Source organism: Strongylocentrotus purpuratus, unplaced genomic scaffold, assembly GCF_000002235.5.
Source record: "Strongylocentrotus purpuratus isolate Spur 01 unplaced genomic scaffold, Spur_5.0 spur5_scaffold_10, whole genome shotgun sequence".
NCBI lineage: Eukaryota > Metazoa > Echinodermata > Echinoidea > Camarodonta > Strongylocentrotidae > Strongylocentrotus > Strongylocentrotus purpuratus.
The window spans coordinates 3557413-3701591 of record NW_022145595.1 but is presented as its reverse complement, the minus strand read 5'-3'; the positions used below and the strand labels follow the sequence as shown (position 1 = coordinate 3701591).

The following is a 144179-nucleotide window of genomic DNA, read 5'->3' as shown; positions in this document are numbered from 1 at the left end:
AAGTTATAATATGACAAGGACCAGTCAAAATTCAAACTAAATAGGAAAAACTCACATAAAATGTATACACACAGGTCACAGGACCTCACTGGAGCTAGATGATGTCCTGGACATAGTCCCAATATTTCATGGAATGCATTGATACTCTGCTTATTACTCAGAAGTCACATATTTTTCCTTAGGAATCTTTGGCAGATGCTACTAACTTACATGTACACAAATAAATATGTTGTGATAATTGTGTTGGATTGTGTTGGATTCTGTTAGAATTGGTCTCCATGAAAAGTCAACGATAAATGATTTCTAATAAATTTCTTCTTACTCCTGAATTTGAAGACTACTTTCACCTGCATCACTCTCCTTTCACAGAGGCAGGTGGATGAGATAGTTATCCTTGAAAGGAGGCTATATTTGTCTCTAGTCTAAAGCAAACTCATTTGTCAGAGGCTCTTGAAGCTGGAGTGCCATCTCCAATTGATTTATCAGCACCAGTTGTGCTTAAGACAGACGAACTTGGGTTGGTTTGCTGGAAACATAAACTGGAGATCGAGTATTTTCCTTGGTATACAAACATTTCCTGATGAATTATAGGCCTGAGTGTACATAAGAAATTGGAACTTACAAAATACCCAGGGGGGGGGTGGAGGGGTACTCACATATTAAGACATACGGGGTGTGCCGCTCTAATGGGTCACTTTTTCACAAAACTTCCTAAACATGAGTCCCATTTTTAACAAAATATCCTAAACATGGGTCCGTTTTTCAAAATTCCCAAAGCTTTTCTTCGAGAAAAATCCCCCCAAATGACCCTTAAAAATGGGTAGGGGTTTTGAGGCTTCCCCAGAACTCAATTTTATCTTTAAAGATGACTTTTACTTTATAAATAATTATTTCTTAATAATCCACAGCTGGGTGTCTTACCACCAAAATGGTTCAAACAATTGTCTTAATGTAAGGCTTCATGATTCTGGTAGGCTTCTTCAAATTGAGCTGGGTGTCTTACCACCAAAATGGTTCAAACAATTGTCTTAAAGCTTATCTGCCGTAGTTTACAGGACGGATTAAACCGCTCTACAAGGTCATTGGACAGGTGGCTATCTCATCAACTCAGCTCTTACTTAACATAAGAAAAAGAGGATCATGGGGGACCAATGGTCACCGATTAGGCATTGTTTGTTATATAGAGGGCGCAAGTAGCTACCAGTAGTGCAGTGGGTCTTTAATGTAAGGCTTCATGATTCATGTAGGCTTCTTCAAATTGGCAACACTATTTCTATTTTTTTCCTGTATGAAAGGATTAATCTAGATAGCTAACTAAACTAAAACTACTAGAAAATCAGCTTAAGATATGTCTATTTGCAAAATAATTATGATTTTGTATGTGCCTAAACATGATGTCAATTTGAAAACATTCAAAAATACTATACAAAATACAAGAACAAAACACAGGCAAAAGGGGAATCCCTTTTGGAAAGAAAACTGCATTTGCCTACATATTGCCAAGTTGAGAATGTTACTGTTTATTTCCATCTTAAACGCATAGGTATCAAGATGGATGTGGTGTCGTTCCATGGCTCATTTGTTACTTTCCAGAGCAAAAACCAACTCCATCACGCTGAATCCATTTAAGTAAGGACCATGGTCACCATACTAGTCTATTTAGCTCAATGGATGCATTGGGTTTTGTGTACAAATTAGCTTTGGCATGCAGTGTATTAAAGGCATAGTTTAACAATTTTAAATCTGAGATGCACGGCCCTACGTGTTATCAGTGTCTGTGATATGGTGTAATAATACTGAAGCCCTGAAAAACTTGCACTTCAAAATGATCAAGAAGTGCCTCAAAAAAGTAAAAATCTTTGAGTGACCGGTTTTTACCATACTTGTTTTCCCCAATAGACTGTAGTGTTATCAAAACCGTTTGGCAAAAGATTGTCAAAATTTGTAATTCCATCATAAATATCTTGATAATCAAACAGGCCATCGGCTTGTAAAAGTCATGGGGTTCCTGACTGACCTAAAGGTTTATAGTTATGATTGCAGCATGAGCTAAATCCAGGATTTTGTTTCAGAATCTGAGACAAAGTTACCGGACCCCTTTAAACAGCACACTTGGCAGGCAAAAGGTTAACAAGCACATCTAGCTCATGACAGAGCCATTAAGAAACTAGCACGGTCTGGAAATGTTTGTGCAATTAACTCTGATGGAATATCATGACATTAATGAGCACATTGATTTAAGATAATGATGAAGAAATCTGGTTGGGGTGCCAACTCAGTTTAAACAATGAGGCATGATCGAAATATTGATAGAAATTCAGTCTGATGGTAATCTAAGAAGTGTTGACATTGACTTTCAACTATAAGTAAAAACTTTTGTTTTGTAAGTTCTTGGAAAGATTCATGAAGTTACTAACGACTACAAGTTTTTACTTGAACTGTTAAATGTAATGCATATTAAAGCTTTTAATTAAAAAAAAGTACTGCCACTCACTTGAAATGACTACCAATATCAGGTGGGCTGTATAACGTACAGACCACCTTATAATTTCGTTAGAATTGCCTTTATTTATTTATTTATTATTCTTTATTTTTTCTTATTTCGAACCACATTTTTGTAAGCACGAAATACTTGAAAATGGCTCAATCAAATGCCTTCAAATTTGGCACACATATGTATAGGCATATGTACAAAGCACAATAACGTTTTCAACATTGACCTTTACTGATGACGTCATCTAGGCGCCATTTTGTAAAATTTTACGAAAATCAACACATGATCATATCTTCATAACCAAAGCTTATTTCTCATTTCTCAAGGTCAATATCCGTCCGGTCAATTGCAGGTCAAATAACGCGCGCGTGCGCGTACGGCCGCGCGTAAATGCACGCGCAAAATTTTTAAATGGTCAAAATTGTCTCAAATAATAATCAAAATAAATTAAGCATTTTATAAAAAAATCGCGCACGCACACATGCGCGCGCGTTTTTCGCGCGTAAAACTATTACACAACATAGAATCGCCATTTTTTTTTTCTTTCATAATATTTCACATATTTTTCCAAACAAATTGATACCATGTTTGTCTCTTTATGACTATTAATAACGGAACGATCGACCGTTTAACAAAAATTTCTGTGCGCGCGAGCTCTTGTAATACATAGCATATATGGGCAAAAACATGCCTTTACAAAATCCATTGTAGCTCTTTAGGCTGCAAGGTGACCCCAATTTTGTTTTCATATTTTGAATAATAAAATAAATATAATAAAATAAATTGGAGATATGATTTCATGTTTCATTTGACCCTCAATTAACTCATGACGTCATCATAATGGCCTCCGAACTCAAAATTCCAATTTGCATATTATGATGTCAGCATATTTAAGGAAAATTGATTGTCTCTCTGTAAATATTGATCGATTTTCTTCCAAATTTTGATACGTTCTAGCTGAGACAATTTTCCACAAATGCAGTTGCAATTATCCTTTATTTTGACAAAGGCATCATGGCGTATTTTTGTGATTAAAGGAGGCATGTCAATTTTTCACATTTAGCGTGTATTCTCTATGTGACATGACTTTTTCTCAAAACTCGATTCTACATCCCCGTCTTTCGCGAGCAATATCTACGTCGCTTTAGCTTCGTTTACGCTGCACTTTGAGTATGTTGTAGCTGAGACAATAGGATATCTCAAATGTGTCCTTTATTTTGTCTCAAGTTTTTGTTGGATCAGCCCACCTATACTTGTTCCAAACAAGTATTACAAATCTAATTATTTTTAAAGTTCCATAACAAAGCATTTTTTAATGAGAAAATATAAGTAGTTTTGCAAACACCTTGATTTAGTAGTATACATGTACATGTTCATGATTGATATGTAAACGGAATAGTTTATAACTTTTGAAGATTTCCTTTTATAGAGCAAGTGATCATGTAAAACCCAACATTGTATTTGAAAAGCAGGTATTCAGAACATAGAACCAGTTAGTTGTTTTTATTCATGTATCACACAGACTATAAATATTTTACAATTCTTATTGTGCTGATTGTTTTTTAACCATTATTTTGTTTGTCTTTACAATCCAATTTCTTGGGTTGCATTGACTATAATGCAAAATATGATGCAACATTATTTGCACCTCCAAATTTGCCATAGCATATAACAGAAATCCATATCAAACAAGTCTAAATGACCATGTGTACCATTCATAGACTTACATGTACCCTCCTAAATCCTGTAATTCATATCTACAACTATGACTGGAGTACAGTGATCTGAGCAACAACCCCATACCCCTGCTAATTTGATCTATCGATCCTATACTCGACAAAGTCAGACTTTTATTGATATTGATTTGTTTGTTTACAGCTTGCGAGTAATCCAGCACGGCCCACTGCCAAGCTGAGATGCCCGCCCGACCAGGACGATACTGAGCTCGTTCTCCCGTCATATTTCTGGAATGATCGATGACTAATGAAAACGAGACAGAAATCCTATCTACAAATTTGAGAAATATTCTCAGCATCTTGTCTCAATATGGATTTCTTCAAGTTTTATGATGATAAGTTTGATTAGTTGATATCATCCTGTCCCTCCCCTAAATGTTCTGTCATGTATCAGAGTAAATAAAAATAAATGCTGATTAAGTTACACACAGTAGAAAGACATGGAAAGCCAGTTTTTACAGGTTGTAGACTAAATTTAAGAGAGGGATCAGGACAACATTTCGTTGTGATATTATGATCAACAAATCTGTACAGTTATGATGGATTCGTCAGTTCATAATAACGCCAATGATTTGTGTCAGGATTATTTGTGTAGGGTGATATCCAGGGTTATAAGAGGGCTTGGGTATTAAAGTTGAAGTAAGTTTTCTGAACATAAGTGCAAAAATAAATCTAGCATTTTATTCCACAGGTGCAAGATACATACATCTTGTATCTTGTATACACTCCCATCCCATCTCCCCCTCCCTCTCTCTCTCACACACACACTCTCTCTCTCTCTCACTCTCTTTCTCTCTCTCTCTCTCTCTGTCAAATCTTTTGTTAAAACTTGTTATCACTCTCTTTGACATGCTCTCAATTTACAACCCCTCCCTCTCTCTCATCTGTCTGTCTATCTGTCTGTCTGTTTGTTTTCTGCCTCTCTTTCTATCTCTGTCCCTGTCTGTCTGTCTGTCTCTCTCTCTATCAGGCTTATCCTTTGCCCTGTCTATCCTTTCTTCTCTTACCACTTCCCCTATCCTGTTCTCTCAAAGCTCTCCCCCAGTCCCCAGTCAGTCTGGCTGTTCACATCAAACACCCATGCCATCTCCCTGTCTCCCCTCTACAAATGCTTCCATCAGTTGTCTATTTGCAGATTAAAGAAATAGACTTCAATTACGTTATTTACTCAAAGCAAATCCTGTGTGCATCTACATCTACATGTACACACTTCCCTCAGTGTTCTGTAATTGTCAGCGATGCACATTTCTTCAAAGGTGGCGTCAGGAACACTACATGAAAACTGAACAAAAATTATTACTCATGAAGTTTCTGTCATCTGAACCCCTTGCCTACTGGAACCGAGTGGTCCCTATATTAAGCCTATGGGTATGAATGAATTCAGTAGTCAACAGCTTCACACAAAATATGATGAGAAACAAAGTTCACAAGTTACGTGAAGAACAAGAGACAAAAGTGGTATTCTGTTTGAAAAAATAATCATCATAGAACACGCCTATGGAACATAATCCCTGATGAAGTGTATGATGCTGGAAGCAAGCAACAAAATACCAATCAACAAAATAACATACTAAACTATATACATGTACTTGGCTTTCTGAAATGTACATGATTTGTAATATATGTTCCATTTTCTATTTTCAATCAGATTTTTTTAGATGACATCGACCAAGTATAACAACTACAATAAGGAACTGAATGGCTACCTTACACTTAAAAAGGAATATTTGTATGTTACTGAGTTACACAGACCATGCACACTTTGCTTGACAAATGATTAGAATTGGTTTTATGAGAAGGTATCCTCCATGCAATCACAGCTAACTGATGCTATTCACACCTCTCTGCTTCCCTTAAAGGAAACCGAACCCCAAGAAATAACTTTACTTATTCTGAGAGATTTATTATATTATTGCCCATAAATCTACAAGATTCCCTACCAAAGTTTATGAGAGAGGATTAATAAAGCAAAAATAAAGTACAGTTTCTCAACTCGACATGGGCATCGCCATTTTCTTGATAATGTGACGTACTATGTGAAGTCGTTTATCAAGTAATATATTCAAATTTATGGATGCTTCTTACCCAGACGTGTGTGGTGATGAAGCATTTCATTCACCTGCTATTATCCTTTGTACTATAATTGCCAGAACGCAAATTGCATAAATAAGTTAGTTCTCTTCTGGGGTGAAGGTTTCTCATAAATGAAAAAGATTTGTCAACTACTATAGTGTAGTATTTATAAATGAATTTTGTTACAATTGTGCCCCTATTATTTATTTGTCACCTAATATAATTTCTATCATCTCAGTTATTATTTTTTTCAATTGAAAAGTAAAGGTTTCGTTATCGATTTAAAAATCCTTTCCAACTAAAGCTTGGTGCATGACACATGTACAACTTCAACAGATACGTGACATTTTCAAGAAAATGGCTGCACCCATGTCACGCTAAAAGGCATCACATCATGCCAGGAATATCTTCATTTATATATATCTTGTACATTTTTGTAAGGAATATTGTACATCAAAGGACAGGAATACATCTCATTTCTCAGAATACCTACACTTATTCTTTGGGTTAAGGTTTCCTTTAATGAGACACTATTGAGTGGCATGTGATGCGAGGCTCATTTATTACTATTCATTGACTGGTTAGTTTATATAAGCTCATCAATGTTTGGCCAGGCTATTAATACAGTATGTGACTGAGAAGCCGACTGACAGTGAATGCATCCATTAAATGCTGATATTCTGTAACAGGATAGTGAGAAAATAAACGTCACTCAGAGAGAGAAAGCATTGCAAACATTGTACAAAAACCTCAAAGTAAATTTTCATGCCAAATTTGTTGGAATGCATCAAATCACAGAACACAATAGCTTAGCTTGGTTATGGTAAAATGGAGCCACTCAAATATATGATTAAAATCTAAATGTAAATTCAATTTTGTGCCCACAGCAAGGTCATAAGACAGTATCCTTCAAAGATACCCATCGGTCATAGTTAGATGTGGAACTAGCCATGATCCATGACCATTGTCTGTGAAAACAGGGTTTCTGTCATGCTTTCATTGTTGAGCTGTGAGACTAAGGGACAGGTTTCAACAAGACGTGTGAGAATAAAATCTGTGATAGCTCACAAAGATCTCAACCCTGCATCAATACAACCAAAGCATACTGTGGAACTAGACATGTTCTATGAAAACTGGGGTTCTAGCTTTCATCTTCTCGTCACTAGTAGAGAGTGATTGGAAGTCTTTAAGAGAACTGGATTCCTGTCATGTTTTCATTATTGAACAGTGAGACCCAGGAACAGGTTTCAACAAGATATGTCAGAATTCCATTAAATGACAGCACACAAAGACTTTTCTCCATTACCAATACCAGAGAATCATAGTTAGATGTGGAACTAGCCTTGATCTTTGACTATGGTTTGTGAAAACTGGGTTTCTATATATTTTCATCGCAATAACACCTTATCCTTTTGGTAATAGTGACAGATCATAGTAAGATATGGCATTATATAGCCTTGATCTGTGCCCCCAGTCTGTGAAAACTGGTTTTCTTTCATCTCCTCATCACCTTGCGGAGAGACTCCAGTGATTGGAAGTGAAACCCCCTATCACCGCTACCCTTGGACATATGTTGGGCTTGTACAAGGCGGAAAACGTAATCAGCCCGCTTTGAGCTTCGCTGCTTGTCTATTAATTTGTCAAGCTCGATGAGACGGATGAGAGATGGTGAGGGAGTGAACGAGAGTGAGGGACTCTTCTGAGAAGGATATAGGGAGAGATGGTGGTGGGGCGATGAGAGAGTACATGTATTTGCTAGGGTACGAAATAAGACAGAGTGGACACAGATGGGAAAAGACAAGGAGCACACATTGAATAAGATGATCAGGAGAAGGAAGACAAGAGGACTTAAAAAATGAAATTAATTACAAACATACCAAGTCATTAACCAATGGCCTACTGGCTTCTCTAATTCCTGTATGGTTAATACAGTCACCACCATGGAAGCATCCCATGGTTCGCATGCTAAAAATAGATAGGGATTCAGGGTGATCATTGCCCCCAGAGCTAATGATTACCCCCTCCCCTGAAACCCTCCAAGAAGCCCTCCAAGAATACCCTCTATTTCCCTCCTTTAGGACGTTCTTTTTTCTTATATCATACAACGTTTTTGTTTTCAAAAGTACGGAAGAGCCCCAAGAGGAGAATTACATTTTAAGGATTGATTGTGAGGGATCTGTACATATTGTCTGTTTGGAGCCAGAAGGGTGTTAAGTGTTAACTCATAAACTTTAACACAGCGTTAACACCCTTCTGGCTCTGAAGTCTGAACAGACAAAATACAGTTATTGCCTTAATTACTGATACACTGCCATCAAATTAAAACAAAGGATTCAATAGGGCAGAGCAAGAACATCAAGGTTACATTACAATCCTCAACCCTTGTACATAATAAACACAATGTTGGAGAAATTGTAACGCCCCAACAAACGAGGGCTCATTTCATATCTCGGCCATGCAGAGTACACATGCCCAGAGCGCCATGATGGAGAAAGGAAACTGGTTATCACGTTTCCAGCTCCGATGCCCATCAGCCAGGACAAAGAAAGCGCAGAATACAAATATGAAGTGACGTCTCCAGCTTCACACCTCCCCATTCTAAGGAGAGGAGTGGAGATCACGAACAGGGAGGCTAGCTGGGTCGGCTTCGAGTTATCGCCCGGAGAATGGCGTAAACTGGACATTCTCTACTATGTTATAGAAACGCTGTGAAAAGAGTCATGTCACAGGCGAGAAACTCCAGCCACATCAATTCTTCTGATATACACATGGATATACAAACATTTGGTGTCTATCAACCTTTACTTTTATTTTATCCACTTGTCTTTGATATTTGCTGAAATACAAAAAAAAATATTCAAATAGAAAATCTGAAGTGAGTCTAGGGAATAAGACTACATCTGAACATGAACAAATCTATACGTAGCTGGAGAACCTAGGCAGCCGGAGATTCGTGGTTACACTCTTCCATTGTCCTATATCACCAATGAACTTGAGATAAATTGGAGCACTTATGATCGTACCTCTTTTGACAACTATAGGCTGGTCATACAAAGTAAGATTCTGACAAATTTCCCACTGAACTGCATGAATGAAAAGGAGAATGACCCAACTTTAGAATATATTTTTTGTTCTTGTGGATTTTCTTTCTGTGGGTGGTTTTGGTCCTTGACCCAAAAAGTTTCTTTTGATTGCTGAGAACAGAAGAATAAACCCATTGGTAAGGGTGGGTGAAGAAACATCCGGTGGGGGTAAATTGAAATAGGCTTTCCTAAGTTTTCAGGTCAGAGAAGCAAAATTACACAGGAGTTTTCATTTGTATTGTTTTGTTATTGTGGACATATAATATAGATGATATTACAATTTATATTCCCTTTATGTCTTAATCTCAATAATATTCACACTCCTCAGCTTTTTCTTCGGAATATTATATTGAATCTTAACCAATTAGGGTACTAAGGGTAGAGATTCAAAGAGTATTGCATTTCAAAAATAGAGACAAATTTGTGAGTGTTTTTACTAACTGGTAGAAGGAAACCTAACAAAAGCAATGTACATATAAATAATATTTTCTGTTGTCTTTAGTGCCATATGTACAGTATACTTTTGAAGAACATTTTAAAAGGAATGATCTGTAAATACTAAATACAGATTCTGTGTTCAAGTCAAAAATCAAACCTAATTAGGGATGGCAGCCAAACTTTATGCAAATTCATTTTATGCACTACAAATGAGCCTTAACGGTTCCCATTGACTACTGAATTCTCATATACATCAGGTTTAATACAGAAACCAATCTGTTCCAGTAGACAAGGGGTTAAATATTTGCAAAAAGCAGCAAAACTTGTACCCCCCCCCCCCCCCCCACCAAAAGAGCAGCTTTTGTTTCCTCTCGGTGCTATCTTTTCTCTGTTTTTACCTCTTTACAAGATTTTAGGTTAGTTTCCCCAATAGATATTTTGCAAACAATACTGTTATTTTGAGCTTTTTTCTTCTTGGGCCCCTCCTCATGTATTTACCAAAGCTCCACTGTACCACAGTGAACAATAGATGAGAGAAGATACTGCCTTTTCTCAAGTGTATTGTTTGTGAAAAGTCTTCTTAAGGTCCAGTAAGGGTTATTGATGGTCAATGCATGCATGAGCCCTGTGGTCAGTCCATTCAGGTCTAACCAAGACAGGCCAGGACAATCGAACCGGGACTAATTGTCATGGCAACCACAAGAATCCTGATTGAGCGTGGATAATTGGTCCTATAATTACACCGATTATCCTGTCTCTTAACCTATTGTAATGTAATGGTGTTAGCATGCAGAGCCCTTTCATTTCAAAGTTTTGTGTGCTCTGGAGGATGGAGGCTAGAAAAACATCTGATGGAAAACTTAGAACTATACAACTAAACATGTCTGTGTGATTTGAAGTAGTGTAAGTACATGTACATAACTGAGGGTCTGCAGAAGTAAACAGCTTTGCCTCTGGTACTGGAAAGTCTTTTGGGGTTGGAGACTGATGCAAAATAAGTATTCAATAAGAAGTACAGAATATTTATATTGTTTCAAATGTTAAGTCCTTTCTCTGTCTTGAGTCTCTTGACAAATTGACATTTATTACAAAACAATTTTTTACGATGATTGCATGCCTACATGTATATAACCTCATTAAATATGCCAAATGAATATAAAGCCTCTTCACATATTGCTACCGTTGTTTGTTCTCCACTCCAATTGCTGCATGTTCATCTCTAACGAGGTACCTTACATTTCTAGTTATAATGATAACCTCTGGCTATGATTCAAAGGCTAAAGTACAAGATACAAGCTCAAATAGGCACTGAATATATAATGCTCATCATTGCTCTTAGCATACGGAAAGAGGTTTGAATAATGGGTAAAATGGAAGGAAAGAGAGAGAAGTAGTGTAGAGACACACAATGCCTAGGCCTAAACCTAACCTAAAACTGAATTTCATCTTATAGGCCTAAGCCTACAACTTTGATGAAATAAAGCCAAAAGCAACTGCCACTAGAACAAATGTCAGATCACCCAAGAGAGAGAGAGAGAGACAGACAGACAGAGAAAGTGATGGAGGGATAGAGAGAGAGAGAGAGAGAGGGATAGAGAGAGAGAGAGAGAGAGAGAGAGAGAGAGAGAAGGAGAAAGAGAAGACACATACAACAGATAATAAACAGAAAGCACTAAATTTAAAGAAAATTTGGTTAAGTCTCACAATCTGAAAAGAGAATTTTAAGAGTAAGTCAACATAAGTGTAAGTGACTTTGAAAAATGAATACCCTAGATCTACAGGTTTCAGCTACATGTACGTCACTTAAAATGTAGCAGAGATGCAGGGCCTGAAAACCAAAAGTGATTAATGAAATTATTCTGCCAGACTGCTCCAAATTAATCATTTTCACGAACGTACTATCAAACAAGAGATAGAACTCATCATTCAATCCACTCACATTTTGAAAGTCAACATTGCAAGATAGTGCACTGGATAAGGAAAGACACACAATCAGACAGTTTTATGTTTCCACTTCCATCTCTGCCATTTCATAAAGTAAGCAAACAGACCGTCCACCATTTCCATTCCAAACTTGGACCATGGCCTACGTTGCCATGGAAACAGACCTGTCATCATCCCGACCCTGCCTGAAATCTTCACACTTGGTCACAATGCCCCCTTCTTCCATCCTCATGGTTGCTTTAACACCTCTGAGTTTTTCATTAAAAGACCCCCTTGGTCTTGGAAATATTGCGACAACAATTGATATGTTATTCCAAGCTCTTTGTTGTAGATTGAAGCAGGCAGGCTAATTATCTTTCTCCCAGACTCAAATATTTAAACTGGAAATGTTTGTCTACTGCTAATAGAGGGTGTGGAGAAGCATCCACTCTCAATTTCCTCAGCGTGTGACCCACCTTCCGTCCCAGGTCCTACTGGTCAGGCATGAGGGTGGTCTATAGTGCAGGGTAAATATCGTGGCCCATCTTTTGGAAGAATTACATTTTTTTCCTGACATCCTTCAATTTTGAAAATGAGTATTATTTTGAAGTGTGAGATATGAGCAAACTTTTACATAGAAAATACTATATAGGCAGGAATTTTAAAAAAAGGTACTTTCAAAGGGGCAATTTTATGCGTGGTGACTATAGATCTGAGTAATCAATTTGCAATTAAATGTTTGGATAGTTCATTTCAGCATTAAAACAATGTTTGGAAAAAAAATATACTGTAACAGTTTTCATTTTTTAAGACCTTAAAACATACAGTTAAAAATAAATGAAATTGCCCGATGTCTGATGACTCAAACATTGAATAAATCCTTGCATATTCATATCTCAAAGGCACTGCAGACTTTACAAGAGGATATTAAAAAAAAAGGTTCAATTCGTCCTTGTTTTCACGAAGTGACGGTAGCGAGGAAAATCGTAACGCAAAGTGAATGCAATTTTTTTTCACTACCGTCACTTCGTGAAAACAGCGACGAATTGATGGCAGAATTGGAATTGATTTTTCTACCTTGGAAACAGTTACATAAACACTTAACCTAACTGTCTTGGACCCAATGTGAACTTATGCTGTTATCACAATTTCTATACATGTACTTTCATTGATAAAACTTCAGTTTAAAACAATAGAGTATGTGCTCACAAACTATAGCCTACACTATACATATTAGTGAATTCCACAAGTAAGTCTATATAATCACAGACTACTATAACCATAAGATCAGTAATAAGATCGGTGTTTAATTCCACTTCATATTCTCCCTCCTAATGAACACCCCTCTCCCCATAGAACACCACATCTATTCTCTCAATTTTATGACTAATACCCCCTCCAGATAAAATTCCTCCATCCCCCTTTCCAAACACAATGCATGCACACCCCTTTCAATAAACTCAGACAAATATTACCTTAATTAAAATGCTGCCCATGGCCTGAAAAACACATAATTTTAGTATACCATTTTCCCCATTTCATCATGTATGTACACCAATTTTTGTTCTTCGTCTTTCTTTCTTTCTAATCCTAGTTAGTTATGTAATGGTGGAATGAAGTAATGACGTAGAGGATTTGCATGCTTTCACTCTTTATCAATTAAGATGATCTATGGACTGGAATGTATAAATTGTAAATAAACAGACACAGAAAGTCATCATTTTAAAATGCCTATTTCTAGAAAATGTACATCTCCTGGCTAAACAGTTTGACCTACTTGCAAATTTGTATATCATGTGTATTCTTCCTCTTACACTAATTTTTGGTCTAATAGTACCTATGGAAAACTATGGTATGTCTGATACAAGAAAAAAAGCCACTAGTTATCATCAAGCACTAAAGAGTTTGGCTATGTTTCACCACTGCAAATTTGTATTTATATTCAATGTATTGCACACTAAGACTGATTTTCAGATAAAACTGTAGATTGCACATGCACAGCTCCATACCTCTGATCTGTTGATAAGGATGGAGAGGAGGAGAATTGTGCCTTGAAATGTACATTCCATCAGTGATTCATCCTTCCACTTAATTACCCAGAATTCATTTACAATCTTTTACTCATCCCATCATGCCTTGCAGTGATGCCCAAGCGTCTAATGAGTAGAACTAATTGGGAGACTCACTGAGTTGGGGTACTGTATGCAGAGCCAAAAGCAAGGCTTTTACGCAAAATAAATATATTTTCAGCTCTTGTATTAAACAAATGCAGCCTCTTTAGCACGAGTTTAACATAAATAGTACAGGTAGGCCTGTATTAATGTGGATTGATGTAAAAGTAAAGCTCAAAGTCGATTGGCATATAACCATATTCCATGCAGATTACAATGGAATAACCTGCATATGACAAAATATGACATCACGTGAATTTGGCGATAAAAAGCTTCATACAAAGTCTTGGAAAGGTTTCATGGTTTGGAAAGGTTTCATGGTTCAGAAACAGCATCTGTTCGACCTGTTCCATGGAAGTTAGATGAAATACCCATTACTTGCTCACCCCCTCTCATCTTTGTCCCTAAAATGCTTGTAGCTTTACATGAGAGCAAACAGTAAGAAGCCTTGTTAAAAGGGAAGCTATCTAAGGCATATTGACAGGAGTGATAACATTAAAGAACATTCATGTTTCAGCTAACATTTGTATTTGCAATTGCCCATCAAATATTTTACATCAGGGCTCTACATGCATCTGTTTATTGATGGTCCAAATATTAACTGTAAAGATTTCTCCACAGTTCAGCATGGACTGTAAACGATTTGTATCTCCATGAGTTAAGAGCTAAGAGTTAAGAGCATTGAGCCCGGTTTAAATCCTTGGATCATCATGCATTTTTGAGTTACAATATACCTTTTACGCTTCACAAATTTGGTTTAAAAACCACACAGAGCATATCTACATCTCGTTTAGTATTTAATCAGGGAGATGGGAAAACATATCTTCCTGATTTTAACTGAACATTTAACCTTTCCTGTCCTCGATATCTCTGCCAGTGAAATTCATGTAGGCCTTTCGAGGACCACTTGCTACCGGAATACACCACTTTCAATATTTAGACATCTTCTTTAGTTTCACTTTGCTGTAGACACTTGTGATTACATGTACTGAAAGCATGTTGTGAAGAGGATTGATTACATCTTATGTTTGTTGATGGTTTCCTTTGTGAAGGTTTCTGTGAAAGGAGAGTAGGAGAGACCTAGACTAGGCGCATTTATACTGTCAAATACCTCATTTTGAAAAGTCGCGATGTTTCGTGCACCCGGTTACACTTGTGCTGAAACATCACCGACGGAGCTGTTCAGCGATGTTTTGGCGTGTTTCGGTTGGTAATGCGCATGTGCAGTCTTCCCGACCTTTGACCCCGGCCTGCTATAAGATTTTTAGCGCGCGCAATTTCCAGCTAGCGCTATAGCTAGCTAAATAGCGATTCATCCCATGCGCATGCATGCGATATGTTTTGTTTATCTCGCGTGTAGTATTTGAGGCAAAAGTGGATAAGTTACGAAGTACGGACTACGGCTGCTGATTCAGTTTTCCCAAATTCAATCGAAATCTAGTAGTAAAAACGATATGGGAAGGTTAAGAAAATCATCGTTGTTAATTGGAATTATGAGAATTCGCCGACGTCGATTAATTAATTAATCTAACAAAACACTCAAATACTACTACTAGACAGATATGGCCAGACGGGAATAACGAAGATTGAATAAAGGATGAGTTAACGGAATTGGAACAAACGGAGCTGAATGAACGGATAACACGCGCGACGATGGAAATGCTATAAATATCACACGGGAAGAACGTGGTTTAAAAGAGCGCGGGTAACAATCTGGAAGTGCCGGAAGACACGTGCCTAACATCGCGATGTTACAACTGCGAGCGGTTATACTTGCCAAACACGCCAAAACACACCAAAACACGCCAAAACACGCCAAAAGATCACACTTCGTTTTGGAATGTTTGGGGCTTGGCATGTCTGCCGGTAAAGCGTAGTTGCCCTTGGTAACATCGCGGCCAGGCTCCGGTTTGGCATTTTTTGGCGTGTTTGGATGACAGTGTAACTGCCCCTATAGAGGACTGCTTGCTTTTTGTTCTATTATCGGACAACTTTCATATAGAGAACTATATATAGACACACCAGGGAGATGGGCAAGATATCGTCCCTAATATATCACAGTCCTTAATTCTCCCTTTCAACCATCTTTACCATCCCTGTTGTGCATGGTGGTAATGATATACAAAAGAAAAGGCAATTAGCTATGCAAAACTTTGAAATATTCTGAAATGTTAAACAAAATTATTAAGAGCTAAATGAGCAATGTAACAGAGTTAGACTGTAATTTTACTATTGTGTTGAAAATCTTAAGAAATAAACTCTCATAAACAAGGCATGAAAAACATTCTTTAGATTGACACTCTTTGGCAAAACTTGATTTAAATACCACAATTTACAAGTACATATATAGCTATAATATTACAGAACAAGGAACAATGTATTCCAACTATCCACTCCAATCATACTTAGGAGACAAACTGACAGTTACTCGTTTTATAAATCATTCATTTTGACTACAAAATTGCATGGGACGATGAGATAAAACGATCCATAATGTTCCAACTACCTTCAGAAGCACGCATTCAAAGATACGGTACAGCTCTTAGTCTTAAGGGACAGAACATCATTCAGTTAAAAGCTTCATTCATCAACCAAGATGCTGCCGGCATAACATTTGGTGGGCAGTATACATCCATTGTTCCCTTTCCATTTTCTCCCTTTTTCCCTTTTTCCCCATTTGGGAAACTTAATAACGGAGCTACTTCGGTACATGTGTTTTTGGTGAGTTCCAGACGTGACTGGAATATAATCAAATGCTGTATGATATCTCAACGAAGCAAGCTCTCCTGTTCATACAACGCAGAGCCTGGTGTTGAAGAAACCCAGCCTATCATCATGTTCGGTAAACTGAGATCTGGGGTATGATTTGGAGAAAGTGAGAGATTGCTCTTTGCTCAGCTCGTTTGGCAAATATGTTTTCCTCACTTCTCACTTTTCCTGTAACCATTTCTGAACATTATGGCTGCTGGTAAAAGGGCCCTTCATTCAAAAGAACATTCTCATTCATCTAGCTCAGTAACAACAGTAACAATCTATAGCAAATTAGCAAAACAGTTACACACACGTGTAATGTGTTTAACATTTGAACGGCTTAAATTAATATTTCTCTCCTAAATAACTACTTCAACTTTTTTAAGGTAAATTTCATCACACCCCTTGTTTGCTTTTAACTATCCATTCAGTATCTCAATATTCTCAAATTGTAATATCATAATCAGGAAAACATGAATTTATACAGGTCTGAACTTTGCAAGAGGTGTCAACCTCTCAAATTTAACAGTGGAGGAAGAACTTGAGTAAGATGTCACTATGACACCTGATATAAAAACAGACACCATCCTTATTTGCTCTTTATCTTCCTTGGTCAATATTGACTCGCCCGCCCGAGAAACAGTCCAGCTTTGTACAGTCATCATCGTTATCCCCGCACACCTAAACCTGAGACACTGTTGCATATGCAACGACCAAAGGACAAACAATACGACTCAAGTACAGCCACAAGTTCATAGTGTTTTGGCAAACCTATGGCTATGTCTATGGTTACCATTGGGGCTGCAGTCAAAAGAGTGCTCGTCAAGACATTGTTTCCTCGGGTTATTCAATTTTTTTGTCTCTAATCATGGGTAAACTGAACCTAAAATGGGACTACTTTGATACTGAATAGACTGTGATAAGTAAAGTGCACTCAGAAAAGACCCCATTTTCATCTCCCTCTTTTTGCAACAATTAAACTCTTTGAGAGAACTGGTGGGAAACACATATTCAACTTTTATTTTCTTTTATAATATCCCTTTCCAAAGCACCTTTGGGGGTAATTCTCAATACCGGTACGGTAATTTCAATTTTTGTATTTGAAATCATGCAATTAGACAGCATGCAATCACATAGCTGTTAGCAATATCAAGAAGCCATTATGTGATATTAATGTTAAGTTGTTAACAAGTACAATCTACCTCAGCAGGAAGCACAAGTAATTAAGATGAATTGCTTTTGTGCATTTCCCGCTTAAAAAGACATCTTTTATGATTAAACATGATAAACACCAATCTGGTCATTATAAATGAGCCATTACAACACTGGAAAAGCCCCCTGAGTTTTTAAAAGAAATTTCAATTCAAATTTTCATGATATCCTCTACACATCGGAGCATTTGACTAAAACTTCCACGACAAGGACTATTAACTCGCAATACACCAGCCAACTATTTCAGTTCTAGCCCTGTTGATGGTCTATATAAAAGCACAATGTATAGATCCTGTTGTTCAATTATGCCTCGAGCGAGTTCAACATCAGGCAATTCCACGCTGTTTGAGGACCAAATAGAAAAGATTTAGAGTGATTTGTACCGAATTAGTGCCAACAAAAAGATTCTTAACTCTCCCACAAACCACATATGATGAGGGCAAATGATTCAGGACCCGTCCTTTATTCAGAATCATATTCAATATTTAGTTTATTATCCAATCAAGGACAGAAAGATTTTAATGGTGCCATTTGAATCCAAGACTTAACTTTACATCAAGGGAACCTCACATGGTTGCTTAGCAACATGGGTTAAGCTCAAATCTGTAAACAAGATCTAACAGTGGAGATTTCAAGTCCATTGTTTCCTCTGTGATTTGAAATTACAGATATCATCTAAGCCATATATACACTACTTAAAGAGAAGGTTGAGTTTTGGTTAATATGAAAATATAATTTGTGAGGTTTCCCACCTTGAAATGCCATTTTGAATGTGTCCCCGAAAGGTGTGGTCTTCAAATACCCTCATATTTGAAATAGGAGGAGAAATAGCTGAAAGGTTTAGACCAAACATTTGTGTCAGCATTGTCAGATATACCCATTCTGTGAGCAATGCATAGGATTTTCAGTAAGACTGGGTAAATTTCTTATCAATTTGACAATTCCAAAACCTTGAGTGTACTTCCTTTTATTACATCATCATTACTTGCAGAACATTTCTTTCACAGCAGAATTGCATGAGCACTTGAGCAGTACTCAGCTTTTCTTTAAGCATTGCACAAAGGGACATGGCTTAGCTTGTTGTTTTTTTATTGGAAGGGGATAACAGGTAGGGTGTACTTTGGGGCCCAGACCCTGATGGAAAGCGGAAGCTGTGTGGGGGATCAAGCAGTACAGATCTAGAGGTCGTACGGGCATGAACCCTATTTCACACCTCACTTACTACCAGATACCCTCAATGGTTAGGTTCCCATGACAGACTTTTAATTCTAAGTTAACGTCATTGTTTTAAACTCCAAAGACATCTTGAAGTTTTAAGTTTAAAGCTTTAAGTTATCTATTTGGAGACCGAGTTAAAGACCTTCTGGCTCCAAAGTCCAAACAGACAAAGCTTACTCTCAGTTATAAACCATGAGCGATGTTTAGGTTAGCACAATAACTATGAGCAGCAGAGAGTCCTCACTATGCTGTGCTGTGCAGACACACTAGAGGTAATACTAGAGCTTATAGCTCATATGCCTGCTTGTCTGGCTTGTCGTGACGAATACTCATTGGTCCTGTGTGAACCCTCGTTGGATCATTATTTATAACTTCAAGGTTTCACAAACATTTAAAACTGCAACAGTTCCATGTGAACATAGCCAATGGTAAGCACAAACATACCTGGGTTAATATGTTTTACTGTACTCTCTACTGTTAAAAAATGCCTGACCTTTTGACCTGTGGATGTCAGGTAACCCCAAAACCACACCTGTGCCCAAACTGAATAGTATCAACTGCTGGTAAATTCATGCAGACTGTTTCAAATATGGGTTTCAAACTGAACTACTACATGTAAGTGTCAAACTAAAAGGCAAATTTTGTCATCTTTGAACAAAACCGATGATAAAACCTGCAATCTTGATTCAAAGCCTGTATGTGCATATTTTTTCAGACCTGGTTAAATACACAAGAAAAGAAAATACACCAAACAATCAGTCAACAGCCATTGCAAATCAACTTGGCATTATATACAATCTTCTTTAGATGTAGACTTATTAAAACACTTTGTATCTTTCTTTTAAAGAGTCCTGTATTAATACTATAAACACTTTGTATCTTTCATTAAAAGATTCCTGTATTAAATTAATAGCACAACAGCAGTTGTGAACTCAACAGGTTTAAAATATATTTCCTTTCAGACTTTATGGAAAAGAAAGGCAATCTATCAGTGATGAGAACCTGTATTATTTCTCATGAATGAAGGTGATCAGTGGGGATGGAATTCGGTTGATTATTTGGGAATTCAGATCACCATCCTTCCATCAAGATTTGAAAACTGGACCCCTACTGTCCGTCGTCTACTGATTGGTGTGAAGCTACATGTAAGCTTCTTCAGTGACTCATACTGCTAGCTTTATTCATATCTCAAGGCTGCTCACACAGCGGTTAATTAAAGAATGGAAGACATTTCTCTGCAATCTCTGCTGCTTCTAACCGGTTGCTTCTTCCTTCGTCTAGACTCTACTGGTGACACTGATTTGAATAGGTTTCATAACTGCCCTTTGGGATTTGGTGTTGGCACTTTGGCTAAAGAAGCGTTTGAAAATTTTGAATGAGAATTTTTGGTTGTTCAATTGTTCAAAGAATTTAGGATCTGTTTGTTAGTCAATACTTATGTCACTAGGATACAGTAAAGTTTCAATTGCAATTAGTATGACCCAAGGTTTTCAAAATCTCTTTCAGTTCTCAGATTGATTTTGCATTGTAATTTATTTTGCCAATTTAAAGATATATTTGTCAATGCGTTTCTCTTCCATTCTATTCTAGTTTCAACATGGTGTTGTTTGACAAATGTATTTTGCAGTAATTTTTGCTCTGTATGCACATTTAAGTTTTAGCAATTTGTAGTACATGTATTCTGAATTTACAGATAATTCAGTACACAAAATACATCAAAAAGAGGCAATCTTGTTTCTCCTCAACTCATGCACTGGAATGCAATAAGCAACATTCAAGTTAACTAATCTCCAATCGTCCTCCCCTTAGCAACAAGCCTAATGATGATTGGATGAAATGAAGTCGGATGAAGACGAACGAGATGCGGGATTAATGGTGACAAGCGGACAGCACATAACCGGATGAGATGGATTGGAGACGGGGAATAACGAGAACGATTGAACAAACACATCACGTTACATCACAGGCATTTAATGACTGTCCTAAGTAATTGAATGTGATTAGTAATTAGGCTACAGTTTCATGAGTTTGTATTGGGAATTTGTTTTGAGCATTTTTCAGTTCAATTGAAATGCCAACACTGATAATGTCAAACGTAATCCCTATATCTATCTCCTTTTATTTATTTGTTATAAAAGACTTGGATAAATAAGGACTACAGACAAGACAATCATCATCAACTTCTTTCTAAGACAGAAGAAATGAACATATGTTGCATTTAGCAAATGTAGGCCTACATAAGAATTCCTTGGTTTCTGGGAATTAGCTGAGGATATAGCAAAATTCTAGGATTTCTATAGCTGGATCAAGGATACATTTTTAAGTTTGAAATAATTAACTTCAGATGGTCTAGTATTACTTTCTAGAAATAATATTACAGAAGATGCATTCTTAATTCATACAATTTAAAACAACTACCGGTACTAAAAAAACACTGCTCAAAGAGTATCTAACAGAAAAATACACTTCTGTGTATGCACACAATTCCACAAGTGTGGGGTTCCTTTAATCCCCCAAAAGAGAGCAACAATTAATCCCAAGCAGAGCAATGTGTTTTTTCCTCCAGAGAGCACAGGAGATCAGGGTAATACTGCCGGTTTCTAAACATTCTGTCAAGATCACAATTCTCATTAAATGATTGCAAGTTTTCCCTTTAAAATTGAAAGCAATTTGCTGATAGACGCACCCTTCTTCAACATTGATGAAGTACATGGGCAATAGCGCATTTGTCATAAACCGGTCTCCTGGTCGCAAAGTTAAATCAACAAACGCAACCCTGTGTGTACCTTCCAAGGCCAGCAAAATCCTTATGTTAATATGAATCCCACTATGAAATGAATGAACTCATAAAATTGATTAAATCTGGGAGTTTACTTGGCAGCTCCAGAGTATGCTAGGATCCAAAATTAAGCATTGGGAAGGTATGATTCATATTGCGTGTCAAAGTCTGCTCTGCGTGTTGGAGTCCAAAATTGAAATAATATTGAAATAAAACAAAACTCTTAAGAATATGAAAGGCATTCATCACTTACAAAATCTATCTTTATTTTGTGCTTTTTCATTACAATAAATTCATATTCATTTCATTAACAATCGTGGTAAATCATTATGTCTATTTTAAAACCATTCATCAGTACATAAATGAAATATAAATTATAAAATATCTCAGAAAATATTTCACATGAACTTATTTCAGAAGAGACTTGAGATAAACCTGATGAAACATCAATTTCTTAGACAGGGACACATAAATACAGACAATTAGCAATATATTCTACGATTGATATATTGTGTGGTTCATCGTTCAAATACAAACCACAGTAGTGAAAGAAAGACCTTTGGTTTACTACCGCTCAGCCCTCGTGAAAATGGAAATGTCTCTTGTGTTTACAATGAAGACCCAGTAATTGCCATCAGTCAGATTAGAACGGGGGAGAAATGACGTCTTGTTTATATATCTGTATACAAATAGAATGTTTTCAATCTCTTGTTGATATTTGAGAGGACATTGAGCGATATTTGCATTTAAGGTCTCTTTCGAAATTCAGAAATTGATCATAAACAAGGGTGGTCTAAAATGATAATGATCCTCATTAGGACCTACTTATATTCCTCTCATACCCTATCTAAAAATCTTGTTGGGGCAATTATAATGAAAATAGATTCCAAGATAAGATACACTTTCATGTCTCCGATCTCATTAGAATTTCCCTAATAGGCTTCTTGATTTCATTTTTCAAGAAAATTGTTCCACAAACATCTCTGACTTGTTAATATAACAAACTTTCCCCAGTCAAAGGCATAAGAAAGACATGTTATTATTATTATTTTTAATACTGTTTATATTATATTAAGCACAATCTCATAATTTGACTGATAGGTGCAGTATATCTTCTCAATGCAATGCTAAAAACTCAATCAATATTCTTCAAAGTATAATCTGATTATGTGTAGATTGGAGTTACTGGGGGGGGGGGGCATGATTTTCTTTTTCAGGAAATGCTTTATATTTCTGTTTAAAAAAACATAATTCCTATTATTATCTATCTGAACAAAGGAATATCTTGGATAAGATGTTCCACCTTTTACTGAAATTCACATTTTGAAGGACTGAATGATTTCATCCTTCCTACATACCTTACATAATGATCACAGTCTGTTTGTGAGGTAAAGTATGACTGACATGCATGGGCTTTAGAATGTGGAGCATCATTCAAATCTCAAGGTGACTAAATTCTACTACTGTAATAACCTTTATTGACAAGCACTCTATCGATGACCCTACCAAAAAAAAGATATTGTATACGGACCTGATTGGGAACGCAAACATTTGATTCATCACCAGTTATCTCTATTCGTTTTGCTTTTACGATTGTTTTGTTTGCACATACATGGCACAAAGGAAAAATGCAAACTCGGAGTGGCACAAACAAAACAGTAACTGTTCTGCTGGCAGTGCATGCTATAAAGTGTTCAACAATGCCTAGCGTTCGCAGCATGGGTTTCTACATTCGAAGGCAGGGAATACTGTGATCCAAAGGCTTCTCAGTGCATGGGAATAAGTGTTAGAAATTTGAAATAGCCATCAAGCAGGAAAATGTGAAGTTTACCCTGTAATTAGTATTAATGCAAGGTATTTGGTATTGGATAACCCATCAAATAGCAAAAAGTTTTGTTGTTGTTCCGGATCAATATGATTTCATAATCTAAAAGCATAGGGCTAATACATGCATGTACAGAGAGTGTAAAATATTGTACATTCTCTACATTGTCAGTTTTTCTTACACAAACAAATGAGATGTTGGTGCTTTTAAAATCATTTTGAACAACACATGGACATCTATAGATAAATGTCAATCATATTGAATAGCATGGACCTACATATAGTTATAAAAAGATATATATTTGTCACTGCCAATTTGCATAAGAAAAGAATAATTCAGCCTATTTAAACCCTTGTCCTTTGGGTTAAAGAGATGGTATGTAAAATCCTTTTAATGTGGCAATAAACTATATTCTTTTGTTGGAATAACCTTAAGTTAAAGTTTAATCAAAAGTCAAAAAATTCTCATAAGCTAATGGCGCAAGGCAGCATTAACTAAAAGCTCTAACCAAAAATAGAAAAAGTAGGAAAAGAAAAACAATTCTAGTGAGCCATAATCATTAAACACTCTGAACCCTACTCCGCACCAACTGTTGGCTATGCATCAGACTTGTAAGTGTGAATGGGGTATATCTTTTTTTATACTAGCTTACAATTGATATAAAGACCACCCCTCACCCCCCCCCCCCCCCACGATACAGCATGGATGCACAGAATAAAAGTAAAGATGGATGCACAAAAGAAAAGGTTCAAGGGCATTCTCATTGATCCTTCCCAAAGGACACCAGATTGCTGCAGTATATTAATGTTCAACAGGTTTATAACTAGAGCTTCTGCTTTTGCCATTAACCAATCTGATGACAATTGTAGTAACCAAGATCAAACAGAGATTGGTAGGGCATTGTGGGATAGCAATACTTGTACTAAATTACTTTTAGTCTGGTATAACCATAAAGACAAAAAATATTATGAATTATATCATTGTTATTACATTTCAAATTCTTTTAAGCAAGAATAAACTTAAACTTGGTTATTTTCATTAAAACAATACCAAATTAGTGCATTAATGTCTGCACGGTGTATTAAACCTGGATAAAATATGGTGGCCCTGAAGGGACATCGCGAATAGACTAAATCGTGAAAAATATGCGATAAAATTCACGATATCGTCAATTTTATCGCATATTTTTCACGAAGAAATTCACGAAATTGACGATATCGTGAACTTTATCGTGAACTTTTCACGATGAAATTGACGATATCGTGAATTTTATCGTGAAAAGTTCACGATATAAAGTTCACGATATCGTCAATTTTATCGTGTACTCTATCGTGTACTCTATCGTGTACTCTCCTGGCGGGCGCTTCGTAAACAAAACCAGCCCTAGTTGGGGGAGACAGAGAGAAGGAAAAAAGGGAAAGGGAAAGAGAAGATAAAAGGAAAGAAAGAATAATAAGAAGAAAGAGGGAAAACGGGGGGGGGGGGGGGGGGGGGTGGGGGGGGGGGGGGGGGGGGGGGGGGGGGGGGGGGGCGAAGGGCTCTTGCCTCCTCCTCACTCCCCCCCCCCCCCCCCCCCGCCAAAAAATAAATAAGGAGAGAGAGAAGGGAAAGGGAAAGGGAAAGAAAATATAAAAGGAAAGAGAGAAGAGGAAGGAAAGAGGAAAACGGGGGAAGGGCGAAGGACTCTTGCCCCCCCCCCCCCCCCCGCCAAAAAATAAATCAGAGAGAGAGAGAGAAGGGAAAGGGAAAGGGAAAGAGAAGATAAAAGGAAAGAAAGAAGAGGAAGAAGAAGAATAGAGGGAAACGGGGGCAAAGGGCTTTTGCCTCGTCCCCCCGCCCCCCGCCAAAAAATAAATAAGAGAGAGAGAGAGAAGGAAAGGGAAAGAGAAGAAAGAAAGAGAAAAACGAAAAAGAGGGAGAATAGGAAAGAAAGGAAAAGAAAGAAAAGAAAGGAGGCAAGAGACCTTCGCCCCTGTTTCCCTCTTTTCTTATTCTTTTTCCTCTTCTTTCTTTCCTTTTTATTTTCTTTCCCTCTCCCTTCTCTTTCCCTTTATGGCGGGAGGGGGGAGGGGGAGGTAAGAGCCTTTCGCCCTTCCCCCGTTTCCCTCTTTCCGTCTTCTTCTTCTTTCTTTCCTTTTATATTTTCTTTCCCTTTCCCTTTCCCTTCTCTCTATCTCTCTCTCTCTCTCCTATTTATTTGTTGGCGCGGGAGGGGGGAGGAGGCAAGAGCCCCTCTTTTCTTCTTATTCTTCTTCCTTTCCTTTTTATTCTCTTTCACTTTCCCTTCTCTCTCTCTCTCTCTCTTATTTATTTTTTGGGCGGGGGGATGCAAGAGCCCTTCGCCCCCGTTTCCCTCTTTCTTCTTCTTCTTCTTCCTCTTCTTTCTTTCCTTTTATCTTCTCTTTCCCTTTCCCTTTCCCTTCTCTCTCTATCTCTTATTTATTTTTTTGGCGGGGGTGGGGGAGGGAGGAGGCAAGAGCCCTTCGCCCTTCCCCCGTTTCCCTCTTTCCTTCTTATTCCTCTTCTTTCTTTCCTTATTTTCTTTCCCTTTCCCTTCTCTCTCTTATTTATTTTTGGCGGGGGGGAGGAGGCAAGAGCCTTTCGCCCCCCCCCCCCCCCCCCCCCCGTTTCCCTCTTTTCTTCTTATTATTCTTTCTTTCCTTTTATCTTCTCTTTCCCTTTCCCTTTTTTCCTTCTCTCTGTCTCCCCCAGCTAGGCCTGGTTTTGTTTACGAAGCGCCCGTCAGGAGAGTACACGATAGAGTACACGATAGAGTACACGATAAAATTGACGATATCGTGAACTTTATATCGTGAACTTTTCACGATAAAATTCACGATATCGTCAATTTCATCGTGAAAAGTTCACGATAAAGTTCACGATATCGTCAATTTCGTGAATTTCTTCGTGAAAAATATGCGATAAAATTGACGATATCGTGAATTTTATCGCATATTTTTCACGATTTAGTCTATTCGCGATGTCCCTTCAGGGCCACCATAATAAAATGTTTAAATGTATTTCAAAGCTATTTTGATAAAAATATAACATTCAATGAAAATTTAAAAATATATAAAATTATGATGTGGTTTGTGTAGGTCCCGATAGAATGCAAGGAAAACATGTACCGCATAAAATAGCACCGAATCTTCAATCCTCTACACACAAAAAACACAACACCAACAAAAGACAGAAATTGCACATGAACACAGAAGGGTGAATGGCATGTGGTGTATTGTAAGGAAACATAGTACTATAGAGTATAGACTGGTATGCATATTCACAAAATACATTAAAGCAATTATTGGTCATTTCATCAACATTTTGTTTGCAAAGTAGCAATTAAAGAGGATGAGAGAGAGAGAGAGAGAGAGAGAGAGAGAGGAAACAGGTCTGTGTATATAGTCGGAGCCTACATCAATCTCCAATCCTCTCATCCAGTCATTGACGAGCTCTCATCTTCGGCTGGGGGTAATGAGCCACAGACATCTTACCATCGATGAAAGCTTCTCAGAAAACTAATGAATTATGGTCCCTCGTCTTAGATCCTATGTACCTCTCCAATGACCAATTAGGCACCCTTTGAAGACGCTTGCTAAAGTTTAACACTTCCATTGCTATCGATTCAGCTGCTGAAGTAGATTCAACTCATGTGTAAGAGATGAAATGTCTTCATGGCATTGTGCAAATAAGTAATTTTCTGCAATAATTGTTATAGATTTTCATGAAAACAGCTTAAAGGTAATACAAAGTTTTGGGAAATTTTGAAAATTGGGTCGATAGTGATTCTTTACAATTTTGATATATTTGGATGCCCCTGTGGATGTATTAAAAGCACAGGAAAATTTAGCCCCTAAAACATTTCTGCTTTCGAAAAAAATTGAATATAAAAAATTACCGGTGCTCCCGGTAAATTTTGATAAATTTTCAAATAGCGCATACGGCCGTACAATGGCAGCTGCGACCATGAAAATCTCAGAAAATGTAGCTGTGATATATAATTTCCAAACGGGAATAACTAATCAGTTGACATTAGTCAATAAACATTGTTTTATAGCTTAATTAAAATCTTGACCTTGAGAGGGAGCTCTACAACATAAAGAGTTTATTATTTACAATTTCATAACTTTAGACTCGATTTCATCTGCGACAACAATCACTAATTATTGTAGGATTGCATATGCTTCCAATATGTTCATTTGAACCAAATTCATGACCCCATACCAAAACTTTGTATTACCTTTAATTCCCTGAGGTTTATTTCATTTTATTCATCCTCTTCTATTTCAAGGCCATTGTCATAAAAGTCTTCTTTGGCTCTTTTTTAGTTTTTAAAAAAGGCTCTGTTTTTAGATTTCCACAGCTGATTCCATCACATCAGCAACTGTGCATCTTCATCACTACATTATTTTTCTATAATTGTTTATGGATGTGTGCCATGCAAGGGAAAAGAGACCGAATGCACATGTTATACAAGATACAGCATCATCATTACCGTGCAAAAGAATCTTGTAACCTTTACACAAGAAAAGTAAAAAAAAGGTTTACATCAATCTTCAGACAAATAAAGATGTTGTGAAACCAAACTTCATGGCAGGAATTCATTTACATCTGCAACAAGTTTCAAGTTTGAACACTTTAATTAATACACTACACAAATTTCCATACAAATAAGCCCAAAACATCCCCACTGTGTCCGTACAATTAATTTAAAGAGTTTATTATCAGATGTTCTTTCAAATGCTTCTACTTGTTCTCATTCATCTTTAATTCATATAACCATACTTCATGTAGGCGTAGATTGATTCTTGGTCCCATGTGATGGACTGGCAATTTACAAATAAAACTGAAATTTGTTCTTATGAATAAACCAAACAGTTAATGGATATGAACAAATATTATAAAAGCAACTGGGCAGGTGGTGATGGAGCGTGGCTTTCTTCAACCTTTTCTAATCACTTTTCAAAGATGCTTAAAAAGTATTTTTCTGACACAGCTATACATCAAGGTGAAATAAATAATCAGCACATTCTCCATAATCATAAATGAGCGTAAATGTCAGATTATGCTTTTGTGTTCCGCTGTAATAGCTGCAAGGCGAAGGTAAGTCCCATCTATTATGGCAGACATGGAAGAATAAACATGAACCTTTTTCCAGGCTGGAGTCACGATCAAACATGGAGTCACGATCAAACATGGACTCAAAGATAAGCCAGTGTTATGATCCCTTGCACTTGCTCCATGATGACAATTTATTTTCAGATTACAGTGCTTGCTTTACAGAGGGATCAATGTGCATTTAGCTGTGCGGGTTATTCCTGATGAATCTGGACAGTAACAAAGGGATCTGAACTTGTGGCTCGTTACATCTTCATACACTATACCTGCTACACATGTATGACATTAATGATCCTGAACTAATAAAACATCTTACATTTAAATTTTCTCCCAAAAGGTGGATAGAAAGTTAACAAGTAAATTGCATGCATGTAATAGCTACATGTTTGGGTTATTTTTTTCTGTATACAAATCCTGCAGAATGAATGATGAAAGACAAACAGTGATAAGTACAAGTATACATGTACACTCTAAATCATCCACTTGTGAAATCTGATATATTTACAGCCCTAGTAACAAACAAGCTTGTTTCCCTTTCGAATGTGACATTATGATATGATTAATCTCTTTTATTGATAGCCAATTGATTTTGAATACCAACTACATGTATGTACACAAGTAACTGCATTTTATCCAAAATTACAAATTACAGTAAATCGTGGGTTTGGAATTTCCATTCATTACCCATGAAAAGCAATCATAATAATGCTGTATGCTTTATAGAGCCAGAAAGGGACTCGATCACTCTTATCACTTTGAATAGAGTTGAGACCTTTCTGCGTAATTCTGCCTCTCAACGGACAATACTTGTTTTATTTCTGCCTTTAGAATGAGCACTCCACAATCACATTTCCACAAGTAAAACTGCTATTAAGTTCTAAAATTTCTAACAAATCACAAATAAAAAATAACAAAAAGCATCACTTGGAGAGAATATATGATGAAGAAAACATCAAAGAACAAATGAAAACATGGCTTCAAAAGTTCAAAGGAACAAGGTTTGTGAGTAACTCTGATAGTTCTTCAGCAAAACATGGCTCAGTAAGTGTATACATGAATGTCCTAATCATTTAATAGACCCATCCCCCCCCCCCCCCCCAAAAAAAAAAAAAACCAACAACAACCCCAAAACCCACAAATATTTAAATATGTAATATGTACTTATTTCATTCAGGAAATAGATTTGGGATTTGACTAACACTGTAACAACCTAATTGCCTAGACATGTTGTGCTTTTGAGGCATACTATTATTTTGAGCACCATGGATAATGGTAGCTCGCAGGGACGTACCCCAGACTGGAGAGGATCATTGTAGTGACATTATCATGGCCACGCACCATCTAGAATTTCAGGGCAATCTATAAAGACATTTGTTCAGAGCCAGAAGGACATTAACTTATATCATTTAGTAGCAAGTTATTGCCCTTCTGGTTCTAAGCAGAAGAACGATGCCTTGGAAGAATTGTTGATGTAAGACTCAATAGGTATGAATCTATTAAGAGATAACAGCCAAAAGGGCATCAATTAACTCATATAATTTAGTAGCAAGTTATTGCCCTTCTGTTTCAAAGCAGAGATGAAAGAGGTCTTTGTAACAGTGATGTATTAGAATCTATAAAGACATAAATCGACTGCTCACAGCCAGAAAGGCATTACATAACTAATTAACTATAATACAGAGGAACATCCTTTTCGTTCTAAACAGATGAGACATGCCTTTGAATGGTTGATGTAAGGTTCATCAGGTCACAAGTGATATGAAGGGAGGGTTAAAACCAATGCTAAGAATGCCTGATCTGTCAACATCAGACAGAATCAAAGTCAATCTCATCCTGGACCTCTACCTCACCTCAAAGGATAGTCTACTACTACATCACAACTATTCTCTCTTGTTCCGTGCCAATAGTTGGCTAGCTTTTCATAGGTGCAGATTGTAAAACCCTTTTAATATTACCCATCTCATTCAGGAACAATGTACCAAGAGCATCAATTCATTTTAAATTGATTTGGGAGGGGGGGGGGGGGGGGGGGGTACCGGACACATCCCAAAATGTGTGTATCAAACAAAAAGTCCTTATTTTCCATCTGTATTTAATAACATCCACAACAGATAAAAAGTAACAGGAGTACCGGTAACTACAAAAGTTTTTTTTTAAATTGGCTTCTCAAACATTCAAACATACTGGGGCAGAAGGGGGAAGGGATTGTGCCCCCCCCCCACCTCATCTGCATTATATATGCTGGAGGATCAGTATCCACTCAATGTGACTGCCCTACCCCCCCCCCCCCTTTACGATGATAAATCTAAAGACAGGCAGTAACAATGTTATGAAGAGGATATTTTAAGCATTGAAGTACATGTAGGTTGAAACATCTTTCCATTTATAAAGCTACATAATACATGTAGGCCTAATACACCTACAGTGTTCCTTTGCAAGCCATCTTCTGATTGGATAGCCTAAAGCCTTTTGAGGTCCTCAAGGAAATACCAATGTCCAATCCGTTTGGAGTGGATGAGGTCTGATCCATAGACTAATGTGTTCCAGACTGAGGATCAGGGTCAAAGACAGGAGGGGCTAGGTAAACACGCAAACAATTCTGAACCCCTGTCTTCAATGCTAAATAACTTACATCATCAAATACATGACTCCTGATAATAAGGACCAGCCAGAGAATAATATTTACAGACTGGTCTACGCCTCACCTGTACATCAATAGAGAATTTGGTGAGAGGTAGCTCAGACAATCAGTTGTCAACTTGTGAAAAGTTGCCTAGATTTCAAGAGAAAAGAGGTTTCTTTCATAACAGCTCAGTCTGAAGCATAGACTAACCCCTTTCCAACTCTGATGCTGTGAGTTGGTCTATCGGAAATATCCGTGGTACGGATAGCTTTTCGTCTTCGCCTACAAACAGACTCTAGATGGACCCAGGTTCCAAACTGAGTCATGTCTTTCTTTCTGATGGTAACATTAAAGGTTGGTCCCAGACATAAATAATGATTTCTTATTGATACATGTCTGTCAAAACCCAATTACACACACTCCACACAAACGCATTATCATCTAGAGGTACTATCACAACAAAATCATTCCTCAGTTAAATTCAGAGAGGAACAATATCCTGATTACTCTAAAAATACTGTAAACTTATAAATTCTCTTCTCTCAGACTTATATGCAGCAACTGAAAATGAAACAGCTACTTAATTGTTTAAATTGGGGCTCCACATGATTTGTTTAAGGGGGTCCACAATACATTGAACATTTCTGAGTCTGCATGCATGAGCCCAATGTTAAAATTTAGAAATTTTCAGGGTCCACACTTTGGGTGTCTTTTGTTTTGAGCCCTATAAAAAAAAGGACAATTCTGTTGTGACTTGTGAAGAACTAATTATCTCACATGTATGTACTAAATCTGTATGTACATGTACGCTTCATATTTCAAGTGGCATTACCAATCTGTGTTTATGTGTGTCATGAAAGCAGGTGAACCGTGACTGTTCATGTTGTGGTCCTGATAGAAGTTCCTATTGAATCAGAATTGGTAGCTCAAAATCTATCCTATTCATGTGCAGTGGACTCTAAATCTCTTCCATTCATGGCGTCTATTGTGGGCTTATTTGCAGGTAAACAATACCGGGCTTTACAGGGGTTCAACACTCTCAGTCCACACTTAGCCTATTCCAGAACTGAAGCTTCTTTTCCCCATTTTTTCAAGGTTAATCCAGCTCTTTAAATAAAATCTTTAAAACAACTAGTCACTTCAACATCTGGAAATATGATGTGTACGAGATTGTACTTCTACACAAAAGACCAGTTAAAACAAGCACTTTAATTTTTATACAGCAAACATCATCAAAATTTATATTTTTGTTCTTTATTTTCGCTTTTAAAGTAAAACAATAAAATGACACAAACGCCTGGGAAGAGGTCACTATGTTTTTAAAATAGAATTCATTCTATTGAGAACAGTAAGACTTGTACATAGGGATATGGACCAGTTGAGCTTGTGTTACAGAATAATGAAAGACCTTCACAGACTCTGCTTTGACTGGTTGATAACAAGCTGACCAAGCAAGCATGCACTAGTACTAATCCATTCAAATGAAGAGATTTGATTTAAAGGAGCATCGTCCCCGCAGTGAAGTTGCGCTGCTCTGGTCATCGCCATCTTGGTTCCGAAGATCGACTTCTAATTTGCATACAGCTGTCAATCAAAGTACGCGCGGCCTGGCCTGCCTTCGCCAAGCCAGCTGATCGCTGACGATCGCGACGTCACGAAAGTGGGCGGAAACAGCAGCCGAATCTTAGAGCCGAACTGCGATTGGCATTACTTCGGCACATGTATGCGATAATCGGTATTGTCCGGGCATTCGGAACATGCCATCTGCGTAAGAGCCGTATTCTATTGGTGTCAATAGGCAGCTAGCACCGTCCGCCAGCGGGTACGTATTTTGAACGCCCTCTGGAATACGGGGAACATGCCTCTTTAAAATGAAGAAAGAGCACAATAAAATTGAATTTGTACATAAAAAAACTAGATGGAATTTTGACTGCGCGCAGTCGAAAATGATGCCTCCGCAATAGAGCAATTTAAACAAGTTTGGAGTTTAAATCTCCAGTGGTTCTTGAGATATCATGATAACAATCTCAATGTATGGAATTTCATAAGTTGACCTCTGTGACCCTTGACCTTTGACCTACGTGCTCCAAAATCTAATCAGATTGTCTTCCTATGGTGATACACACTATCATTAAGTTTGAAGTTTAAATCTCTAGTGGTTCTTGAGATATTATGATAACAATCTCAATGTATGGAATTTCATAAGTTGACCTCTGTGACCCTTGACCTTTGACCTACGTGCTCCAAAATCTAATCAGATTGTTTTCCTATAGTGATACACACTATCACTAAGTTTGAAGTATAAATCTCCAGTGGTTCTTGAGATATCATGATAACAATCTCAATGTATGGAATTTCATAAGTTGACCTCTGTGACCCTTGACCTTTGACATACGTGCTCCAAAATCTAATCAGATTGTTTTCCTATAGTGATACATACTATCACTAAGTTTGAAGTTTAAATCTCCAGTGGTTCTTGAGATATCATGATAACAATCTCAATGTATGGAATTTCATAAGTTGACCTCTGTGACCCTTGACCTTTGACATACGTGCTCCAAAATCTAATCAGATCGTCTTCCTATGGTGATACATACTATCCTTAAGTTTGAAGTTTAAATCTCAAATGGTTCTTGAGATATCGCGCTAACAAACTCAATACAAGGAATTTCATAAGTTGACCTCTGTGACCTGTGACCTTTGACCTACGTACTCCAAAATCTAATCAGATCGTCTTCCTATGGTGATAAATACTATTCCTGAGTCTTAAGTTTAAATCTTAAATGGTTCTTGAGATATTGTGATAACGGTCAAACGGGACGGACGGACGGACGTACGGACGGACGGACGGACGTACGGACGTACGGACGTACGGACGGACAACCCGAAAACATGATGCCTCCGGCACCACCTTCGGTGGCGGAGGCATAAAAATCATATTTCTCCTTCTTGTGTTGTTAGGCAATACTAATCTGATTTATAATCAATACAATTTTACTGACAGCAAAAGGGTGGGATCCACTCATCCACTGTGCAGAGACTGTGGCAGATAATAAAAGGGTGCAAGTAACTTGCATCTCTTTGTTCTTTAGTAAAACTCATTTATTTACATATTTTGGTGAAGCTTGTACACATTGAAAAATATCCTGTGAATTTTGTTTGTTCTAGTCAATCATGCAGTAACTCTACTAAATAAAAACTCTTGAGACAAATATAAAAGCAAGCATATGGAGTTGTGTGTAGAATGTAGTTGTAAGTGTTATGCAACCACAGCTAACTATATGTAAAAACTACAATTTTATATAACTGCATGCGCCACGTAGGGAAAGCACTACTTTTTACCAGTAATGTATTAGAAGTTGATTTCAAGTTGATCATTCAAGTTCAAATCAACATTTATTTAGTTAATTAAAACAAAACTAATTTACAAAATTTAAAGAACGGGATAATGCTGCATGAATGAGGAGACAGCTAACAAAGGCAAGAGCCACCAGAAACAAAAACAGAATAAACATACATGTCATGTACTTCCTGATACTATGTCTGTATGTCACTTTAGAGCACATTTTAAAATTGTAATTTGTGTCAATCTCAACCTCAATAAAACCATCATGCATTTTTATTGGTTCACATAGCAGAGCAAACAACAGTGCATTCACCATTAGACATGTAATGTTGCACAAATTAGACCCCTGTTACGTCTGAAGTGGACTGAGGCTGGCCCCGGAGGCGGCTCAACGTATGTTTAACATCAACTTTTTTTTAAAGCCATACTGAGGCCACCTCCATCCAGTCCACCTCTGGATGTGGTTTGAGGCCAGCCCGAGTCCGGACTCAGTCCCGTAATCAGTAGGTGTGAGGCCGCCTCCGGGGCCAGCTTTAAAAGCCGACGCATGTGTAACAGGGGCCTTAGTGGCACCATTTCTTCATGTATCTTAACCATGATTTTTTTCTACACAAAAACACACCAATGAGGTGAAATATTTATAGGTCAAGGTCAATTCATTAAAAAAAAGCTGCCCACAATATAAGGCTGCTTCTTCATTTATTTCTTCCCTAATTTTGTTTGTTTTTCTGTTTAGCAATACATTTTTTATATAAGCGCATTGAGCAATATTTCATTGGATTTTGTGCTACATTAAATACAATTATATTTTAGTTCTTAATGGTAAAATCAACATTCCCACGACCCTATGAGTTCATCATCTTGCAAAATTGAATCATAATGAGAAGGCAATTGGGGGAGCACCATGCATACATCTGAATACATTATGAAAATGCCAATTGAGAAGAAAATGGAAAGCAATGATGACTCAATCGACACACTACATGTATATTCTTTAAGTGTTCATCTGCATAATGCACTCAATAAACAAACGATGCATGGGTAAAACAAACATTACAACTGTAGATGAAGTTTACAATAGAATTTTATTAATCTTTTGAGCAATTAGTGGCTGTGTATCAGCTAGCCTAGCATAGCTACATGTACGCTCATTAGGGAATCAATTAAGTGTTTGTTAATGAAGAGAAGTTAAATGGACTTGACCACAGAGTATGGAAATTAAAGAGAATGCAAACGCTACAAATTTGCAATTTTTGTGATTTACAGTAATCTTTTGTAATATGCATGTCTGTTGCATGGGTTCATACTAGTGCTGTAACATCACGGATATCTCTAATTCCAGTTAACCGCCAGTCAAAACTGGACGGTTTTCGGTTAAACGATTTAAAAATAAAAATAAATAAAAGAAAAAAAGAAAAAAGAAAAAAAGAAAATTAAAAAAAAAAAAAAAATTAAATCTTTTTTTTTTTTTTATAATTTGTTTTATTGTTGACCGCCTGTGAAAAAAATGCATGCGGGAAGGACTTTCATTTAAAGTACATTTAGAAGAATGTGTAAGATCATTAATGTAAATTAAAAACAGTAGAGGACCTAGGATAGAACCTTGTGGTACGCCGCATGTAAAAGTTGGATGAATTATTATTATAAACTACATATTGAGATCTATTACAAAGATTACTTTCAAACCAAGATGACAGACAAATTGGAGTGCTGTTCTAGTTTCGGAGTGGTGAGTCAACACACAGATTACTGAGCTGGTAGACATTGCCAGGCATAGTACCAGGTGGAGGGGCATAAATAAATCGAAACTTTAAAAAAAAAAAAAAATTATGAAAAAAAAAATTAAAAAAACCGTCCAATTGAAAACGGAATCCGCCGTGGGTGGTCGGATACCAGACGGTTAAACGTTTGACTACAGCACTAGTTCATACCTTCGTGAAGTCTTGTGTCTAAATTCTAAAACGTACAATATATACATTTTGTTTTGGATTCACAAGTTTTTCTTTTCTCCTTAACAGAGCTTTTTTTTTTGGGGGGGGGGGGGTAGGGGGTGTTATCAAACATTCAATAATCAAGCCTATGTTATTTTTATTCATATTTGGAATATCTATAGGGTGATCCAAGCATATTTAAGTCACTGGGTACCGGTATATATTGAGACTACTGAAGCAATAAAATCCACATGAATATGACAAATGTGAAAGGAAAACACAATTTTGTATCAGACTTCTTTATCAAAATCTACTGAACTTGCTTTAATTCATTTTTTTCATTATATAGGCCAAAAGAATGACTAACCTCCCATGCATTCTCTGTGAAAATAGGAAGTATTTTTGTAGGAACTAATTGTCCTGCAGGAATGGACATTGATCAATGAACCTCATAGACATCGCCTGCTGATAGGTGTCTGTTTTCACACCAAGATGGTGACATGTAGACCTGCTATGGAGCAACTAAATAGAAACTCAAAAGTACACAAATATTCTACGCCATCTGGTCCTTTTATCGATTGATCCTGGACTCCATATTGGCTGAGGCGCTTTTCTGATTCAACATTTTTTCAAGCTAGAAAAATTTGAATAATAATGATAATTTTAACATTCCTTTCAATGAGAACTTGATTGATTGATACATATACATGTGTTTTTCTGTTAATTGCTTTTTTGTTGTTGCTAAAAACAAAGAGTGAATGAATGTCACATTAGGCCCGTCTTCACTATCTCGAGATTGCCAAATATCCAGCTATTTGAACTATCCCGATCGCAAACTATCCAGCTAATTGCGTCTTCATTAGAACGAAGTAGCAAATTAGCTGGATAGTTGGTCGGGATAATATCCCAAGATATCTTGGGATAGTTTGCAAATATCCTACTATTTGGCAAAATATCCAGCTATTTGTCCCGTGCATCTTCACTAGACCGAAAATTCGCAATACACGCTAACGTTGAGCAAAATATCTCGAGCTAATTTCTCAAGGTCGAGTTTCAAGTTTCGAGGTCGAATCTCGAGATAGTGAAGATGCGATTTGTTACTTCGGGATTATTTCCCAAATAGCGGGCTATTTGGCAATCTCGAGATGATGAAGACGCACCTATTTTGTTTGCTCCCCGTAGGCCGAACGTTTCTAAGCACTTTCTATGTTTATACTTTATGTTGAGAGTCACAATGGCAATAACTCACACTACTCCTCAGAGAGTAATCCTTCTTCTGACTCTCAACAAAAGTTACAGAATATTGAATTGAATCTTGAAAAGTATCTTCCTTCAGGAACTCTTCAATATTCAGATCACACATCTGCGCAGGTCGCCAGGGGTCAGATTCGGTTATCCTTCACAAAAGACATCATCATAAAAAGACAACCTTTGACCCATTATTTCTGTCTGGGATAGTCAGTTTTATTAAAGGTATGGTACAGACTATGGTTGAAGTTTTAGTAAAGAAATGAACGAGATTACATCATATCACGTATTTATGCCTAAATCTATCTACAACTGCTTGAAAAACACACATGTAATGGGAAATTCCAGATAAAATGTTAAAAGATTGGCACTTGGTGTGATAATCAAAATGTTTGACTCCTTCAAACATTCTTTGTTTTTGACTGTTTTTCATAAACATGCTTGGGAATCATACAAGAAATATAACACTAAATTAATGAACATTTTTTTTGGTTTGGAGTATAATAACCATGGAAACGCTGATACAGGAGAAAGTGTTTTTACAAATCACAGTAATGACAAACAAAGATATATATAGCTAAGGGAAATCTATCTATACTAAAAGATAACTTTTTTACCCTTGCTCTACCTTTTCAAGCAGTTTCCTGTGTATGCACAATTTGACTTCTTCAAAGTTATAATAAAAAAACATGTTTATAATTTTAAAAAGGTCTTAGACAAGACAACAAACAGAACTATCGGTATGTAGTATGAATAAAAGCATGTATACAAATAGTTAACCTAATATAAAATGAACTTTGGAATATGATTAAATTGTAATGGTAGTCATAATCTGGATGGGATCATACATGTACATTGGTAATAATTGACCAATAAAAGGAGACTGTATGTCAACACTTGTCATTTTAATTCCTTATTTTCTCTTGAATTGTTATATTCCCCCCCCCCCCCCCCCCCATACTGAAATCTTTGTGCTTTTTGTAGCTTTAAAACACTGTTATGTATGACTTGTTTCTTCTGTTTTAATAAGTGTGTATGCATCCATATAAGATGATCAATTGTATTTTAACCACTACATTGTAACTTATATTTTCTGCTTGATGCATTTTGGCTAGCTGCTAAATTGCCAATTAGAATTATTCATTTATTCATTGAATCTATATAAAGACAGATAATTTGTGTCAGTATCAGCTGACCACATGTCTATGATGCATGCACTGACCTGGTTGAAATTCTATCCTTCTGACCCTTTTAATGTAACTTGTAAGCCAAAGTTGCACAAGCACAAACATGTACATGTAGCTCGATCCAGTGGCAAGGTAATAGACACTGGTGTATTAAAAAATGGGGATGCCGGGACAATAAAATGGGAGTAATTTGAATTTATGCGTTACGATTGATCAGTTGTGGTTCTCTATGACAGGGTTTCTTTGCTGTGAATTACGAGAGATAGTTTAACTAGCGCGTGTGCCAAGCTCCTAGATAATAAATATCTACCCTTGTGTTCAGACTTCCAAAATTTGTCATGTTGTTACACAATAAGAAATTACCTTTTCCAGTCTGAACATCATAAAAAAATAAGATCTTTGTTCTAGTCTGAAGGTATTACAATTCCTATAACTGTGCAAGACTTATCATCTTGAACATGCACTGATGATTGGTCAGCTGTCATATCAACTAACCAATCTAAACCTAGTTCCAGTATACAATGTTTCATTAAAAAATGCTATTTCTAGTCTGTATGCCCCTTTTGCTAGACAATGATTCTTTATATGATGTTTCTCTAAACAAGTTCCACACACATTTTCTCCATTCTGAACACACTACCGGTCACACCTGATTGGCTGTAGAAAGCAAGGCAAACAGATTTATCTAAATTACTGAAGGCATGAACCTGTGGCATGATCTGGAAGGCAAAGACAAACCTGAAATGAAATATGGGCTACAAGTGAAATAAGTACATTTGTGGAATAACTTTAAAAGGGTCACACAGGGCATGTTGTAATTTTCAAATCTTTGATTTTTCTAGCTGTCCAAATTGTATCTTCTCCGAATTTGTGTTGACTTGCTTACAATGTTGGTCTACACAAAGCCAACACCCCCCCCCCCCCTCCCACAGCAAAAGCGATGAGGTATATCCGACCTTTAAACTTCATCATCTCCAGTCTTTGGAAAGTAGAGATTAGCATTCATCTAAACCTCTCTATCTAGAAACATCTCCCTTCTGTGATAGACATGACATAAATAGAGTGTTTTACCCAGACCCTGCCTGGCCCGAAAAGACCTAATATGTGTGGCTAAAAACACACAAGACAAGACTCTGAAGACCGCTTTCGAGATCAAGATCAATGGGGAATCAATAGCCCTGGCCAAAATTGAATTGCTCAGCTCAGAAGTTTGCGGCAGAAGAAATTAGATTTCTTGCATGAGTTAATTAAGGTCTTATGATACCTTGTGTAATGAGATTAGATCATGGGCTATCCCCTTGGCAGAGTTTCAAGGCGAAATCAAGAGCGCAAAAGCCCTGAGGAAGGGGGATATCTAGGTGTATTTCACCAGTATTTATTGTGTACCTGAAGATCCTGGAAGATCAAAACAGTAGAGATCTTCAAGGAGACATCCATCTTGAAAACATCTTTCACTCCTCAGTTAAAAAGGTCATCCCAGTAAAACAGATATAATCTGGCTTAAGAGGTATGCTGGCTCAGTGCCTGTGAAAGAGCGATGGTCTCATAACTGGAAGGTTCTGGGTTCAAAACCAAGTTGATGCACAAGTGCTATAAGTGTGGCAAATTTTTAGGGCTGCGATGAGTAGTCGAATGCTCGAGTACCCGCACTGTTGACAACTACTCGAGTACGATTTCTTGTGTATGGTGGTGGCAACAACAAAAAAATTTAAAAATTGCCACCACCATAGTACTACGGTAGAAATATCCCAGGTCCGTCTCCAAAAACTCACACTATTTTGATATGAGTTGCAGTTGCCAATTTAATAATAATAATATAATAATAATAATAGTAAACAATGCTGTTTTTAAAACCAAAGATGACTTTACCTCCGAGTCCAAACAGAAATCCAGACATTTGGTCCCAGTTTCTAAGAGATGAGTTGACAGTGATTGAGCTCAAAACATTTTCACCCACGGTACCATGCCGGCAGGCAGCGCTCTCCCTGGCACGGGTAAGCGTCAGCCTGGACAGTGCCAGGTGATCAGGATTTTTTTTTTTTTTTTTTTTTTTTAAATTAAAAAAAACACATGGCGTCCGAATATTTGAGTATTCGCTTGTAAGCCTGGGAGTGTACCCAAGTACCTCATTACACGGTATGCACAGCCTTAACAAATACATCCTCAACGACTACAGGTGTAAGTCCCTGAAACAGGACCTAAAACTGTGGTAGCTTTTTTACAAGCATGCACTTGCTTTCTTAGCATTCAGGTAAAACAAGGTATCAAACATATATCATCAAAGTTATTTTCTTACTTTGTGCAATAATCCTCACAAATGGGTTCTCATTTTAGCCTATCAACTCATAAAAAAGGAACTACAAAATCTTGAGACCTTTGGTTTTGCCCAAAAGCATCACAGCCAGAACGGAAAAACAATAAATGTAGACTTGTGAACACTTTATTTTTTATAATTAATGCAAAATTAAATGGGAAACAGATACATAAAAATAACTGGTGTTACTAAAACGATGGGTGGGGGGGGGGGGGAGATGCATGTTGTGGTTTATTTGCACGTTCTACAGATTTGAGGGTACCGGTAGTTTTAAACACTTGCATTTAATGTAACCTTTAACAGTCAGTCAGTTATACCCCTTTCTTATAATCTAATACATTACTTGACGGATTACAGCAAAACAGGGAAATTAATTCAATAAATCTCATTGTGGAGTCAGTGAACTTGCACGTGTTGCGCTTTCACCTCGCAAGGAAAACATCAAAAACATCATCAAGCAACCAAGCACCACACAAACGCTTCATTTCCCCCTCTAACTCCATCTCTGTCCTCGTCCAAGATGTTCTGACAAATCTGAGACACAATCGGGTGCTTGACATGAAGCCCAGTGGCCCATAGGCTACCACACCTTATAGGACCATCACCGCCAGTGTCAAAACTAATGAAAGATTCATGAGTCGCTAAGGGCAACTACACCGATCATGTGAGTGCCCCTAAAGATGGCGGCTGCTTTTGTGTCTCCCAGCTCTGGGCCAAGGAGTGAGAAAATTAACTCTTTGATGTTAGTCTCTGACTGCAAACAGGTTTGTATATGGCTGGAATGTTTTGGAATATTTCACAAGTACTAGATTTCGTTACAAGTTTTAAAAATGTATGGATGCCTACATCTCTCAAACAGAGCACATGACGTTACCATGGACCTATACAAAGGTCAGTGCCACTCTTTTACTTCCAACCCAATTTCTTTCCAATTCTTTTACTTTTCCACAACAACTGATGGACACTTGTGACCTTTGTTGTTGCTTGATTGTGGAGAATAATCTGTCCTTGGAATCATTAGTCTAATATTGATTTGTTTCTGACCATAATACTATAATAGCCCGTGCTTTGACTAGCGAAATTGGATTCCCCAGCTCTCACAAAAGGAAGATGTCGATATGGATTAGCGAGGTAAAGGTTTAGATCGCTGAGCCCCCACTCATATTTTGTTTTCAGGTAGTCACATCTTACACACCTCTGGCCTGTTCGGACTAAGTACATGTACGTGTATCTACAAAACTTGTATTTATAAAGAAATGCTGTATTGTGAAAGCGCATGCAGGCTTTATACACCATCATGAAGAAATGTGGTGGGCCTATAACGATATTAGTTTTGAAGAGTTCACTTGACATGAAAGCAGGCGAATCATTACTGTATAATGCCTCACAATAGGCCCCATCAACTTCATCAAGTTATACAATTTTAGTACTACATGTACACAACGTTCAGACTAGAAAAAAGAAATATGGCTCTTTTCAAGTTTTTTGTTCAAAATAATGCTCAAACATGTGGTTTACTGTATATAACAAATCCAACGTTTTTTGTACAATGTTCAGACAAGTCAAAAAGTAATTACTTATCATACGATTCTCAGAGAGCTATACGATAAATTGTCTAAATGCAGGGATGGTCACATGACAACTAAGACCAGGTGTACTGGGCCAAGAGAGCCTGATTAAAATACGAAGGAAACCACAGTTGATACTCAATTGTAAAATAATCTTTAATACAGAGCATAAACCACACGTTCATGTAGGGGGGAACGTCCACACTTCTACTGTTCTACGTTTACTTCACGCTCTTTAAAATTGAACCTTCTTGGCTCAATTCAAAGTGCACAACATACATGTAGGTGGACTACACAAGACTGGTAAGGTCCAAGTATTATTAGATCAAGCCACTGTGGTAGTACTTGATGTTCATTTCATTTCAAATGAACATCAATACCATCCACTCTCTCCCTACTAGTTTATTTCAAGAATGTCTACCATAACCCTCTCTGCTCCTCCCCCTCCCCCTTTCTCTCTCTCTCTCTCTCTCTCTCTCTCTCTCTAGCTCTCTCTCTCTCTCTCTCTCCCTGTCAATCATTTTAATTCATCTCAACATTATACAATACAATGCAGAATGTTCTGACCACTATCTTTTCAATTCAAATCTGAAGTATCCATCAAGCATGCTACATGTAGGTATATTTACTCCCCCCCCCCCCCTGTAACTACTTCCGCTTGACATCTTATTACTCAATTCTCACTTTTGCACTTTTAAGAAGTTTAATAGGTCACAATTACACTCCAACTCTATAAACTCTCTTGTAAACCCATGTTCAGACCAACTGTCTGCTCTTTGAGGGCAAACAAGCGCCTACTGAAGACGGTAAACAGACCTACTGTACATTGGAATTAAAGGATTTGCATACTTAAAACCTCATAAAGTGACAGAAAAACCAATAGATTGATAGAAATCCTTGATTGCCCTTTCATTTCAAGTCAAATTCAACTCATAAAGAAAGTGATCAAATCTTGGAGGGGTGAATAAAGGTTAAAGGGACAAAAAGATCTTGTCTTGGCCTTTCTATTGTCCAGGATCTGCATAATTTTTGAATGGCTCAAAGGGTGGGCTTGGGGAGTCTTGATGCATGACAAAGGAATTCTAGACACCACTCCAGGGCTCTGACTGTGTGGTGGTAGTAATGAGATGGTTTTATGAATAAACCTCAATTATCTCCAGGAGTGTGTAACTCCCTATGAAGCAGGTTGACTAGCAAGGCTACGGTTTACAACCCCAAAGCGACATTTCCATCTTGGGTCTGATCTTGAACTCATCAGCCCGTGGCTTGATAAAGGTTGAAGTAAAATGGTTTGTAATAGGGTTGTAATCACAAGGTAACTCTAAGGATGTTAAGTTATTAACAATAACATAATTAAAATTACATAAAGAAATGTCCCTGCTGCAGGCTATATCTGCTTAAATTATATCCGTCTTTTTAACATTAAAAGAGTAGTTCACACAAAATTTCTTTTAGAATTCACGGACTTGTAAGATTTCAAAAATATAAATCTTTCTGTATAATATACACATGCTCTCCCTCTCTCTGGTGCTCTGCTTGACAGCAGGTATAAAACATTTTAAAAAAACACTTAATCTGTATAGAGCTCTTTCTTTCATTTTTGTGTATGTAACTCGTAGGGACAAAAATGTATGAATACATTTTTTATGAATGGAAATTGAATTGTAACCTTTTAAAAGTTAAATGGATGAATATACATAATTATATTCTATTTCTAGGCATATGAGGTCATACAAAGAATGCTGAGTATCATTATTGGCTATGTGTTGCTTGCACATTTGTTGGTTCTGCTGTACTGCTGTATACACGTCTGTACTTTTTATGAATTGTACAAATAATTCTGAATGAGCCTCAGATGCGAGGATGCAACCAACAAATGCTTAATGAACAAGACGGATGCGACACAGGATGAAAGCTAGTGGACAACATGCTGTGTCTTTGTGTTCAAGTAAAGAATAGACTAGCCTGCTTTCAAGCAGCTCCATCTCTTGAAAAACCTGGTTTTTATTCGATATATTTTATTTTTTGCTTTTTAAGATGACGATTAGAAAAATCACATGTGTTAAAATGCAATCAAGCAATTTTCATGTCTTCTCCCTCAGACAAAAACACTGAGACAATTTTCCTTTCTATTCTTTGACCTCTTTAATTCCCTTTCTTTAAATATCCATCTCAACACTTTTGTTTTTATATCATAACTATGGCTGAATTACCTTTACCTTTACCGCAAATACTGGAAGAATGCTGAGACAGCAGTCGAGCTTCCAGGCTAGTATTGATTCCAATTAATAGACAATATGACTCATAAAATCAGCGACTATTCAACAAGCTTTTTGTGATCCACAATAACACTTACAAGACCTCAGGCAACAGATAATGGAAAGAAAAAGGCTTGAACTACCTTGAAATTGAAAATTTCATTAATATCAAGACTGACAAACCTTTTGAAACAAATTCAGTAAGCTGAAAGCACCAAATGAAAATATCATTCAATTTTCTTTTTAGAGGAGGCTCATAAATTCTTTGTCACCCTTTTGATTATTCTCTTCTATTTACGATATAAATTGATAATCAAGATGTGTATAGAATTGTGCAGACCATAAAACCTACTGGTCTATGTATCTCTTAGAATTTAGGGTTCAAAAGCACTTGAAAAGAACTTATGATAATTACACATTGTACATGTATACTTGAAACAGATATTATAGAATTCTCTAAAAAACAATAATGAAATGCCATTGATATCTTACTCCTTAACGGCCATATTATTCAGAGAACATACAGCATAGAACAGCTATGATAATTCTGTAAGGCCTTGAATGTCACATAGCTTAAGTTATCACAAACATCACCATTGTACTAAACATCATTAAAGTACTACATATACATGTAACTACAAAACAAGCCTTCCTATGCCCTATTCAAAATGGAAATACCTCTCCTTAAATTACAAAACATTAAGCTGCTTATACCGGTATCTATAAAATCCACACCCTTTTGCTATCATACAATTTGTATTGGCTTTTGCGTCTCTCAGACAAAATGTTTTGCCTGTTCCACTAACCTGTTCACAAGAGAACTGTATTTCTAATGTCTGTATTCAATATGGGGGGGGGGGATGCAGACTTGAAATTGTTAGGGCGCATGTGTACCTGATCCCTGTAAGTGATGAGACCTTCTTTAAAGTGACATCTGAGGATGGATGTACTAAAGAACACATGCATTTTCTGGCTCAATTTATGCAGATCATCGACACAGTTCAAATTGTCTACTTTCTAACAATTTAAATGTAGGCATACCCATGCAGGTAATATTAAATGGACTTTCCAAAATGAGCAGCTTTGTGATTATTTTCTAAATAACAAACTCATCAACATGACTATTCTCAGCTGAAAAGACATGAAAGTGATCAAGCAGTGACTGGCAAAGTAATACTAAACTATCTGTTTACTGAAAAATAAGGCTGGCTGACATCAATACCACTGAGGCAGCAATTTGAGATGGGAAGGTTTTAATGTTATAATTGGGGCTCCAGCAGAGGGGCGCAGTATGTACCCCAGCAGGGTGGTGGTGGGGTGCAGTGGGGTGTAACATGTAAGGTGATTACCTTTCACAACATCAGGAGGGTTTTGAGGGCAAAGACATGGCTATCTTACACCGCTGAAGTGAGCTGAGATAGTATTTAGGGAATTAAAGACGATATTGGAGTTGTCAGAGTGACAGATTGTGGGTCAGACTCAGAAGAGGTGATTTCATATCAGGCACATATTTCAAATGTAAAGAAAGTCACAGAGATGTTCAATACAATGCACTGTATTTTGCTATAAGACTGACTATTTGATTTGATTTTAGGTTTTAATACCTAAAGTTCTATTTAGGCCAACATCCCAGAAAGAAAAGCAAGGCAGAGCAGAGTATTTAGATGTGAAAGAGTCTTAAAAAAAAGAAAACTACAATATCTGTAACAGTAACAGTGTTTGTTTTTTTATCTTTCTGCATATTTGAAATATTATCTGTGGTTCTCCACCTGGAAAACAGGTTTAAATTTGGGAGAAAAAAATTGTGTAAAGATGTGTTTGAACTTTGAAGTAGTGATTGTATCTTTAAATTGTATGATAGGTAAGATGAAGATGTTTTTTGAATATATTGCACTTTCATTTTTACTTGAATTTAATGACCCCGACCCCCCCCCCCCCCCCCTCTCTCTCTCTCTCTCTCTCTCTCTCTCTCTCTCTCTCGCTCTCTCTCTCTCTCTCTCTCTCTCTCTCTCTCTCTCTCTTTCTATACATTTGTTATCTCTTTCTTCTCTTCTCACTTCACTTTTCACCTTTCCATTCCTTCTGTCTAGCTCAAACTGTGGCATTTTCCTTTAAATATTTTTGGATAAATAAGAGCTTACCTAGATTAGAGATGGTGAAATTTCTTGGAGGTTTGAGAACTCTTCTGGCATAAGCCGAGCGAAGACAATCCAACTGCTCTTCATCTCCCCTCACAAGAATAGTCCATGGCTCCAAAGTTCCGACAAGACAAAGACCTCGAATGCTTTCTGCTAACGTTTTATTCCAAACACTGTGCTTATTTTCCCGTTGTAACTCCTTGAAAAGTTCCTTCCCGTTCCTAGCCGTGTGCCGGTGATGAGAGGTGGTAGCTGCCGAGGCGTCGGTCTCTCCACCCGCCGTGGGTTTCGGCGGGACGGGCGAGAAGACAATGGCGATAGAGTCCGGAACGAGCGTAACATTTTTGCTCACGGATTTCCGATCCCTCGTTGGTGTTTTCTGCGACATTTTGTCAAGTAGATCTTGTAAATGACGTCAAGGTAATCATCCAAATTATATTCAGAAAGAAAGTGGTTTAGTTTGTGGAAGTTTGTGCACGAAGTGCATCCCTCGATCAGTCCAAGCGTTCCGAGACCAAGGGACGAGTTTCCAATGATACACTGCGTGTAGGTAACCACGGATGTACTGGAGCTGGAGTGACGTGACGCGCTCACGCGTGCATCCCTCTCGAGTTTGGCGAGGGATATACAACCACATTAATTGCTATCTCTTGTACTAGCTCCATGGTACAACCATTTTTTTTTTTTTTTTAATTTTATTTTCTTCATGTAAACATACAGTTTTTCGATAACAATAATAATGTAAGGTACAATAAGTATTTTTTTTCTGACAATGAATCATATATAAGCAAAAACATATATATAAATTGTTATTTTCAAAAACGAAATGATAAACTGTCCATATTTCCTCAAACATGATAAAACATTATAACATTATTTGCGGAAGAAGTCCATGAAAAAACAAAAAGAAACCAAGGAACGGACACCGTGATCCATCCAGGACATGTAAACTGAGACTGTAGTACAAAATAATGTTCTTCAAAATTGTTACTGGTTTGACAGAAACCAAGACATAATAAGAGTTCAAGAACTCCTTTTTTGTTCCATCTATATATCATTTACTTCTAACTGATTGCGAGTTCAAGCGTTCCCAGTTATGGCAAGGAAAAAACACTTATTTATCATCCACCATTGGCTGAAAAACTCCTTGAAAATGATTTTTCCAATACAAGTCTATCAGTTTCTAAGCAAAGTGATCTCTACAATAATAATCTCTCAGTACGTACTGAACCATTTGAAAAAATTTAAACATCACTTTATTGTTGAAACTTGCACAACAAAGGAGAAGATACAATGACCCATCAGGACAGATTCCATTTTATGGGAAAATGCAGGGCATTCAAAGTACATATAACAACAACAAACAAATTAACGTCCAACCGAGCAGTTTTTGAATGAGTTGTCAAGTTGGGGCCAATGCTAATTCATTTCAGTCTCTACCCCTTGTTCCCAGCCCCAGTCCAAGGATATAGGCCTATATCCTGGCCCCAATCCACCATTCCCATTATATAATACTCTCATTTACACCTATATGATACCACCTCCGGCTCCTAACTGATCACTTCAATGGCTTCTTTCGTTGGTCTCCATGAAGAATGCTACAGGATATCCCAGACTGAATTTTGAATGAATAAAAGCAATTTGGTCAGTGGAGTCTCTGATCCACTGGACACCCAATTGTTAATTTTATAGACGTAGGAATTGAGTTGGATGTCTGGACGACAACAAAAATTAAAGCATTGAGTATGTTTGTTGTTGGGTTTTACGAATATCCATCAAGTGGCACTAAATACCATGAATATTTGCGATTTGTATCATTGTCAATCGTTCTTTTGAAAGATGAAATGAAAACTTATGCAGTTCAAATAGTTCTTTTTTATATTGGGAGATTTTCTTGGCTCCAATTGAATAAAAAAAAAGCTTTGTCCGGTTAACCAAGTCGAACAAATATGATATGCCGATGCATAAGCCTCTCATTTAAATTAAAACATGACGTTTTGGCGAGGTAAACCTTGAGACTGTTCAAAAAGCATTTATTCTGCTGCAATATACCACATTTTATTACCACATTCACTGGTATCTTCTTTCTCATCACTTGAAGCCATGTTATTGAAAAAGAAGTAAAATATAATACTGATGAAAGCTAGGGAGTCAGCCTCCGAGTAAGAGAGAGAGAGAGAGAGAGGGGGGGGGGGGGGGGGGGGTGGAGAGAAAAAGAGGAGGGAAGATACCCAGAGGGAGAGGAAATACGGAATGGGGTGGATAGATGGAGGTGGGAAAAATAATAATAATATACATTTATAGAGCGCAGAAATTATCCAACAAAAAGAATAAAGAAGGGAGATAGGATTTCCACGGAAAGAACAAACATCTAATTCATTTAAAATCACATTCTTCTAAAGGATTTTGTGATAATTGGTTATTGTTTGTCATAAACATTATGTGGTGTATACTTTCTCCAGCTTCCGCCAAGACTCCCAACCATTATTCTTCTTGATGAATTTGATGAAGCCTTTTAATTATCAGATATGGGAGGCTGGGCTTCTGTTACGTTTTACTTTTGTAAGTTGTTCGTCTAGACATCAAAAGGTTGTCGCTAAATTTTTAGAAACAACCAAATCAGTTTTGTGTCTGTGCATTCTTTAATAACAGGCTAAGATGTACCAATTGATGATAATCATGGAAGTTTAATTTAGTTGTCCGATTATAAAGCTGATGATAGACCTGTTTAGGTGAAGCTGTATGTCTGTGATTTTTGTGACATTCGGTCTCCTTTTCATTTTGTATTTTATAAAATAGCATGGATTGGTCTGGTAAAAAGTATAGAATCTTTTCAAAAGGCACATTTTCAACTTATTCAGACTTTAAGCATGTCTATCAATGAGCATACTTAATGCCTTAGGTTGATTTTTTTTTTATAGAAATAATGATATTGAATAAACAAGAGCCATCACCTTAGTTATACCAGCATATAAATGAATGAAAAAGTAAACAATACACCATTACCACTATCACCATTCCAATAATTATTTCCCCCGTTATCTTCCCCATTCCTATCCTGATTGTCACCAGCATCCTCCTCCTCTTCCTCATCACATCGTCATCACTATATTATATCAATACATCATCAAACCAACGTCATTATCTTCCTCGGCATTCTCTTTGCCCACATTATTTTCCGACCTCCCCATTCTCATCACCCGTATTCACATCAGATCACCACCCTCATCACCTCCCTTAAAGGTAATACAAAGTTTTGGGAAATTTTGAAAATTGGGTGGATAGTGATTCTTTACAATTTTTATATATTTGGATGCCCCTGTGGATTTATTATAAGCACTAGAAAATTTAGCCCCTAAAACACTTCTGCTTTCGAGAAAAATTGAATATAAAAATTTACCGGTGCTCCCGGTAAATTTGGATAAATTTCAAATAGCGCATACGGCCGTACTATGGTAATTGCGACCATGAAAATCTCAGAATATGCAGTTGTAATATATAATTTCCAAATGGGAATAGCCAATTGGTCGATTTAAGTCAAGAAACATTGTTTCTTAGCTAAATGAATATATTGACCTTGAGAGGGAGCTATACAACATAAAGAGTTAATTATTTACAATTTCATAACTTTAGACTCGATTTCAACCGGAACAACGGTCACTGAATATTGTAGGATCGCATATGCTTCAAATATTTTCATTTAAACCAAATTCATGACCCCATACCAAAACTTTGTATTACCTTTAAATCTTCCTCATCCTATTCCTCTCTTAATTTTCTTCATCCTTCTCCCCCTCCTTATCACCACACCGTCTTTGCATTCATCCTCATGTTCCCATCATTCTTCTTCTTCCTGTTCATCAACCCGCCACCACAACCACCATCTTTCTCCTCCTTTCCCTTATCATTCTTCTTATGATGCTCATCATCCAACTTTCATTGTGATTGCCATCCTCTTACTTCAAATATCCCAATCTAACTGAACAAACTGAAAACGTAAAATCTATTTTCCCATGCAAAGGAGAACACTAGCAGAATGGAAACCAACATGTTCTTATTTTACTCATTTAATCAGCTCTTTTCTTTTTTTTGTAGCGAATATAATTGGTGATTTTTACACAAAAAAATCTGGGGGAACACATTCAACTGAAGAAAAAAAACACACTCTGTCACAATCTGCATAATTGTCCAGAACAATTACCTAATGTCTACATGATTGTCCAACTATTGAAGGAAATGATATTTGAGGTATAATCCAAGAATTTCACAAGGATGACAAACTGGCAGTATACACATAGGTCATATATGTAATGTTATTACTGCTATACAGAAAGCTGTCATTACAACAAAAAGCACCATCTTTATACATTTAGATCCTGTTTTCAAGTACTATTAATCACACAATTATAACATTTAGGGCCCCTTCACTACAGAATAAACACTGGCTGGTTTTTGTAGTGACAATGAATATACTTGCAGGGGAGAATGGATTTAAAAAAAGCCCAGAGACAGCTAGACTAAGAATTATGTAAACTAAGCAAAGGATCTCTGAAGGTTGTGTTACTAATTTCTAGCTTTTTGTCGAATGGTATTGATAGCATACTAAATGACAAGTTTCCAATGATGATGAAGTATGAACTACACTTGCACCACTGTCTCATAAGAACTGAAATAACCATATACATGTACATCCAATTAAAACAAAATCTTCCTCACATCGATTTGCACACCTGTCGGGTATTCATCAATCCATGGCAGTGTCTTCTAAATTGATGCCATATCTCAACGTTTTGCCTAGAATTCACACCTTCACATTCATGTTGCATATTTACATTGCTATTTGCTTCCAGCAAGCAATCAGGTACATGTGTACATGTTACTCTGGCAATGAGATAATCATCTGAAATACGGTGGCTCATTTCTATATTCCCAATCAAACCAACATAATCATATTCTGGAAGGTATTCACAAAATTATCATCAGCTGTAAACAAACAAAAAAAGGGGGGGGGGGAGAGCCCCATTCAGGGGAATTCTAAAACTTGTAAACTAAACAGTTTAAACGAACATGGCTGGCTAAATGCAATTTCACCATTCAACACCAGACACCCCATATAAAACGTTCCACAAATACATGTATAAAAGTAGCGATGAACATTTGAGGTATGTACTAAAATCTAGTAACATTGATAATAATTTTGCATCAGATGGTGAAGCAAAATTTAGAAAAATAAACAGCTTATGAAGTATTTTTTTAGTTTTAAAGATAAAGTTGAGTTCTGGTCGTGCAATTGCATTGTGAAAGAAACAGTGTGGAATCGATCAGAAAAGGTTGATCATCTAGCATATAAGTATTGGTGTGTACTGCAAGCTTCTGGAATCATCAATATGATGAGAAATTTGGCCCAGTCTTGGTAAAGTTACAAGCACTGTTCACAGAAAGATGTATATGGGACTACACAGACATGTGGTGTAAAAATCTGTCCCGCTTTGTGGGCTGTTACATTCCATATTTAAAATATTAAGGCATCTGAAGAACCATGCTTTTCAGGGAACATTTTTAATCTGATGTTCTTCCACACTTGCATAATAACAATGATAACGCTCACAAATTATTCTCTTCCCAGAACTCAATCTTCTCTTTAATGCCATTTAGTAAATAGCAACTACAAAATTAACCATAATCCATTGCCTCTCTAGACCACCACTACAGTTTACAAAAGAAACTCGTAGGCACCAATCTTCAGATAATAAGCGGACCATCCCCAACCTTATATTTAGGGAAGCTAGACACAATATTATCAAATGCCCTCCCAAGTTTAACAATATTTTTGTAGCATTATCATAGTGGTTGAAACTGGAAGACATTTTCCTTGCATAGCAGTTCACAATTAAAATAACATAACAAAAGATAGTGGAGGACCACTTTCCATACTTTTCAATTTTTGAAAGTGCATCTCTGATGAGATCGATGTTCATGAATCTGGTACATGATACACACACATAACAATGTTTGTGTAGGGGTGGGCATTTCAAACAGGTGAAATTAAATGTAACATCTACTATTAATTCTACAGATTCAAAACATCTAGTCATGTGTCCAATTAACAGGTAAGATAGCAAATCAAATCATCTGTTTAGAGGCAGAAGGGTATAAGAAAACAGTAACAAGACCAAGAGTCACAGACTTGTGATAGGGTTAAGTAAATATATCACTGGTTAACCGGAAGAAAATATTTGAACGTATGTATATCATGTAATTTTTGTTCATGATTCAGTTTTTGTAAAAATTTTGCAATGCAAACTCATAATCATTGAAAAAAATGTCAGTTCTTACATTTTTTACCCAATTATTTCAAAGCTCTGTTTAATACTATGTTTGAAAAAGAAACATATATAAATTACATGACTAGACAAAATACAAAAAATACTACTTCTGTTTCAGGGAAGGATGTATGATAAAGTGCATAGTTTTAACATTTTTCACAAAAAATACACCCAAGCCTCGTAAGCTTAGGGCACTGTCAAATTTCTATAAAAGCATATGAATATTGGCAGATATGACCTTGACTTATCAATAATGAGGATGAGAAAACTAAAGTTAGAAAAAAAAATGAAAGCAAGCATTTTGGCTAGTATCTATCTCCATGGCAGCGAAACATGTTCCCCATTCTCTCCTTCTACTATTCACTGGCACTTAATCCACACTTTCGTTTGAATTCCTGTCCCAATTCATGAATCCAGATGTTCGCAACTGCAAGAAATAAAAAAGGGAAACAAATGGCATAGATTAAAGAATCAAATTATTTCATAAACTTGTTTAATTAGGAAATATGAATTTGCCATCAACAGACCCCAACCTAAGAATTTGTTATTATATCTCTTTTGCACTTGTGACCATAAAATTGAATTAATTTATAAACCAGTTCTTTTCTATTTCTTAAACTTCTTGAGGGATACAACATCTTCCATAGACCAAAAGCCAACGTATATTGAAACCATCTTCCGCTAGAACAAAAGTTCATATGACCCCATTCTTATGAACGTAAAAGTAATCTGATGACACAATAACACTGAGTTAAAAAACAACGAACAATGTAGCTCTTCACAGATTTGAATGTTAACCCTTTCAGGGCTAAATTAATTGCATAGTGTTCTTCAAATTGGGAACAATAATATTTCTCAAAAACAATATACATGGGCAAAAGTGCTGTTGAAAAGTTGAACAAATTGCCAATTTGTATGGAAATTTGAATCTCTCAAGTCTCAACTGGTGCCGTTTTAAGGATTTTAAAGGGACTTGGTAATATTGTTAAGATGAGAGAAAATGGGGCGAAGTAGAACCTTCAATGCTAGATAAACAATTAAAGATAATCTGAAAGTTTGAGTGAAAACAGACTATTATTAATGATAACAATTGAGAAAAACTGATCTGATCGATTTCTTGATTCTCCCAACTACATTATTACAATTTTGTTACATTTTAGGTGAATGTAAAGCATCACAAAGCAATGAGTTGGCTCTATATTCCATTCCAGACATTTAAGTGTTGAAAGGTTTTTTAAAGGCTGTCTTACTGGTACGTCTTATTTTCATGGAAAAAAAGTTGGGAGAATTTAAACATTGTTGGGAGAATTTACTGTTAGAGGGTGTTGCACAGTGACGCCTTCAAACAAAACCATAAATATCTAAGCAGTTTGAAATTTTTCCCTGGATTTTTTGCATCTTAGAGGGTTAGAACAGTAAAAGGATATAACAAGTCAACGCAAAGCGTAGCATCCTCTCGCAAGGTACAAATGGCCTATATACGTCAGAACAAGTTACCTCCATTGGACTATACTATTATATTACTAGGCAAAGAAATTAACCACATTTTCACATATATAATTAGGTGTTTTTGCATATTTAATGAGCTATGTGCTTTCACCTTTGACCTAAATACTCGGAAATTGAACGTAGGCTGTGTTTTGATACCATGAACCTTCACATCGAATTTCATTAAAAATTGTCAAACATTACTCAAGTTATCGAATGGAAACCAGATTCCCATTTTTAATGAGCTATGACCTTTGACCTACATACTCCGAAATCGAACTTAGGCTGTGTTTTGATACCATGTACCTTCACAACAAATTTCATTAAAATTCGTCAAACATTACTTAAGTTATCGAATGGAAACCAGATTCGCATATTTAATGAGCTATGACCTTTCACCTTTCACCTACGTACTCCAAAATCAAACTTAGACTGTATTTCGATATCATGTACCTTCATATCAAATTTCATTAGAATCCGTCAAACATTACTGAAGTTATCAATCGGAAACCAAATTTGTTACAAACGGACGGACGGACGGCAGCGTTACTATATCCACTCCAACTTCGTCGGCGAGGGGATAATAAGTAACATTGCATACAAAAATTACGCAGTTTTTTCGTCAACCTTCAACAATGTTACTGAATCACTTTTAACGCTAATAAGGCCGGGGGGGGGGGGCCATTATGGCCCCCCCCCCTCCACGATTTTTCTGATTGTTCGAGAATGCATATGGATGGCGCCTCGCCGCTCGCTGACTTTTTTCTTTAGAGTCTTGCGCATCTTTAAAAAAAAAAAAAAAAAAAATCGGACCTATAGTTACAAGGTCACGTGACCTTTTGTCTTTGCATGTCAGCCCAAAAATCGCTCATTTTTGTGATTTGTGTACAAAACATATGGAAATGTCATTTTTCCTAAAAATAGATCAAACATTGGTTATTGGGTCTTGTTTAAAGTTTAGGTGGTTGTTTTGGGAGTCAAAATAGTTGAATTGTAGGAAGAAATGAAAAAAAACAATAACATAAATAAGTTTAAAAAACAATGAAATACATAAGAAATTATCAAAACAAGAGATAACATAAGGAATAAGCTGGCTCTTCCAATTTTTTTTGTCGTATTATTGTTCCAAATGGTCTAATGAATATATGTAGTGAAAAAGAATGCTTAAATATGAATAATATAGGATTTATGGGTAAAAATGTGATTTTGTGACGTTATTTGCATAAATTACCATAAATATGCAAATGAGGGATTTTTTTCAAAAAATTGAAATTATCATATTGTTCTATACACTTCACTTGACATGCGTGCAAATTTTCGCGGAGATCGGCCGTTTCACGGCCGAGATCTTAGGGGGGGGCCATAATGCCCCCCCCCCCCCCCCCCCCCCGGCCGTAGTAAGACTTCAAATAGCCCGGCCTTATTAGGGTTAAGCTTGCTTTCCTTTTTTAAATCCCTGGCATCGAACCCAATATACTCATGAAACAAAAAATGGATGCAGTGTGTGCAGAAATGATTGCTTTTCTACCGATGCTGCATCTGGCGTATTTCTTAGGGCACTGAATCCAAAGTTATTGAGCCAAACCACAAAAAGGAGAACGAGGAAGGTTTGAGACTTACCCCACTTTGAGCCAGACAGTACTGGGCATGCTGCATGTCTTGTATCATAGTTACCCTGTCCGCTCTTACGCAGGTTGTACCAAAACACTGCTGTACCCTGAAAACATAAGGACCATACAGTGTCTTAGAATACACAACAAAATATTTCAACATGAAGAGCACATATATGTTATGATTGTTATAAAAAATCACAGATAAATGATACATTATTCAAAAATTTCTCAAAGACTCAAGCCTGTGCCCATGCGGTAACAGTCAGACCATTGAGCATGTTCTGAATAAGTGTGCTGTAGCACGATCCACATGTCCCCTCACTGATATCGACAATCTATAACTAATGTCATATTTAAACAGCTGTCATTTTTATAGCTCTAGTTGATATACGTAATAATAATAATAACAACGGTAAGACATTAAAATTAAATTGTTCAGACTCCAAAGGGCGTTCCTTCTTTATTTAAGTATATGCATAACTTGGCAAAGCCCTTCAGGCTCCAAACAGACATCATCTATCAATGTTGACAATCCTTGTGATGACAAACTTGCGACAGTGTTTGTTCCAAGAGGAGCTATATTTTGAGCTATATCTCTGTCAGCTGCAGGCACCACGATGCAGTCTATTAATATTCATTGGATGATATACCTATTACATAACTATTTTGTGGTAGCAATGGTGGTAGGACCTTGACTAGTTGAACATAGGTCAGATATTGTGAAATGAGTTGGAGATGGACATCAGGGTATCAAAGAGATCAGAAACTTGGTTTTGACACAACCGTTTCCCCCTAAGAAATGACCCAGACCCTTGACACTCATACCGTTCATAATATATAAAGGGTCTTTACTATTATTGGAGAGAAAAATGTCTAAAACACTTTGTTTTTGTCACTATTCACTATCTGACTCATTTTGTCCCTAAAACCCATTGATGACACATTAGCACTTTGCAGTGAACGAGCAGTACAAGAATTACAAAATAGGTCGAATGTATTTGAAGTAGGAGGATAGGTAGGAGGAGGAGGTGGAGGAGGAGGAGGAAGAGGAGGAGGAGGAGGAGGAGGAGGAGGAGGAGGAGGAGGAGGAGGAGGAGGAGGAGAGAAGAAGAAGAAGAAGAAGAAGAAGAAGAAGAAGAAGAAGACATACCTTTGTAGGGAGAACTCTTGCTCCAACTTTTGTGAAAACTGTGGCTCCACCAGCTTCCACATCACTCATCTAAAAACAAAAATTAAAGACCCAGTTTCATTAAAAAAAAGGGATGCTTTTATTTATTTATTTATTTAATCCTGGAAAAAGAGAAACTATCTTGTAAAATTTTAAATATAAAAGATCTGTTTGTGTGTTAAACAAAACAAGTCCTTGAATTTTGACATAAATACTCTACAGACACATGAAATGAATTGAAAATTTATTTAAAAAACATGATTTACCTTTCACTAGAATTTGATTCGTTAATTTTAATAGTGAGGACGAGAAACATGCTTTCTTTTGTGAAACACAATCAGTGTCACAGTTTGATTCTAGAAAAATGATCATAATATGTAATAACTCTAGAATTTGATCAAACAACGGCATCAATGAATGCAAAAAGCTGTCATCAACATATTACAAAGCTAACATTCAACTACAATGATATAAATATAATAATCTACATACACACTGCTAATAAATCAAAACTCAGCATGAGATTTTAAAAGTATAACATGCTCATTATGACCATCCATGACATACTAATTCTGCATGTTGAAAATCAAATTTTGTCTCTCCAACAGGTGGTGAAAAAAACAAAAAACTTAACTTTCACCTTGCAAGAAACACATCTACAATCTTAAAAGAGTTCAGTACCTTGTCTTAACTTGGGACATTTGTATTTGTTACATCTTCCTACACCACTAAATGGATTGAGTTCCTTCTTCAAAGCATTTCTTGGTATCCTTACTTCATCATACTACATACCTGAAGGGTTGTATTACAGATGCATACCTGCCAACATTAGAATTAGGATTTTCTAGCAAGATGTGCTTTCGAAAATAAGAAATCTGTACCCTTAACAAACGTTCGCACATGCAGCGGTAGTGTGACAGGCAATATTCTGTAAATCTGTACGATCATGCAGCCATTCAACGCACACAATACCTGAGCTCTCACATCATAAATCAAGCTTAATTTGTTATTAGCACCCCCCCCCCCCCCCCAAAAAAAAAAAAAAAAAAAAAAAAAAAATCAGAATATTCTGAATTTTTAGTTCCTAAACATCCATGAAAATCAGAATATTCTTGATTATTAGGAAGGATTGGCAGGTATGCAGATGCTTTTACTTTTTTTTTTACTGGTGAGCTTATATTGAACATGATTACTAATACTTGAGAAATTAACTCAAAGGCAATCTCAATTTCCTATTGTATCCCATAGAAATCCTGTTCAGATTTCAAACTGCATCACTGCGATGTTCACACATTGAAATAGGTGAAGTTATTGCATTCATGTTTGCAGTTGCAGTTAAACTCTGGACATTCAATAGGATGATCTTATCTCCTGGCTAGTCAAGGACCTCCCCATGACCTATTCATACTCACATAGAGCAGTGTGGTGGCATTTGTATTGCCCATCTTCAATTTTTTTTGAAAGCTTCTGTCTCTTCTTTCCACAAGAGATATAAGACAAATGAGGTCTACAGCTGTAGGTATGGTACCCATATACCATGCGTCCCCCCAAAAAAAGGATACCGAGAATTATCAATGTTTTATCATAATTTAATCACAATTCTAATTAATAAATGACACATATTTGTAAAGCTTAGATCCTCTTCTTTTATTTGATGCAACTCATAGGATGTATATTTCACGCATTAGTGATTAAAAACAATTTAAAGAGAGGAAACTAAAAAGTCAATTTTAGGGTGGTATCTGAATTTCAAAAAGAAAATCACATTTCTAGAAAGTTTATTATCATATGACACCTCAATCAGGAAAAATGAACCAGAAATAACAAAGTTCTGTTTGTTTAAAGGTGAAATTCAAAGAAAATCACAAATATGTCAACTAATGTATCACTAGAAACTGGTAAGCTAACAGATGGCCATCGTACAAGTTTTAGGTCAACTACATATCGGGTGATTTATAAAAATACAAATACAACCACCTCCAGAGCAGCTGGGATATACGAGAGATTCGCCTGAAAAATAACAATGTTTTAATGACGTCACTATTTGGACCAAAACTGCCCAAGCAGACGACATCCATAAAGAATTAACATAATTGCAAAGCTATTATTTGTCAAATAATAACGAGTTAAGTGTATATAAATATAATGGCATGTCAAACCATTCAAAAGGGGATATGACCCGATTCTGATAACTAAAATCTTTTGCTTGTAAATACATAGGATAGGGGTTAATTCACAATCAAAGAAACCAGACTTTCAAATTGAAAAACCCCTGGAACGATATTAAGGACGACATTTGTTCCCTCATGAAGCGACGAACACACCGCGGTGTGTGCAGCTGAATATACAATGGTGTCTTATTTTGTTTACAAGCGACATATTCCTTTATTTTTGTATCGCTGCATTTGTCATCAAAATAAAGCCATGCTCGGGTTTAGAGTGGGGCAATATATTATACATTTAGCCTGACGGTAGTGAAGTAAGAGAAAGAACTCAAGAGAAGATGAAAACACAGGCACTGAAAATGTGTGAGATGTCAAGGGACATCGTCTGCTTGTGCAAATCATGTCCATACTGTAATATCGCACATCTCAGCAGCATTCAGAGAGCTCTTCAGGTGCTATGCCGGGGCTGTATTTAAATGTTTTGTAATTTATAATAATCATTACTTTGAATGTTTCCAAGCATCGAATTTTGATAACCTTGTCGAATCAAAGTTTTAACTTTGCAATAATGAAAATAAAGTTAGTTTTGAAAATCAATGAATATCTACTTTAAAGTAATGCTTGCATTTCCATAATTTGATTAAACAAATTTGTTTACACTGGCTGCCTGCCGTAGCAACAAACAGAGCTGACAAAAGACTTAACTCCATTTCGTTGACGATAAGCCATGCATCAAGTCTTTCATCTTTTTTGTGCATGGCTGATTGTCAACAAAATGGATACAAGTCTTTTGTCAACTGTTTGTTGCTATGGCAGGCAGCCAGTGAAAACGAATTTGTTTACCCGGTAATCAAATTATGGAAATGCAAGCATTACTTTAAACAAGCAGAACTGTTATTCCTGTCTCATTTTTCCTGATTGAGGTGTCATATGAAAGAGTAGAAAATAAACTTTCTAGAAATGTGGTTTTCTCTTTGAAATTCAGATACTGCCCTAAAAATGACTTTTTGGAAATATGCATCATATGAGTTGCATCAACTGAAAAAGGAGGATCTAAGCTTTACAAATATGTGTCATTTATTGATTGTAATTGTGATTAAGTTACGAGAAAACATCAATAATTCTCGGTTTCGTTTTTTCTGGAACGCACTGTACATACATGATTAGACCAATGGCTTATGGAGGATCCCTGTCAAAGGCATATGTCCTTGTCCATAAAAACCTTTGCCATGGCATTATCCTCATAAACCCTAGGCACAGTCTTGGAATACCTTTGGTATCCAAAGGTAAGTTCAGATTCAAGAACCAATCTTTCAGTACAGAAAGAGCAATAATCTCTGTCTTGTGCAATATCCTGTTCTCAATGCACTGCCAATGCACCAGTTTCCACAGTGCTATCATCTTTCACAGAAGGACCATTCTAAAACATCTTACATTCATAAGATTCTAGTCCAAGAATTTGGATCAATGTTGTCAAATGCATTCATACGCTTTAAAATTATTTTGTGGCTCAAAGTAAGAGCTAAAATCAGGTTACAGAAACCCATCATTGCCAATTGACAGTTCTTGAGCCCGTCTTGCGAAAGGGTAGACCAATGACAGGAAGCCATTCCTGATATCATCTCTCGGCTCGTAGGTACTGGACATGTCTGGACATGTGATACTTACATAGAAGAGAGCGGTAGCGATTCTATTCCCAGTTCCTAACGACTGAAATGCATTGGTCTCCTCAGCCTGCAAGATCATGGCAAGCATTGAATGAGAGAGAAGGGGCAGAGATAACATGAAAAGATAACAACCTAAGGGTTAGGAGTTTAGTCACGTCTGCAAGTTGAAGTAATATTTAGATGTTGTTAGGTTGAGAAGATGATGATCATTTTCGTTAGAGCAACAGGTTAGAGGCACTGGACCAATCTTTTTAGGTACATGTAATCATTGAGAAAGCTAAATTGGATTTCTTTCAATATCATTATGATACATCTAAATTTAAACCTTGGTAGATATACCATATGGAATCATAGCTATGGCTTTTCTCTTCTGGGACAACCCAACCAAAAGACCACCAGGCTGACAATGTTGGTCTGGTGACCCCAGTTGTTGATCAAATGACTTCTAGTTTAGTCATTATATTTTGATCGCTTCTTTAGAAGGATCAATTTTTCTATATTTCTTCTGTTGCATACTCCAAGGGTTCTTTTCGTTCTTTTCGTACTTTGCCATACATATATACGGTAGGTATGGCAAGTTAGTTTCACAAACGACTGGTATTGAAAGTTTTGTTGATCTGTAAAAAGAAACATGAATATAATCGACATAAAGTGGATTGCACAGTGCCAGATAAAACCAGTTTAAACCAGTTTTTGCTTGCAGACATGACTAGGGGGTACAAGTAGTATTGAAAGAATTTGAGATGATAACATGCAAAAAATGAGAGAGAGGCTGCAGAATATCATGCAAAAGCTTTGGGTCTTGAGGAACTATAAATGGTTGGTGACTATTGGGACTTGGGAAGCACCAAGATTTCATCATCCTACTTCATCTTATGTCTCTCTACCACATTGGAAACATGAACCATTCAAGAAAGCACTCAGAATTGGGATTAGGTGATGTCTATGAGCATAGTACTCTGTGCTGCTTTAGATTAAGGAAGTTTCCCTCCATCCCTAAACAAACAAATTATACGTACATAATCACTAAACTGAATTTCGCCAATCATACATATATAGTTGTTCATGTCTGTAGTATAATGCATTTCATGATATTTTGGGAGTAGGATCAGGAATTCAATGTGCTTCCTAAGGCTAGTGTATCTAGGTGTTATGTATTCACTACACATACAGTAGACATGCAGCTATAGGACCCCCACATAGAACAGTACGGTGGCTATATGATTGCCTGTGCCGAGGGTATCAAAATGAGGGTCTACTTCGTCCTGATGGGTTTTTTTCTTTGTTCAAAATGTGCATGGTTGAGGAAAGTTTAGAATAAATGAGAAAAGACCAGTGAATTCCGTAATGAATACACTCACACATAACCACACACAAACACAAACACACCCCTTTCTTCTTTTTAAAAAGGTGTGCTGAGCCCTTTCCATGCTAAACTTAACAGTGATATGCTGTGCAGTAGGGCTTTTCTCTTTTTCTCAATGGATCTTAGGTAGATCTGAACATGCTTTATGCTATTCTCGAAAGTGATTTGCATTAAGCAATAACATGAACAGATATGGGAAATCAATTTCTTATTCTTATTACCATAGTATTCTATACGGCCAAGATCATGGAGGGGGGGGGGCTTAAAACCTCCCCCCCCCCCCTTTTAGGACTTTTACGTGAAAACGGGCATCCCTGGAAAAGAGGCGCATGGAGCCTGAAGCAAACTAAATCCTATCAAAATGGTATGGATACAGTGGCCTAATAAATAATTATTGAATGGCAAAACAATATGATTCTGTGCAAAGAGTCCTGTACTACATACATGTACATAAGTACTTTTTTTCATAAATAACCATGAGTCCATGGCCACATCAAGAGATATTTGTAGTGAATGAAATAAATTGATAAAAGTCATATGTTGTACAGGTCATATAGCACAGAATCCCCTCAAATTGCAAATTAGTTTTCAAAGCTCCTGAATCAACAGAAAGGCAATAGCTCAAGTTATCTATTGGTGTATTCAGTTAAAGGATTTGATTAAGGAGTCCTCAAAGGGTGAATTGTGTGGAGTTAGTGCATAGATGATAAAATGGAGAATGTTAGTAAGGTAGAAGTAGTCTAAAACTAGATGAAATGTGTGTATGTGTCATCATGGCAAGGAGACCACTTCTGTGCCATCACAAAGATACGTGCCCACATGAGCTGAAACAACATACTGTTGTGATTACTGCAGCACTGCAATTATCTCTTTTTCCACAACAAATGAAATGGAGGTTAAGAGCAGTAAGGCAGTAATTCTGCAACAGTAGACAGTGTCATATGGGAATGTACCCTTGCAAATGGTCTGAGCCATAATAGATGAGGATTAATAGTTTCGACACGAAGAATGCAAGTTATTGAACAAGTGAAGTCTATCATTCAGTCAACAAGTGTGTACTCTATTCTGATGATACCCACTAGGACATAAAAGACTAATCAAGGTTTCAACATGTGTACTCTATTCTGATGATACCCACTAGGACATAAAAGACTAATCAAGGTTTCACCATGTGTACCCTATTCTGATGATACCCACTAGGACATAAAAGACTAATCAAGGTTTCAACATGTGTACCCTATTCTGATGATACCCACTAGGACATAAAAGACTAATCAAGGTTTCAACATGTCACAAGCAGTAACACCAAATGGATGATACAATTCAGTCTATAGATCAGTGTGTAGTTAGCACATGGTACAAATGACCCCCAAATATCCATAGATCTTTTACACATGTAGACGTTCCACCTCGCGCATTGTAGAATAATCACTGCCAAAGTGACGGAGGTGCTTCATGAAGACCTCTCGTTTGTTGGTTGATATAGTAGCCTGGATACTCACAATGCTGTTCCTTTTAAGATTTTACCTCATCAAAATGGAAAATCCCAATGAGAGGTGAAGAATAATTTACAACCAAGCTAGAATATAAATTAGCATGTTTGAGTAAAATGAGTAAAACCCATTCACAACTGTTGTGTGGACAACTGTATAACCCTGAGTGTAGTTGGCATGGTATAAGCTTAGGCATGGATAGGATGGCACAAGAGGCTTTGATTAGGACTAATCTCACTCCGTGTGATATATCACAACTTATTCATAAACACACTTCATTAATATACTTATTCTGTATTATGTTTACAAATGTTCTCCAACTTTATACTGTAAACCGCATATACAATTGAATTGTAATTATTGTGCGCTATACAAATTCAACATTATCATTATTATCAGATATTCTGATATCTTCATGAGAACCAAGATTCAAAGGAAGTCACAGACAATCATCAAACTATCTTGCAGAGGTATCTTTCAATAACTCAGCTGCAATGGAATACAAAATTTAACAAGTTTTATTTTCATTGCGATTTCAGTACCAATGCTGCAGTGGGCATTTCCAAATTTATGCAATACAGCATTTGCCTTCAAACATGTAGCTGTATATGATACCTGAGTATCGTTTCTCATAAGTAGACGTTCACCGACATCCCAATGAAATCATTGTTAAATTGAATATGAGAATTTCAATGGGTTGTCTGCAAACTAGTTCCTACAACGGTTTTGTGAAATATATGAAAGCAATTATATGTGAAAATGGACACTGCATAAAAACAGCTTTAAAGGTACTATGTCCCTTTTGCAGCCAACCTCAAATTCTGTAGAACTTTGCAGGAATTATGAATGTGTCATGTATGTCCTATCTGTGAAATTTAAACGTGAGCAGTATCCTAATATTCAAATTATGCAAGGAAACCCGTTTACTTGCTAGACTTCACTGTCAGACACTATTGAGTGACTGACTGTCTTTTTTTTTTCTTTGGTAATACCATACATGAAATAAGCTGTAAAGGATACATCCACATCAATAACCCACTTCTTGTGATGGCCAAAATTAAACTGAGTGAATCTTTGCGCAGCATAAAATGTATGACCATTCTGTACAATGGTCTGAAAATCAAGACTATTACTTATTGGCTTTATAGCTCCTAAGTTGATTTGACAACTAATAGTCGTTATGTACCCACTTGAAGACATTTTCAAGTTTTTAGGGAAGTTCTAAATTAGTATTATCTTTCAAATGCCGTTGGAATTTAACCTTTTCATTTTTTGGCCTGCAAATGGGACATAGTACCTTTAAAGATAAGATTGAGTTCTGGTAATGATAAATAAATTCTCACAGTATCCAAAGAAACTTACACTGAATGTTCAAGATTACAAATAAATGACATGTGCCAAACGATTTAGGTAGAAAATGTATAGGGGCTGAGAAATGAGCATAGAAAGATAAGGAAATCCAGGTAGGCCCGAAACCATGTACTTATCACGGTTCTCCATGTGCAAATGAGAGTTGTGGTTTTTGATGAAGACAGTTTCCAGCAAGTTTTTGTCTACTGCAGGATATAAACAATCCAGAATGAATTATAGCCATGTTCTCTCGACATACGATGCCCATACCAGAGCTCAAGATTAGCTTTAAAGTCAACGGAAAGATAAAATAAATGTTGACAACACTTACATGTGTAGTTTCTTGCAAGGTAAAGTAGATTAAACAGTAACTTAACGTATTGTTTTGCACACCACACCTGTCAGAGTAGAGTTGACACTTAAGAATATGGTTCATCACACCACTACTCTTAACTTGAGACAGAAAGCAATGTTTCAAAATATTGTGACAGATTTAATAAACTTATGTCATGGATGTTCACACTAGATTGTACATCAATCATTTAACACAAATTGAGCGAGAACCCTCCTCTTACTCACATAGAATAACATTGTGGCTATCCTGTTACCTATACCTCCCTCGTAAGCATCGGCTACCTGTCATGATTAGCAGAAGAATATGGTTATAATATCACATATCAAAAACATGTTAATCTGTTTAAGCTAAAAGTAAATGGACAATATTTCATACCAGGGAAGTGTTTCACAAAGATCCTAAGTAAAACTTAAAAATTATGGAGAGCCATTTGTAGCCTTAAAATGAAATATATTCAAAAGCAGAAATTCAAGTATTTTAAACTTTTCATAAATTCCACATCAAGAACATGAAATCCCCTTGGTAATAGAAATCATGAATGATTTGAATGAACATTAAGGCCTTTTAAAATAACTTTTACAAAACATTTTCATAGATGCTAACGGCTTTCCATAATTGTTAAGTCCAACTTAGAGATAAGTTCAACTTAGGATCTGTGTGAAACACCCCACAGGTTTTTATTCAAACAGAAGCTAAATTGGGGATGATTTTGTAAGGACGTACAGTGAAGAATCATGTTCAAAATGAAAATTAACCCTGATTACTGATTAAAAGGTTCATTAATTTCCTAGGGTATTCTGATCTAGAACATGTTTATGTGTTTTAACCATCCATATGTATAGTGGTTTGGTGTTTAGGACATATAGGTCTGAGAACAATGTTCTTTAGCATGATTTGACCATGGATTATGGATGATATGTTCCTTCTTTAATTAAAATCCACATCAAATAAAATTGGGGCATACCGGTAGGCAATCCAGATCCATTTGAAGCCAAAGATTACCAAAAAATATTTGTTCTATAAAAACATTTAGTTTTCTTTAGTCCAAATTCCACAGGCTTGTCATCTCTAATATTCCTGAGCCCCCTTGACTAGTGCTGTAGTAAAACATTTAACCGTCCCAGTTTCCGACCGCCCATGGCACTATCCGTTTTCAATTGGACGGTTTTGTTTTACCGTTTTTTTGTTTGTTTTTTTCATTTTGTTTTAATAATTTTTTTTTTTTAAAGTTTTGATTTATGCCACTCCACCTGGCACTATGCCTGGCAATGTCTCCCAGCTCAGAAACTAGAACAACAATCAAATTACTATTATGTGTGACAAGTTCACAAGCACAAATCGGCACCTTCCAACTGCACTTGCAGTTAAATGAAAGTCCTTCCCGCTTGGGTTTTTTCACACGGACCTGGCTTGCTGCCGACAGAGTCGGCCACAAAAAAACCAAAAAAAACGTCCGGTTTTGACTGGCGGTTAAACGGAATTGGAGATATCCGTGATGTTACAACACTACCATTGACATGATAATTATTAAAATCTGGCATAAAAAAGATAACAAACAAATTTTCAATACTTATTGGATTTAAAGGGTAATTTGAATCAGGGGTACCAGTGGGTCTAGAAGAGCCAATGGTTGGCTCAAATACCAACAATGTCACTCCCTCCCATGTGCATTGTAATGGATTCCCTTTCACTCTGAAAGCACTGATACCAGACAGCTGTATTCAGATGCTAAATGATTCAGCCTCCATTGCCTGATATCCAGCTGGTATAACTATACCAGACAGTTATCATTTCTGAGCATTTCAAGACTTACACAATTAGATGACTTTTAAATATTGCTCATAGTAATACTAAGGAATTGTTAAGTTAAGATAAATCTTAAAAGTTGCTTACAAAGAATTGTACTATTTTGGCTATATTTAAATGTTGCTTACATTCCATAAGAAAATAACATTATAATTAATAATATTTTTGTTAGTAAGGCTGTTAATAAATTGCATGCAAATATGAAAGCAGGTATCATAGCACAACAAAATAATGGAATGAAAGCTTGAGAGATGAGAGAAACCAGAAGAGGACGATAGCTGTATTCCAACTAGCAAAGTTTTCTAGATGATGGCACAGATTCATCTATCTATCTTTACTAGATGGAATACAACACCCAAAAAGTCCTCTCATCAGAGGTATAATGCACGAGAGAGAGAGAGAGAGAGAGAGAGAGAGAGAGAGAGAGAGAGGGGGGGGGGGGTAGGGGAGTATATACATACAAGACACACACCTGGCACTGGCAATTTCATTATACATACTTTGATGCATCAAATCATATTAATAACCATTTAAAGAAATCAAAGAATGAACTCTCCAAAATCTCCATACCTCAACAAAGAATATAATATGTAAATTTCCATAAATTATTACAAACTGGTTTAGAAATCCAGCCTGGCATCAAAATCGATTGACAAGAGTAGATTTCGCAGGTTTACAACATCAAAAAAGCAAAACAGTGATATTTCCCAAAGAAACACAAGAATGTTTTGTTAAAGATATATTCTTGCCTTCACCCCCAAAAAACAAATTAATCCCCAACAGACAACACATTTTCAGTGAAGCTTCATTGACCTTCTACTGCATTAAATGGTTTTTAATCCTCCCACAAATGCTAATAATATACAGTTCACTGTTTTTTCACCCAAAAAAATTGTTTTTCATGAATATGGGGTAAATCCAACAGAGGCATTTCTTTGTTCATTTGTAAGAAAGACAAATATGTATGACATTTTAAAATGTGTTTTCCTTCATCATTCAACACTTTGCTAATCAGTGTAGGAATTATTTCCAGTATCATTCAAGGTAAAATTATGATCAGTATATATAAGTATATAACTATATAATGGAGAAATTTCAGTCAAGATATAAAAAACAAAACATTGCGAATTTTTGTAAAATTCTAGTCTATCTCATGCTTGTTTTAATAAACTGATCCACCCCTCCCCCCAAAAAACACCACCCCTGTCTACTCAAATGAGACTTACCCTCGCAAAGTCGAAATGAGGTTCATAATGTCCTCCGATGCCATAGTTGACAACCTGTAGATCTTCTGCCGTGTCAAGCTCCAGACCCGTATAGGCCTGGACCCGAAACCTGATAGAACGAATCAACTGGTCTTCTTCCTGTTTCACCCAAGCGCTCTTGCTGATGCGATAGTCGGCAAACTCAAGGTTACCTGTGATTGCGTTCTGAATCGTAGCCCTCTGAAGCTGTGGGAAACGAGAAAGAATGGGATACATTGCTTTCTCTGTTTTCTCGAAGGTATGGATTGAAAAGCGGAGGGGTGAAGAAGAGCATGCAGGATCTTTTAAAATAAAAACAAATGCAATGTAAAAGGAATGTAGCGGCTCAAGGTCAAGGGTTCAAAACAAACGCAATGTAAAAGGAATGTAGCGGCTCAAGGTCAAGGGTTCAAAACAAACGCAATGTAAAAGGAATGTAGAGGCTCAAGGTCAAGGGTTAAAAACAAACGCAATGTAAAAGGAATGTAGCGGCTCAAGGTCAAGGGTTCAAAACAAACGCAATGTAAAAGGAATGTAGCGGCTCAAGGTCAACGGTTCAATGGCCACAGCTGAAATACCTTTGTATTAATAGATGGTGCTGGTATGTCAATGGCCACAGCGTTAATTTAATTTTTCTTTGTGATTAAGACCAGCCTTGTGGATTTTTAAAGAACCAAATGACTCAGATTTAAGTGTTTGTCATATTGATTTCCCCCAAAAATTTGATGGTTCCTAATGATTTTTTCAGTTTGAGATTTATCCAGTGAATGTAACACTCTAGTTGGTGTATCCAAACATAACAACATTTCTGGAATCTATTTATTGTCCCTTTGACTTTCACCGATAGTATGGATTACCTTTAATACAGAGCATACTAGCTGAAACTAAAAAAAACAATACATATTTACAAAAATCAAGAATAAACTACATGCAAAAATAACTCATCATGCTGCAGTTAGTGATACAATATATATCAAATTATAGATCAAGGACAAAAAACAACAACTTATGTTTCTTAAATTGTCTACCCTTCCTTTAAAGGGATTAGGTATCTTTGCCTCAGATTCTAAACAAAATCCTGGAATTAGCTTATGCTGCAATGATAATTATAAACCTTTAGGCCAGTCAGGAATCCCATGAATTTTACAAGCAGATCGCCTGTCTGATTATCAAGATATTTATGATTGGAATTCAAAATTTCAGAAACCGTTTTCCCAACGGTTTTGAACAGCATTTATATTAAACACTACAGTCTATTGGGGGAAATGAGTATGGTAAAAACCTGTCACTCAAAGATTTTTACTTTTTCGAAGCACTTCATGATCATTTTGAAGTACAATTTTTTGACCTGGCAGTTTCAAAAATTGTAAAATGTTCATTGCTTCTCAACAAAATTGAGAGATACATGTACATAGCACAGCTTGTGGGAAGTTTCTAAATGAAGGTAGGACTCTCTGTGGACAATAAAGGGTTCATATAGAGCATATGACATGGAAATGAAATGAATTTAGGATGCCCTTTGAAAATAATGTAAACTGTACAAACTCAAGTCTACAGCTTTAACAGTTCTGCAACAATAGAGCATCTTGGTCCAATATTTATAATTTAATTTTAACATTCATTTTTAAACTAGAGGTTTAGTCTCAGTGAAGGATAAATAAGAGACTGGTTAAGACTGATTACAATTTGGACATAATTCTTTCTTTAAAACCTATTATTTGTTTAGCACAGTCTTGTATCAATGATTACAAAATTGCCTTCAAAATGAGACTCAAAGTCCATCTAAGCCAACATGAGTGTTACTAATACAAATGGAAAAGGACATGCAAAAAACACCATATTCTTAAGTCTTGTTTTTCTCTAATACACCTACAACTACACCTGACAAGTTTGTCGTAATGTAAATGAAATTTCTGTAAACATTACCTGTAATAAGCTACTACATGCAGATTTGCACTAATCTTTTTTTCTGCTATTTCTTCAAAGGCATGCAGCATGATATGTAATGTCCAGATAATGATATAAAAATAAACAAAAGCACTGCATCCCAGAAATAAAGATGCTGATGTTAATAATTGTTAATAAGAAAGAGGATGATAGAGAGTGAGAGGGATTAGTTGTGAAGGGTTTCCCACAACCTGTGCCACTCAGAAGACTAGATTCGGAACACTAGATCACAAATTGGCAACCTCCGACATCGACATCAAAAGAAGGTGAAAATAACAAAAAAGGGGGAAAAAGTTGGTGACATTAAGATATAAAATAATTTGTGATATTAAGATGTAGAAAAGTTTGTTACATTAAGATATAGAATAGTTTGAGACATCGAGATATAGAACTATCAAACATTTGTACAACAGCATATAATATTGTGACATGGATTCAATTAAATACAAGAATTTTGTTCTTTTAAACTTCTACAAACTAAAAATCAGTATTAGTCATTTCAAATGCATTAATTGATGTCACTTTTTTAATGTAAATGTTAAATCTAGTGGTAAAATGACTTTAAAAAAAAAATGAAATTTAGATATTTGTGTTAGTTGTAAATACTGTCAATTATAATGTAACATAAAAATCATATCTTATTGTTTTGAAAGAAAAGACATTTTTTACTGGAATAGCCCATCTTCCGTTGTCTTGTTGACAGGAGTAATTCAGTTTTTTTTTCAACATGATATTTCCAAATGTTTATGATTTAGTTAAACCCTAAAAATCTTGTAATATCATATTCTTATTAATTCTTTTATACACAATTCATGAACTAGTTGAATAGATGTATTTTAAGCCATGCAAAGAGAAAGCAGGGTTTTTTTTAATTAGCTCAGCTCAGCTCATACCAATATCAATATTGGCTAGGGGACAGTAACATCATGCATTTGAAAATTCATTATTTTTCAAGAGAGGTTGGGTGTATTTGGATAAACATCACACCCCCCCCCCTCCCCTACAATAGCTGGGATAACCCCATCCCATTATTACAATTAATTACTGCATGCCTGCACTATTGCTCTCTTTTGGCTTATTGGGAACTTCATATATACTTCAATTTATTGATGTATGATGCCAGAGTTCCAAGCATGTCATGAAAACAAAATTTCTTGATTTTTTTTTTCCTTTTTTCTCTGATGGAGTTTCAAAATTCCAAGATCAATAAAGGGAAAATGGTAGATACTGAGAAACCATATGGTCAATGATTCCAGCAATTTTGGACACAAGACAAAATACAAGAGACAGGCTCCTTCCTTCTGGGACATTCTTGTCGAGCCAGCATATCCTAACCTTTTTTTCCTGACTGGAAAGATCATGAGAGCAACCACCTTGAATTTTGAAATGACAGGTTTGAAAATCAGTTACAGGTTTCAAATTCATTCTCAACCCAAAATGTTTGTTAAATATTAGTCATAAAATCAATTAAGTATGGCTCAGTTTCGACCAGATGGCATCTAAGAATCCTAGAGTTTCCAGAGCCCCTAAGTTGGTCCTTGAACCTGACCTAGGGACTTTTCATTTTCATACTCCTTCCAAGTTTTAATTATACTTGTTTGAATTTTTTGCTTGTGGACCACCTTGGTAACCCCTACCAATTTACTGGAAATAAATATGATACCAACCCTGGGTGATGCAAGCCGCTTCACGAACGCAATCTCCTTGTCATTGAGGATGTTCCGATAGAAGACGAGCCTGGGGTCGTCAAAGATGACCTCTTCCTTGGCTGGCTGGAGGTAGAGGAAGGGATGGTTGTAATGCTGGTATTGACATTTCAGTAACCTGTGATCAACAACCTGGAGTGTGTGTGTAGGGGGAGGGGGAGGGAGGTGAAGTAAGAGGGAGAGCGATGTGGTTGGGGGGAGGGAGAGAGGTGGGGAGGGGGAGGGAGACGTGAAGTGAGAGGGAGAGAGATGGGGAGGAGGGGGAGAGAGAGAGGGAGAGAGAAGGAAGGGGGAAAGACAGAAAGACAGAGAGGGGAGGGAGAGAGAAAGGTATTTACCATCTACAAGTTTCTTTTATTTTTAATTTTCAACTCATTGTACATTCTTTTCATTCAGAGGTCAAAACTGGATCAGTCATAGGTAATAACTGCTTCATGATTTTAATCTTGTTGCAGTAGCTTCTACAAGACAGGGTTGCTTTAGCGGACAGATCGAGACAATGCTTTGTTCAGTGTTGATAAATTCTTCTCTTTTGGAATTAAACACAGGGTTGGTAACATCAGGTAACCAATTAAATTGATAAAATGATTTTCAGGATGTAATATAACTAACATGTGGGATATGTTGAAAAGTATCCATCCCTTTCACCAGAAGATCATAGTCAATGAGTCATTTAAAGCCTCTGTCACAAATGCCATCATGAACTGCTACGAAACGCTGTACGAACGATTTTCAGACAATGGAAAAACAGAGAGATTCGTACGAATGCATCGATCGTACGAACCTTTGTGACCGTTGGTTTAATGATCATTAAAAAACGGAGATAAATTCTAAATTCATGAGAGAGATTTGTAGCATAAAAAGTGCCCACTGCATGCATACTTTGAGAGCACCTGGATCCCCACGGCATAACGCCTCATACTGCTTCCTCTCTGGATAGGAGTACGCTTGCTCTGCCTTCTCTTTCTCAAGCTCCTCTTGTGTTTTGACTATCTCTCCTGTCTTATCATCAATTTCCGCATCTTCTCCTCTCGGTTTCTCCTTAATCTCTTTTTCTTCGAGTTCACTCATGAAGAAGATCTTGTTGTTCTTAGCTCTCTCATGTTTGGGGTCTAGGAGAGAATGGCAGATGGATGGTGTAATGTTAGTAGATTGAGACAGCTCATCATGAAAATTGATGTGTTACCAGGTTTTGTTATACATTTATGCATTGTTTATAGGGTATTCATGATCTCAATTTTTGTCTATCAATACAATCATTATTATGATTACTATTTTTATTGTTATCATTATTATCACATGTCCATTAAAGGGAGGCTTTACTACTTCAGCCAGAAGGGATTAGACCACACAGCGACCCAGCGAGGTCACTGTGACTGGTGGCTATCTCATTAACTCAGCTCTCATTTAACAAAGAAAAAGAGGATCATGGGGGACCAACAGGCACCGATTGGTGAAGTTTTCTATATAGAGGGAGCAAGTAGCTACAAGTAGGACAGTGTGCCTTTAAAACTGATTCATATTTCAATAATAGTCACATTTTTTAAAAGCGACTACATTACGTTTCTATGCGCTCTACATTGTAATCATTACTACCCCGGTCATTGGATTCAATTGCCAATCTGCACATGAAAGTGCACACATGCCAATCCAACCACATCAACATTTGCCTATATCCTACCAGGTACCAGTAAAGGCATGCATAAAGTGATTTTCAGCTCAGTTCTTATCTAAAATAGCATCACCCAAAGACTCTGCGAGAGACGAGAGGGTTCGATGTGTGCAAGACTTGTACCCCCCATCAATGGCATTTCCACCAAGTCTGGTGTTGGCAAATAACGACCTTCTGCACATGGAAACTAATGACCCACTCCCTTTAAAATAATCCATCGTCACCTTCTTAAAGGTAATACTAGGTTTCGGTATGAGGTCATAAATTTGGTTCAAATGAACATATTGAAAGCATATGCGATCCTACAATATTCAGTGATCATTGTCGCGGTTGCAATCGAGTCTAATGTTATGAAATTGTCAATAATACACTCTTTATGCTGTAAAGCTCCCTCTGAAGGTCAAGTTTTAATTAAGCTATAAAACAATGTTTCTTGACTAAAATCGACTGATTAGCTATTCCCGTTTGGAAACTATATCACAACTACATATTCTGAGATTTTCATGGTCGCAGCTACCATTGTACGGCCATAGGCTCTATTTAAAATTTATCAAAGTTTACCGGGAGCACCGGTAAATTTTTATATTCAATTTTACTCGAAAGCAGAATTGTTTCAGGGGCTAAATTTTCTAGTGCTTATAATACATCCACAGGGGCATCCAAATATATCAACAATTGTGAAGAATCACTATCCACCCAATTTTCAAAAATTCCAAAACTTTGTATTACCTTTAACATAATGGCTTAAGTCACATTTTAAAGAAAATTATATTTTTGCACAAGTCATCTCTTCATGAGGCTATCCACCTTTGTTAAAGGTACTATGTCCCATTTGCATGCCAAAAAACATGAAAACGTTAAATTCCAATGGTATTTGAAAGATAATACTAATTTAGAACTTCCCTAAAAAAAAGGGGGGGGGCTTGAAAATGCTTTTAAGTGGGAAAATAACAACTATTAGTTGTCGAATCGACTTAAGAGCTATAGAGCCAGTAAGTAATAGTCTGATTTTCACACCATTGTACCGAATGGTCGTACGTTTTATGCTGCGCAAAGATTCAATCAGTTTGATTTACTTACAAGAAGTGGGTTATTGATGTAGACAAATGCTCATGTACCCTTTACAGATCATTTTATGGATGTTATTACCAAAGAAGAAGAAAAGCAAGTCAGTCACTCAATAGTGTCTGACAGTAAAGTCTAGCAATTAAACGGGTTTCCTCGCATAATTTGAATATTAGGACACTGCTAACATTTAAATTGCACAGATAGGACACATATGACATATTCATAATTCCTGCAAAGTTCTACAGAATTTCATGTTGGCTGCAAAAGGGACATAGTATCTTTGAATGGCGTTTGTGCTGAATTGAACATATTCATGCTGCTTATATCCCAGTTAGTATTATGGCCTAATTGAAGAATGTACTGACTTAGGCCGTTTTGCCTTTTTGGCCTACATTGTTGTATGTCAAGAAATATGACTTAAGCATCAACGAAGAAGACTGAGAAACATGGGAGAACTTGTTTTAAATGGAAATGTGTTAATTTCCTTCAATTATATTGTTTGTAGTGGGAATAAATGAAGTGAACTGTTTTGCCTAAGTCACTTACTCCACGATTAATTTGGCCCAAGTCCGGAGTAAAATTTCTTTGGTAAGTCACAACGGTACGTTTGCAAGTAATCTAATCCTTTTATGAAACAGATTTGAAAGACAGCATTTCAATAGTCAATTTCATATGTCCTCAACCACCCCACCTTGAGTAAAAAAAAAAAAAAAAAAAGGATTCAGGGAAAAAAAAATGGCATCGAACAAAATCCCCCCCCCCCCTTTTTGAGTAAGAAAATAGGAAGAAAATAGGGGAAAATAGGGAAAAATCAGGAAAATTTAATTAAAATCGGGAAGAAGAAAAGAAAGGAAAAAAAATCGGGGGAAAAAAAGAAGAACAAAAATCAGGTAATTATCAGGCCTGCGTCATGTATCCCCAAACCTTTCTGTGTGAAATGAGCGACAAATATCATGTATTCTACATTTGGTTTAGTTTCCTCTGTTTTTCTCAAATCTTGAACATATGAGTTATGCCATTACTTCAAGAAGGTGAGGATATTGAAGGTTTACCAAGTGAAAGAAGTCTGTCGGTGTACGTGATAGCATCATCCAGGAAACCTTGCTGTTGAAGGCAGAAGATAATAACCAAATGAGCAAAAGAGGAATTGATATTGTTAAGACATTGAACCATTTCATAAAACTTAATTTTGATAACAATGATACTTGCTTTTAATTAAATTGTAATTCAGCTACTATTGACTGTCTGGAAAGTTTTCATCAAGATGTGAGTTGTTGTTCATAAAAGCTTAAAGATAAAGATCAGTTCTGGTCATGCGATTGCATTGTGAAAGAAACGTTGTGGAATCGATCGGAAAAGGTTGATCATCTAGCATATAATTATTGGTGTGTACTGCAAGGTTCTGAAATCATTATAATTATAAGAAATTTGGCCCAGTCTTGGTAAAGTTATAAGCACTGTACACAGAAAGATGTATATGGGACTACGCGACAAGACATGTGCGTGATATCTATCAGGTCCAAATAGATATAATAATTTACCAAATATATAAATTAGTAGGCGGTTTCCCGGCAAAATTTGTATCATCACATATTAGTCAAAACATATTATTTCACATGATTGGTAATAAGAGCTTCCATTTCATTTTTTGAGAGGGGGGCGTTTCCAAAACTGGTCTTTACCTTTAAAGATAAAAAGTTGAGTTCTGGTCAAACGATTAAATTGTGAAAGAAACGGTGTGGAATCGATCAAAAAAAAGGTTGACCAAGTAGCATATAAGTATTGGTGTGTAGGCCTACTGCAAGGTTCTGGAATTATCAAAATGATAAGAACTTTGGCCCAGTCTTGGTAAAACTAACAAGCACTGTACATAGAAAGATGTATATGGGAGTACACAAACATGTGGCATAAAAATGTGGTCCTCATTTTTAAGCTGTTAGATGTCATATTTAGAATATGAAGGCATTTGAAGAGCCATGCTTTTCAGGGAACATCTTTTCTCTGATGATCTTCTACATTTGCATAATAACAATGAAAATGCTCACAATGTTTCACCTCTTCCCAGAACTCAACCTTCTCTTTAAGACCTTGAAACCATTTCATAAAACTTAATTTTGAAAACAATAATACTTGCATTTGATTTATTAAATTGTATTACTAAGCTACTAAAATCACTAAATTTGATTGGCTGTCTGGAAAGTTTATAAAAGCTTTATCATGGAATAGGAGCCTTTTTTTAGATCAAACAAAAGCATTTGATGCAAGCACTAAAACATCCTTACATTTAATGAAAAAGGATTATTCAAAAACTTTATAAAAAAATCACTATCAAGAAAAAGAAAAGAGAATTTTGAAGTGTTTGTACAAATTGGCAACAAAAGGACAAATGTAAACATTTCATATATAATTCTACAAACATGTACGATATTTATGTAAATTCTACATTATTGCCTTTATATTTTCGGGATAATAAAGGCACAATCTACCTTTTTAGAGGGTTTTAGAGGGTTTGTTTAATAGTTTTTTGTTTGCAGTTGCTTGGTCTGCTTTTTTATTTGCCCTACTACCTATCATTTGGACAAAGCAAGGCATTTCTTTCAAATAATAGCTTCTTCATTTGCCTTATGAGGTGTATGGAATTTCTTTTTTTCTCTCCCCCCCCCCCCCCCCCCCTTTACACTCACCTTAAATGAAGAGAATGCCAGATAGTCCAGGAGGAGAGGTTCATCAAGATCAGGAACCTTGCCCGTCTTTGATTCATTCTGGTAACGTCTGTAGGCTTCTGTGATCCATAGACGGGCGTGGTACTGGTCGTCTTGGTTGTAAGCTACCCTGCCAAGCTCAAAACATTCAAGGGCTGCACGGAGGAGAGAATTAAAGACTTAGTCCTGGTCTCTAATGAGGAATTGGACACTATTTGGGAGTTAACCCCAACACCGTTGTTGTCAATCACCAGGATTAGCCTTTTATGTAATGCTCTGCATTTTCTCACCCATTCCCCCAGATGGTTAAGCATATATTTCCTTCTTCCAAAGATTCTCTGAGAGACTAGGAGGGGTTCTTGATGGACTATGGGTTTGCTGGGTGTAGAAATGTACTCCCATTAGGCCTAAAATAGAAAATAGTTGTATTGCCCTTTGCGACCGACCAACAAATCTGAAAATCTACGGTCGGCATTTTAAAAAAGTTTTTTTTTCAAACCGTTTTTTATATTTTTTATTAATGAATACAAAAATATGTATTTTGTTTGTTTAAATGGGATATAAATGCATGAAAACAAAGTATTCTCAAATTCTCACTCGTCTTCTGCCCTAGTTTCAAAATTTCAAAGTAGACCCCGGCCCCGTGTACGTATTTATACCATGCACTGCACCAGCTAGAAACCAGGTAGATTTTGGCGACGGTCGCTGTTTCAAGTTTTCTACGGAAAGGTTCACAACACTTTTACATTCATGACAATTTTTGAAGGCACTAAAAAACATTGAAATTTATGTAAAGACTAGATGAAAGGACATATACATCGAGAGAAATCATACATTTTTCATCAATTTGGAAGAAGTTGATATATTGCCTGACAGTTTCAAATCGAGCTTTCAAAGAGTGGATATTAACATGTTTTTCAATTGGTGGTCATTCAGTGCTGTCCGCACGTGAATTAAATGTTGTGCATGCGTAGTGTTGAAATGGTGACGTGTTTATTTATTCAGATATTGTTTCTTTATTAAAGTTTCCAGCAAGTGTAAGTTAGTTTGTAATTTTGTAAATTGTACAACTCGGATTAAACATGGAGATACAGTGAGTTCAAATATTTATGCATTTGAATTGTTTAAATTTCTTGTCAGATTTGACTCATTTTGGACTAAAAAACGGATACAAACATACAATTGCAACAAATAATCCCCAGAACTGAAACAGGAATGAAAAGCATATTCTTTGAAGTGGGCCAGTTTTATAGATACAAACATTTGTAATAGACAATGATTTGAACCTGTTGCATGCAAAAGTGTCTGGCTGTCTTTTTCTGTGTCAGTGTCGGTCCCTTCTTTGGTTAGTAAAGAGACCACTTTGTGCCCAGGACCACCTGTTGTCTCAACACAACATTGCAAACCATGGATTATTATGAGGTGAAAAAGATATGAATGGATTGACGACGCTGAAACACATATATTAAAGCATTAAAAACTGAGAAATATCAGCCAAAAGAGGGCGGGGAAAAAATTCAAGACTAAAAAATATCGGCCAAAAGAGGGCGACAAAAAAAGGTTTAAAAAAAATTAAAAATTCTGACCGACAGACCCATGTTTTGGCACCTAAAAGGGCAATACAACAAGTTTTTATTTTAGGCCTTAATGGTAATTCAACCAAGTCTGGTGTCAGCTAGTTATGAACTTCTGCACAGCACATGTAAACAAATGACCATATCCCTTTAAGTTTACAAAAGACATCAGTACATGGGGACTACACCATCAACAGAAAGGAAAACAAATAAATTTAATTGAGCGGTAAGTCACACAAATGAAAAATTTATGTACATCTTTAACTTTGATATCACAAAAATAAGAAACAGAACATCTAAAGTGCAATAAGATCCTGATTCATGAGGTTTGATGGTTACTTCATGACTATTTGAATGTAGGCTACATTTTTGATGGCTTGAGCTATGCAAAACAACAATATATTTTTGAAAACAACTGACCTGTGAGGGAGACTGTAGTTTTAGTGCCTTCAATCTCTCCACTAGCGAGTTTTTTGGTTTGAAGCTTGTAGGTATCTTGAAGACGGAGAAGAGCCGCTGTAGCACCCTTCAAGTCATCCTGTCCTGGGGTGTGCTCCTTGAACTGGGTACTATTCCTCAGATAGGCTGTGAAATACAAGATACAAACATTTCTAATTGATTCACTGTACTGGGGTGTGCTCCTTGAACTGGGTACTGTTCCTCAGATAGGCTGTGAAATACAAGATACAAACATTTCTAATTGATTCACTGTACTGGGGTGTGCTCCTTGAACTGGGTACTGTTCCTCAGATAGGCTGTGAAATACAAGATACAAACATTTCTAATTGATTCACTGTACTGGAGTGTGCTCCTTGAACTGGGTACTGTTCCTCAGATAGGCTGTGAAATACAAGATACAAACATTTTTAATTGATTCACTGTACTGGGGTGTGCTCCTTGAACTGGGTACTGTTCCTCAGATAGGCTGTGAAATACAAGATACAAACATTGCTAATTGATTCACTGTACTGGGGTGTGCTCCTTGAACTGGGTACTGTTCCTCAGATAGGCTGTGAAACACAAGATACAAACATTTCTAATTGATTCACTGTACTGGGGTGTGCTCCTTGAACTGGGTACTGTTCCTCAGATAGGCTGTAAAATACAAGATACAAACATTTCTAATTGATTCACTGTACTGGGTTGTGCTCCTTGAACTGGGTACTGTTCCTCAGATAGGCTGTAAAATACAAGATACAAACATTTCTAATTGATTCACTGTACTGGGTTGTGCTCCTTGAACTGGGTACTGTTCCTCTAGTCTCTGAAAAGTGATGTGAACATTAGCTTGAACTAAATGATGGAACATGTCGTAGTTTCTATGACCAACCAAAAGTCCCTTCTTTTTACCTCTCAGAAGGAATTTTTTTAGGGATGTGGCAGGTGCATAAACTACTAATTAGTCTCTTAACTGGCACAAAGTGGACTAATCAATGTCAGAGGGGGGACATTGTGGTAGCAAACATGTAGTGTATTGAGGTTCAGTGTCTCAATAAAATGCAATGGGATCCATGTTGGACAAAAGCTGGAGAAGACATAAAAATGCAAATGTTATGCTTTGAAATGATTCTCATTGATTTTTTTTTTTGGAAAAATTTGCTCTAAGGCCCCTCCTTAATTTAAGATGACCTACCTGTCTTTGGTCCATCATACTTGATCCAGTTCTCCAGGTCCACCCATTCCCAAAGGAACCGTTTGACCAGGAGGAAAGCATTCACAGGATGACCCAGGTAATGTTCCGTGTCGGACACTGCTTCCCGGTTCATGTGCCTCAGGACCTCAGCTTTGCTAAAGGAGGAAAAGAGAGGACAGGGGTTAATATTGTTATAACTGATAATGAAGGAAGGCAATTCCTGGAAAGCAGATGGCAAGGGAAATATTCAACGAACATGGAGATGCTATTGCCTCTGGTTCATGCACATCAAGCCCACATCAAGACCACAGCCTGAACTATGGGACAAAAGAAGGTGAAAGAAAGGTTAAGGGTCATACATGTACATATACGTCAATGGGTAAAAGGAGGAAAGAAATGACCAGATGGCCAAAGCCATATTCCATGTCAGACACTGCCTCCCGGTTCATACGCCTCAAGATTTCAGCTTTGCTATATGAGGAAAGAAGATGAGAGAAATCAAACATATACTGTGAGGTTTCATGATTATCAAAATGAAAAAGAATTCATTTGATTTTTCTAAATATCACATGCTGCGCACACAGGAATACAAACACACATGTGGCATGAAAGTAGGTCCAAACTGTACAGCTATTAAAGCTACGGTCACGAAGGTTCGTACGAATCTCCGTTTTTCCATGGTCTTCCCGAATTTTCATGGTCTGAAAATCGTTCGTACAGCGTCCGCAGCCGTTCGTAATGGCATTTGTGACTGAGGCTTTAATTTTGTATCTGAAGAGCAATCCTTTTCATGGGCCATTCCAATATTTCTACTATGATATTCTTTCAAACTGATAAGCTCATTTCTCATCCAGAAACCAACCTTCTCTTAAAAGGTCATACCAATATCAAATCCCAAGCAGCCAAAAAAATACACGTGGGCGGAGGGCCGATTCGCCCCGGAAACACCATAAACAGCCCCCGAAATAGGCCCAAAATCTGATAACGAGTGGCCGCGCGCTCTCTTCTAGCTTCGTATTCATTGTGTGCATTTCTTGGTCGCTGAATCTCTGTGTAAAATTGTATACACAAAAAATCTGTCGTAAAAAACTAGAACCATATTCTATACCTTACCTGGTTTACCATGTCGCACGCAAGTACGCCAAAACACATACATTTTCGCAGTTGCGAGATCGAGACGGAGCGTAGGGGTCGAGTTTTTGGCGGTCGATTTTGTTTGGTAGATCATATTAGCTGAACCTAGACCACTAAACATCGCAAAACTGCAATCAATTTCCATCACAATTGCCGCAATTTTATAAAGTTTCCATGAATAGAGGTTTGAAATTAAAGCCTATTTTGTGATCATTCTCGCCATGTTTCAAAATTTTGATAATCATTTCTTCAAAGTAAAGAAAATCAGACAAAATCACTGTGACTGACACACATACAATACAGTGCAGTGCTGCTGCAGTGTGTGTGAGTTGAGCTGAGCTGAGCTAGCTACCTAAGCTGGAGTCGAAGAGATTAGACACTTTGAAATTGCTATCTGTTGGTTTGCATCATTATTGCCGCGATTTCAATATAGTTTTGTGAATAGGTGTACGAAACCTGAGCTTAGAATTAGTAAAAGTATTACTAATGTATACGTTTTTAAACAACTGTCTGATTTTCTTGTGAAAATTTTACTTTGAAAAATGATTATCGAAATTCATGGCCAGAAATAATCACAATCTAGGATCTTGTTCTTGCATCAAATCAATGCATGAAAACTTAGTTATTGAACTAGAAAAAGGGGTTTCTTTTTTAATAGGCAATTATGAAGCAGGAAACCTGAAACCTTAGCCTACTAAACAAATCTCGACAAACTGTAGGCCTATCCTTTTATGAATTAATGAAAAAGTAGCCCCAGAAAAAAGAGCCCCGTCCCCCCGAAATGGAAAAAAAGCCCCCAAAAGTTGAAATAGTAGCCCCCGAAAATTTCCAAAAAATTTGAAATGGAGCCCCCGAAATGAAAAACTTGATTTGTTTTGCCCTTTGGGATCGACCCAAAAGTCTTGAAATCTTTGACACTATTGAGCCTTCCAGATTACTAGATATTTTGAAGATATGTTGCAGTATCGATGGTATTGCTCTCGGCTGGATCAAGTCATACTTGTCTGATCAACATTAAAAAGTTAAAGTTGATGAAATTGTCTCCGACTCTTTCCAGGTGCCCTTTGGTGTGCCACAGGGCTCTCTCCCTTTGCGGTTTATGTTGTACACAAGTCATCTAATCAAGAGCACTCAGGATAATTTTCCTGAAGTCCCCTGTCACTGCTATGCAGACGACACACAATTATTTTGATCCTTTTGACCATCCACTTGTACTCAAGATGCAAGTGTTTCAATGTTGGTAAAGTGTGTTAATTCCATTCATAGATGGACGCTTAATAATAATCTTAAGCTAAACGATAGTAAGAGTGAATTTTTGGTTATAGGAACTTCACAACAGATCTCAAAAATAAGCATTGACGGTGTAAATGTTGGATCCTCCAATTTGAGACACTCTTTTGCAGCAAGGAATTTAGGAGTATACTTTGATACTATTTGAACATGGAAACACATGTTAGAAATATATGCAAATCAACATACTTTTTTCTGTACAATCTCAGATGTATCCGCAAATATTTTGATCAAGAAAGTATGAAATTGGTTTTAAATGCTCTCATCATAAGTAAGCTTGATTATTGTAATGGGTTGCTGTTTGGAATGCCTGATTCTCTGATAGCTAAGTTACAAAGAGTCCAAAATGCATACCGGTATGCAAGACTTGTCTATCGTCGCACCTCTTCTGAGAGAGCTCCACTGGTTGCCAGTCCATCAAAGAGTTTCATTCAAAATGTTGTTAATTGTTTATAAATCATTGAGTGGTCAAGCTCCTGGTTACATAACAGAATCACTTCAACTCAAAGTCCAGTCACACAGTCGTAGCCTGCGCAGTTCCACAGATAAATTATTGTTCCAGATTCTCCATGGCAAAGTAACTCTTGGGGACCGTGCTTTTGCTATTGCTGTCCCCAAACTACGGAATAGCTTGCCAATAGAAATAGGAAGCACTCCATCTCTTAACGTCTCCAAATCCAAATTAAAAACATATTTGTTCAATTGAGAGATTATATTTTGTAGAATTTAGTAAAAAAAAAAGGAGCTCTGAACCAGCGCAGCTGAATATATTTTGTATAAAAGCTGCGCTATATCAATTGGTTATTATTACATTTACGGTCAGCTTTTTTTAAAAGTTTTTTTACTTCTGTTTTTTCAGGGGTGATGGTGAGCACTAAAAAAAAAAAATATTTTTGTTTTCCCTCAACCACGCCCCCCTTGAGTAAAAAAAAAAAGGAGAGGATTCGCGGGGAAAAAAATGGCATCTAACAACATTCCCTATTTTGGAGTAAGAAAATTGGGAAAAAAATAGGGCAAAATAGGGAAGACAAAAAAATCTGGTAAAAAAAAAACATATATAGAAAAACAGGAAACCGATTGGAATCGGGTTTTATCAGGCCTGTTTTTTAGAGAATTTTTTTTTTAATTAATAAAATAATATGTACCTGTATTTAAGCATTCAAAACTGAGCAATATCAGCCCAAAGAGTAAAAAAGTTAAAGGCCTTATTTTGATGACTCTCGAGAGCTTATAATGACCAATTTTTACCCCCTCCCCCTCCCCCCCCCCCCCTGCAAATGTTACCATATTTCTGGTACATGTGTCCCTTTCTCTCTTTACCAATATGTTTTCTCTATGTGCGTGTATGTGTAGTCTCAGATTACTTGTCTGTCCATTGCCATCTCTGCATGTCTCCATCTGTTACTATTTCTCTCTCCTCTCCCATCCTCTCTCTCCCTCTGCCTCACTCCCCCTATCTTTTTCTTTCTTTCTCTCTCTCTCTCTCCCTCCCTCTCTGCCCTGCTCTCTTCTTTCTTATTCTCTCCCCTCTCCTTCCCATTTCTATCTTAATTTAACTCAATCCGCTCACTTTCTTCCTCTTCCCTTTGTTGTCTCTGTTTTCCTATTGGTACTCCCATAATACTTGGAGACCTTCCAAACTTTGTTGCAGCTGATGCAGTTCAACAAGCTAATGCAAAGTTCTGAGGAAACTTGCAGCAAGCGAAAGCTTACCAAAGCAGATACTAAATGTTCATTATTGTGATAACTTCATTGTAACTGTTATTTGTGACAAGTTCATTATTCTGATAACTTTATTGTTACTATTAATTATGACAAGTTCATTATTCTGATAACTTCATTGTTACTATTAATTATGACAAGTTCATTATTCTGATAACTTATTTGTGAAAAGTTCACAAGCAAAAATTTGGCGCCTCCAACTGCACCTCGCAGTAAAATGAAGGTCCTTTCTCACGTGGGTTTTTTTCTTCTTTTTTTCTTCTTCGGCCCCAAATAGGGGTACACAAAGAATTACGGTATACATGTACTGTAAACGTACATGTATGAGCATGTACGTCTATATTCCAGAATGGATTAATGTTTCCACGATGAACATGTATTTGAATACAAGGATCTTTCCCTTTTCAAATATACATGTATCAGGGTACCAAGCTTTTGCTTCCAAGATAGATCTCTTCCAATAAAAAATATCATCATCACTTTATCTATTATAGAATCTGAGCCATTCAATAACATTTAAAACTGCACATGTCAGGAAATCTTCAAACTGAACCAATGATAAGAACTATGTCATTACAGTTGAATACATATACTGATGCAACATTGACACAACAGACATGAATGGGGGCTAATCCTTCTCATTTATAAGTCATAGCATAACAAATAATAACAACTAGACATATAATACTTGTTTGGAACAAGTATAGGTGGGCTGGTCAACTAAAATTTGACACAAAATAGAGCAAAAATAAGCGAGATACTGCTAAAAAACAATGTCATATAGATTAATGATGTGAAAGAAATTCACCTTCCTTAGGCATAACACGCAACTTAAGAAATTTCTGATATGTGCCCTTTAATCGTAATTTTAACTATGATGACGTGATCAAAATGAAAAATGGTGAAGACTAAGGTTGTAGACAATTGTCTTACATGTAGCTACAACATATCGAAATTTGGAAGAAAATCGATCAGTACTTACAGAGATACAATCAATTTTACATAAATATGCTGACGAAATTATATGCAAATTTTGAGTTCCAAGGCCATTATGAAGATGTCACGATACACTTAATGGCCAAATGAGACATGGAATCATATCTTCGACTCATACTCTATCTAAATATGAAAAAAATTGAAGGTCACGGACTCACGGTTCATTCCAAAGAGCTATAATGGATTTTGTATAGGCATGTTTTTGCCCATGTATGCTATGTATTTAAAGAGCTTGCGCACACAGACATTTATCTTGAATGGACGCTCATCTTGTAATTAATAATCATAAAGAAATAAACATGGTATCGAATTGTTCGAAAAAATATGGGAATTATCATGAAAGAAAAAAAAATGGCGATTCTATGTTGTGTAATGGTGTTACGCGCAAAAACGCACGCGCATGCGCGTGTGCACGATTTTTTTTATTTTTATTAAATGCTTAAAATGACCTGAAACGTATGCAAAATAAATTTGAGACGATTTTGAGCATTTTGAAATTTTGCGCGCATACTGACGCGTGGACATACGCGCACGCGCGCGTTTTTTTAACTGAAATTGACCGGACGGATATTGACCTTGATCATGATAAATATGAATGTGAAATTACTTTTGGTTATGAAGATATGATCATGAGTTGATTTTCAGAAAATTTCACAAAATGGCGCCTAGATGACGTCATCAGTCAAGGTCAAGGTCAAAAAATTTGATGTGTTTTGTGCATATACATATGTGTGCCAAATTTGAAGGTATTTGATTGAACCATTTTCAAGTTATCTTGCTCACAAAAAAGTGGGTCGAAATAAGAAAAATAAAGAAATAATAAAGGCAATTTTAACAACATTATAAGGTGGTCTGTATTAGATACAGCCCACCTGATAAATAATAAATAAAGGCGATTTTAACAAAAATATAAGGTGGTCTGTATTAGATACAGCCCACCTGATAAAGGCAAATCAAACGAAATTATAAGGTGGTCTGTATGTTATACAGCCCACCTGATGATTATAATAATAATAATAATAAAGGCAATTTTAACAAAATTATAAGGTGGTCTGTATTAGATACAGCCCACCTAATAAAGGCAATTTTAACAAAATTATAAGGTGGTCTGTATTAGATACAGCCCACCTAATAAAGGCAATTTTAACAAAATTATAAGGTGGTCTGTATTAGATACAGCCCACCTAATAATAAATAATAAATAATAATAATAAAGGCAATTTTAACAAAATTATATGGTGGTCTGTATTAGATACAGCCCACCTAATAAATAAATAATAAATAAAGGCGATTTTAACAAAAATATAAAGTGGTCTGTATTAGATACAGCCCACCTGATAATAAATAATAAATAATAATAATAAAGGCAATTTTAACAAAATTATAAGGTGGTCTGTATTAGATACAGCCCACCTAATAATAAATAAATAATAATAATAAAGGCAATTTTAACAAAATTATAAGGTGGTCTGTATTAGATACAACCCACCTAATAATGAATAATAAATAATAATAATAAAGGCAATTTTAACAAAATTATAATATAAATTATATGCCTGCAAACTGAATTTGTATGTACAGTATATACATAATTTTTATAGAGAACCTTCACAACCAATGTCTAGTACATGTAACTCTTTACATTGTAAATATCAAGGCTGCAACTCGAAGTAAAATTGCATGCATTTTAGGATACTGCACCAGTGGTATGGTCTTGGCAACAAGAAAAAAAAAATCAAAAAAAAAAAAAAAATCAAAAAAATTATAAAAAAACATGGCGTCCGAATATTCAAGTATTCGCTTGTAAGCCTGGGAGTGTACTCGGGTACCTCATAACACTGTTGTGCACAGCCTTAGCTGCAACAATTGCTCAAATACTCGAGTACTCGCACTGTTGACAAGTAATCAAGTATAATTACTCGTACTCGAATACACGGCCGCCATTTTATTTATTTATTTATTTTTGGGGGCCGATTTATGCCTCTCCACCTGGCACTGTGCCAGCCGGCCAATGCTCACCTGTGCCCGGAAAAACACCGGCAGGGTACAGTGAGTAAAAATGTTTTCCAGCTCAATCATGCACGGGGTGTCACTGTCAACTCACCACTCAGAAACTAGGACCAAACTAGCTGCCAATATCAAGATTTCTGTTTGAACTTGGAGGATAATTTGTCTGTCATTTTAAGTTTTAAAAACACCATTGTTACTATTAATTGTGAGAAGTTCACAAGCACAAATCGGCGCCTTCAATTGCAACTCGCAGTAAAAGAGCGTGGGTTTTCATAGCCGGACCTCATGGGTGCTTCCTACGACGTCGGTACCAAAATCAAAATCAGAACATCTGAGCAGCTCCATCTCTTGGCAACTGTTGGCGTAAACACGATTTATCGTGGCAAGGAGTTACAAGTGCTGTGCATGGCGTAAAATCACAATAAAAAGGCTAGTTATGTAGAGTAAAGGAGGGAGTTTTTGGCTACTTAAAGATGAAGTTGAGTTCTGGTCATGCGATCGCATTGTGAAAGAAACGGTGTGGAACCGACCAGAAAAGGTTGATCATCTAGCATATAAGAATTTGTGTGTATTGCAAGGTTCTGGAATCATCAAAATGATAAGAAATATGGCCAAGTCTTGGTAAAGTTACAAATGTTACAGATGTATATGGGACTACACGAACACGTGGTGTAAAAAGCCGGCCCCCCGATTTTCACGATGTTACATGCATATTTAGAATATGAAGGCATTTTAAGAGCCAAGCTTTTCAGGGAACATGTCTTAACTGATGTTCTTCCACACTTGCATAATAAGAATGAGTAACGCTCACAAATTATTTTTCACCTCTTCCCAGAACTCAACCTTCTCTTTAAGGCAAAATCCTATTTATGGACTCTTTACTTCCTATTTATCATGGCCCTACTATCAACAAAAAAAGAGTTTTCCTTAAATCCTAAAATTATATTCAACAGGTCTTCGAAAATTTTAGTTGTTGGGACTTTTAAACAAGGGAAACGCTCTCGGCGGTCTCGCCTGCATTACGCAATTCGATATAATGAAAAATTGAGGTTGGAACATTATCTTTAGGCAGGGTGGCCCATTAGCAGGCCCCAAAAAATAAAATCCTCTGAATAAAATCACATTTTGAAGTGAATATTGACTAATAATTATCAGAAGAATTATTTACTATTACCGGTAATTGTACCACGATCGATAACTTGAATGAAATATGAAGTTGTGAAAACATAATCCAAGTCTGACCTTTGACCTTGTGACCTGGAATTTGTGTCATATGATTTGTGATACCTGATAACCCTTGAGTACAAGTTTCATGGAATTTGAACAAACAATTTTGAAAATATGCTAAAAATTCAAAATCTTGATGTTGATGCCACAACACAGTCTAAAATTGTTGACCTAAAATGACCTTTGACCTTAACTTAGGGTGCGTTTAATCAACACTTTTTCACCCTAGAATCACGGTTTCTAAAGACGTTTAGTTTAAAACGCAATGCGTTCAAGCGATTTTTTCGTCGGTCGTAAAAATAAACGTGTTTGAAAACACAAACATGAAACGCTGAAAAAGATGCGTTTTGTATCATGATTCTGCAGAATCACGGTCGCTAAAATTTGATTGAACGGACGGAGTTCTCAATCATGATTGTATGACGGAGCCTGTTCCGGTTTGGGCAAAAACCGCGCGCCTGCTTTTCATGCAATTTGCGTTTACTATACCATGCTCTTTACCGTGGCCTGTTCCGTTATGTTATACCTTGTTTTCCTTCTTTCTTTTTCTCTTTCTGTCTATTCTTATGTTATTCTTTGTTTTTTTCCTTCTATCACCTTCTCTTATGTTATTCTTTATTTTTTATAATTCTATCACTTTCTCTTTTGTTATTCTTTGTTTCTTCTTTCTATTCTTATGTTAATCTTTGTTTTTTCCCTTCACTCACATTCTCTTATGTTATTCTTTATTTTAATCATTCTATCACTTTCTCTTTCTGTCTTTCCTTATGTTATTCTTTGTTTCTTCCTTGTATCACATTCTCTTTTTGTCTTTCATATGTTATTCTTTGTTTCTTCCTTTAAGTTATTCTTTGTTTTTATAATTCTATCACTTTCTCTTTTGTTATTCTTTGTTTCTTCCTTCTATTTTTATGTTGATCTTTGTTTTTTTCCTTCTATCAGCTTTTTTAATGTAATTCTTTGTTTTAAGCATTCTATCACTTTCTTTTTCTGTCTTTCCTTATGTTATTCTTTGTTCCTTTCTTCTATCACCTTCTCTTATGTTATTCTTTGTTTTTATAATTCTATCACTTTCTCTTATGTTATTCTTTGTTTCAATCATTCTATCACTTTTTCTTTCTGTCTTTCCTTATGTTATTTTTTGTTTCTTCCTTCCATCACCTTCTCATTCTTTGTTTTATTATTGCGATCTATGGCTATGCTCAAAACAGCAGTCGCCAGTCGGCCGTAAACAATTCCAGAAAGCGCGCGCCGAAGTTGACCTATACTTCCTGGGTCAAACTGCGAGTGTGATCCGCAGTGGCTGGGCTCGAAATGAGCTAGAATCAGTGTTGATGAAAAATCGCTTGCACGCTAACCGCAGTGACCTTGTTTTTTGTAACGGCGTTTTGATTTGTGATTCATGTTTGTGATTCTAGCTTCGAAAATTCGATTGAACGCACCCTTAGTGACCTGAAATACTACTCACATGATTGGGGATACTTGATAACCCTATAGTCCAAGTTTCATTGACTAAGAACTTATACTTTCAAAATAACATAAAAAATTCAAAAACTTAACCTTAGGTTAAGTTTAAGATGCAATTGTCAAGGAGTCTTGGTAAACCAGCTGACAAAGTTTAAATACAGAGATCTGTGACATGAAGTTGTGAGAGGAAACTTCATGCCAATAGGAAGTCAATACTTCCTGCACAGTCAGACACTTACATGTACTTTATCTAGACCGTCTTCCCACCATGCTTCCCACGCAGTCATAGTCCAAGGGCAACACTCATTTACTGCCTGTTCACACTAAAGGATATTATATGAAACTCGTATTAAGAATCGTGGTATAGCGAAAGGAGCGTGCAGACTAAAAACATATTCTACAACATGTATAAAGAAAACGTTATATAAAGAAACTAATGTTGACAAGGTCTGTTGATGTGGCAGTTGGCCAATCATCAGTGACTGTTTGCGATAAGCCCCGCTCAGTTGTATCAGTAATACAATATACATGTATACCGTTCAGACTAGAGCAAAACCCTAAATCTTGATCAAGGTTTGGTCTGAAATAATGCTTTAAGCATACAAACTTGTCATTTACTTTATTGCATAGATATACGAGACTCCTACAGCTATACAATAAATGCTGGTTATGTGAATGCAGGGTTAAAGCCATTTTGGGTTCTGGGCAATCTACATGTAATACTTCAGTCAAAACGTTAACCATCTAGATACGATAAACGTTGGTAGTGTGAATGCAGGGTTAAAGAGAATTTGGGTTCGGGCGATCTACATGTACATGTAATACTTCAGTCAAAATGTAATAAAGCCCAACTAGATATGATAAACGCTGGTAGTGTGAATGCAGGGTTAAAGAGAATTTGGGTTCGGGCGATCTACATGTGTCTCCCAAGTCCCTGGTCAAAACAAATGATTCTTGACTTTCTTGTCCACCTGAGTTGGTGCAATGTTTAGTTCAGTTTGTTTCTCTGTTGTTGGTCTTGAGTCAGTGTTCCTCGGTGTGATTTGACTTTTTGGAATCTGCATGAAGTCAGAACCCTTGGGGATGCTATTAGAGATGCTATCTTCATGTAAAACATACCTCTTTGATCACATACAGCTCTTTTAAGATTTGCTTGTTGTAAAATCAAGATTTGTTGGTATTTATTTTTTTAGGTTTTCAAATGCTCTTTACCAATATATGTTTGTTTGTTTTTCTTACTACCACAGTACAATAGACAGTGTGTCCACACACAAATGTTTTTATCCTGAAACTCTATGGAGTGGAAGACTTTTGTTGCTGCCCTATGTGCAAGCAGGCATAATGGGCAGTAAGTAAGTCTATAACGATTTTCAGTGAATTCATAGCCAACTTCCCAAGAATACGCAGGTCCCGATTTCGCTTTTCTCCATTTTTTTTATAGATATGCCTGCAAAGTGAGTTTAATTATAATTAAATATTTTGTCGATTCTGTTTTATATCAAGTTTATTTCCCGAAATCACCATCATCAATCCGTCACAGAAACCGATTTATACGTTAAGCCCCGTCCAGTTATACTAGTTACGTCCTCACACAAAACTTTCGGTGATTAAGCGTGATTCTTTATCGAGTTCTAGTTCAATGCCCAAACCTGCGTTTCGTTATACGATGTATCATTAGTAAGCGTCCACACACACAATTTCATTGTGAAACTATCTCAAAACGGTATAACTATCCCGAAACGGTATAACTAATCATCCCTAATCACGGAAAGTGTTGTGTGTGGACACGTGGAGAGATTTGTTTACACCCTCAAAATGTTACCAGAAAAGGTCAACAAACAAGTCATTCCGGAAAGACATGTGTATTGTATCAGTCTAGACAAAATGTACTATAAACATGTACGCTTACACAAGTCATTATTAGGATAACCCACTGTCAGGTTGAAATTCAACATAGACTTACTTCCCACTTACTCAATCTTTCCAAGTAGTTGAGGAGGGTGTCGGTCCCCACTCAAAATTAAGGTCTAAAATAAAAAATATAGTCAAAAAATAGTATTAAAAAAACAGCACAGAAAAAATGTTCTTTTTATAACTTTCAACTCTAAATATATCATTCATCTTTCAGATCCACATCCACAGCTTCAAAATATTTTTCGTCTATTTTCATTTTTTTTCCATAGTAATATAGAGAAAATAGCCATATTTATAAATTTTGCATGTGAAAAACCACCAAGGTCACCAAATCCATAAAAGCAGTATTGTTATCTTATCTGACACGCTAGCAATAGAAACTTGCTGACATCCCGATAAATAGAATTGCCAGGATGTGTAATGACATGGTCAAAGTGAAATTTCAGGTGAGAATGTTTTAATGCACCTTACAACAATGAAACACAAAGATCACAACAGGACTCCTTCTTGAATTATGGATGTGTAAGTCAAAATTGAAAAGTGACCAGTATGACATAGCGTGTACACATATGGACAGTAAGCCAGCGTGCCCATGTGAACATGTACAGTAGGTCTACTTGTACACTGTGATCTATTTGTCAATTTCCTGCATAGCATCAATCAGTCATCTTATGCTAGATAATCTAATCCCAGCAGCACTTTAATATCTTTATCTAATTTCCTTCCTTGAAGGGACAGTGGTGTGAACTGATGAATCATATAACAAGGTGTACAAGTAGGGTCTGGTGTAAAGGCAATATACATGTTTTAAGTCAATAGACTTTTAAGAGAAGGGTCATGGATTTTGAATGATCCCGGCTATGAATATTTTTTAAGCAATTGATAGCCAAAAAACTGAACATTTTCGGCATTAAAAAAAAAAAAAAAAAAAAAAAAACTGCTGATTTGTTTTTGCTGATTATTTTTGCCGATACCGATCACAGGTGTGAGGGTGTCGCTCCGATCTTTCGATCCGATCAAAGCCCCAACTTACAGGGTTCAATCTCTGTAATTATTAGGATCTCTGTCCAGTAGTGCCGTGTTTGTGCCATCGAACTGGATTGACCAAATCAATTGATTCATAATATATATATGCAATATTTTTTCCCGTAACATGAGAGTAATTTTAATAGTTTCATATTATTAATTAAATGTAATGTTAACTGTCTATAATAGTAATACGCTAAGGCTCCGCGGGGGGGCATGACGTCTCCGCCGGCCTTTGTATTCTATTGTTTTTTAATGAGATCGCCGACCCAAGTTGGTGCGGCTATCTCCTCCTGAACCCTGCCCTCGGGGTACCCGTGCCCGGTGCCGTCGTCCGCGGGAGAGTCTACTCTAGCGAATTGGCTATACTCCGCCCGAGGTCCTCCTCCGTGTCGACGTCCAGGGCGAAAACAGACGCGACATGCATAATGCAGGATATGCGTGACGACAGAGATACCTCATGGATATTCAACATTGCATCCGTAGACACACGACCGATGACTGTCCACTCACATTAAGTTGCGTATTAAATGCACGACGCACAGGGTCGGGCTTACCCGAGTAAAGCATCTTTCTATAGGATATCCATTGTATAGTAGCTGCACGAGCCACAGAGATACACACGAAGCTTCCCGTCCACGTCCAAACTTAGGGACCTATTTCCATCATTATTGCCGCGATTTTTATATAGGTGTCGTGAATGGAGGTATGAAATGAAAGCTTATTTTGTGATTATTACGGCCATGCTACTAAATTTTGATTATCATTTTCTAAAGGAAAGTTTTCACAAGAAAACCATTGGACTGACAATTCAGTCGCAAGCTGCCTTCAGTCAGTGCAGTGCTGCTGTGCAGTGTGTGTGAGCTGCAATTTAACTCCAGCAAGCTCCAACACCGGCTCCGCGCACCGCAGGCGTCCGAGGCCTGCGGCGCCGGGGTTCGAGCTTTCTGGAGTTACACTGTGTGTGTGTGTGTGTGAGTTCAGCTGAGCTGAGCTCGAGTCGAAGAGATTTGACACTTTGAAATTGTTATCTGTTGGTTTGCATCATTATTGCCGCGATTTCAATATAGTTTCGTGAATAGATTTACGAAACCTGATCTTAGAATTAGTAAAAGTATTACTAATGTTTACGTTTTTAAACGACTGTCTGATTTTCTTGTGAAAATTTTACTTTGAAAAATGATTATCGAAATTCATGGTCAGAAATAATCACAATCTAGGGTCTATTATGTTACAGTTCTTGCATCAAATCAATGCATGAAAACTTAGTTATTGAACTAGAAAAATGTTGTTTTTTTAAATAGGCAATTATGAAGTATAGGAAGCCTGAAACCTGTCCTGAGCCTACTAAACAAATCTCAACAAAGTGTAGGCCTATCCTTTTATGAATTAATGAAAAAGTAGCCCCAGAAAAAAGAGCCCCCGAAAGTTGGAAAAAGTAGTCCCCGAAAATTTCCCAAAAATTTGAAATGGAGCCCCCGAAATGAAAAACTTAATTTTTTGCCTGCGCCCCCCTCTAGAATCCCTCGGATTTCCGCGGGTCCTGAGTTGAGTGTATATATAATATAGGCGTGGGGTCCACGGGTTTCAAGGGGCCATAAAAACCCCAAAAGCTCGGGGGTTACGTTCTTCAAAGTTGGGGGGGGGGGGTGTGGGAGATCGAGATCAGATCGCAGCGAGTTGAGTGTATATATAATATAGGCGTGGGGTCCACGGGTTTCAAGAGTCCATAAACCCCCGAAAGCTCGGGGGGTTTAGGTGTTTAATTAGGGTCAGATGAGCATATTTTTAATACTTTATTTGTGACACTTGCGGGTCACTAATTGGCGTGGGGTCAATACGTAGAGTTGCGTAGTGTTGCGTACAAATTACGCTGGCCTACGTTACTATATGCTGAGGAACGAAAAGGGGTACGCAAGATGAAAGAAAACAATTCAACATGTTTAATTTTTTTTGCGTACTTTCGGCGTAGAAACTTGACGCAGAAAGCAGCCTTTTTACGCAACACTACGCTACATGCCTACGCAACAGTACGCTACCCTACGCCAGATCAAAGCAGTAAAAGCTTTCCACACAGTAAGCAACCATAAGCAAACCTGTACGCCAGCCTACGCATAACCTACGCAGGGACTATTTTCCCATTAATACGCAGCCTAATTTCTGCATAGTCGGTACGCCACACTACGGAACTCTACGCAGTTCCAGTGGCTTAAAGAATAATTACCGGTACAGTTGGATCGTTTTTTTAATTTTTATATAAGGCCAAATTAAAAAAAAAAAAATTTTAGCATCCTGTTTTTTCGAAAAATGGGAAGGAGGAGGCCCTTTTTTTTTTTCTTTCAAAATGGCCGCTCCGTACATTTACCCTGACATTCGGGCTATTTTTCAAGATGGCGGCCGACAATTTTTTTTTTTCTTATTTAAAATCAGAAATACATTTTAGCAGTGCTTTTCATGTTTTTTTTCTTTCAAAAAAAAAAAATTAATTAAAAAAAATAAATAAATAAATAAAAAAAAAATAGGAGGCGGCCCCCAAAAAGGAAGCAGGCGGGAACGCTGTTTTTTTTCTTTCAAAAATAAAAAAAATAAAAAAATAAAATATTTAAAAAAAAAGCGGGCGGGGACGCTAAACATGTATATTTTTTTAATGGCCTGAATGGCAAATAAAGTTCTTGGTGGTTTTAATTTAGACAGTCTCTATATATCTATTTACACCCCCCCCCCCCCCCCCCCCCCGCCCACCTCTAGAATCCCGCGGATTTCCGCGGGTCCTGCTAGTTATTGTATAATTGTTTTAAATGGGGGCACGCTACAAGAGTCCTATCTCGCACCCCGGGGCAACGTGTCTGACACGGCCGGTTGTAGCAACTACTCCGAAGATCAAGATTACATTAATCTTGATCTAAGGAGACACGAACGAACGAACAGGGTTACAACAAATAATGTCCTCTCCGAATGTTAGTGTAAAGCATGTAAAATCTTCAAAACACTGATATATACCTCACTTAAGAAATCCAGCCATCTGATTGGTCTAAATAGCAGTCATAAACTTTAACTATTCCTGTAAAATTCCCGGTAAAATTCCAGTTACCATGGTTACCGGGAAAATAGTTCAGTCTTGGTGAAATACCCATAGGTTCACATGTAAAAACTGGTTTGAGCGATCGAGGATACCGTACGTGTGCGAAGAATTGGTCGGTAATTTCAATCTCGGTCGTACTAAATTCCAAACCGAAGGCAAAAATGGCTGAAGAAAGTCTCCCAAGATTTCAACTTCTTGATGATCAAATGCAAGACTTGCTGACAGTAAGAGCACCAAAAAGGGTACGTTAAATTCTCCATAAATTTTTTTCAAAATAGATCTAGTAGGCCTAGATTCTAGTAAGTAGGTCTAGAAGTGCTAAAATCCTTCCCATAGAGATTGCACACATCCCTATGCATCATGATGCATTGGCCATTGCGAATTGCGCACTCATGCTAAATTGGTCGATGTTTTAATTACCAGAGATTCAAACTAATATTGCTTGTGATCCTGAAGGTGATACTCAATAAGTGAGGTGTCATATGAAAGCGCAGGTTTTTTTTCCATATTCCCCACAGGGCCGGCCCACCCCCAAAATTGTAAAAACATCTTGCTTAGACTAGAATTTAGATCTAGTCTACTCTCAAAGATACACTCATAAAAAAAAACTGTGCAGGTAAACTAGAGAAAGGCCAAGGTGGTGTCATAAGTTGACTCTTTTGGGGGGGGGGCATATAAAAAGTCATTAATACTACACTATTCCTAAATACTTGTAACTATAGAATCACAGTATTGTCCAGGTACATGTATCTTCTGAAAATATTTAGTTCAATTAGAATCCATTTTTTTTTTACATTACCGGTACTAGTACATGTAAGTCTTAAAGTGAGGGAGAAGATAATTTCTCTACGATGGGTGATTGAAGATCTACATGCAGATCATAAAAGGGTGCTAACAGGGATAAAATATGTTCTAATAAACCTTACATTTTTCCAGTTTCATTTATGCCATGAAATAATGAATCATAATTGTATCAGGCAGTTCCAATTGCATGTCAAAAATAATGTCCTCTCCTATTATTTTTTTACGCCACATATCTCAAGAACCCTTTATCTTTTTATTCTGGAAGTTGGTATGCGAAAGCACCCTTACCATGTGTAGCTGTGCAGTACAGAATATAGGGTCAAATTGCTCTGTTTTTTTTTTAATCAGTAACTTCATGATGTCAGTCCATCATTTTGTGGTTTGATGCAAAAGATGCAAAATTGAATTTTACACGAATAAGACCATTTTGCACTTGAACAATTGGGTTGAATTCTGATTCCATATCATCAAGTTATCTAACTATGGGCGTGTTTATGCTTCACTTTTTCTGGCCAGAATCAGGCATCTGTTATGCGTTTAGTTAAAAACACGATTGTGTCCATGCTCACTTTTGTAGAATCACTGAAAAACGGCGATCACGATCGCCGATCGTAAACTCACAAAAAGATGCGTTTACAATTTGTAAACGCGTTTAAATGGGGTCAACGCACTGACCTCTAGTGGGTCTACGTAGCATGCACAGTAAAGGTTTGCGAAATCCAGCTGGAAGACCAATTAAGCCCACACAGGGAGAATTGCCTGGAGGAGCCAGAGAAGTTAGCATAAACAGTACACGGTGGAACTGCGATTACGATGAGCGTTACAAATCGCTCATTCTGCCTTCAAAAGTGAAGCATAAACACGCTCTACATGTATGTCATTCAAAGAAGCAATAAATATTTTCTTTCTGCATAATGTCAGCAGGTGACACTTACCCTATTTTTTCATTAAGGACATGTTTCATGCTTGAAAGAAAAAAAGTTTGACACTTGTAGCCCTGAAATTTTACAGACTTTACAAGTATTACTTGTATACAACACACTAACAAAAATTTAGAAGAATCAAAGGAACTTTTTTTTCACCCCAAGTGAGACAAGGTGTGTACCCTGATTGTAAAATGACCCATAAAGTACTTTGAACAACACAAGTGATAGTACTGCCTAGCAGTACATGCACTGGCTGCACATACATGTACTGTACATGGACTAGGGATAATAGTAAACAAGGAATGCTTGGGACTTGGGTCCATAATTGATTACTCATATTCCATAACCCTAACCTTTCACATGTTTAGTTTGTGCATGCAAACTAATACACACTGTAGGCCTGCAATGCAGCCTACTGTACATCAAGGAGTCTGGTATTCAATGTAATCCTCACAAAGTCATGTGTCGCCTTTCAAATATATTATAAAGTAAAATACAGTTTACTTTAGTAAATCTTTCAAAACATTCACAAACACGGATACAGAGCTACCAAGTGTCATGCATTAGGCGTGACGTCACGCATTTAGAGGGTCTGGAAACGCCCTCACGCACGCTCTAAAAAAAAAACGCTATCGCCGAATCATGAAAATGTCACGCATTGCTGATCTTTCAACTTGGCGTCTCTGCGGATATCATACAGTGCTTTTCGTCAGTGATTCCCAAATGATTGGAACATTCAGTCATCTGTCCAGCGAAGATTAACAGACAGTGTCTAAGATTTTCTGTGAAGTTTTAACCAATCTTTACTCAAGAAAAGGATAAGGTAAGAATTCACGGTAGATTTTCTTTGTCGATTCGGTATATAAAAGACGTATAGACTGCTTTAATATTTGAGGCCTGGCTCCTTGCCTCCTTGAGCATATAAAACAGCCAGGCCTTTCATAGCAGTCGATATGTGTAACAATTACTGAGGCCCCTAACATACATACATATATAGCCTACCTTATTGAAGGGCTAAGTTGTTTTGTATCTCATGTTAAAATTTCTCTCGTCTGCGTTTAGACATGTTTTATGATCATCTAAAAGAAACTAATATCAACATGTAACTGGAAAATAGTTTATAACTGCAGGTGGAAGGTTGTCTGTTTTTTGTATAATTATTATTCACAACTTAGGGAATAATTACATTGGTATGGAAGGTAACAATGTATGTAACAATGTTCACAGGATGTGGTATATTTGGAATTGACTGAGACTGCAACTCCACATATATGTACATCAGGCTGTCTCTTATGAGTTTCCTGTCTACATAATAATAATAATAATAATACTCAGTTCTTTTATAGCGCATAACACATTACAGGATAGCATGTCTCTATGCGCTTCAAATAGAAAGGAAAGAATTACAAGAAAAAGTCATACAAATTAGAAAATCCACTTAGAAGCAAAGAAGTACATGTAGTGTTGGACGCTGAGTTCATGAGTGTACACTTTTAACATTGAATCAATACGTTTTAAGAGAAACCTTAAACTTGTTTAAATTATTGTGATTTCTCATGGGATCTGGAAGTGAATTCCATAAAACTGAGGAGGCGTGCGTAAAAGAATGTTCACCGTATGTTTTGGTTGAGGTGGGAGGAACAATGAATAATGATTTTGAGCTTGAACTTAAAGTACGAGTAGGCCGATATAATGATAAAAGTTCACATAAATAAGAAGGGGCAATGTCATGAAAGCAGCTTGTATTATCGCATGTAGCTTGTATTGTCGAGGATAGGACTTAAAATCTCCACCTGGTGATGGCTTTGTGAAACTTGTCTACAGATTTATATACCGGTACCCCATAACATTGTTTCATGAAACGGTCAATTGTACAAGTTCACCAACATCCCACTCAAACACTGTTAATGAATTTTGGGCCTGGAATTGTGCTCTGTCACTGCCAAGTTGATCATAATTGTGTTGGGATTGTTCATGTTTTCTCGTACCCGAATATTCGGCCGCAAAAAAAAAAAAAAAATCTGTCCAGGCCGACGCTTACCCGTGCCTGGGTGAGCGGCGGCAGCTGGCATGGTGCCGTCGGTAAAAATGTTTCCCAACTCAAGCACTGTCAAACTCACCACTCAGAAACTGGGACCAAATGTCTGGATTTCTGTATGGACTTGTAGGAAAATGGATTATTCTGCCATCTTCGGTTTTTAAAACAGCATTGTTTACTGTTATTATTATTATCAAATCGGCGCCTTCAACTGGCAAAAAAAAAAAAAAAAAAATCAAAAAAATTATAAAAAAACATGGCATCCGAATATTCGAGTATTTGCTTGTAAGCCTGGGAGTGTACTCGGGTACCTCATTACACTGTTGTGCACAGCCTTAGTTTGCAGCCAAAGGATCTCCTCCTTGGGTAATCGATCTTTTGAGTGAATCCATGATAATATTCAAGAAGAAAACACCTCGTTCAAGCGTCGAACGGCAAATTCAAATCCACAGTCAAATGGCAGAACATGTATCCTACACACGCACACGTACACTCACCAGTACCACAGACACACCAGCCCAGGCCGCTAGGCCCGGCGTTCATGAACAACAACACACCGTACATGTATACCGCACTTGCAATGCGCCCGATGAATCACCGAAGTCTTCGACACAAAGCCCATGATCAGAAATTAAGAAAAACGTCTGACTAAAAAAAAAAAAATTTAAAAAAAAATTTAAAAAATTTAAAAAATTTAAAAAATGTAACAAAACATACAAAAAATGTACTGCCGTATTCATAGCGAAAAAACAGAACAAATACGGCAAAAACGGAACAGTTGGCATCTCTGGCGCTGTGTACGGAGGCTATAATGTACTTTTATTTATCGTTTTCCCGTAACCTTTTGATTGTTTACCGTAACGCCGTAAAAAGAGCATTAAAACCGTAACAAATGCGGCAAAACCGTAACGGTTGGCATCTCTGGGGGTTATATCAATACTCTGCCTTGCAAGAGCTAAAGCATTTGGTTCAGCTGGAAGAAGCAGAGGCGAATGAACATTTTTTTTTATTGCCGATATAAGCTAAATCGAACGGCGTACAAGCTAGACTCGCAGCAATCACAGCGGTTCTTGCTACAGGGAGCGTTAAGCGAGCATCAGCGCAACAATACGCACAATCATGCGAACGACACCGAGCTAAAACGAGGTAAATCGTGCAGGGAACGCAGCTATAGGCAGTGACACACCCTCCAAAAAAAAAGAGGTGCATATGATTGCATATACCTGCGCTACCACTCGCTGTTGCTTGCATTCACCAGTTGCCACTCGTAGGCGATTTGACCTTGCGTTTGCTTGCGATAGTTTAGAAAATTTTAAAACAAGAAGGGACCAAGGCAGGCCTATGCGCTAGTCTGCGTATTGACTATTGAGTAAGGCATGAGATATTTATTATTGCTGTCGTTCCGATGCAGGATCCTGCAATGCGCGCTCCAGAACGATCGGCGCAATGATCAGTGACAGGAGTACAAATATTATACAACACTGCGCCAGAACGCGACGGCGTGATAATCGTCCGACTGCAGTAGGATTAATTGATTTAATATATATACGCGCAGCGCTGGCAAGCGTTTAAGCCGGTACACTGTACATGCGCACGACACAAAATTATGTATCGAGTGTCCTGACATTGACATTTCTATATTATAAACAAGTCGGAGTTAAAATAACTTCTACCACAGCTGTGCGTGTGTTTATAAACATGACATTTACTAATAATTTCTACGTACAATCGTGCGTTTGTTAATAAACATGACGGAGTTAAAATAATTTCTACTACAACTGTTTGGTTGTTTTTAAACATGACGGAGTTTAAAATAATTTCTTCAAAGACCGTGTGTTTGTTTATATTACATGACGGAGTTTAAATAACTTCTACTACAAATTATGTGCGTTTGTTTATGAGCATCACGGAGTTAATATAATTTCTACCACAATTGCATGTGTGTAATTTGTTTATAAACATTACATTTAAAAATGATTTCTACTACAAATATGCGTTTGTTTATAAACATGATTAATCATGGAGTTAAAATAATTTCTACTACAACTACCGGTATTTGGTTGTTTTTAAACATGACAGAGTTTAAACGTATTTGTTCTAATTAAGACCGTGTGTTTGTTTATAAACATGACGGAGTTTAATAACTTCTACTACAAATTCTGCGTTTTTTTATAAGCATGACAGAGTTTAAGTAATTTCTACTGCTACAAGTACAACTGTGCGTAATTTGTTTATAAAAATGACAGAGTGAAATAAATTGTACTACAACCAAGAAGACTGCTACAACCAGGGTATGTGAGTTTCTAAAACACCTCCCTGCTACAACTGTGCGTTGGTTATAAACGCGACAAAATAATTTCTTCTACATCCGAACACACATGACGGAGTTATGATAGAATTTCTAGGTCATCACAACTGAACCCAACGCTATATCCACACACACACAAAAAAACATGTGCTCAGATAATGTACAACACACTGCTTGGGCGTACGTTGGTGGGCGGTGTTAATTGCAAGCCTGTGCCAATCGATAATCAGCTTTGAGACTAATTTCTTTAAAAGTCTATCGGAGTGCTACTGTATATCCAAATCATAATGAAACTGTCTTCTACTCGAAAAGGGTCTTCTCATTGGCTAAATAATAATTTGCAAGTTTATTTTTTGAAAGCAAATGTTTGCTTGTTTTCAGTTGTCATTTATTCTCCTGAGGTATTCCAAGTGGTATGAAGTCTGAATTGGCAGACTATACAAGCCCTGTAACTTCTTGGTTTCAGCTGGCTGGGGCGTGTCATATATCTTAGATAAGAACTGTCAAAACATGTCTGGGAAATGTAATCACGTACTGTAACCATGGAGATCTCTTCTTATATCTCCATGCTGTAACCCCTCTTACTTTTATGACAATGAGATTGCCATCCAGGGGGGGGGGGGGGGGGGGAGGATTTTGATGTGAAATATTTTCAATCAAAAGTCGCCACCATATTATGTTCTACCTCATTTTCTTTTTCTTTCGCAATTTTGGAATCCTTTCATATAAATATATATTTTAAGTCATGACCTTTTATACAGGTATGCGAATTTTATATTTTTGACGTAACCTCAAAGGGGCGAGTTAAAAGCACACAGCTATGATGACAATTTGGCAAATCCAAATTCATAATTACTATCGTTTTGTCTACAACTAGTTCATCTAATAAACAAGGAATTACACCCAAGAGTCTGTTGGCCATTGGATAGGCCATGAATTCTTGTCGAACATGGAGACTTTTTGCGATCGGGGGCGGGGGAACTGAATTCAGACAAGGATTATTTTTTAATTTTTTTTTAATTTTTTTTTTATTGGGTGCTCAAACATAACATGAAAGCCAACTTGCTAAATTCTAAATTCAAACAAGGATTAAGAGTCAAGAACGGTACAATGAATCGACTTCTTTCTCTTTTAATTTAAGGAAAATTAATGTCAAAGCTTCCGCACGGGACTGGGGGGGGGGGGGGGCTGAATTCAGACAAGGATTAAGAGTCAAGAACGGTACAACGAATCGTCTTCTTTCTCTAGTAATTTAAGGAAATGTCAAAGCTTCCGCATGGGACGGGGGGGGGGGTGGGGGCTGAATTCAGACAAGGATTAAGAGTCAAGAACGGTACAACGAATCGACTTCTTTCTCTAATAATTTAATGACATGTCAAAGCTTCCACGCTTCGCACTGGAGGGGGGGGGGGGAACTGAATTCAGACAAGGATTAATAATCGAGAACGGTACAACGAATCGTCTGCTTTCTCTAGTAATTTATTGATGTCAAAGCTTCCGCACGGGACGGGGGGGGGGGGGGGGACTAAATTCAAACAAGGATTAAGAGTCAAGAACGGTACAACGAATCGACTTCTTTCTTTAATAATTTAATGACATGTCAAAGCTTCCACGCTTCGCACTGGAGGGGGGGGGGGGAAACTGAATTCAGACAAGGATTAATAATCGAGAACGGGACAACGAATCGTCTTCTTTCTCTAGTAATTTAATGAAATGTCAAAGCTTCCACGCTTCGCGCTGGAGGGGAGTGGGGGACTGAATTTAGATAAGCATTAATAGTCGAGAACGGTACACAAATCGTCTTCTTTCTCTAATAATTTCCGAAATGTCATATTTCCGCCTTGGATGGGGGGGGGGGGGGACTGAATTTAGATAAGCATTAATAGTCGAGAAATCGTCTTCTTTCTCTAGTAATTTAATGATTATGTCAAAGCTTCCGCACGGGACGAGAGGGGGGGGGGGGGACTGAATTTAGATAAGCATTAATAGTCGAGAAATCGTCTTCTTTCTCTAATATTGAAGGAAATGTCATATCTTCCGCGCGGGACGGGGGGGGGGGGTGGACTGAATTCAGACAAGGATTAAGAGTCAAGATCGGTACAACGAATCGTCTTCTTTCTCTAATAATTTAAGGAAGTGTCAAAGCTTCCACGCTTCGCACTGGAGGGGGGGGGGGAACTGAATTCAGACAACGATTAATAATCGAGAACGGTACAACGAATCGTCTGCTTTCTCTAGTAATTTGATGTCAAAGCTTCCGCACGGGACGGGGGGGGGGGGGGACTAAATTCAAACAAGGATTAAGAGTCAAGAACGGTACAACGAATCGTCTTCTTTCTCTAGTAATTTAATGAAATGTCAAAGCTTCCACGCTTCGCGCTGGAGGGGAGTGGGGGACTGAATTTAGATAAGCATTAATAGTCGAGAACGGTACACAAATCGTCTTCTTTCTCAAATAATTTCCGAAATGTCATATTTCCGCCTTGGATGGGGGGGGGGGGGGACTGAATTTAGATAAGCATTAATAGTCGAGAAATCGTCTTCTTTCTCTAGTAATTTAATGATTATGTCAAAGCTTCCGCACGGGACGAGAGGGGGGGGGGGGGGACTGAATTTAGATAAGCATTAATAGTCGAGAAATCGTCTTCTTTCTCTAATATTGAAGGAAATGTCATATCTTCCGCGCGGGACGGGGGGGGGGGGCGGGGTGGACTGAATTCAGACAAGGATTAAGAGTCAAGATCGGTACAACGAATCGTCTTCTTTCTCTAATAATTTCATGAAATGTCAAAGCTTCCGCACGGGACGGGGGGGGGGGGGGGTGGGGCTGAATTGATACAAGGATTAATAATCGAGAACGGTATACAACGCCAATCGTCTTCTTTCTCTAGTAATTTAATGAAACGTCAAAGCTTCGCGCAGGAGGAGGGGGGGGGCTGAATTCAGACAAGGATTAAGAGTCAAGAACGGTACTACGAATCGTCTTCTTTCTCTAAAAATTTCATGAAACCGCAAAGCTTCCGCACGGGACGGGGGGGGGGGGGGGGGGCTGAATTCAGACAAGGATTAAGAGTCAAGAACTGTACTACGAATCGTCTTCCTTCTTTAAAAATGTAATGAAATGTCAAAGCTTTCGCACGGGACGGGGGGGGGGGGGGGACTGAATTCAGACAAGGATTAAGAGTCAAGAACGGTACAACGAATCGAGTTCTTTCTCTAATAATTTAATGATATAAAGCTTCCACGCTTCGCACTGGAGGGGGGGAAACTGAAATCAGACAAGGATTAATAATCGAGAACGGTACAACGAATCGTCTTCTTTCTCTAGTAATTTAATGAAATGTCAAAGCTCCCACGCTGCGGCTGGAGGGGAGGAGGGGGGGGGGGTGGACATTAATAGTCGAGAACGGTACAACGAATCGTTTTCTTTGTGTAATAATTTAATGAATATTTATTGTCACTAAACAGAGATCCATATTTGACTATTCATTAAAATACTGCAGAAAAGGGATTTAATTCTAAAATCACCACTGAGATAATTCGCTATCATGAGTCATGACTGGTATCGTGATCTTAGCATTGCGAACTTAAGACTCCTCAATCATATCGATCGTAACAATTTTTAATAAAATTGCTGAATTTTATAATCAAAATTTTGTATCATTGTTTCAATTTTCGAAAAAAATAACCGACATGACATGACAAGTAGGGCCTAATTCAAACAGGCACATCACAACCACACAAACACACAAACAAGCAACAAAATAGGCCTACACCGCGAATAGATCGAGGAGCTCAAAATGACTGTCTAAATAATAGGAACACTAGACAAGATTAGTTTCGCATTATTACGATTAGAATTTTATAAAAAGAATCATGGGTATTAAATAAATAACTTGATACTTTATCGTCTTTATTAACAATTGATTTTCACATCTATCCCGATTTTGACTGTCGTAGACTTAATTTCCCCATCAATCTATTCTCTCGCTCTTTCCCTCCCTCCATCTTCCAAGTGTACCCCTTCCTCTCCCTCTCTCTTGTCTCCATCTTTTCTCATGTTTGTTTATCAACACCCAAGGAATTGCGCGCAGGGCCTTTGTTCAAACAAAGTTCAAGGGTTCAAATGGGCGGCATTTTGTCTCCTCGCATTCAAATCTCAAAATAGAACTCCAGTTCAGAATTGCGCAATATACCTCTCAGCCAAACATAAACAAAAGGTTTAGATTTTAATGGGTCAAGATTTACGTGTCGATACGTCTTTTTTACACGAGGTCGTGGACAGAATTGAGGTTAGATTTATCATGGAATGTGTTGATAAAACCCAAGCAATTTATATTTTGCATACTTAGATCTATAGCTTGAAATTAAATTGTTAGCAAACAAACTTCACTATTGTAAAACCCATCGATCTATAGCTTGTAATAAAAACTAATCAGGAATAATCTCAATCACATTGCTCTGCAATTCCAACGCTCTAGCTCGCTCACTCCATTTGGCTTGCGCCTATACCATGCGCGGAGATAGCCAACGTGGCTAGCTAGGCTGAGAGTACGTAGCGGCCGCGCTGTGTCTTCAGCTAGCGCATCCTTTTATGATTGCTGTGCATGTGCGCACTGAAATTCGTCCTCCTGCGTCGCGATGATTTCAAACTAATAATTAAATTTGGAGACTGCAGTCAGGCAAAGTGCGCGTACCAAATTCGTCCTCTTGCGTCGCGACGATTTCAATTTGATAATTAAATTTGGAGACTGCAGTCAGGCAAAGTGCGCGTACCAAATCGGCGCCGATCGTTCCATGCAGGATCCTGCATCGGAACGACAGCAATAATAAATATCTCATGCCTAAGTAGTGACCATGTTTCGTTGCGCTTTATTGGTATGCCTATGTCTGCGTTCGGGCAATACACAGCAATACGCAAGCCAAATATGCAAAGGTGTGACCAAGCCTTTTCTTAAGTCAAAGCAGACCGGGAGCCAAATATCTGAAAAAGCGGCTCCCGGTCCTTAAATTTTGTAGAGAACCGGGAGCCGTTTTCCAGGACCAGGAGCCGTTTCCAAAATTGATGAAATGTGTATTCTTTTAAATTATTTGTTAACCGTTACCTGTTATTTATTCATTACCCATTGTCATTAGTCTATCAGTACACTATAAAGTAAGCCTGTAAGTTGGGGCTTTGATCGGATCGGAAGATCAGAGCGACAGTACCAAAAATTTACCTTTTTTAACGAGGGCTTTTTCTGATTTTCCCTTATAAAAATAGCCCCCCTTAATTTTTTTTGCGGTGGCTTTTTTGGAGCTCATGGGGGCTTTTTTTAAAGGCTGTATTTTTAACAAACTTGATTTTCCCTGCTTAAATTCCAAGCAGGATTTATTCACTTTCTGTTAAACAGGTGGTTTACTGTATGATTTACACATTACTAAAACTAAAACTTCGTAAAATGTGTGTTTTGTTCAACTTGATGGTTTTCATAACAAAATATTATCACTGACACGCAGGCTAGGAATTAATTTTTTTATGTGGGCTACTTTTCCAATTGCCTAAAAAAAACTAAACAAGGGGCAACTTTAAGAAAAGTGGGGGCTACTTTTGAAAAAAAAGGGGGGGGGGGGGTTACTTTCTTAAGGATGCTATTTTCTTATCTTAGCCATATTGTAAGCTGTAACAATAAATTGTGTTTTTCCTTAGCCATCATACTGCTAGTGACAAAATTGGAACGCAATAATGTTATTTAGTCTTTTTGTCCCAAATTTTTATCATGGACAATGCAATCGCATTATAAATTGTAATTCCATTTAAAATTGTGTTATTTATAACTTAAAATCATTAAATGTTAGTGAATAATCTTTCTGTGTCCCACATACCGATTTATTTCTTAAAACGAAACATGCAAAATCATGGCCAGTTTTTTCTTCTTCCCCGTATAGACCCTAGACTCTAATTCTAAAGGCAAAGGCTAAGTCAGTTTCATTTCGTAGACAGAAATCATGCATCAATGACAATGAATGGGTCTGGCATCATATATAAATAATATAATTTAAATAAACAGTTGTAAGAAAATTTCTGGGGTATAGGAACATCATTAATATTTATTTACGGGTTTTTTATAACAAAATTCAATTTCTGTCTATGAAACTAGCTTTATACCGATTATACAGGAAAAAAATCCGGCATTGGATTTTGCATGTTTCGTTATAACACATATATCAGTATGTGGGACAATAGTACAAATATTCACTCACATTTAAATTTCAATGGTTTTCAGTAAAAAAATAACACAATTTTAAACGGAATCACATAATTTTCAATGGTAAAATTTTAGGTCAGAAAAAAGACTAAATAAACATAATTACGTACCAATTTGGTCCCTAACAGTTCAGCACTGACGATTGCAAATACTTATTTGGTTCATTTTAGAGGTGCACGCGCCGCTGAGCTGAGCTTGTTCTGTGTATTGAATGTGTGCGAACTGCGTATTCATAACGTGCACGAGTACGAAACTACTATGTACTCCGTATTTCCATCAGAGGCCGGGCAGCTTGGCGGCCGGGAGCTTTAATAGGGGGATACCGCACGCGGTATAGATCTACATGTAGCTACAGTAGGTAAGACCACCGATTCGCTGCTATCACAAAACTTTTTAAATGTTGATGGAAGTTTCTAGTTTTTAAGTTTCTAGTTTGAACGGAGATTTCACTTAGACTCATCAATATATTCATTTTATTTTATTCATTTTTTTTGCCCTCGTCTTGATTTTTACCGTGGCAATTTCAAAGGTTTAGGGTGCGAATCGCCCATCACCGCCGTGTATTTTTTTTGTGAGTAGGAGATAGCGGTCGCTCGTACTCGTGCTGCAATTGTTTCAGGGCGATTTTAATTAGGATTCTCATTATAAAATGATTTTTTAGGGTTCATTCAGTCCACATTTAACTTGAATTAAGTAAGTTTTTGCCACATTTGTGAACATTTAGTGCTAGACATGTGGAAGTTTCTGAAACCGGAAATGTTAAATCTCCAAGACCGGGCGCCAAAAATTGAAAATGACCGGCGCCCGGTTCTCATTTTCCCCGTCTTACCGGGCGCCAAAGGTCGTTGAGTAAAAATCGCCCGGCGCCAGGTTAATGAAAGGCTTGGGTGTGACTGAGGCATTAAACACTGCCCTGTTTTCAATAGCATCGCATCTTATTATTTTTGGGTTACCTTTTGATTTTCTCTAGTCTCTCCTCCTCCTGTTGAATGTACTCATCTAGTGCACCTAACAGGTTTCCCTCAGTGTAGATGACATTCTCCAGGTCGACAAGGGCAGTAAATACTTCACCTTTGACCTGGCATAAACCTATACTCAGCAGTACCATTAACTTCCACATGATGCTGTTTATCCAAAGTTTTCTCCAGAACAATCTGCAACAATAAGTAATAATCAAACAAATCAATAATGGTTCATTCATATACAAAATGTACCATTATATCATCTCATGAAGAGCATAACAAAGTGGATTATTCATGTTCATACTATATACCTGCATTATTAACATCTTAAAAAGTAAGGCATATTAAGGCCCCAATGCACTACATATAGCTATTTGCGCCCTCTATACAGCCAACAATGCTTAAGCGGTACCCGTCGATCCCCCATGATGCCCTTTTTCTTATGTTAAAGGGACTTGGTAACATTGTTCAGAGGAGAGATAGTGGTGCTAAAGCCCCAGTCCCATATAAAGCCGGACCAGCACGGACGAGCACGGACCACTCCGGACCATCCCGGACCATGGTCTGGGGTGATCCGGGATGGTCCGGGATGTTTTGTTAAAAAAAGTGTGATGCTTTTAAGCTACAGTCCCATATACGTTCCGGACCGTCCCGGACCATCCCGGACCCCATCCGGGGTGATCCGGGATTCGGTCCGTGTTGACACCGTGTTGGCACCGGGGTGGTCCTGGATGGTCCTGGATGGTCCTGGATGGTCCTGGATGGTCCTGGGCGGTCAATAACTCACTCCCGGACTGCCACGGATCAACACGGACCGCCCCGGCGCCACTACGGATGACCCCGGACCCAGCACGGTGGCTACACGGATCACCCCGGATCAAACTATTGTCCCGGACCGTCCCGGACCACCCCGGCAGTTTTTGACCGTCAAAAACATCCGGGGTCGACTCCCGGACCGCCCAGGACCATCCAGGACCATCCAGGACCACCCCGGTGCCAACACGGTGTCAACACGGACCGAATCCCGGATCACCCCGGATGGGGTCCGGGATGGTCCGGGACGGTCCGGGACGTATATGGGACTGTAGCTTTAGGTAGTGACTTCAATGCTTGATGTACAATTAAAGATAATCTGAAAATTAGAGTGAAAACGGACCATTATTAACTAGAAATATCGCAATCTGTATTGCCGCGCAATGCGAATGTAGTGGCAGTGGCAGCGATTTTGTGTCATCTTTATGTTCAAAGGAGGGACAAAGATCCCCTCCCCGAAACAAAAGAATGACGTAGAGATTGTAGAGATTGTCAAGAGTGTCTCAGACTATTATCAAGACTAGGAGCAGCATCACCAAAACAATATGTGTGTAGATTAGAGTAATGCATTTCTGTAGAAAATTTGAAAAAAATCTTTCAAGAAATGTAGCAGTTAGAGCGCACAAAAGACAGCCACCAAATATGACCTTTGACCCTATAACAGACGGAACACAGGTGGCAGCATCGCCAAACACTAAAGCTGTGTAGATTGTACTAAGACACACCTCCATACAACATTTTAAAGAAATCTGTCAGGAAATGTGGCAGTTAGAGCGCATAAAAGACATACATGTATATGACCTTTGACCATATAAAAGACAAAACAATGAGGGCAGCATTGCCCAATAGTGAAGATTGTACCAAGTAGGCCTGAGTCATCACGGGTTTTGCCGAACCCGGGTTTGACTTGAAAATTTCGGCGGGGACCGGGTACCCAAAATTTTCACCACTGCACTGACACTAAAAATCGTGTGCATGCAGCGACTGGAGTTAGATTAAGTTGCTGTTCTAATAATGCGACGGAAAAGACAGTTACTGCTTTCAAAACAATAAAATAATCAATTGAGTTAAATTAAGATGCTTTAAAAAATAAATGGATATCGTTTCAGTTGACGGTAGATGTTTTTATAGCTCAAAATTGAGGCTGCAAGAAAGGAATCATGCTTTGTGCGTGGTACCGAGTGCGTTCAGAAACGGAAGTGGAAATATGACCCACTGAAGACTGAGCAAGTTAAAGATGAAGTTGAGTTCTGGTCATGCGATTGCATTGTGAAAGAAACGGTGTGGAACCGACCAGAAAAGGTTGATCATCTAGCATATAAGAATTTGTGTGTATTGCAAGGTTCTGGAATCATCAAAATGATAAGAAATGTGGTCAAGTCTTGGTAAAGTTACTAACACTGTACACAGAAAGATGTATATGGGACTACATGAACACGTGGCGTAAAAAGCCGGCCCCCCGATTTTTACGATGTTACATGCATATTTAGAATATGAAGGCATTTGAAGAGCCATGCTTTTCAGGGAACATGTCTTATCTGATGTTCTTCCACACTTGCATAATAAGAATGAGTAATGCTCACAAATTATTTTTCACCTCTTCCCAGAACTCAACCTTCTCTTTAAGAAAGTCCCACACACAAGACTAAAATGTTGATCAGACTATTACAATTAAATCGTAATACTACTAGGCATTAATTTAATAAGCAAATCTTAATCGACTACGGGGGTAATGGTGCAAACTATTATCTCCGAGGTGATCTCGGGGCTACTATCATCCCGAGCTGCAAGGCGAAGGATGATGGTAGCCCCGAGATCACCGAGGCGATGATAATTGTATCCATTGCCCGAGTAAAGGAGGCTAATATTTGTTTTATATCCGATTCTGCAGACAGTTTAGCTTCAGCTAGATTTTACAAAGCGCAACATGCATACATGTAATACAGTCGATGCGCGCTCATTTGACATTGACATTGACTTTGACATTTCGCGTAACCTACATGTACTTTGCAATGCGTATTCAATGGGCAAGGGTGGGCAAGTGGGGTAGCAGCAAAAAACTACTTTACAAAAGTACTATCTCAGGTAGATAGTACTTATCTATATTTAATCATGTGAACTCGTTTAGACCAATCAGATTGCAGGATTCTGTATACAAAATTTGAACAAAATCCTTCGAAAAATGTGGCCTATAGAGCACACACAAACCATCCAAAAGATAAACCTATAGAAGACGGAACACTGGGGGCAGCATCACCAAAAGTTAAAGGTGTGTAGATTATAGAAAGATACACCTCCATACAAAGTTTGAAAGATACCTGTTAAGGATTAATGCAGTTAGATCCCAAACCACAGTGTAGAGTGCCACAAGGATATCTATCATGATATGACCTTTGACCCTATAAAAGATGGAACACTAGAGGCAGCATCACCAAAATCTGTAGGCTTGTAGATTATACCAAGATACACCTTCATTCAAAATTTGAATGAAATCCCTTGAGAAATCTGGCCTATAGAGCCAGAGTTGGGCGGTAAATACCGGTGGCGGTAATTACCGGCGGTAAATACCGTCCAGTAAATAAGATGCGCGTCCGGTAAATATGTAAAAAACAGGAAATACGATTTTAATTCTCTATCTATTAATAATTTTACTTGTTTTGAGCCTCATAACTGAAAATATTGTTCTGAAATAATTAGCAGCACAATACTCATAGTACATGTAGGAACACACAAACAGATTTATAAAATCCTCACTGCATACAAAATTGTACACACGCAAACAAATGGCATTTTGTGCATATGCTAATAGGTATTCATGAATATGGTAATTAGCAACTGGGAACCAAAACCTTCACACAAGTTACTTTTATCGTAAAGTTTAAGATATTTGAATAAAATCAGTGAAAATTTGAACATAATCGGGCAAGGAATAAGGAAGTTAAAGCTTTTTGAAATGACTAGTCACTAGAGGGCGATATTCAATTTGATGACCCGGAAGGGACATAATTTCATTTCATTTGCATGAAGTACCATAAATAATCAATGGAGCGAAATCTCACAATTCTGTGTAGAAGTTTAGTGTTCCAAATTTAGCTCTACCAGATAAGGCAAACCAAATCAAAATCAGTCAAAAAATGAGAGAAAAGAAGCAATTTTTGTTATTTTTGGACTAAATTTGCATAAATTACCATAATTAATTAATGGAGAACAATTTCTGTGGACAAGTTTAGTGTACCAAAGTTAGCTCTACGATATAAAGCAAACCAAATCAAAATCGGTCGAGAAATGAAGGAGAAGAAGCCTTTTTGTGATTTTGAATAAATTTGCATAAATTAGCATAGATAATGAATTTCACGATTCTGTGTAGAAATCTCCCTAAATCCCCCTCCTAGCCTAGCCCTATCATATGAAACAATCAGAATCAAAATCGGTTGAAAATAACGAAGAAGAAGCATTTTGAAAATCTTGATGTTGATGCCACAACAAAGTCCAAGTTTGTTGACCTTAAATGACCTTTGACCTTAACTTAGTGACCTGAAATTCTACTCACATGATTGGGGAGACTTGATCACCCTACAGTCCAAGTTTCATTGATTAAGAACTTATACTTTCAAAATTATATCAAAAATTCAAAAACTTAACCTTAGGTTAAGTTTTTGATGTTAACGCCGCCGTCGCCGTCACCAGAAAAGCGGCGCCTATGTCTCGCTTATTGCTACGCAGGCGAGACAAAAATGTCATTGTGCATATTTTTTTTAAATTAGTAAGCTGATCTACCAAAGATTATATTTGGCTGTTTTGTTTGTGTATTTTGGTTACTGAAATTACTGTTATTATGAAAACCATTGTACATTATCACCATTATATTTTCTGTGGCATCACCATTTCTTAGAAAGTGTTTTTTGCTTTTGTTTTGTTCTTATTCATTTTTTCTTTTGTTGTTCTTTTACCAAAGACTTAAATAGTCAAGTTTTCAAGTTCAATACCAAAGTATTGCTCACTTCACTTCATTGCAAAGAAAAGGCTAACTCCAAGTTCAAGTTGAACAAGTTGAACACTAAAGAGGCTACTCAAGGGGCCTACGTGAGCCCTTGTAGATGTTCAATGGATACAGACTAGACTACCTGTCTACTGCTAGTGCTAGCTAGACACAGTTCCAGGGTAGTTGATGCACATGTGGCTGTGGCAGTTATGTGCTAGAAAGTTCAATTACAGATGTCACTGTAATCAGACACCTTCCGCTTGCTAGCCCTCTCACTGACGGGTCGGCTTGGTGCCACGAGTACAAAATGCCTGCAACATCCACACCGGCCTCACATCCGCATCTCGAATACCAGCAGCGCAGATTCGTTATCAAAACAACATAGCCTTCTGTACACACATACACTTCCATCGCTAGACTTTTACTCGGCCCGCTCAATAAGCAAGAAAAAATCAACGACTGCGACTGGGATGATCTGTAATTCTGTATACTAAAAATTGTAAAAAGACAAAAACAAATGGATAGCTAAACGGAAGATTTTATCGCGAAAAGACAGACAAATGTCCAAGATATGAGAGCAAGAGGTGTCATAGTCATACGTAAACCAAAAGGCTAGCCAATGCGCACTCACTGCCTTTGCTTACGGCACGATGAGAGATGCAGTCCCGCTGTCTCCGGGCCAGAGCACTTGACGAAGCCGAAGTGCATGCAAAGTGTAAACGAAATTGTTCCCGTGCTACACTTCAAACATTACAAAACAAGCTCAAAGATTAAGATAATACTACTTAAACACATCCATTGTCACACGAGTTTTGAAGAAAAACACATGAAAACTGTAAGAATGGAAACACATTTCTTACCTGTCACTTCCTATCTCCTTCGCTTGTTCGCATTAGTTATCAGTGACGTCGACTGTACGCGTACGTATCCGTACGTCGTATATGTACGTCGCGTAAAAATCTTTCTACAAATTTGCAATGCATGCAAAAACAATGCGACTTGAGGCTAGCCTTCCTTCAATCCAGTTCAAAACGAAGTTTTGGGCTTTTACACTTCAAAACAGGGAATCACCTCAATCTCAAAACTATGGAATTTGATTCGTTGTCTGAAGGGAAATCAACACAAAAAACTCATTCTAAGATATCAGCATTAAAAGTAGATTCAGGAAAGCATTTTCTGAAGACCAGTATAGTAAAACAAAAAAGGGAAATAAAGAACTGCAAGATGATAAAGGAGAACATGATTATACTGAGGGTCTGTAATTCATATATCACTAGAGATATTATTTCCAATATTAACATGAACTTTGTTTTAATTTGTCATGTTTCACAATATTTGATGTTATGTTAAATTCGTGTATATGAGTTTGTTAGATGAATCATTATAGGCTTTCATTTGATTGACCATACATGTACCATGCACATCAAGCAATTCCAAGATGATGACATTATTGTGAATAGACGTTACGAGAAAAACACTGCCTTCTCACTTATTGGACTGTTTTTGTGAGTTAAATACAAGGATGGTTTCTGTAACGGTTTTTTAAAGATGTCTTTAGCCTGGCAATAATGATATTTTGTGACTATTTATTATTCTTATTTTCCGTAGAGTCACTGTCAAAATCGATACAGTTTTCATCTTTCCCCCAAAGGTAGTTTAGCCTAATGTAGTGGCACAACAAGATGCATCTGGAATGCAAACTGCATAATTGGTGATAATCATGTGATCATTTTACTTCACAGAATCACATGGTTAATTAGAATAGGGCGCTGGTAAATGCATATACATGTACTTTATTCATGATAATTCATGTTAGCTAATTTTTTATTCCGATATGTAAAAAAGAAGAACTTTTAATTAACAAACACTATCTATATCCATGTTGCATTCCGGAAGCGTCTTTTTGTGCATATCGCTTTGAAAACCTGCCTGTATTGAGATGAGTAGATTGTCATACATGTTTGTTTTGCACTCTACCCTTCGTAATAAACTGATTGCTATTTGGACAATCATGTGTGGAGGTATATTCACATGCCAGTATACACTGTGTTTGCATGGGCTTTGGATAGGCAAGCTGCACATACATGGTAATGTAAAGCATACAGGAATGTTGTATTCTTGTGTTCCAATTATTCATTTGTTGTTAAACATTCCACTCCTGTTTTGTGCAGTGATTCAAACAATTATTGTATCAAAAGGCAATAAAATGATAATCATTTCAACAAATTTTTGATTGAATTTGATTTTTTTTTTATAGATACACCAAAGATTTTTGCATTTTATCGTATTGTAACCATTTTGTTTTTCTTTCGAGAAAGAGGTTGAACATGATTATGTTGAAGTATTTATTTGTTTATAAACATGGTATTATATACACATTTAGATAGAAGTCAGTGATTATTAAATAAAAGAGATAGAGCGGTGTGGTATTGGGTACACTCATTTCCCAATGATTTTTATGATATATAACTAACGTGATAATGTGATGTTATATATGATACATTATATGATACAATAAAATTATTCTTTCTGAACTAAATACTGTGCCTGATCATGAATGTCATTCATGTGTTTTTTACATTGAGAATTAGTATGGCTAGTTTTTCCTTGCCGTGAAGACCCCTTGTTTGCAAATGCACAAAAACTGAGTAAAACAAATGAATTTGCATGCATAAGGGATATTTATTTCATGTTTGCAAAATAAACACTGCTGTCCTTTCTTTTGTATAATTGTATTGTTCTCCCCCCCCCCCCCTGCATATTTGACATACTTTCCCTTGTAAAATCAAAGATTCAAATGCAATTGTGACATGAATCATTTCATGATCAGTTTCTAGACAATTCATTTTTTATAGATCACCCTCATTTTATATATTTTTAAAGTCCAGTACAATAGTATAGTGAACATGATACTTGATTGATCGATTGATTGAATTACAATATTAATGATTTCTTGATTGCAGTAATGAGTGGATTAAATGAATGAAACATAAAATGATTAGATTGAATGAGTGAAACATAAATGATTAGATTGAATGAATGAAACATCAATGATTCCATGATTTTAATCGTGAGTGGATTAAATGAGTGAAACATCAATGATTCCATGATTGAAGTCATGATTAGATTAAATGAGTGAAACATCAATGATTCCATGATTGAAGTCATGATTAGATTAAATCATGGAATCATGATTGAAGTCATGATTAGATTAAATGAGTGAAACATCAATGATTCCATGATTGAAGTCATGATTAGATTAAATCATGGAATCATGATTGAAGTCATGATGAGATTGAATGAGTGAAACATCAATGATTCCATGATTGTAATAGTGAGGGGATTGAATGAGTGAAACATCAATGATTCCATGATTGTAATAGTGAGGGGATTGAATGAGTGAAACATCAATGATTTCAAGGTACAAAACTAATTCATTAACGCAACAAATCAAACACAAAATGCAGACTTTCTTTCATTGTTACAATGTAATTTAATGACAATAACAGCTAAAAGGACACACAGGTGTACAATACAAAGATTTCTGACAGAAGTTATACATCACTCAGACCGTGATAATATAACATATACGAACAACCAACTACAATACCATATTCCGCACAAAAAAAAACTTTTTATTGATATAAACTTCTGTACTAAAAAACAATTTTCAGAAAAAAAGGCTAAAAGTTTGTACGACTCAATTGTTGTTCTTGTATACTGGAACTCAGTAACCCACCCCCCCCCCCCCCTTTTTTTTTGTTGCTGTGGGGGCTTACATATATTTCACTGCCATTTCAGCAGATTAAAGTTTTCGGTTCAATTATTCTGATATAGTTAAAGGTATTACACAGTTTGGGAAATTTTGAAAAATGGGTGGATAGTGATTCTTTACAATTTTGATATATTTGGATGCCCCTGTGGATGTATTAAAAACACCAGAAATTTTAGCCCCTAAAACACTTCTGCTTTCGAGAAAAATTGAATATAAAGATTTACCGGTGCTCCCGGTAAATTTTGATAAATTTCAAATAGCTTCTACGGCCGCATAATGGTAGCTGCGACCATGAAAATCTCAGAGTATGCAGTTGTGGTATATAATTTCCGAATGAGAATAGCTAATCGTTCGATTTTAGTCAATAAACATTGTTTTATAGCTTAATTAATATCTTGACCTTGAGAGGGAGCTATTCAACATAAAATGTTTATTACTTACAATTTCATAACTTTAGAGTCGATTTTGACCGCGACAACGATCACTGAATATTGCAGGATCGTATATGCTTCCAATATGTTCATTTGAACCAAATTCATGACCCCATACCAAAACTTTGTATTACCTTTAAGAAAAAAACCCACCAAAATCAGCCAATCGTAATGGGGTTAGCAAAAATGTATGACCTCCAAACGAAAGTCCTGTTCTTTTGTTATTACCAGTCATGGATGCCAAAAGAAAAAGTAAGAGGTAAGGCAAAGTGTACAGTTTCTGAATTCAGCATGATAAGATCAGTAACTTGATATGCATTTTGCTAAAAAGTCAGGCATTTGTAAAGTAAGTAGTGGGAAGATGACCAATGAGACTGGGAAAATAAACATAACCAGCCTTATTAATTAATAGCAGCCAAAAATTAAAAAAATTAAATTCAGAACGATACTAGAAACAATAAAAAGCCTGTTGCAAGGTTTCTGTCCTCTTATGCATTCCTTTATTATTTTCAGCATAATTTTGACATTTCGAACATTGATAAGAAAATTTAGAAAATAAAAACTTTTAGATGTACACCCATGACATACTTCAATTCAATTCCAATAAAATATGTTAAAAAATACTAAAATCATGACAGAATAACAGTATAAATCCATCAAGAATACAAAATAAGGTAAAATGATCAAACAATAAAGCGACACATCAGATAACAACGAAAGATAATGCATTATTGGAATTGAGTGGCCATAAAAAAACTACGAGGATTTGTCGAGAAGACCACGCTTAATAAAGGTAAAATAAGTTGTATTGGACAATCAAAATAATATAGAAAATTTAACAATTAAAAGAGTACTATAAAGGAATAAATAATTACGAATATATGACAAACTAAAAAAGAACCAACATACTACCGCACAAACACAGGACAAGGCAGTAAATCAAGAATTCAAAATTTCAAACACTTGTGATTAAATACGATTTGAGTTTACTTTTAAAAGTATTCATCTATTAACCCTTACCGTACTGTGGGGGGGGGGGGCCTGGGAAGACCCCCCCATCACAATATTTTCAGAGATTGCACTGCAACCGCTTGGAATTTTGAATTGTCGTTTCATGACTTTTTTCCCTCAAGTCTTACGCACATTTTTATACCATTTTCGTCAAAATCGGATATACCTGTAAGGTGTTACATAACAATTAGTATGCGCATGTGATCCAAAAAGTGCTATAATTGCATATATTCATGTACAAGCAGAAATGAGAATATGAATTGATATCAATTTGCTTTTTATATGTAACTCGAAGTAACTTGACGTATTCCAGAACAAAAGAATACATTAGAAATAAAACAATAGACATAAGAAATCCAAACAAAAATACATAAGAAAATAAAATGATGAATTTCGAATGCGTAGTTTGCGTATGCATAATTTATGCAAATTAACCTAGATGCATTTTCAAATATCATAAAAATAATGAAACCTCATGAATTTGAGATGAAGGAAACATTTATTCAATACATTTTCAAGATTCTTCACAAGTCAACAAACAAATATGTAGAGTTTTCTGTAAAATGCATAAAATTAGCATTTTGCATAATTAATTAGACTATCATGACACAAATTTGCATATTAGGAAAAAACTAATTATACCATCTTGTTCCTTACGTAAATATCTACAAACATGCAAATTTTCATGTTTATCAAGAGGCCCCCCCCCCCCCCCCCCCCCCGTCAGTGAGGTGCTCAAAATAGCCCAGTAGAGGGTTAGATTTTATTTTTAGTGGAAGATTATTAAGTGATACTACACGCCAAATTGATTGAAAACCAGGTAAAGATTCTGCATAACGTTTAATGTAATATAGTTTTCAATGATATTTCAGTGAAGAAATTTCAATGTTGAATCATAGTATGCAAAACTTTTGGATATATTTCTGGATATGTTTCCTGTTATATTAGATTTGTTAATGTTAAAGTCAGATAAAATTGATATGCCATTAAGGTACTGCATTTTAATAGAACATTTGAATGTACTTTTTGACCAAAGTACTTTGATGTTTATCGAAAGGATATTATATACTGGGAGTCATGCGCACAAAGGTGAAGTGCCTTCCTGAAGATTTTTCCTCGGGTTTTAAAAAAACACTTATTTTCCAAACTCTGACTTACATTTTATGACTTTACTTTTATTGCATTCCCTTGGAGTGACTTGTTGCATGTATCGAGTCATTAAACAACATTTGATTTTGAGTGAATGAGTAATATGAAACGTGAAATTATTTTTCATGTGAGATAAAATAAGCATAGGCCTATGATGAGTGGGGTACATCCTGTTATCACTGATTCTTTGACTGAGTAAAGCATTACTCACTAAATTAGGTGGAGCAATTTACTCACCACATTTGGTTAAACAACAAACTTATTTTAGTAAATACAGAAATCCTCCTTTGTTATGTCTCCATAGTGTCATTGATTTATTTGGGTATTTTGGTCAGTAGAATTACCCGAATATTTTTAGTTCTAATTTGTTTTGTGCATAAGCCACTAGAGGTTAAATCGAGGGTTCAGTGACACAAAGACGTAACTCCACCAACACCCCATTAAAGTCATTGGCTAGTGAAACATAGATTTAACTCCTTAAGGCCCAAGTGCTCAGTGACACAAACCACTTTTTTTCAAAATGGCCCAAATGAAGTAACGTCTTTTTGTCACTGACCCCTCGATATGTGGTACAACAAAATGCGGCCTAAAGCCAGAATTGAGCACTCGGTACTCTGAGAGATGCCCTACACTTCCACAATAGTGTACTGCCAAGGAGAAGAACAAAAAATGGCAGATGATCTATCACGTCACACTTTGACGCCTACTCAGTCAAGTACAGAAAGGGTAACAGAGCAGTATATTCAATTTGTTGCAAAAGAATCCACACTAAATGCAAGGACAACCCACGATGTTGAAAAAGCATCAGAAAAAGAAGTAGAATTGATCAATTGATACAGGTAAGGAGATGACTAGATGAAGGGGATTGGGGGAAAACAACTGCACATTACACAACAGTGCAAAATGAGTTAAGTAGACTAGTCAACCCAGTATTGAGAGGCACAAGACTAGTAACCCCCAACAAAAAGAGAGGGAAAAGCATTGTATTGACTCAAAGAGGTCAACAGGGCATAGCATAGCATCAGGGCACAGGGTACGTAACCATACGCCATCGTACACCAGCTTACGCATAACCTACGCAGGGACTACTCCGAAGCAATATTTTTGTCATGAATACGCAGCCTAATTTTGGGGTAGTCCGTACGCCACATTATCAACTCTAAGCAGATCCTGTGTGAAAGGGGCTTTAGTCATTCCAACATAAATGAACAAAGTCTATACATGTAGGTCTCAAAAATCGATATCATATCAACAGAAACAAACAGAGCCTTATGTTTTTGAAAAATGTAAGTCATACCAGCAGAAACCAACAGTGGCTATTAATCTTCAATCTTCAAGTGAACTCGCTGAACACGACAGGTCGGCCAGAAACTTTTTCAAGCGTTACAACAGTAAATGGGGATATACTCTGTTTGGCAGGTGTCTCGGTGCAGAGTCCCCTCAAGCCAGCGCTGCGCAAAAGACAAAGTTTGGATGGATGAGATTCGCCCAAGCTGATCATTGAGGAATCCCGTCTACTCTACCTTGTCATCCAGCTAATGAAGAATCAACTAGCAGTGTCTTCCTTGTCCCCAACAAAGACTGCGACCAACATCTGCCTACATTACAAGAGAATCTGCGACAGGATCATGGATGATCCTCTTCTGTCTACTCTCAATCTTCCCCTGCCCAACATAAATCTATTACCAACTTCATATCAAAACAGGAGAAAAAATACAACCTCATGTCCACTGCTCAACCAAAGGTGGTCCCACACAGGAGGGTAATATCATTTGATGATATACCTGATCCTGTGGAGCTTCCTGAGGTCATACCCAAGCAACAATACCAGGAGCTTCAATACAAGATCGTCCCACATGAGGCCGGCAGACGCAGGGGTGAGAAGAGGCGCCATCCTGGTTCTGATCCTTCCTCATCCACCACACCAACTGAAGCATCAGGCGAACCAAAAACTGAAGATGGAGACAAATCATCAATGTAGAATTTGTAACCAGATATTTTCTGTGAAGTCCAACTTAACTCAGCACATGAAAACTCATGAGGAGAAAACTCTCAAATGTTCATTTTGTGAGAAGACTTTCACTTTAAAGCAGAACCTTGCCAGCCATACTAAGATACATCTGTATCCCAAAGTTCGTCTATAGATTCAGGCATAAAGAGTCGAGGCTGAAGTCTTCTGCAGAAGCGGAAAAGGTGGCAAAGCAGCCCAAACAAAAAGATGAGCGCTGGCCAGATCTAAAGATTGCAGAGAGTGCTGCAAGGAAGTTGGGGCACGAGCTGTGGAGAGCCTGACTGGTAATCATGTTTGGCCAGTATGCAGGCCAAACATTCAAGTGGTTACTTGAAAATGATGTCGGCTGGGTGGTGTGGCTGCTTCACGCATTTCACCGGGAGGGAGAGAAGTGCCCCCGTCTAAATGGCAGAAGGAACGGCTCCTAGAATGGGTGCGAGAATTTCCAAGTGTCAGGGTTCATCTGGAGAATCGACTGAAGGTTAGAAATCTTTTTTTACTCATGTGCCCTCATGAAAATGTCCTACTATGTAAATGTGTCCATGGTGACATGAAAGCAGTCTATCTTCTAGAAACTTAGGATAGTGTTTAGATGTCTCTGGATGCAAATTACAACAACAACAAAAAATGAATTAAAAAAAATAAAAATAATAATAATCATATTTTGTTTAACTTTTCACGCAATTAACAACCGATGAGCATGTTAAATGCTAAGATTGTATTTACATGCCTGAACCTGACATTGAATTCTAGAAATGTGTCTCTATGACATGTAATTCTCTATGCACTCAAAATCCAAGCTAAAATGGGCTTAAATGATATTCTGAAAGTACTAGAAAGGTGTTCGTAATCTAACTTTCTCCTTTTCTCATTCAGGAAGCAAAAGAGTAGAAAGAGTCACCTGCAGAGATTTCTGTTGATTCAGAGTATATCAAAGATACCCAACTGCTGGCCCTTGCAAGTAGGTTGTAACCAATGCCACTTTATTAAATCAAATTGATCTCCTTATTTTTTTAAATATATGTAAAAATACTTTATTTTTAAAGGCAAAGTATGAGTACATGTTTTTAGTATTTATTGAGTGAAAGAAAGAAAATCTAGCATAATGAGATATCAGATTTACCTCTTAGACTATTTGTGATTTTTGTTATCCCCATCACTCGATATATTTTAAATTAGCTGGTTTGTCAATCCATTTATACCTTCATTAGCATTATTACCAAATATTATTTCAAAGAGCCCTATTGATAGTCATACTGATGTTTTTTTTTTATTTACTTGTATTTTTAAGATTTTGTACTCCATGAACAGAAGTGGCAGTGACCGCAAAGATTACCTCACTGGAACAGCTTGTCCCATCTACCAGTTCCTCCAGTCCTAATGAAGGCTGAGCCAGCACCTCAACAGATGAGAGCACTGCTAAGTTTTGGAGGGCTGGCAGAAGTTTTGGGAAGAGCCTCCACCCAACACCTTGCCGATGTATCAGCCCAACATCCAGCGGATTAAGAACGATCCAGTGTTTTGGCTGTACACCAAAGAAGGATCAAGGAAGGTTCTTAAGCCCACAATGACCTTCAACCCGCCTCCACTCTTCGTTCATGTAGAAGGCACTCTTCCCTCGATGCTGTCCTTCTTTAGGACACCAACTTTCTTTTGGAGGCCAGTTAGTGTCATGCAGTTGAAGGTGCCTTGCCCCAACACCGACTTCCCGGCACCATCAGGGTATAGCCTCGTCCGCCATGGATATGGGAGTGTCGCCCGCACCGTGTTTGAGATGAAATTCCCGTACACGCTCCTCACAGAGAAGGAGAAGCTCCAGTACTCCTGGAATTCCTTGAGCTAAAGTGTTCTCCAGCAACTTGCCCCCACAGTGAGGAGTATGTTCCCTGCCGTCATTGTGGGAAAGTGGGCAGTGGACAAGGAAGTCATCACCCTCCTAACCGACTGCATCAACTCGGGTCTCCATGTCCAAGGTGTACCGCATGCTAGAGACAGGTCACAGCAAGTGGTATGCAGAGAGAAGGGATTGGTACCAGACCCTACTTAACAAGGCACACTCTGCTGAGTACTCGGGCACATCTCAACGAGGAAACCTGCCATTCATCAAGTCGCCTGGTACATTCACCCCTCCTCTCCTACAGATGCTGCTCCCTTCTCCCCCAATGCTCATCTGATAGTGGAGATGGAAAGGATGCCTGTCTATCGCCAGAGCATATTAAAGTGAAGCCATATTGTTCATGTAATATATTACAGATTCTCAAAAAGGTGTATGGTGACGGCCAGGGCACCATGCATTTTTCTAACAAGCATTTTGAACGAGTGGGGCCAGTTCGTAAAGGCAGTGGTTGTGGTATCGAATCAGAAGAATGTTACCAAAGGATGGCCCGTGGACTCAACTCGAGATTCAGGCGTGCAAATGCCCCAGCCCCAAAAGTGTTGTACACTGACAATAACTGCTGCAGGTTAGTCAATGTAGTTATTAGTATTTTAGTTTGTATTGTGGTATTCAATGTTATGTCAGAATGTGTATGTTGCTGAATAGGAGTAAAAGGAACTTCACAGTTTTGAGATCCATGAGGTAGTTTAAATTAATGATAGAATTAAACAAGCACTATGACCTATAAATTTGAAAATTGTGTTCTCCATAAAGTCCAACCTGACCAAGCATCTGAGGATTCATGTGGAGAAGACACACTGTTGCTCTACTTGTGGCAAGGAGTTAAGACTCAAGCCAGGGGGAGGTGCCTGTCTAGGCTGCCTTCCTCAAGTTCTCCCTGTTTTGCTTGTATTTGTACATGCTATGAACTGTAATCAACTTTACCAACATTATCAAGGTTTTCTTCATGACTTCAGGATCCGCCAGGACATCTTCAGAAACATTTTTCTGCATAATTATCCTGCATTTCATAAACTTATCACTTTTCATCTGTTGCCTGCAAAATAGTATTTGTCGCCATGGGTCTTGCATACAGTCTCTCTTCATATACAGTGCAACATCTACGCACACACAATCACCGTTAGTACACACTTTTTGTGTCAGACTGTCCAGAGTGTTATACCATTGGAAGTGAAAGTAGACATGGCTTATCCCGGGGAGCAGCTGGACAACATCATTTATTGTCAGCAAAGTTTGCTGTGGGGATACCCAAGGACAAGTGTGACTCATCGGGAGGCAGTGGTGAGGAGAGCGGGGGAACGAGATTCTACCACCGGGCTTGATGGGTGTGGTGATCATCGACGGAGGTCCAGTTTACAGCGGCGTCAGGAAGGAGCCATGCAGTGAGTAGACTGTCCGGAATTTTCGTTGATGATCTTACTCGAGCTGAGGAGCAAGGATTTTACTTCCTAGTAGTGAACTGTGTACTTGTATTTATAATCATATTCTCTTTTTTTAATTATTAGTCGTTGTATTTGAAAATGAATGTCTTAGTATTTTATATGTCTATCTTTTTATTATGTTCACACAATGTCCACACAAGTTTTAGATATGTTCGATTTCAATCACTAAAACGTTTGAAATATTTCCGATCACGAATTTTATATTATCATAATTCATCAGCCACCTTTCAAACGGAAATATATCGAGTAGAGAATTGTATTTTTAATCTAATATACTTCTTAGTGGTGATGTGGAAACCAATCCCGGTCCAAACTATAAATTTCCATGTAGAACATGTGAAAAACCAGTTAAGAATAATCAAAACGGTCTTCTGTGTTCCATGTCAAAAATGGCATCATACCAAATGCCAAGATATACATGTAAGTATACACGAGTATACTAGATTATACCAAAACCCAAATGAAAAATGGACTTGTTTAACATGTTCTTTACCCTCTTTTTGCGACTTGCTATTCACAACCTCCATTGCAAATGTTGCACGTACTCGACGTATAAGTGAATCTGAATTAAGTACCCCAACCAATGTCGATAACATAACACTTTATGAATGCTTTAATGATAAATTCGAGGCAAAAGGCCTGCATTTCGTCCATTTAAATGTTAGATCCATTTTGTATAAAATTTCTGAACTTTGATTACTTTTTTCTAAGAATAAAATTTCCATTATCGCAATTTCTGAAACGTGGTTAAACTCGTCTGTAAATGATGAAGAAGTCTGTATAGATGGATATTGCATTTTACGACGAGACAGAACATCTGGGCAAGGAGGTGGTGTTTGCCTCTTTATTAGAAACGATATTGCCTTCAATTTAAGAGCCGATCTCATGTTAGAAAACGTTGAATCATTGTGGGTCGATGTCCTTTTACCACGAACCAAACCAATTACATTTGGCGTCTACTACAGACCCCCTAAAGATCATACTTTTATTGAAAGACTCTCCGAAACTTTTGATAAATTAACAAAAGACGATGAGGTCATAGTTTTAGGAGACATAAATATTTGCCTTTTGCGAAAGTCTCCATTATCCAGAAAATATGAAAATATATTGAATTTAAATGGTTTGAACCAACTTATAAATCTGCCCACTCGTACATCACAGACGACTTCCTCATTAATAGATCATGTATTATGTAGTAAGGAAGAGCATATATGTCAAAGTGGCGTTATTGACCTTGGCATAAGTGATCATTCACTAACTTATTGCTCAAGGAAGCTTATTAGGCCCGTGTTTGGGCACCACAAAACTATATCCATTAAAAGAATGAAAAGTTATAATGTAGATGATTTCAATTTAAATTTATCTCTAGCCGATTGGTCTAAAATAACAGAATGTAACGAAGTAAATATGGCATGGGCAAATTTTAAAACTATTTTTTTATCAATAGTTAATATGAGTGCACCTCTTAAACAAGTAAGAATCAAGCAAAGAACAGAAAAATGGATGAACAATGAAATTATTGCGATAATTAAAGAGAGAAATGTAGCTTACAAAAATATGAAAAGGGATATTAGTAATTTGGATCTCGCAAGAAAATACAAAGCATTAAGGAATCTAGTACAAAGAAAGGTTAAAAGAGCTAAAGTCAAATATTTTCAAGATCAAATTGAAGAAAATAAACATGACTCCAGGAAGTTATGGAAAAATTTGAAGGGTTTAGGTCTAAAAGGCAAAGGGAAAAGTGCTCAAGAGACAGTTATTAATGTCCAGGGAGAATTATGTCATGATAAATCAAGAATAGCAAATGAGTTCAATAATTATTTTACAACTGTGGCTGACAAGTTAGCGTGTAAATTACCAGTAAACACGAACAAATTCCATGCCGACAGTGAAAGATTTCAAAAGTTTTTGACGAGAAAGACATCTCAAAAGATAGTTTTCACTTTTCTCCAGTTACAGAAAAGTTTGTTTTAGATGAGTTAAACAAGTTGAAAGTATCGAAAAGTACTGGACTAGATATGATACCAGCCAGATTTTTAAAAGATGGGGCGAGAAATTTGTATAACCTTTGAATTATATAATCAATTTATCTCTTATGTCTTCTATCTTTCCTCACGACATGAAAATTGCAAAAGTAACACAGCTACATAAAAAGAAAGACAAAACTGACGTTGGTAATTATAGGCCTATCAGTGTTTTAAGCGTAGTTTCAAAAAATTTGGAAAAATCGGTTCATGCTCAAATAGAGAAATATTTTCAAGAAAAAAAGTTAATATATGAATTTCAGTCCGGCTTTCGTAACGGATATTCCACTGAAACATGTTTAATACATTTATCGGATTTTGTTAGGAATGAAGTTTCTCAAGGGCGCTTTGTTGGAATGGTTCTTCTGGACTTACAAAAAGCCTTTGATACTGTAAATCATAACATACTGTTAAAGAAATTGGAAGTGATGGGTTTGGATTCGGCATGTGTTAAATGGTTTAGATCATATTTAACTAATCGTCATCAAGTGGTAACTATGCAGAAGGTAATATCTGATTCCCAGCCTATTAAATGCGGGGTTCCACAAGGGAGCATTTTAGGCCCCATTCTCTTTATGTGTTATATTAATGATATGTGTACTTGTGTTAATGATTCTAAATTACTTTTATATGCTGACGATAGTGTGTTACTATATTCAGAGTCAATTGAAGAAAAACTAAGTGCAGAATTGGCAAAATGCATCGAATGGATGACAGACAACAAGCTTAGTTTACATGTTGGAAAAACAGAAAGTATTTTATTTTGTTCGAAGGGAAAGTTTAAATATACACGTGACTTCAAGGTTACCTATAATAATCAAGTGATTGAGAGTAAAGATTCAGTAAAATATTTAGGAATAAATTTAACTAGTGATCTGTCATGGACAGGTTTGGTAGATTCAATTGCCAAAAAGGCTAATTCTCGCTTAAAATTTGTGTATAGATACCAAACTTGTATGAACATGAAGTCGAGACGTATTTTGTGTTTTGCTTTGATACAATGTTTATTTGATTATGCTAATGCTGCTTGGTACAGTAGTCTGGGCAAGATGGACAAGAAAAAGTTAAGAATAATTCAGAATAAGATGGTAAGATTTATTAATTGCTTAGGCCCAAGAACACACGTCGGGAAAAATGAACTTAAAGAAGCAGGTATACTCTATGTAGGTCAAAGGTCTAAACAACTCGTGTTACACCATGTCCATAAAATATACTACTCAGATGTAGATCATTATATTACTAATAATTTTACTCGTGTCTCAAATATCCATGGATACGATACAAGAAATAGTCATTTTAATTTTGTTTTACCCAAGCGAAAAGGACAAATTGGAAACTCTTTTTATTTTAATGGTATCCAATTTTGGAATTCTCTCCCAAAACATGTCAAAATAGAATTTTTCACACTTTAAAAGTGTATTAAAACAATACCTAAAGCATGAATCCCTTCAAGAACAGTAATATCAGTTATCTTAAATCACAGTTCATTATGTGCAGCGCATGTTTTTAAGTTTAATCTTGCATAATATACCGTAGATCATTGTTTGCTATAAGTTCTAGAAATTTTTGTTGTTGTTTATGTTATATTATTTATTCGTAATATTCGTAGTAGTTATTAGTTGTGATATTTTATTCTCATGCCGTACTGTACACGTACTTTATAGGACCCCGTTGGAAATAAGCCTTTTCCGGCTTTCATGGGTTATCCTGTCAATGTATCTTCTCGTTTCATTTAATGTATGCATTCATTGTACTATACTTGACGAATAAAATCAATCAATCAATCAATCAAGCAGAACCTGGACCGCCACACCAAGGTGCACCTTTATCCAAAGATCCCTCAATATAAGAGTGGTGAGGCTCTCCTTAATTTCACAAGTGCTGCCAAGACTGTGAGCTCCAAGGAGGACAAGACTGCAGTCAACCCAATCTGGCAGGATGTGTCGACAGTGGTGAAGAAGGCCAAGAGATTGATGTTCAATTGAAACACATCCTACTAGATTTTAATCATGCCTCATTGAAATGCAATACTATATCATTCTTCATATGGCCCTATAGTTCATGAAAGAATCTGTTTCATGTTTTTTTTTTTTAATCCCTCATTGTTTTCTTGTTTTTCTCAAACTTTCATTTATTAATTCAGATTTCCTGCCTTCACTCAGGCAAACTGTGTACTCTCTAATAGTTTTTTAAAAATATCTTTCGGACCCAACATCTACCTCCATGTGGAACGAGTTGTGGAGCAATTCGAGAAGCATTTGCCCTGGGTAGTGAATGGTGTACAGCAGTCAGGGACCGAGGCTACAAAGATGATCATCTTTACAAAGGGCATGAACAATTGCCAAAATATCTACAACTGGATGGCGGAACAGGTGGCAGAGGTGAGATGTCCACATCCAAGCAAACATCTACTCATAGAGATGTACCACAGCAAAACAACACCTGGCAAGTCCCAGGAAATAATGGGAGAATTTGGTCGAAGGGGAAGCTGTACCAGAGTGGTTGTTACCACTCTGGCCTTTGGACTTGGAGTAGACATTGATGATGTGGAAGTGGTCATCAACTGGGAGTGGAGGACGCCCTAACTTATTGGCAGGAAGTTGGGCGCTGTGCCCGTCAAATCCCCAGCGGTGTCGCTCTCCTGTATGCTTACAGGAGATCATACGGCACAAACTTAGAAGATGAGACGATGAAGGAGCTAGTGAACAGCGAGCGATGTGTTCGAGCCACACTCCTTGCAAACTTCAGGATTCCTGGCACACCAGACCTGGGAGAGAGGGCAGAGGACTGTCAGGGAAGAGAATGCACAATCAAGTCCCCCTGTAGGTGCAAATCCTGCATGTGTTGCTCCCGATGTCAGGAAAGGTGCAGATGTCCTCACAAGTTCCAATCTGTCCAAGCCAGATTAAACTCTTTTGACTGAGTGTCTGAAATGCCTGTACTGCATGCGTCATCGTCAGCAGTCCAAGGTGATGATCAGCCAATACAATATCGCTGGCATGCCTTCAGTCCGACCATCCTAATGCAACTTGCCCCTGCAGTCCGAAGTATGTTCCCGGCAATTATCTGTGGAAAGCGGGCCATAGACAAAGATGTGGCGACTCTCTTGAGTGAACATCTTGATGCCGTGTCCATGAACAAAGTACAGAGGATGATTCAACAGGGACATGATGAATGGTATGGTGAGCGGCGAGATCTCTATCAGACTCTTCTTATGGAAGCCCATAATGCAAGCACGACACAAACTTCCCAACGTGGCACAGAAGTTTACCGTGAAGTCAAACCTGACGAGATATCGCAAGATCCATGGTGAGAAGCCTTTTACGTGTGGGCAGTGTGGCAGCCGGTTTACGCTGAAGCCGCATCTTGACCCCCATCTAAAACTTCACTTCAACCTCAAAATCCACTGTATCGTGAAGGGGAGGCACTACTAAAGAACACTGCAGAGGGCGATCGAGTGTGGTTCCAAGACGAGAAGGAGAAGGTGGTGGACAACGTGTGGCGGGACCCCATAACAGCAGAGAGGGAGGCCAAGAAATATGCCCAGGAGCACTGGAGAACGAGGCTGGTGATAATATTTGGAAAGTGTGCTGGGCAGACGTTCCAGTGCATGCTGGAGAACAGTGTTGGTTACACTAAGAGTGGCTTTAGCTCCAACGCAAGACAAGTGAGATCTATTTCATGTATTGTTTGTTTTTGGCCTGTTGTTTATTTGTTTTTATGTATGTGTGTATGTGTGTGCATGGTAGTTGGTGTTTTTATGTGAAACCAATAAAAATGAATTTATTTCCAAATGAATGGTTTTTTTCTTCTCAATTATGTCGTTTTTGCATTTTAAAAATGTGTACATTGAGCAGCAGCTTCACTCTAATGACTGAGAGGATGCAGTGCTTTTACTGCTTGAAGGAGCACCAAAGGACGGGCAGTGACCTCCAGTACCAGGCGCATGGTTACAGCCCATCTATCCTGATGAACATTGCATGTTTCTTTGCAAACTTATTCCCGGCTGTTATATGTGGGAAGCGGGCTATCCACAAGGAATTAATCCTTTTCCTGCAGGATAGGTTGAACTTGATGTCCATGACCAAGCTACATCGTGTGATAAAGGAGGGGCACGATGTATGGTATGCCACCAGGAGAGGAGTCTACCAGATGGTGCTCCACAGCCAGCGGATAAATGCTCCATCCACCTCTCAGAAGGGCATCATGGAATTCCTGAAGCCAGAAGGCAGCTATACCCAACCCATCCCCCAGTCCCCCATCCCATGTGTGCGGGTTCTCCGTCAGGCCCTCCTTATCCAGGAGATCGAGCAGCTGGATGTCTTCAGGCAGTCTATACTGAGCCAGACTGGTGGGTTACTCTGCGTGGATGGCACAAAGCAGGTGATTTTTATATTTTTATTCATAACTATAATAATAATATACCAGACATGGTGGGGACTCTAACCCTCGACCTTCAGTTATGAATACAGCAGTCCAAACTACGAGAGCGCAGGCTGGTCGGACAACTAAATCATTAAAAAGAATAATAATAATACAAAATAAACTAACAATTTTTTTCCTTCTCAACTTTTTTTTTCTTCTCCCAGATCCTCAAGAAAATAAAAGGTGATGGCCAGGGGACCATGCAGTATCTGACCACTGTGTTAAATAAATGGGGACACTTTGTTACAACAGTGTTTACTGCATCAGAATCTATGGCCTATGGTCTCCCTGGTGCAATACTCACATACAATAAAGATGACATGCTCAAACTCATCAAAGCCATACGGAATGGAGACAAGGACTTCTCAAAGTACAGTAATAAAGAGATGTTATCCTTTGTCACTCCAAATCAAGCATCATCCTACGTCTGTCAATCGTCATGTCGTATCCTGGTTAGATACTCCCACTTAACAATTGAGCAATTATTTAAACTGACGAGTAAAACATTGTGTCAACAATTCTTAAATCACCTGGATATTTATGCAACGGGCCTAGGTGTATACATGGGGACCCGGTGGGAGTGGGATGTGTATGCAATTTTACTTTTATACCGGCGAATGCGCCAAATGGCTGCCAGAAAGCATTGATCCCAAGGGAGCAGAAAGTACAATACATGTGCGGATTGATTGTGAGTGTACGTCCGATGGCCGGGGGTAATAATGTAAAGGGCTTTGAGATGATTATCAATCATATTTAATAGGTGTTATATAATTAGCAAACATTGTTATTATTATGCGTATTATTGCTTGTAATTTTGCATGTGTGAGTAAAAATATTAGTACAACTTGACTGAAAGTGATCTACTAAATAATGGATTAATTAATTATTTTTTTGTTTTTTGTTGTAATTCTGTGTAGGTGCTGTACCTCATTATTCGTATGTATTTACTTTTTGTATAACAGGTGAAAATGGTGCTGCACAAATGCCCAGAATGTGGACAGAAGTTTGGGGTGATGCCCAACCTCACCAGACACCGAAAAACGCACTCAGAGAAGATGTTCAGGTGTGAGAAATGCGGGAAAGGTTCACGCTGAAACAAGGCCTCGACCGGCATTCAAAGCAGCACGCCTACCCGAAGATCCCGGTGTATAGGGCAGGGGAGGCCCAGATGAAGAACACAGAGGAGGGCAACCGAATCTGGAACCTGGCTCAGGAGAAGGTGGCCGACAAGCTATGGTGGGACCCCAAGGCGGCGGAGAAGGAGGCGAAGGAGCGTGGCGACAAGCTGTGGAGGTCTGAGGTCAGGATTACCTTTGGCAGGTGCGAAGGGCAGACTTTCCGCTGGCTTCCAGAGAACGTCAGAAACATCAGAAGAAGACAACACAAGATCTGTTGCCGGATCTTGAGGAGGAGTTCTTTGACGATGCAGAGCTGTTGGCCCTCGTGGAGGAGACCATCCAAGACTCGGAGCTGTCGACCTCCATTTCAACAAAGTTGACCACCACCGACAAGCTATCAACAAAACCGTCAACAAACACTGCGCCTCAAGAAGCCGAAGGGTCATCACTATCAGGGTGGCAGTAGTCCTGGGAACACCCACCTCCCAATGCTCAGGCCATGTATGCTCCCAACATTCCATGGTTGAAGAGTGATGGGCCAAATGGTTTGTATCAATCCTCAAGCAAGACCACCTTCAAGCAGCAGATGAAGTTCCACCCTCCACCTTTGTCAACGTCTGTGAAGTCGACCATCCCACCAATGGCATCGTTCTTCGTGACAAAGGTTTTCTTCTGGCGGCCAGTGGGTGTCCTTGACCTCAAGATTCGTTGTCCGAATGCCAACTGTCCAGCTCCACCTGACGCCTTCCTTGCTAAGAGTGTCTTTAATACCATTGCCAAACAGGTGAGATTAGTGCTCATGTATTATGTGTTTGTGATTGTTTATGTATGTGTACGTTTTTGTGTGAGTGTGGTTGGTGGTATGTGTGCTTTGTGTGCATTGCTGCATCCAATAACTTTCAATCTACAGTATTTTATTGAAAATTAATACATTTTGTATGTTTTAATTTTTTTTCATTATGTGGCCTGAGTAACTACTACACCCTTCTTACATCTACCTTATCGTCTTCGCGGTTCAGTGGAACGCCTGTATGGAAATGCGTAAGGTGGCTGGAGGGCAAGGAAGGCGAACCTCTTGCATCGATCCACGCCAGCTCCAGAGGATCAACGAGCAAGGGAGGGCGCTTTTCGGCCAGGACCGTGTTCTTTACAAGCCCAACTTCTCTGCTCCTATGACCGTGGTTCCAGCAGAGGAAGAGTTGTTGGGCGTCGAGTATGCCTACTCCCAGTCCAAAAACTACATCCATAAAAGTGAGAATATTGTTTTGAGGATACCGGATTTATCTTATATGATATTAATTATATAAAGTACCATATCTTATTATTATATTTGTTTATGATGAAATGATGACAACAATACTGTAGATAATTATACTACTTATGATCAAATGATTGTGTGTGATTTGTGTTAAAGGCTGATTGTTTTTTTTTTATTGTTTTATTAATTCATCTTTGTATTTCTTTCAACAGCTGAACTTGAAGTCAACCAATAATGATTTTGGCAATCAGTAATAAAGTATCAAACTATTTATTGATGCAATCATTAATCATTCTTATTTCTTTTTCTTTTATAATTATTTACAGCCGATGAAGAAGCTGAATCGTAGACCGAGTCTGAGGACGAAGGCATGGACGAGGATGGTCCTACCACTCAACCTGATGACCCCCTGGATGCAGTGTCTGTAAATCACGTTGCCCTCAGCAATGAAGAGCATGTGGTTGAGGAGGTCTCCCCCCTTATGGAAGATGTGCTGATGAGGCAAAGCAACCTTCATCTGCCTGGCTTCCAAGAAGTAGAGGACTTTGCGCTTCTTCTTCTTGAGCTCATTGAAGAGGAGCAGCACATCATCCCGGCCCCCCTTAGGTGGGAGCTTGCCAAAGCTGCAGGGAATCTGCAAGACCATGACTAGAGCGCCCGCGACTTTGTCAAAAAGTACGAGTCTACCTGGGTCTACACTATGTTTGGGAGATGCTTGGGCAGTCACTCCCAGGAGAGTAGCTCGGCTCAGAAGACAAAGTTTGGGTGGATGCGCTTTGCCCAGGCAGCACCCACACAGACGAGTCAAGGCTCTTATAGCTCCTCATCAAGATGCTCAAAAATCAGCCGTCTGTGGGTGGCCTGTCATCCCCTACGAAAGCAGCCTCCAAAATAAAGGCCCGCTACAACAGGATTGCCGACAGGGTTAGGGATGATCATGACCCACTCCTATCTGCCATGGACATCCCGCTGCCTAATATAAATGCGAAATCAATAACAGCGTTTATATCGAAGGAGCAGAAGCGGGCAAATTACCATGCCACAGCTCAACCGAAGGTGTAGCCCCACAGGAAGGTACCGTCTAAAGCCTCCATTCCAGAAGCTGTGGAGTTACCTGCATCCCTTCCACCTCCTTCCTTCACCAAGACAAATTATGAGTATATTCCCCACCAGTGTGGAAGGCAATATGGTGAGAAGAGGTGGGCCCTTGACTTCTCTCAACCTGGACCATCATCCCAAAGTCAAGATGAGCCACCTCTTCCTAAGTTACAGTGCCTTGCTCCAAAGCTGGGTCCCTCCTCATCCCCAGCAATGCCACCAGGGTCTTCTGGCATTCCCATCTTGGTCGTTGTACCAGCTTAACCAAAGGCACAGACGTTCTCCCTACCGCCAATCCCATCCATTGGGTTGACCGTATGTCCTCCTCCTCCCCCACCTCTCAAACCGTCACCTTCTGTCCCAAAAGCGACGTCAAAACCATGTTCAGCATGTAATATAGCAAACTGTGGAGGCCTAAGCAAGAAGTATGTTCCATCAAAAGCAAAAACAGTGGGAAGTACACACAGAAATTCACATTTTGTCCAACCACGAATAGAAGTGTCACTCAAGGGTTCACTAAGGTATATGGTAGTTATGAACATTTTGTTCAGGAAGTAGATGCCGAATTGGGAAGGCACAAAGACGAAGAAAAGGATGATTAAAATATTCAGGTAGTCAATCCCAGGAAAGTAGCTCAGCACAAACAAACAAATTTGGGTGGATGCGCTTTGCCCAGGCAGCATCCATTACAGATGAGTCGAGGCTCTTATACCTACTCATCAAAAAGCTGAAGAATCAGCCGTCTGTGGGAGGCCTGTCATCTCCAACAAAAGGAGCCTCCAAAATAAAGACCCGATACAAGAGGATCACGGACAGGGTCAGGGATGACCCACTCTTATCTGCCGTGGATATCCTGCTTCACAAATAGATGTGTGACTCCAGGGTTCAACAATGTTTATGATAGTTATGAACATTTTATTCAGGAAGCACTGCAGATGCCAAATTGGCAAGGCAAAAAGACGAGAAAAGGATAATCAAAATATTCAAACACATTGTTGTATTTGCTTTGATGGAGTGTATTTTTTGCATAATTTGGTTCTTTTACAAGAAATGAAGTTTGCGCAGGCCGCCTAAATCACGGAGGAGTCGAGGCTTCTGTACCTGGTCATCCAGGCACTTAAGAATCTGCCGTCAGTTTCGTGCTAGTCTCCAACCAAGACCGCCACTAACATCAGGACAAGGTATAAGAGGATCTGTGACAGGCTTCTTGATGACCCAGTCCTCGGCACACTAAATCTTCCCCTTCCGAATATCAACTCAAAATCAATTACGAATTTCATTGGAAAGCAAGAGACGCGATCAAATTTCCTTGCAACCACTCAACCCAAAGTCCTCCGACATCGGAAAGTCCTTTCTTTTGATCCCCTCCCGGCACCTGTCGAGCTTCCAGAGATGTTGCCGAACCCAGGGTATGCACAGGTTAAGTACAGTGTTGTACCTCAAGCAAGAGAAGCGATCGAGTTGAAGGAGTCCGAGAGGACCAGTAGTGAGCTTCAATTCAGATGGCATGCGTACAGTCTCAGTATCCTCATCAATCTTCCACCTGCCATCTCTAGCATGTTCCCTGCAGTGATGTGCGGCAAACGAGCCATTGATAAAGATGTTGTTCGTATCCTTGATGATCGAATCAACTCAATATCAATGAGCAAAGTTGCCCGCATCCTGCAAAAGGGTCATGATGAGTGGTATGCCAATAGGAGGGAACTGTACCGAACTGTCCTCTACAATGCACATACATCCACTTCTTCTACGGGGCAGGGAGGTATCCTGCCGTTTATGAAAGCTGAAGGGAGCTACACCCCACCCATCCACCAGACTCCTCTGCAATGTGCCCCGGTTCTTCACCGTGCCAAGCTCATCTTGGAGATCAAGAAAATGCCGGTCTACAGGTCCTCCATTCTGAGCATAACAGTAGAAATCTTGTGCATAGATGGCACAAAACAGGTATTTAGTTTTTATATTATTTAAAAAAGTGACCCCTATCACTTCCTCTCTTCGAAATGTAAAATAAGATACAAGAGTGAATAACTACAGACAGAGCACTAAATCACTGAAAATAATAAAAATAAATATATTGGATGTATATCAATGTCCCGAAGAAAAAAAGAAATGCAAGTCTTGCATGATTTAAATCAAACATGTGCCCTATAACAAAAATAAAACAATATCTTTTCTCTCCCTCAGATCCTGAAGAAAGTGTACTGAGATGGCCAGGGGACAATGCAGTTTCTGACGAGTGTACTCAACGTGTGGGGCCAGTTTCTGACCACCATTGCGACTGCATCAGAGTTTGAGAAGGCCTACACCAGGGTGGCCGCGGCTTGATTTGTCAATTTAAGAGTGCAAATGCTCCTGTGCCCAAAATCTTGTACACAGACAAAATTAATATATTTTCTCTCTCACTCTATTTTTTCTCTCAGATCCTGAAGAATGTGTACTGAGATGGCCCAGGGACAACGCAGTTTCTGACTAGTGTACTCAATGAGTGGGGCCAGTCTCTGACCACCATTGTGACTGCCTCGGAGTCTGAGGGAAGTCTACACATAAACAATGCCTTTTAAAATGCTAAAATATGTTGATTTTTTAAAAGTTACTACACCACCTGAAGTATTTATGCTTTACTATTCTCTGTGTATACTTTTACTTCACACAGACCGCCTGTTTCCCTTTTGTTGTGTACTTAACTACATGTATGTTTTGTACCTAACTATATACATTGAATTTATTCCTGGAGACCAGCCCTTGATAGGTCAATGGCCTCTGTTGGCTCCACCACATTATCAAGTATTAATTCTAGGTGCTCTAAATTCTTTAAATATTGTTTGGCTATTTTCTTGTTTTGTTTTGTTGTGTTGTGTTATTCAGATATTTTATGTAAATTGTTATGTTTTTTATGAAAAGTGGAAATAAATGAAATGGAATGAAAAAGTTCCTGTACAAAGACAACTGTTGTAGGCGAGTTCAATTTCTAAATTACTAAATTAATATGAAATATACACTACAGATATTTGTATTGAAAGTAGGTTTTGAATTGCAAAAGATTTTGTGTGTGTGTTTTGTGTTTGAGGAATGGTGGCACCTCTTGGTTGGAATCTCTGTTTCAGGAGTGGACGGACGGGGGAATGGTCTTGCGACTTGACGTATGGCATTGGTTGCATCGCTGGGACGCGGTCGTCATTAAGCAGACACACATGTCTGCTTAAGTATGGGTCATTCCTCAGTGCACCTGCTAGCGTTATTCTCGCTTACAACCACGACGATCTAACAGCGCTGATCAACGCCTTGAGGAAGGATGACCCCCTCTTTGCCCGCAAGACAGACGCTGAAATGATGAGCCACATCAAATCCCACCAACTCAAGAGCTATGTATGACGCGTGACCCGTGGTGTCAAGGTGAGTTTCCTTATAAATGAATGTTAGAAAGTGGGTATACATATTAATATTTCTTTCTCTCATTTTATTTTTTCAGGTATCACTCATTGCTTTTCCAGTGCAGTGAAACAAGCGAATGGAGGCTCGGAAGATGATAATGAATGTGAGGAAGACTACAGGTGTATGTTGCTATAAAGAGATGAAAGTGCATGCAACATTTCTATGGATAAGGCTAAATATTGAGGAAATCTCTAAACAAAGCAAGGTCTGTAAAAGGAGAAAAGATGCTAGTATGGATGTACTAGATAAAAACCCTCATCAATCGGACAATGTAAGAAACAAATGGCTAAATATTATATTTAAAAAAATATCAATTGAAGTCCAATGAGGCCAGACTCCAAAAAATGCCGACTTAAACAACTATGATTTAAGGTCAGGTTAAAAGTGTCATGGAGTCTATTCCAGTGGAATGAATAGCATTGGATAATTAGGGAATGGAAAATCAAAATCCACCTAAAAATACATTTTCATTTGTTTATGCCACATTGTCACTTAATACTTTCACAGTGTAAAGACAATTTCAATGTAACTGTCCATAGCATTTCAAATGTAAATTTTTTTTTCTTTCTTTCTATAATTTACTGTTTTTAATATATTCAATTGAATTGTATGATTATACTTATGACATTACTTGCAGGGCCTCTTGGAAGACCCACTTATTTAGAATGGGCTGCCCTCTTAATAAATATACACATGACGCAATGCCAAGTAGAATCAAGATGATGCCACTCTCCTCCAAAAAGACTGAGACAGGATAGTGGAATGGTCACATAAATGGCAGCTCAATGAAGAAAAGTGTAAGGTGATGCATTTTGGCAAGTAAAACAAGAACTTCACTCATACAATGAAATGTGCCAATGATAGAAAACACGTATCAACAACAGATGTCTCTGCCAATGAAAAGGATCTTGGAGTGATCTTCGATTCCAAACTATTATTTAGTAAACATGTTTTGGACTTTACCAAACGAGCAAACATGAAGCTTGGGATTATTAAGAGGTCTTTTTTATCTTTGGGAACCAAACGATTATTTCAATTGTACAAGACCACAGTACTCCCCACTCTGGAATACTGCAACACTGTTTGGAAGCATAAGCTTTTAAAGATGAAGGTGATCTGGAGAAAGTCCAGCGAAGAGCTACTATGCTCATACCAGAGATTAAACATCTTAGTTAATACTTAGGCAAAAAGCTGACCAAATCCAACTATACAAGATCATGACTGGACGAGAAGATGTACAGAGAGATATTATTCTCTATGAACAAAGAAAGTAGGGCAAGAGGTCATAGCTTCAAAGTTGAGAAGCCACATTGTAAGACACATTGTTAGGCAGAGGTCCCTTGCTGTTTGCTCTATTAACAACTGGACCGGGATAACCCAAACGACCAGTTCAAGCTAGGCCATCTATTAACAGTTTTAAATCTGAACTTGAAAATAATTGGCATCATCATCCTGTCAAATATAACCCGTACAGTATTAACAAAAATAGTGCTGTGATTGTCAAGATGGGCTCATAAGCTGATGCTTCAAGCCTCAACAACCAAGTCAGAATGAGCAGGAGTTGAACCTTGGATTCAATTTTAAAGAGTACAAGATGACGCACGAGGTCAAACAGGCAACAAAGCAAGGAATATCTAGAATTGTATCAGTAGTCCACAAACCATGCAGCTACATGTAGGAAACCCCACTTGTAAAAAAAAAAAAAAAGAAGAGGATGACTCATTAACAATAAACCCTTAACATTTACACTTATTCCATTCAGTTTGAAAAGGTGAAGATTGAGATCTTATTTGATAGGAATATGTGTACACAAAACCTTCTCTTGGTTTTCTTTTAAAGCTGTACCTTATTCTGTTTTGTATTAATTCATTTTAATATGTTATGTTATCCCGATTTATGTATTATATTCAAAACGAAATTGCATGTTTCTACCTGTAAAATATGTTTTTAAAGATGGAATTAAATAAACTGAACTTAAGTGAACAGTGCCCTTGAACTTTTTTTCTTTCACAACTTTAACAATATGAAGCCTTTGAACTATAGGCAGGGCCTTTGTACAAGTCATCTACCATGGTGTAATTTCTCTCATTTTGAAAAGATCAAGACTGATGCGATTACATGTATGCAGTAGATTGATCGAATTCTTTCATCACATGTAATCACATACCATACCTGCCAACATTTGAAAATGAGAATTAAGAATGGCTATAAGAATCAGAATTTTGAAAATCTGGGATATCCCGCATTTTGGGGTCCTAAAAATCCAGAAAAACAGGATATTCCGGATTATTCGGGAGGGTTGGCAGGTATGACATACATGTACATGTACATCCATGCACCCATGTATTATGCCCTATAAGTTCGACAGGAATCCATCAATAGGTTCTTGAGTTAACGTGATCACAAGCTGTTTTTGCATACGTAATAAGCCCTGTGACCTTTGACCAAATGACCCAAAAATCTAATCAATTCATTATGTCTGCAAGATACATACTGGACCCAAGTTTGGCGGGAATCCATCAATCGGTTCTTGCGATAACGTGATCACAAGAAGGGGACGTACAGACATACATACCCCTAGTAAAATCTTACCCCTAGTGAAATCTTACCCCTAGTAAAATCTTACCCTTAGTAAAATCTTACCCTTAGTAAAATCTTACCCCTAGTAAAATCTTACCATTAGTAAAATCTTACCCTTAGTAAAATCTTACCCTTAGTAAAATCTTCTCATGAAGTGCAGACATGGGTCTGACTTTTCTCACGTGAGGACGATCACACGGTTTTCAAGATGGCTTTGCTCGGGAAACCATATCATACATCGGCAGTCATAAGGTTTCTGGCCAACGTAGGTGGTCCTGGCATGTCGGGAGAGATGACCCCTGTAAAAGAATGTCTTATTACAGCCATCCTTCTCTTGGTAACCTTCATCATGATTGGAAATATCATTTGGCTCGTCAGGTGATTGGCAAGCTCCAGACTTCATTTCACATCTGTGAAGAAATTGACATAGATACCCCACAAATTATGGCAAAGACTTCCCCAAAAGACAATTTCAAGAGCATTGTCAATCATCATTTTGAAATGTTTGAAAATTACAGTGACGTATTTTGTTATCAGTGCCCTGTATATAGTTTAAAATAATGCTAACAATCAATCCTATGCTGGCACTGTATAGCTTCTCTTCTGTATGCTTCATCATATATGCTAAGTGAGGTCACTACCCAACATGACTGGCTAAGCACCTGCGTCCAGAAAAAGCGTAGAAAGGGTGTCTTTTTCAGCTACACAGCATCGTCGCAGTTTTCCTCAAAAAGGGTCGTTTTTCAAGCACTGATTGCACAAAAAAAAGGGTATCTTTTTAGGTTCACAGGTTTCAACGTTT

The 144179-nt window shown here is 37.5% G+C and overlaps 1 protein-coding gene and 1 long non-coding RNA gene across 7 annotated transcripts in view; both read right to left on the bottom strand.

Moving 5' to 3' along the window:
• Positions 1–51485: 51485 nt before the first annotated feature.
• On the bottom strand, positions 51486–116653 carry LOC592929 (prolyl 4-hydroxylase subunit alpha-1). Of its 6 annotated transcripts, none has more exons than XM_030979213.1 (14): positions 116587–116653; positions 110923–111123; positions 81778–81932; positions 80565–80729; positions 78553–78725; positions 76921–76972; positions 74011–74240; positions 73090–73260; positions 69458–69682; positions 66650–66706; positions 61863–61928; positions 58012–58080; positions 56869–56965; positions 51486–54187 (listed from the first exon to the last, which is right to left on the bottom strand). In XM_030979213.1, exons 2-14 carry the CDS (start codon positions 111087–111089, stop codon positions 54117–54119), a joined length of 1698 nt encoding a protein of 565 aa, XP_030835073.1. In that variant the 5' UTR covers positions 111090–111123; positions 116587–116653; the 3' UTR covers positions 51486–54116. The 6 variants fall into 6 exon arrangements, with proteins under 6 accessions (XP_030835073.1, XP_030835070.1, XP_030835074.1 ...); XM_030979210.1 differs by lacking the exon at positions 116587–116653 and adding an exon at positions 116358–116449; XM_030979214.1 differs by lacking the exon at positions 116587–116653 and adding an exon at positions 115746–115938.
• A 26809-nt stretch (positions 116654–143462) lies between these two features.
• Positions 143463–144179, bottom strand: part of LOC105440779 — a 2562-nt gene continuing 1845 nt past the window's right edge. The window contains exon 3 of the long non-coding RNA XR_004062998.1: positions 143463–143787. This is a non-coding gene — a long non-coding RNA (uncharacterized LOC105440779). The remainder of the gene's footprint in view (positions 143788–144179) is intronic.

Bases quoted from the DNA above. Each gene is read 5' to 3' on its own strand.
- LOC592929 (XM_030979210.1), bottom strand. From the start codon at position 116,434: ATGCACTTCGGCTTCGTCAAGTGCTCTGGCCCGGAGACAGCGGGACTG. The intron at 78,726-80,564 runs GTCAGTTGTTTT...TCCTCCGTGCAG, and splicing joins AACTACAGTCTCCCTCACAG to CCCTTGAATGTTTTGAGCTT. The intron at 69,683-73,089 runs GTTGGTATCATA...CGTTTCCCACAG, and splicing joins AGCGGCTTGCATCACCCAGG to CTTCAGAGGGCTACGATTCA.